The sequence below is a fragment of the Adiantum capillus-veneris genome, chromosome 23 (assembly GCF_014529385.1).
Source record: "Adiantum capillus-veneris isolate H3 chromosome 23, ASM1452938v2, whole genome shotgun sequence".
NCBI classification, from domain to species: domain Eukaryota; kingdom Viridiplantae; phylum Streptophyta; class Polypodiopsida; order Polypodiales; family Pteridaceae; genus Adiantum; species Adiantum capillus-veneris.
In genome coordinates, this window is record NC_140953.1 from 48,361,084 (window position 1) to 48,505,262 (window position 144,179).

Genomic DNA, 144,179 nt, shown 5'->3' on the forward strand with positions numbered 1-144,179 from the left:
TGTGTGTGTGATAATGCTTTGCAAAAATCAGCCCCCTCTCTCTCTTGCTATTTGCTCTTGTTGAGCCCTCATTGGCTCTCCCCAAGTCAAGCCAATGATTATTAAGCAGCATAAGTGATAGCCTTCTTACATATGTCCCCCTTTTCCCTTTTGTGAGAGCTTTAGGTTATTAAATAATTAAACTAAACTCTCATTGGACCCCTTTGCCTCCTGGCCCATAGGAATCAGGCAAGCCATTGGGCTCCTGAATGCTCATTGGACCCCTTGTGAGACTGCCCAATAGTCTTCTAGGAGACTTAATTCTCATTGGTTTCTTTTATTAAATGTTTTTAAATTAATTAAACTAGATTTACTCTAGCTTAATTCTCATTGGTCCACTTCAAGGGTCATCCAATAGAAACTGGGCACACCTTGTGGGCATCTGGACTAGGGAGATGACATGTGTCCCTCATTCCCTTTGTGTAAAGGGAGCGTGTGTGTGTGTGTGTGACTTTCTCTCTCATCCCCTACTCTCAAGGCTCGCCCCCTCCCATGTAGGGATATACAAAGACTTTTTAGTCACACACAAAGCATCCAATTTCCCCTAGGTTTGACCTTTGGACACAACCTTTGAATTTTGGAACCTTAGCATTTTGGAAGTCTTAATGAACTGAACCTTAGGGTCTTTTTAGCCCATTGTTGCACATGGCTCTTTTGCAGATGCCCCCCCCCCCCCCCCCCCCCTTTGGATCCCTATTGTGGCCGGTCTGCTAGCTTAACCAATATTCTAGCTTTTTCTCCCCTGGCACTTCCCCACATTAAATGATCAGTTTAATATGAGAAAATCATTTAGGAGAATTAGATATTGATTATTATGACATTACCTCTCTCTTGAAATCATAGTCGTCCTCGACTATGGTGTAGAGAAGATAAAGCATATTCATGAGTCCTTTTCTTAGCGGGTAGAGGATCCCTATGTTACCCTATGACATCATTCCACAATGGATGACTAGTCCATTTGGCGCTTGAGAGCCTGAGGCTTCCGCAAGCATGTTTGCACATTAGTCCTATCAGTCTTCCATAGTAGAGTGACAAGCTCTACTTGGTGTTTGGGAGACGTCGTCTCCGCAAACTTGATCTAAGCATGCATACTACTTCATTTTTGTGCACAATAAAGAAAAAGAGATTCTTATAAGACAAAAAAAACTTTGTTCATTTTTAACATTTTGTACATTTGCTTACTCTTGGGAAGCATTGTAAGCAGTGACAAGGTTTAGGTTATCCTTTAATTGTATGCCTTGCATCCATCTAGCGTCTTCAAAAGGATAATTCTTAAACTTAATAAGATATCGTCGGATAGTCTTACCGCCCCTTAATACCTTGTCTTCATGTCGGAGAATGGACTCGGGCTGGAGCACCTCCTCTTGGTCCTCCATCTCCAGTGGGTCTTCAATAGTTGGTTCTTGAGGTGGCTCTCCTTTGTAAGGCTTTAATAGGCTCACATGGAAAGCATTGTGTATGAGCCAATGATTGGGCAACTTGAGTTGATAGGCCATCTCATTGATTGGCACTACAAGAGGTTGTGTGCTCTTGTGACGCTGTTAGCGAAGGAAATACACTGGGTTCTTATAACCCCCGGCGTCGCTAAAACCGTCGCTAATAGCGTCGCTACGAGAGCGTCGCTATATGCGTCACTATAGGCGTCGCTATATAGAGACGCTCATAGCGACAGTCATAGCGACGGTTATAGCGACGTTTACACAGAAGTCTATAGCGACGCTCCAGAGCCATAAATAGCGACGGTTATAGCGACGCCCGAGAGAAATTTTTTTTCTTGACAGGACATTGAATGCCCTGCCATGCATCAACCATATTGTACTTAATTCACTTTTTAAAAAAAGTGCAAGGGTAGATAATAGACCCAAAATAGTCACCCACAAGATGCATTGTTTGCAAAATTGACAAGCGTAAAATTGACAATTGTACACATCATAGGCAAAATGAATTGATTGGCAAATGTAATAATGACAATTGTACAACATCATAGGCATAAAGAATTGATTGGCAAAATGAACTGCAGTGACAAATGTAATAATATACATGGTTCAAAAAGACGTATAAAATCAGTCTCATGATACATAAGCTATGAGAAACCCTAAACTAATGCTATCTAGCTACGGCTAAACTGACGTCGTCTAGTCAGACGTCTCATCGCGTCCAAGCGGCGTATCTGTCGGATTCTGCAAAAAAAAACAATAAGACAGCTTTCAGTAAGTATAAACATATAACGACATTTATAAAACAATACAAAAAATAGAAAAGAGTAAACCCTAATACTAACCATGCCGCCGCGAGAACTGAGAATGTCCATCAGGGCGTTTAAGCCCTTCCTGCCTGCGTACTCGCGCTCGTACGGTGTGGGATCACGTCCTGTCATCGACCACTGTCAAAATATACAAAGATTTCATTATGTTAGAATTAAAAAACTCATAAACCCTAAACTATCGAACACAAAGAGCAATGCGAAAACACTTACAAAATCGGCCTCAAATGATGCCCATCGACCGCTCCCCAAGTGGTGCGAGCTCCCTGCCTCTACTCGCGCTCTGGTTGCATCCTTTTGTTGCTTCCACTTGTCGGGATTCTCGCGCGCTGCTTTCTTCGCATTCTTCCAATCTTCTTTGGCCAACCAATCTGGCCTATTCCACCCATGCTTGATTGCTTTTTGCACTTCGGAACGCTTGTGTTTGCAGTATTCGCGCATTCGAATCTTCATCAGGTCTTCATTGAAGCGCTGATCCCGTGTTGGAACGGGAAACTCATGATGAAGTATGCTGATGACTCTGTCTTTTAAATCACTTGGTACTTCACTCCATTTGTTTAGTATGTAGCGTCTAAACAACTGAGAGCAAAGACCACGCATGCGCGAGATCACCTTCTTGCCGTCATCATCCATGATGATGCCGTCGCTGAAGTCAATGGAGTAAGGCAAGCCCTCTGGCCGGTGACGTGTGAACCTGGGTGTCCCGGCAGGGGTCTCTAGCGGCGTGTCGATGGGGGTACGGACGTCAGGTGTCTCCACCGGCGTCTGGGCCCCGAAGCGAGGAGTGTCGAGTGGGGTGGCTCCTGGCGGAGTAGGTAGAGGTGTGTAGCTGCTAGGAACAGTCAGCCGCGCAAAACCTGGCGTAGATGGTGATGCTGTGGCTGGTGTGGGGGCGGGCAAAGAAGGGGAGGGTAAAGAGCCTCTTCGAACACGAGGCGGTGTGGAGGCATCGGCGGCGGAATCCCCACAACAACCGCCACCTCCACCACTAGAGCGCCGGTGTCTAAACGAGTGTGAAGATCGTCTCGTCGACACCGAAGCTTCGGAGCGCGTCGAATGCTCCGAAAGAGAGGGAGATGCGGATGGAGTAGGAATGCGCGATGATGCGCCAGAGCGATGACGCTCCACGTACCACTGTCTCTGCTGCGGTGACAAAGAAGAAATAAACTCCTCATCATCCATACCTGCATTAAACACACGAATATTTAAACTTAATATTGAATGAATAGAGTAGACAATGACGCAAAGACCATTAAATACAATGACGTAATGACGCATATAAATACAATGACGCAATGAATTGAGTGATAGAAGAGGCAAGTCGAAAACTCAGAATTTTCAATCAAAAGATGTGAGCGCGAGTAGAAAAGAGCGTTATACACCATGGAAGGTACTTAGAGAGCCAGAGCTTTTACAACACGGAGCAAAATTGTTCAAATACAATATTTGTGGCTTTAAGAGATCTCTCTCTCATCCTCGCATAACTCAGCATAACTTCCTATATCTATATAGAGCTCTCCGTTTAAACACATATCCTCTGTTTCATTTTGTAGATCCTCTGTATGCACCCCATATAGAGTAGTAGCATCTTGATGCTTGTCTGGCACCACCGCAGCGGCTTCTGATTGAGCATCTTCTCTGATCTCCTCCATTGATGCCGTTGTGATTGGCACATGGTAGCCTTCATACGTCCTTGCACTACGAGGGCCTACCTCTATGACGTACCACCAGTTTGATGTAGACTTTGTAGGATGAAATATTACCTGCCAAAGCCACATAACTTACATGAGAGCTTTCAAGCACATAACTTGTAAAAGGGGGATGTTAACTATTTACATACTTACTTGTTCACAATGCTCGGGTAGTACGAAAGTGTCTCTTAGGTCAGTCCATCTCTTAGTAGAATCCACCTCAAGAAAACCAGACTCTCCTCTACGCACAGTAGCGTTGCGACCCTCCATGATTATCTTGAACCATTGCACGTCGAACAAGTCGACAAAAAATCCTCTGTAATCGATCCTCAAAATCTCTTGTAGCGTGCCGAAGTAAGTGAGTTCCGCCACCACAGGATCTGCATCAGAGGAACGTCGTCCACTAGACTGTTCAAATTTTGCCATGATTCCACAATCTTGAGTAAAACGCTTTTTGTCGATCCGTTCCACCCTAAAATGTCGACCTTTACACCATGCTGCTGTGTATGACTTATACTACAACGAACAAAGATTATGAGTGGCCGTTCAAACGTTTAGAAATAAAGTCACTAGCTAGTCGTACATTGCAAACTTACCTTGGTCGCGCAACCCCGAGAGTACTCCCACTCTTCCTCAGTCACTTCGTCACCGCATTGTTGTGCGCTTTTCAATTGGTTGTGCAACCATCTTAAGCTCATGAATGTTGGTAGGCTCTCCAGACCTGTCGGATAGTGCATCGGTGGTCGTCTTCCCCGTCTCCACTCGATTCGTGCCCTTTGTCGCTCTTGCTTTGCATCCTCATCTTGTGAAATCCACTTTTGCATCACTGGATTGTGAAGCATGCAAAATTGGTTGATTTTAGCCTCTAGATCTTCCGTCATCTTCTTCTCAACACCGAGATTGCACATGACAATCCCAGATATGCGCTCATCATCTATGGTTCGCCATAGCGTGTCCCGGGCTTTATCAAATCCGTCTAGCCACTCTCCAATGTACACTAGGGACTCTGATACCAACCAACCTTCTGCCATGCTACCCTCCGGACGTGCCTTTTGACGCACATATCCCTTAAGCGTTTTCATGAAACGTTCTAAGAAGAACATCCATCTGGAATGAACTGTGACAGCTATTTCCACCTCATCAACTATGTGAACAAGAAGATGCACCTGAATGGTTAGCATGGTAGTAGAAAAATGTTTCTCAAACATGCACACAAGCTCCGCAGCATTTAGTTTGGCGAATGGTATGGAGTCTACGTTGATCTCCTTTTGTGAGATCCATTGCACCAGCTTTGCAAGTTTGTAGATTGTGTTACGGACGTCGAGAGACAAACATCCCTCAATGGCAACCGGTAAAATAAACTGTAAAGTATGTGCAGCAATGATATTAAAGTCCACATTTTATGCAATGATATTAAAGTCCACTATGAACGTACCTGACACATTTTATGCCAATCGTGTGACTTCAAACCGGTAAGCTTTCCTTCTTTAGTAAAACACGTTCGGAGCGAGTGCATTACGCTAGTGGGGGTCCGCAAAGATCGAATGGTCTCTTTTACTTTGCGTTCTTGGGCTCCTGTGAAAATCCATGGTGCTTTAGGGAGTTTTATCGATCCATCAGACGCTGTTTGCGGCCAATATTGCTCCATACAATCCACATTTCTAAGGTCAACTCTGGCTCCCAAAGTATCTTTCTTGCCGGTCAGATGGTCCCATAGTAGATTACCCACATTCTTGAATATGTGCATTGGATCGAGCAAGTGATTGATCATGAGTCGGGGCCAGTATGGTAACTCGTACCATAGAGATAGTCTCTTCATCCCTGGAGGCAATCCGTCATCGCACATCTCCTTTTGCTCTAACCATGCTTGTGCAGACATCCTTGGTGGCTCTCTTCCCAAAAAGCTGTCGCGTAACACATGATTCTCTGGAAGATACGCTTGATGACCTTCGTAGATTTGCTTCTTCAGTGAGGGCGCCCTACGTGCATTCAGTCTAGGTCCACATGTGACACATGCTCTGTATCCACTTGTTTGAAGCCCTGCATGTATACACATGATAATAGATCAACTATGGAAAAAAACAAGATTTACAGTGTCTGAGTGAGGAGTGTCAATAGATCACCTGAGCATTCTGTTAGCCCGGGATAGTCATGCATGGTCCACATTAGAATGCCTCTTATCAAAGCATTCCGTCGTCCTGTGTGTCGGCTCATATCTACCACCTCTATGCCAATCCACAATTGTTGTAGCTCTTCCAATAGTGGACGAAGATACACATCCATATTCTTCACTTTATATCGCCCTGGCACAATCAAGCTTAGCCATAGGTGCCCCTTCTTCGTAGTCAACCACGGGGGAATGTTGTAGTTGACGATGACAATGGGCCATACACTGTAAGATGTTGATCTTTGACCAAATGGATTTACGCCATCCATAGCCAGGCCTAAGCGCAAATTTCGAGCTTCCCTGGCAAAATCGGACCATGTTCCATCTATATGTTTCCAGGCTGCGCAATCTGCAGGAATTCGTAGCACACCATCCGAAGATTTATTCTCCTCATGCCATGATGCTAGGGCGGCCATGGACTTACATTCGAAGAAATGCTTGATGCGAGGAAGCAGAGGAAAATGTCGCAAAACCTTTTGTGGAATTTTTGTCCCGTGGAGATCTACTCGATATCTTTCGGAATCACAATTCGGTCACTTCTCCATGTCTATGTATTCCCCTCTGAAAAGAATGCAGTCATTAGGACAAGCGTGGATAGAATTGTAATCCATCCCCAAGTTTCGCAAAATCTTTCTTGCTTCATCTCGGGAATCTGGAATCACATTGTCAGCTGGTAGTATGTGCTCTTTAAGCAATCTACACAACATAAAAATACGATACAATCGTGTAAAAATCTATCAGATCATTATACATTTAGAGTTTTATTAAAGTAAACTAATTGTAATAGATCACCTGAAAAGCGTTGTGACGCTAGTGTCACTCCATCCAAACTTTGCCTGCTTGTTGAGAAGAACCAGGAGTGCTTTCAATCTAGACATACGTGCTCCATTATACAATGGCGTATCGGCTTCACTTTTCATATCATCATAGATAAGCCTTTCTGAATCCATGATCGTCTCGATCATTTCATCAATCTCGGGCTCAAACATTGCCTCGTTGGGAATGTGCTCTGCATGATCATCCCCCGAGGTGTCAGAGGCTACATCTTGTGGCCTCACATATGCTGCTTGACCAAAGCGCCTGTGAACACGTCTATTGGGTTGCAAGATTGCTGCTTGTTGGCCAGCGTCAGAGTCCGACGAGTTATAATTGGCAACAACTCGATCTATAATAGATGGATCGAACTCGCCAAATTCGCGAACGTGCTGCAAAGAAACACGTCTTGTCCGTCGCACAGCATGCTTGCATTGATTACAAGGACATAAGACCCTCGTTGAGAGATAGGTGTTTCGGTTGGACGGTCCCACATCCTCGTCACTACTCATAAAGAGGATAAAAATCTTATAACCTGGACAACAAATTTAATATTCTATTGGCATTCTTCGTCTTATCTCTCTCTCTCTCTCTCTCTCTCTCTCTCTCTCTCTCTCTCTCTCTCTCTCTCTCACATTCTCTAGTCATGTCCAATCCCCGCACACCTCGGTCTAGAGGTGCACGGAGATCAGAACCACCGGGTTATAATCTCGTCTTTATTGGTCAATACCTATATTTGTGGGTACAAGAAATCTACAGACCCACGTCTACATGATACTGCATGTAGTGGACAAAACCCCTTTGCCTCTTCTCTAGCTGTAGCACTTCACAGCATCTTAACATCTTTTCACAGTAGATCTTTTCACTGTTCGTCTAACTATAAACCCTAAACCGTAAGTAATTCTTGCGTGGACTCGATCTAACGTAAATAAGCGTAAATCTAAATAAACGTAAATCTAACTAAAAATAAACCTAAATCTAATTTAACGTAAGTCTACATCTAACCTAATCTTTAACGTCTTTTGGGATAGTTTCCTACGACATTAAAACTCTCTTCTTCTTGTATGTGTGTGTGTGTGTGTGTGTGTGTGTGTGTGTGTGTGTGTGTGTGGGTAAACCTAAATAAACCTAAGTCTAATCTAATATAACATAAATCTAAATCTAACGTAAATTATGTTATATTAAAAACAAAGAACTAAACTAGCAGGGATTATAAGAACCTTAAAACTGATTTAACACATAATTTTTCACATAACTCGGCAAGAGTTGGCATTCTCATCACTAAAGATGTGAGAGTTAACTTCCGGCGGTGACGTTGCCTCATCTCCATCCACATCTGACGACAGCAATTGGCCCTTTGGACCATTCTTGCTCTTGTTACTAACTTTGAAGTTGTTGTTGAATGACTAGAGGTTGTCTAGATGGTCATTGTCTGGGATGTAGTGACTCTTGCCGCCTTGAAGATCCACCTTCTTCCCTATCTTCTAAAGACATTTCACCAGTACTTTTGGATCGACGGAGCCCACCATGAGTGAAGGCAGCAATACCCTATATTCCATTGAGGGCTTTCTTCACCCACTTCATGCAGGCATCGCAGTCTATGGAGACCTAAATCTAATCTAATATAACGTAAATCTAAATCTAGCGTAAATAAACGTAAATCTAACTAAAAATAAACATAAATCTAATCTAATTTAACTTAAATAAACCTAAATCTAATTTAACGTAAATCTACATCTAACCTAATCTTTAATGTCTTTTATGATAGTTTCCTACGACGTTATAACTCTCTTCTTCTTGTGTGTGTGCGCGTGTGTGGATGTGTGTGCCAATAAAAAGATATAAATGGTATAACCTTTCTATCACCCATGCCAAGTATGATAGATTGGTTATGCCATTTCCCTCTTGAATAATAGGTCTTGAGTTCAACTCCTCGTCGGCTAGATCTTTAGGTCTTTTAATTTTAATTAGTTTCCTACGACGTTAAATTAATTTCTCTCTCTTTCTCTCTTAATGTGTGTGCGTTTTTTTGTTTATGCATGTTTTCTCTCTCTTTTCCTCTCTCAATGTGTGCGTTTTTTATTTATGCATGTTCTCTCTCTCTTTTCCTCTCTCAATGTGTGCGTTTTTTGTTTATGCATGCTCTCTCTCTCTTTTCCTCTCTCAATGTGTGTGTGCATTCTTTGTTTATGTATGTGTGTGTGCGTTTTTGTTTATGTTTGTACTCTTTCTCTCTCTCTCTCTCACTCTCTCTCTCCCTCTCAAAAACACTATGTGTGTGTGTGTGTGTGTGTGTGAGAGAGAGAGAGAGAGAGAGAGAGGGAGAGAGAAAGAGGGGAAGGGAACATGAGAGTGAGGAGAGGGAAGGAGCATACCTGGCTCTCCTTCCTCTCCTCGTGTGTGTGTGTGTGTGTGTGTGTGTGTGTTTGTGTGTGTGTGTGTGTGTGGAGAAGAAAGAGAGAGAGAGAGAGAGAGAGAGGGAGAGAGGGAGAGCGTTACCTGCTCCTTGCTTGAGGGCGCCGAAAAACTCAGATCTGAGATCTGAGTTTTTGGGCGCTCTCTGTTATTTTTTTTAGCCCAGCCGGCGTCGCTATGAGCGTTGCAAATTTACTTGTAAATTTGCGACGCTTATAGCGACGCCAGGAAATATTTTTTTGAGCGTCGCTGTGTGAGCATCGCTAATATGAATAGCCTCTTGTAGTGTGGCCTAAGAATCTGGAAGGGACCATAGTACCTTTTTGCTAGTTTAGCATAGTACTTTTGGTGGCCCGTAGGATTCCTGCCCGTCGTGTGCCTTAATCGAGCCTTGGGAAACTTTAACAAAACCCAATCGTTTTCTTTAAAGGTTTGGGCTCTTCTGTGCTTGTCAGCAGCAGCCTTTTGCCTTTGCTGTGAGATAGAGATAGCATCCTTAATCTTTTGAAAATATTCTTGTAGGTCTCGGCTATACTCATCTGCAGCGAAGATCTTCCCATGTACCTTAAGTAGCAAGGGACTTTTTGATCTTCCCTCAATTACCTCGAAAGGTGCTTTTCCCGTGGAAGTATGTACAGTGTTATTGTAAGCATACTCCACTAAGGGTAAGTACTTCTCCCATTGGGATCTTTGGTCTACTTCCGTTACATAGGCTTTTAGTAGATCAAGAATGGTTAGGTTAGCTATTTCACTTTGGCCATCCGTTTGTGGATGATAGGCCGAAGAGAAGTTTAGCCTTGTCCCTAAATTCTCAAAGAGACCCTTCCAGAAATTACTGGTCATTCTAGGATCTCTATCCGACACTATGGACATTGGCAAGCCATGGTACTTGAAAATTTGTGAAATGAAGAGGGTTGCCATTTGCTGGGCTTTGATAGTCTTTTTGACAAGTATAAAATGAGCTTGTTTACTGAACCTGTCTACTATCGTCCATATTCTCGTATTCCCATGGATAGACTTAGGCAATCCAAAGATAAAATCCGTGGATATGCTCTCCCATGGTGAATTAGGGATTGGCAAGGGTTGAAGCAATCCAAGTTGCTTCCCTCTATCAAATTTTGTCTTTTGGCATACCACACATTTAGAAACATACTCTTATATGTTTACTTTCATGGTAGGCCAATAGAAATATGTTTCAATTCCCTTTAAGGTAGACTGAATCCCTCTATGCCCCGCATAAGGTGGAGCATGAGATTCATACATTACTTTCTCACGTAGTGAGTTAGTAACGCATAGTCTATTGCCATGGAGAAGATAACCATCTTGTAAAATAAATGGTTCTTCTTTCTTCCCCAATGCAAGGGCTGAAATCACATCTCTAAAATCGAGATCAATAGCGTACTCATCTATCATTGAAGATAGATCATTGTGAGTTGCTATGGAAACCGCATTCACTCTCGGCCGTCTTGAGAGTGCATCAGCTACTTGATTATGCTTGCCAGCAATGTGAGCAATATGAAAATGAAAGTGCAAAAGGAAATTTGCCCACCTCATTTATTTGTCGGAGAGCTTGGTCTGCGTCATGAAGTACTTAAGACTTTGGTGATCCGTTCGCAGAATGAAAGGAGTCCCCAATAAATAGTGCTTCCATGAGTCTAAGGCATGTAGAACTGCAAGGAGTTCCTTTTCATATATGCCTAGAGCTTGCTCAACAGGGTCGAGCCTTCGACTCTCGTAGCCTATGGCATGCCCTTCTTGGAGCAAAATAGCTCCAAGGCAATCACCACAAGCATCACATTGGACCTCAAATGGTTTTGAGAGATCCGATAGTGTAAGCACAGGTTGAGAGATAAGCTTTTCTTTAAGCTTTTCGAAAGCATTGTTCTCCTTAGCATACCATGTATACCTAACGCTTTTCTTTGTTAGGTCATGTAATGGTCCCGCAATTTGTGAGAACTTTTCTATGAAGCGTCTATAGTATGCACACATACCTATAAAGCTTCTTAGTTCATGAAGATTCCTTGGTTTAGGCCATCCTTTTATTACCTCTAACTTAGATGGATCCATTTGGATGCCATCTTGAGAGATAATATGACCTAAATATTGAATCTCTTGCAAGAAAAATTCACTTTTCTTTCGATTAACATAAAGTTTATTCTCTCTTAAAACTTCAAATATTACCTGGAGGTGTTGCTTGTGTTCCTCCAATGAATTAGAGTAGATGATAATATCATCAAAGAACACTCCAGTGAAGGTTCGATGAGGCCTGAACAGCTTCTCCATCAAGCGGTTGAATGTGGCTGGTGCATTGGTCAAGCCAAAATGCATGACAATGTATTCGTAAAGACCAAATGTGGTGCGAAATGCGGTCTTTACAATGTCTTGATCAACTATCCTTATTTGATGATAGCCACTTTTTAGGTCAATCCTATTGAAGTAGGTCAATCCTTGTAGCTTATCAAATAGGTCTTCTACCCGTGGAACGGGAAACCTATTCTTGATAGTGATCCTATTTAGTGCTCTATAGTCGACACACATACGATATGTGCCGTCTTTTTTTTGCACTAGTAGCACAGGTGAGCAAAATGGAGATGAGCTTGGCCTAACCATACCCTTCTCAACTAACTCATGCACTTGCCGCATAATCTCCTCTTGTTGAGCTTGAGAAACTCTATAAGGAGGTTTGTTAGGCGGTGAACTTCCTGGAAGAAGTTCAATTGCATGGTCATCATTACCTCGTTTAGGAGGTAGCTCACAAGGGATGTCGTCAATAAAAACATCTTGAAACCCCTTGAGAAAATTGGATAACTCTAATTCTTTTTGGTTGCTTTTATTTTCTTTTGCTAAAGCATTAGGTTCATTTTGAGAATCTTTAACAAAAATCATGTACACGGAAATAGAGCTCTTTATTGACTTGTTGAAAGCTGGTGTATGTACAATGGGGATAGTGTTACCCATTTCCTTAGCATCTATATACATGTCTTTTTCCCTGAACTTAAAGGAGATTCTCCTTTCAGGAAATTTAACATCGGCAGCCAGGCGGTCAAACCATGGTGCCCCTCGGATTACATCCTCATGCTTAAGAGGAGAGATAAAGAAGTCCTCTTTGTCCACATAGCCTTGGACATGAAGCCTCAATTTCCCAATTAAGGGAGTGACTGAAGCTTCCTGCCCCTTGAAGGCACTGTCTGCGGGTAGGACATCTCCCATCTCGTAGGATTGTATGCCTAGCTTGGTGGCTAACTCCATAGATATAAAATTGTGAGTAGAACCAGGGTCAAAGAGAATAAAAGCATCATGTTCTCTTACCTTTCCCCAAGCATGGCATAGAGGAGATCCTTTGTGGTGAGTTTGGTGAGTCTCCTCCTCTTGGATTTCAACCAAGGAAGCTCTAGGAGGATCTTGGTGATTGTTCTTTTGGGGACAAGCGCGGTACGCATGCCCTTGTTCGCCGCACTTGAAACACCGGTTATCCTTACGATAACGCTCAAGCTCTTCAGGAGAGAGTTTATTCTTACCTTTGTAAACTCCCTTCTCTTTAGCTTTGTTGGAGTTGCCCTTAGGAGACTTTTGAACATTGTCCTTCCCCTTAGGCTCATTGGAACCCTTGTTTTCCGGGGGCTTATTATTTCTTTTAGCCCCCGTTTGGAAATTGATTCGAGAGGCTACCATAGTATGGTGTATTACCGCCAATATGGTACGTGGCCTTTGGGAGTTGACATACTCCGCCATTTCTTCGGTTAAGCCCGCACAAAATTGTTGCTTTTGCTCTCCAAAATCCAACTTTTTGAAGACAGTGGCTTTGAGTTGTAGGTCCCAAAACTTGTCTACATATTTATGGATGGATTCATTGGGAGAGAGCTTTAAGCTTCGCCATTCGGTGAGTACTTTGTCTTTGGCATCGGTGGCCAAAAACTGCTTCATAATGGAAGCTCTTAAAGCTTTCCATGTTCGTGGAGCTTCACCGTTGGCTCGTAGGCTAGACCACCATTGTCTGGCGGACTTTTGAAAGTGCATAGCTACATGGCGTAGCTTAGAGGACTCCGTGAAGCCCTCATCTCCAAACGCCGCATCGAATTGCTGGATAAAGGCCAAGACTTTGTCCGTAGCACCAAAGGTACCATCATAGGTAAGGAAAGAGATGCTCTTCCCTCCCTCTTTGAATTTCTTCAGCTTGGATGACCTCTTCCATGCAGCATAGGATTTCCTATGGCCTCTTCTTTTTGATGGTTCAAAGGTTGCACCATCACTTTCTTCAGAAGGTGAAGAATTTGAAGAAGGTGGAGAAGAGGGTGACCTCTTTCTCGCCTTTTTCTTGTCTTGATCTTTGTCGTCTTCACCATAGCTTTCATAACAGGAAGAGGATGAAGAAGATGGAGAAGAGGGTGTCCTCTTTCTCGCCTTTTTCTTCTCTTGCTTTTTATCATCCCTCTTTGAATTATGGCGTGGAGAAGAGTGTGATGGTCTTCTCCGCTTTGGTGGTGATGGAGAGCGTTTAGCCCGCCGTCTTCGTGGAGCCATCGCTGTCGAGGTGGCGGAGGACTCGCTTCTTTCTCGTTCCTTCAGTGGAGGCTCTTGAGTTCTCCTTTGGGAGGGAGATGCATCATCAAGAAGTAAATTCTTGAGCCCTTAGTACGGATTCTCTTCTTCTTCCCGAATCGGAGAGAGACCTCTTTTGGTAGTCTCACAAGGAGGCTTCCTAGGTGTTCTCTCGTCATGGCGATGAGCTTGGAGAATCCCGTGAGCACGGAGCTGCCGTTGCACTTCACTTTGGAGAGATGGATTGCCCATGGCTTGTTGAAGCCTAGTAACAAGATAGTTAACAAGCATTGAAGCATCATTAGTAGCTTGCTCATGAGCAAAATCAAAGTTATCAACATTAATTTCACTCTCTTTACTATTGTCAGCCATTCTAACAACCTTTAGGTGTAAACTTTTTAGGTGTACTTTGGCACTTCAAGCCCTAGTTGCTACTCCTCTTTACCCCTTTAGAAAAAGCACTCAAGCTATTGTACCCGCGGCTCGAATACCATTAATTGCAAGGAATAGAAGAGAGGGTCTTTCGACACCAAAACAGCACCGACTCCTGTCAAGCTTCTAATAGCTCAATAGTGGTTAAGCCGTAGGCAAGCCCCGTAGGACTCCACTATTAAGACCATAGCTCTCGACGGTGATGCCCCGTTAACTGCACGAAGGCAGGCGCACTGCAAGGCTGAAAAATCCCTATTCTACTTACTCACAGGCAACTAATAATACCAACCATTTATAGCTAGCTTGAGGACCTCCCTTCTTGAGCAAGAAAAGAGAAACCTTGTCCTCTGATACCAATGTAACATTCTAATGGTCTAAAAACTTATGTGTAGCGGAAATTAGCATGAACATAGTGGGCATTTCATTAGAATATATTCCTAATGAGAATTACAAGAGTGCTTGGGTGGAGAGAGCAACAAAAAGCATAACACCTAGTTAGATAGCATCAACGATACTTTCAAAAGAGAGAGAAATTAAGCTATTGACAACAGTTGAGGACCGGATTTGCTTGGCGGCGGTCCCCCCTCCAAAAGGCTTTGTATTATGGTTTCTCCCATCAAGAGAGACATTGTACAATACAATTCTTTGTGCTCCTTCAAGACTAACTAGTGCAATGAAGATGAAAGCTTCATGCACTAAGCAAAACACTTAACAAACACAACTTTAATTATCCCCGTTCTCAGACCCAAGACCTCACACACCTTCGAAGATGGTGAGAGCTAGCAGGGTATGAGAGTAGATTGAGACGAAGAAGGAGTATCTTACGAGAAAGATGTACATCTCCTCACATAATCACTCATATTAGCATAGCTTAGCTTACTAATTAGCTTGGTAGAGGAGATGAGCATGCATTGAAGCTTGGCTCTTGGTTGGATTTGCATCCACATGCCAGGAGAGTGTTGATGTAGGCTTCTATCTCACAAGCTTGGAGTAGGTGATGAGCTCTCCATTAAAGCTTGGGAAGAGATAGTCTTCTCTTTCTTCACACATGAGATTGTGTGAGTGTGTGTGTGTGTGATAATGCTTTGCAAAAATCAGCCCCCTCTCTCTCTTGCTATTTGCTCTTGCTGAGCCCTCATTGGCTCTCCCCAAGTCAAGCCAATGATTATTAAGCAGCATAAGTGATAGCCTTCTTACATATGTCCCCCTTTCCCCTTTTGTGAGAGCTTTAGGTTATTAAATAATTAAACTAAACTCTCATTGGACCCCTTTGCCTCCTGGCCCATAGGAATCAGGCAAGCCATTGGGCTCCTGAATGCTCATTGGACCCCTTGTGAGACTGCCCAATAGTCTTCTAGGAGACTTAATTCTCATTGGTTTCTTTTATTAAATGTTTTTAAATTAATTAAACTAGATTTACTCTAGCTTAATTCTCATTGGTCCACTTCAAGGGTCATCCAATAGAAACTGGGCACACCTTGTGGGCATCTGGCCTAGGGAGATGACATGTGTCCCTCATTCCCTTTGTGTAAAGGGAGCCTGTGTGTGTGTGACTTTCTCTCTCATCCCCTACTCTCAAGGCTCGCCCCCTCCCATGTAGGGATATGCAAAGACTTTTTAGTCACACACAAAGCATCCAATTTCCCCTAGGTTTGACCTTTGGACACAACCTTTGAATTTTGGAACCTTAGCATTTTGGAAGTCTTAATGGGCTGAACCTTAGGGTCTTTTTAGCCCATTGTTGCACATGGCTCTTTTGCAGATGCCCCCCCCCCCCCCCCCCCCCCCCCCCCCCCCTTTGGATCCCTATTGTGGCCGGTCTGCTAGCTTAACCAATATTCTAGCTTTTTCTCCCCTGGCACTTCCCCACATTAAATGATCAGTTTAATATGAGAAAATCATTTGGGAGAATTAGATATTGATTATTATGACACAAATAGCTCGGTCTACTAGAAATGTACCTACTGCTAATAATGCTCCAGAGGGAGCTAGTGATGCTCTTGAGAGAGCAGAGCCTAGAAATCAGGCAGCAAGGAGATATACATGTGTATTTCATGTCCCTAAGTGGATTCAACCTGGATTAGACTATTTATTGGTAATTGATTGCAAATAGCCTACCTGCTCTACCAAGAGGCTATTGAGATGGAAGATAGTGTGAAGTGGGAGCAAGAAATGCAATGTGAATATTACTCAAAAGTTATGATAAACGAAACTTGGGAATTGATGTGAGTGCACGTATGCGGTGCGTGTACGGAGAGAGAGAGAGAGAGAGAGAGAGAGAGAGAGAGAACATAGGATGTGGGTGGAGCAGCTCACCACATTGTGTGTCTATGAGAGAGAGAGAGCCCCTTATTTTTTAATCTAGTAAAGAATAAGGTGTATACAAGTGATGGACTGTCGAACGCCTCTTGCGTGTCCGGTTGGGGTAAGAGGCAGACTGCCTTTACCCTAAAAATATCCCACTTGAAGGAGAATGTGTCGAAAAGTGGTACTACTTTAGGATCTAGTAGTATACACAAAAGGTCTAGAAAGATATCTTGTCTCAACCTATGTCCACTAGCTCTCTCAAAGCCGATGCATGCCATCGTGTAGGCTCTAGCAATGTGCAAAAGCATATATCCTCGCTAGAATTAGCATGCATACCTGCACTACTCCATGATGCATCATGCTAGTGTCAGTCATCACACGACTGACAACCCCAACTGCAAATGCTTGCATGCAACTGCTATGTCGGATCTCGACACTAAGAGGTCGTATATGAGAGTCCGGAAGGCTTATGATAAACGCATAATCTCTGCTAGCATATCCATGCCAACCGCATCAACACCATGTGCAGTGACCTCTGCCAAACTATCTACAGCAGACGCAGGTATCTCAATCCTCACCACATCACCACTGTAATTAGTCATGTGTCAATCCTGACTCTAGCCTTAGTCGTCACTCCCTCATCATCCATAGGGATTGTATCCACATGTCCTGGCATCACCATATCAGCCTCTATCGTGAGCATGTCAATGAACTCTATATCGCTCATCTCCGTGATAAGAGGCATCTTTTGTCAGGACAACGGCAAGGCCGGACTAGACAGTATATCTGTGACTATGCCAAAATCATTGTTCCTATGACGGATCAACTTAAAGAAAAAGGTAAGACCTTTTCTTGGGAAGAAGCCCAAAAACGCACTTTCAAACAGCTCAAGGTAGCTATAGCCACTGCTCCCATCCTAGCAATCATCAACCCACTTAAGCCGTTTGTGGTAGAGATTGATGGTAGTGATAACGCCATTGGTGTGGTACTTCTTCACGAGGGAAGACCTATAGCCTTTGAAAGTAAAAAGTTAGTTAGAGCTCAACAAAATTATTATGTTTATGAGCGAGAGCTCTATACCATAATTCACGCTTTGCGAAAGTGGCGACAGTATTTATATGGTGCCGAGTTTGAAGTAGTTTTTGACCATGAGAGTATCAAATCATTTACTACTCAAACAGACTTGAAGGGTCGTAAAGCTACATGGGTAGAAATCCTTCAAAATTATGATTGTAAGCTACAATATTGCAAGGGGCGATATAATGTAGCAGCGGATGCACTAAGTCGGATGCCTCAGATTAATTCACCTGCTTTCACGAAACTAAAGAGTGGATTTTTGGAGTTATTACGTGGCAAGTGTGCACACGATCAATCATATGCTAAAGTGTAGAGTGCAGTTTTAAAAAGGGATCCTCACACTCACATGTCTCTGAACAGTCAGATCAACATGTCTCTGCATGCGCAGATAGAAACTCTAACACACAGAGCTCCACCCCTACTCAAGAAGAGCTCAAGAGATGGAAGAATTTTTGCATTGATGATGGCTACTTACTCCACAAAGGTAGAGTATGTGTGCCAAAGGACTCAGACATTAGGCGCCAAATCTTATTTGAGTGTCACGATAGTCCAAGTGCTGGTCATGTAGGTATTTGTAAAACGTATGCCTTAGTTCGACAGCAATTTTATTGGTTGGGCTTACATCATGATGTTCAAGAGTAGATACTAAACTTCCAACAGTGCAAAGTTAATAAGGTAGAGCGCCTCAAGGTAGGTGGCCTTTTACATCCTTTAGAGATTCCACAAGGTAAGTGGTAGAGTATCTCCATGGATTTTGTAGTAGGACTACCTACTACAAATCGTGGCCATGATGCCATTTGGGTAATTGTAGACCGTCTTACAAAGATGGGTCGATTCATTCCCACTAAGACTATGGTTAAGACATCGGAATTAGCACGGCTATTTGTAGAGCATATATATAAACTCTACGGTCTTCCAGCTAGTATCATTAGTGACAGAGATCAAAAGTTCGATAATCACTTCTGGAGAGCTGTGTTCCAAAAAGTTGGAAACTAAACTTAATCTAAGTACGAATGATCATCTAGAAACGGATGGTCAAACAGAAAGAGTTAATCAAGTGCTAGAGGATATGCTATGAGTGTACGTTAGCAAGAAGCAAACCAATTGGGAAGACTACTTACCTATATTGGAATTTGTTATAATAGTTCAAAGCATGTGACTACAGGGTTTAGTCCATTTTTATGCTTTTATATGGATTTCAACCTAGATCACCCGTTACGGTGGGGTTGGCTAAGGAGAAGATACAGCAAGTGAAGGATTCTCTCCAAGACCATTTTGACATGCTTCAAGTTGCTCGACAGAACGTTAAGCAAGCTCAAGATCGATATAAGAAGTACACACATGAGCATCGTCGTCTTGCTACTTTTGAAATAGGAGACAAGGTTTTGCTCAAAGTTTCGGAGCATTCAGAAAGTCTGAAGATGGGAAAGTTGCTAAACTTTCACTATGCTATTGTGGATTGTTTACCATTCTCAAACATATAGGTCAAGTGGCCTATAAGTTAGCTCTCCTAGAGCACTCACGAGTTCATCATGTTTTTCATGTTAGCCGTTTACGAAAATAGCTAGGACAGAATGATAACGTCATTGACACATGTGTGTTAGTTGACCTTATCGAACCGCCAAGCATTCTTCATGAGCCCGAAAAGATTTTGGATTCTCATGAGCTTCGCACCAGACATCATGTCAGATGACATGTGTTAGACCTGAAGAAGGTTCTAAATGGGAGAATGTCTCCGCACTTAAGAAACCATTTTCTACGTTCGTTTTCGAGGACGAAAACGATTCTCCAAGGGGGGGGTAATGTAAGGACATGTGTCTTATGGGCAAGGCCACTGGCACGGCCGGACAGTGTGTAGGCTAGGGGGAGGCTATAAGATAGCACGGTTGGGTGGAGACTAGCACACGCATTACCACCGCCCTTTCACACATAAACACTTTGGACTTTTCTTTAAGCGGATACACCCATGTATGCCTGGAGTAATTATCAATGAAAGTCACAAAGTAAAGGTAATTGCCCAAGTATGGAGTTTGCATGGATCCACAAACATCATTATATACAAGTTGCAACATGCATGTGGTCCTAGATGAACCATCCTTTGGAAACTTTGAAGGTTGCATCTTACCCAAGATATAGCCTTCACAAACATGTTTGGCAGGTGCTTCAAGAGGCGGCAAAGAAGCAACCATATCAATCTAAAAACGCAACAAACTGGAAAAATTTAGATGCCCCAAACATGCATGCCAAAGTTTTGCATATGAAACAGCCTTTGAATCCACAACCCACTGGGTGTTCTTTCTTGAGCCACTCTGAGAGAGAGAGAGAGAGAGAGAGAGAGAGAGAGAGAGAGAGATGACAACCTTCGTAGGTACGTTGAGAGGAGAGAGGGGGTCGTGTGGGAGCATGCTCTACGTCGCAATGCATGGCAGCAAACGGAGTACCTGATCACACAATCTGGGTGTGTGTTGTATGTGTGTGTGTGCACATTGTGTGATAGCGTGTCTTTTGTCATATTGCATGGCAGTCATAAGGTACCTTACCACACAATGTGAGTGTCAGCATAAGCTGTCCTACGAAACAGTGCTTACCACGGGGGCATCTCCTCGGTGACACGGAGAATATGGTGTCCTTGTGGTGGTAAGTATTGGTTCATTGTCTGGGTACTACGTTGATAACGCGGCAATTTTAGTATCCTTATGGTGAGTCAACTTCCCTTTCCCTTTCCAGAAAAACATACATGGGCATCGGTCAGTAACGCGGCTATATGATGTTCGTATGCAAGCCATTATTGCTCTTTAGATTTGGGCGACACTCGATCGGTAACACGACTAATTGAGTTTCGTTTGTTAGAATCATTTATTTTCACATAAATACGGCATTCAGGTCGTTAACCCGACCGTACAAACGTCATATAATTCGTATGTGTATGTGCAATTCATTTTTAAAAGTATTAAGTATATGAGATACTTGGTCGGTAACGCGACTGTGAAGAGTATTTCATATGCAAATGTTTGAAGTGTTTTTAAGTGTTTTTGTGAAAATATATACCATATTCAAAAGAATGTTTTATTCATCAATCATTGTTGCTATTTTAAATGCTACATCTACATAAGTAATATTCACACTCGTAGGTTCTCTATTATATTCATTTAGTGGCTAGATTCCTCCCAAATGAACCCTTGCTCCCTCAATTTGTCATTTACTGCGGCAAACAAAAGGCCCTGCATCGGATTCGTACCCCCATCCTTTGTTTACTATCGCAACCTTCGATCTACACCAACTGAGCCTCACCGCTTGATTTCTCACAGAGAGTGCTCAGGTTTTTAAAAAAATTGTTTTTGATGTTTGCTTCTACTTGTCCACCTCCCTGTACCCTGGTCTGCCGCCTCGCACATGGATTACTGCTTCATCCCCGTCCTCGTCTCTGCCTTCACCTTGTGCTTTGTCCCTCCCTTCCTACTTTGCCCGACGCTGCATCTGAAAAGATTCGCCTTTTTTTTTTCTTTTTTTGAAATTGTTAGGACATACTCACATTATGCTATTTCTTTATGTCTACAAATAGCTAATATACTTTCAATTTAAAAAAGTATATGCATACATTTTGCATGTAAGACGTCCATTTTAATCTTTTTACAGAGCAAGACATTCTTTGCAAATTGCAATTTATGAGTGGTTTGTATACTATCAATGTTTTAAAATGAGCTAAAATGAAATTGGCAATATGTACATCACAATGCATATGTATTCTATTGGCAATTTTTTTTGAAGTGATAACGTGAAAAATATGAACTCACGTTTTATGTTCTATCATAATATTTTGAAATGTTTTGGGTTTTTAACTTGTGTTGTTGGATCGGGATGATTTTCTTAGGAGTTACTTGTTTCTTTTACATTTTGCACTATTAAACATAGCATTTTAAAGTGAAAATGATTATCAACCTGAATAAATATAACCTTGGACAATTTTTGAAGTCTTTAAGTCACAGGTATGGTTTGTTTGAACTAGTGTGAGAGTGCAAGGTGCAAAATATGAACTCATGTCTCATGGTTTATCACATGTTGAAATGTACTTTTGACATGTATTGTTTTGTCTAGATGGTTCTCTTAAGAGTTACTTGTTTTTTCTGCATTTTACACAAGTAAACATAGCATGTTAAAGTGAAAATGGTTTTCAATTTGTATCAATATAATCGTACACATTTTTTTGAAGTATTCAAATCACGGTTATAGTTTGTCTGAACTAGTTTGAGAGTGCCAGTGCACCCATGAAACTGTATTTGATATGCTGTTTTTTATTTTCTAGTGCAAAAATGATGCCAGATCAAAAGAAAACTATTATGCATGCCATTAAAAAAGAATGTATTTTGGCAATATCATCATGTGTAGATAGTCGCATACAAAGATCAATGAAAGTGATGTCTTCATTAAAGACCTCACTAGAGCTATCTGGGAGAACATAGAGTGTAGGCTGTGAGGTTAAGTCCAGTATGAGTTGCTGATTCCTACAGGGATCCAAGAATTTGACCCCCACCACAAGGTCAGGACAGTGTTGGGCAATATGAAAGTCTATTGCAAAGACTTAAAAGAAGATCTCCCTCCTACCTTTGATATGGCAAAAATAGAACTGTGGGACAAACCATGGGAGGAGCAGAAGGTCAAGATGAAGTGGGTGAAAGCTCAAGACCAAGCTTAATTACCCAAGAGATTGAAGGTGGCTCAAGATGAGCAAGCGATTGTGGGTGGTCGATTAGATGCCATTGGCACCCGTAGATTTATGCACACAACATTGAATGCCAAGTGTACTCATTTGATTGGCATTTCCCACGATACCCTAGTGGAAGGTGCAAGGGTAGGAGCAGGCTCTTTTGGTGTATGCACATTATACACCATTAAAGGCATTTCTTTCTTTCGAGAGCACATTACATATGTAGGAAATGCTACAAGGGAGGGAGTGAGGCAAAATTTGATAGATTTTAGACAAAGCAATGGATGCAAACACTTCACCCCTCCATTGTAAGATGCATTGGCTTTACCACTGAGGCTCCCTGGATCACAATCTACAATGGGGGCACCTTGGGAGACATAATGTGCCGCCTGCCATTCGCCCACGGAGCGTTCAGAGGCTACATGCACAAGATGCAACATGGTTGGAGGTCTCTGTCGCCAGCAAATCACTGCTTACCATAGATAGAGACTGCATGTATCAAAGCAGTGATTAAGAAGATGCCAGCAATCTTACACCATTTTATTGGTGGCATTGAGATTGCTCTCAGTTGGTATAGTCCATAGGGACCTGCACCCTTTCAACATAATGTTAAACTTTACTCGTGCAAATAAATTATGCGTCGGCATCATTGATTGGGGCATGATGCTTAGAATGCCAGCCAAGAACGTATTAAATATGTATTTGCATTCAAGAGCTCAATTCGACTTTGCAATTTTGGAGGCAAAGGAAGCAGGGGAAGGAGAGATTGCAAAGCGACCATGGATTGCTCTAGAAATATATGATCCACGGTGCGCATATGCATACACAAAAGAAAGCAACATTTATGCATTAGGTTTTCTATTGGATACGTTGATAAACTTTGGAGTGCAGCTAGGAAAGTCTATTTCCCAGAAGAAGTATTTTACCACCCCGATCAAGATGCTATTCAGATAAAAGTCGACTGCTGGATGAAGTTAAGAGAGCCGGAAGCTAGAAGAAACACATTAGATGTTTTGATCTTTTTCAAAGAGCATCTAAAGATAGACCCTAATCCTGTCCAGCGAGGGCTTGTTGAACTTGCGCCGTCTTTTTACCCGGATGGAATATTTTGTACTTTGTACTTTGTCTTGTTGTCTAGGTATTATATTTGCATTGAAGTCTATTTTTTTGGGTTTGGGGGGGTTCACCTCATTGATTCATTTGAACTATTTTTGAATTTGTATGTCTTTAGTCAATTGTCTTGTGGTTCAATTGGATCAGTTGTGATTTTGTTTTTTGCATCAATTGCAGAATATTTGACTGAACTAAGATACGCCACTTGTGGTATCTTTGAAAAGCTAAATCATGAGAACAATTTCTTGTCAAAGATAGTGAATATTTGTCTATTTGTCCATTATAGTTTTAAGATACTATGGTTGATGAAGAACAAGATTGTGGTACCCAAACAGTGCCAGATGATCAATAGTAAGTCGCTGTTAATACGTTTCAGCGCATGAAATCTCTATCGCACAGTATGTCCGCACAACAAGCGATGCGCACTGCTCAACGACTATCAAAATGGGCAAATCTTAACCATTTTTAATGGAAAGATATCAATGGAAAGAAGAAGTATTTCACCACACCGACAAAGAAAGATATTTTAACGACACAATTGGTAAAGAAAGACACAAAAATAACACGGCTATTTGTAGCAACCCAAATATCCCAAGCATCCCAGTTCCTAATGGAGAAAAGTATTCATCGCTTTAGCCACGATGTTCAAAATTTGACACAGCAAGTGAATCCTCCGTGTGTACAAGGGACACATATTAGTCACCTTGTCCTGCATCCAGAGTTGGTTCCCACGTCACAATCAGATGCATCTTCATCTTCCCAAAGTCCAGTTTGCTACAAGAATTTTGATGGATGGAGTGGATTCTATACATTGGCATGTGGTTATTAATACCACCTCGTGTGTTTAATTTTTTTAATGCACAATAGTAGCCGATGTGCAATGTGTTCACAAGATATTCCACAGAGAATATATTATATGTTTGGCATGACAAGTGAGTATAAATTCAAGCAAGCCCGCCAAGACACCCCTAGCACAATTAGAAATCGATTTGGTAACGAAGATGCAAGTTCTAAGTAGAATAATTGAGATCAACATATTATGTATAATCACTACTATGAAGCATTGTATTTGATCAAAACACACTAAATACAAGCTCTTTCATAATGGTTTTTGACACAATCTTCATTACACTCTCAAGCTATATTGAATCTGTGAAGTTGTTATCTTGTTTTGAGTGTGAGTGTTGTGGGTCTTCATGTAATTCAACTTCCACATCTATTATCAGATTCTCTTCTATTTTGTCTATAGTGCATTGAGATACACCGACATAAAACTCCTCTTTGTCTTTGTTTTGACAATCGTACACCTAGACTCGCATTTCCTTCTCATAGCCAACACTTTCATTGTGATGAAATGTCTTTTTGTTATAAAACATATACACTAATTCTTTTTCTTTGTTTACTAATAATCTGTTGCGAATAGTGCTATGAACATACTTGTACATACTCCGATTTCTCTCTGAACTTGAGTTTGCTACATATTATGCTAGTACTTTCATTGCAAGCGGACGTAAGGTCAAGTAATGCTCTCGACCATTCATCCTCCACCACTTCCATGAAGGTTTCTCTTATGCCATTGACTGTATAAAATCATTCACAAAAGGGCCTTCTTTTAGTTTCTTTGATACAATCAATTCGGTCCTGAACATTGGAGTAGAACGTGTTGACCACGTATTAGAAATCACTGACCACCTCTGTATTGGACATCATATCTAAATTTCTATACTTTGGATCGAGCATGTAAGCCACACTATGGAGTGGACTATGAGCTCTCTCCCATATTGCATAAAAATACTTGGCCAAAATTCTTCGTTGTTTGACAGAGAATGGTAGTTGCCACACCTTCTCTACTACAAACTCTTTTAGCTCCTTAGGATCAAGACTTTGTTGGATTGACCACCATGTCATCCACACTTTGCCCATATTTGGTGCCTCCTGATCAAGGTTGCAAATTGAGAACATAACGGGCATCATTACATGGTATGCATCCATTACATTCCTCCACCAAGCAGCCTTGTTTATGGACCCATGTAGACATGTAATTTTCTCTTTCACTTTTTCTTTCTGCTCAAGCTGCCATTCATCAAAGGCCGTGCAATTAGAAGGATAAACTTCCTTGGTTTTGCATTCACTTTTATACATTGGAATTACTTCTCTGCAATAAGTACACTGTGATTGAACATGCACATTCTGTACAAATCGGCACTCTTTGTCATTTCAAGATGAATTTCACAACTTGTCGCATTGTTTCAATTATTTTGGCAAACTATGTGGTTTCTTCACTAGTGTACCAATCCTTCAGCACTAAGTTTAAGTTACGCGTATTACAACCATTGGCAAAAATGTGTGGAAAGCACTTTTTTAATAATTTGCTAGCATTTTTACAATTCTTTGCATTGTCCATGACTACTTGAATGACATGTTCAACATCGACTTCTTTGATTGCATTAATCCAGACCTCAAAAATGTCTTTACCACTTTTAATTGCACCAGAACTGTCAATCGCCTTTATGTACTTTTCTCCCCTTGGACAAACCAGCATTACATTGATCAATGGTCTTCTTTGAACATTAGACCAACCATCACTCACAATTGTGCATCCTGAAAGTGAAATATTTCCAAGCATTATTTTGGAAACACGCTCTTTGACTTCGATGTAACAGTTTTCCAGGAGATCATTTTGTATCGTGTGATACAAAGGGGCTGAAAATCCTGGGCCAAACTCACCGATTTTCTTCCAGTGGCCTTCCAATGATTGTTGTCTACCATGACTAGAGCACTAAATGTCTATGTCTACCAGAGTGAAAAAAAAATCACTTTGGCGAGTGTGTTTATGCTTCTTCTAGAGACTGCATTCGAAAGCTTTGATGCAATGATTTTTGATGCATTTTCCAAGTCCACCTTTATTGTGACGCTTAAAAGGAACGCTGCTTGATATTTCCTCTCCCCGCACACGCTATTCTGCAGGGTTAGTTGGTGTCACCACAAGATCAGTAGAGTTAATATTTGGCTCTGACTGCTCTTGACTTGCATCCAACAGAGCTATGTATCCGATGTCTCTTGCCACCCTTTTTGGTGAGATCTTCTCTCAAACGCTTAGCAATTGTAGGTGCCTTAAGATGTTCATATTCTCACAATTATTTTTAATGCTACCCAAAAAATGGTCCCTAATACGTGGTGCACCACCTAATTTTGGAGTGCAGCATAAATTAACATTGCCACTCCATATATCAACCGCATATGTTGTGAGCATAATCCCACTCTTTGTCAGGGGCTTTTTTACTCTTTGTATTATTCGTACCACTTGTGTCGACATTTAACTCCATTGCTTTCGATTTAATACTGAAGGCATACGAACTAGATGTTCAGTTTTAAAAACATTTTTCTTCTTTTTGATATATATATTAGAGAAACATTCACTAAGAAAGTAATCAAATCTGCACAGTATGAGATTTATAATGCACTCTAGTGAATCCACATATCGATCATAACCTTTGCATTAAGGATACAATAGTTATTGACCACTCGAGATAGATCCATATCCATGTTAAACAATTTTTCCTTTCCACTTGGCAAGTGTGAAGTCATCCTTGCATCCTCCTCATCTGACCACATGTGGGCATTGAGATATCAACTTGTGCCAAATACCTTGAAATGTAAACAAATGCCTCTTGTACGATCCACCCTCCGGCCATACATGCCTCTGGCTGGGACCTTAGCCACACAAAATCTTTGAGAGTCTTTAAAAACCTCTCTACAACATCCATCGTTCATACACTACTCCACATATAGTGATCTCCTCAACCACATGAACCAAGAGGTGGATTTGTCTAAGAAGAATGGATCAAGGAAATGCATCCTCAATGACACACACGATTTCTACACCAAAGCGTTTGAGCAGTAGGGATGGCATCTATTTCAATTTCTTTGGAGCTTACAAATCTACAAGAAAACACACAAGAGTACACTAAGTGCTTGTTGAGGGTATTGTGTACATAGAGAAGTTTAGGTGTATGGAGATGTGGTGTACCTTACTCACTCTCTGAGTTTGAAAATAGCTTCCCTCACTTTCTTGTCCTGGCATATGCACATACTCACCGGCAAAATGAACTACGATGTCAAAATAGTAAACGAGGAAGTGAGAGAAAGTCATACGCACAAATCAATATCTAGACAAAATGAGGGAGAGTGAGATAATATAGAGAAATAATTACAACTAGCATTGTGTGCCAATCATGAGACTTCAACCCATACAATTGAATGCTTTCACCTTTGTTTGCTTTTGTGAAAGCTTCCTTTAGTAACCGCATGTATCTTGTTGGTATGCGAATAGACACAATGGCACTCACAAGGGCAAGGTCGGGCTAGGCAGTGTGGAAAGGGAGTCCAACTAGGACAAAGGGCTAGGAGCCATGCTATATAGTGGGTGGTTGGGAGGTGGACTCCTAGGTTCTAGTTCCCCTTGTCTAACATTGGTATCAGAGCAAGATTCCTATTTTTGGGAAGGGACAGGCGTGGTGTTGGAGAGCCACACAAAACTTTGCATGCTTTGCATGTCGGGGTCAAGAGCATCATGGAGCTCATCCCCTGTGAAGAGGACGACGAAGAGGACTCGGTGGGAAACCCCACTTGCGAGGAGAAGGGGCCAACACGGGACCTGCACCAAATTGCCTCCTCTCGGGCTTGACGGCATCGCGTGGGCATCTTGAGCATTTCACGTGCCTGTTGGTAAGCGCTTTGGACCAACACCCACACCGGGGTGGGCTTTGCTTGCCTTGCGCTACCTGCGAGCTTGCCATTGCCTGTGTTTGGCGTTTTTTTTCACACCCAGTGGGCGCCCAACCCTTTGGGTTAGTGGGCACCCTAAATTTTTCCACAAACAAGGGACGGTACCCACAGCAGGGTATCCCCCCTCCCTCTTCCGAAGCTTCGGGTGAAGCTAGGCATACCGACAGGGCCAAGCAAGGGCAAGGCCGGGAAATACAAAGGGCAAGTTGCCATTTTTGTTGCGTATACTGCATATTAGTTTTTCGTAACTTCATTCAAGTTGTAGGCAAGTTATCCAAAAATGACTGTTAAACTTGGGATCACGATCACTGACAATGTTACTTGGCAAACCATACAACTTGTATAGATTGTCCACAAATAACTTGGCTAGTTCTGGAGCCTTAACCATTGATTTGGTTGGATTAAGCTTACATAGTTTAGTCAACTGGTCTATGACCACCCATACCGAGTCATGACCTCGTATAGTGGTTGGTAAACCCACAATAAAGTCCAAAATACAAAGACCAGTGCAGTACGGGTGCTCAAGGCAAACACACCTACACGAACAGATTGTTTTCTTGGAAACCGAAGCAAGATTACATCCTCAACGGCGATTGGAGCACGAACAAAATTAGCACGACTAATTACCGGTATCAACGGGATTCTTTATCGGTATTTATCGATTGCGGTACATCCTACATCTACGGCACATATTATTGACATCGGGTATTTTTCTTGCTAGTCCTTTCACTGCACTATGTCCCTATGGATTCAGATATCAATATGACTTTTGATTTCAAGCAAAATACACATGATCCTGCCCATGATGGCTCGCGACCGGATGCTCTCACGGAGAGTGCCGCGACGCTACGGCAGGTGACGACACTTATGAATTGCTCGACATTCAAGAATTTCGTGCACTTCAGACACGCATATCAATCATGGAAGGAAATTGTTAATCTTTAAATGAAAACATCACTAAATTATCCACGTTAGTGATCCAATTAATGCAACAACAGTCCAAGGGTCCTGTTGACATGCACATGCATGAGCACAGGGGCAAGGCCCTTCTAATCAGGGACAAGGTCCATCTGTTGATACTTTGCACATTGCTACACAGGGGCAAGGCCCTTCTAATCAGGGACAAGGTCCATCTGTTGATACTTTGCACATGCATGAGCACATTGCTACACAGGGGCAAGGCCCTTCTAATCAGGGACAAGGTCCATCTGTTGATACTTTGCACACTCTCACTACAAAAGAGGTGGATGAGTTGTTGAAAAACACCAAACCAGCGACTTTTAAGGGAGAGGACCGCGATCGCAATAAGGATGCAGTGAATATCTTTCTCAGCAAGTGGGATGGAATTCACGCCTTACGGCGTACTCCGGACGTAGTCAGAGCACTGCAAACAAGTTTAACTCTGGAAGGCAAGACCTACAAATGGTGGATGTCTCTCAAGGAGAATAATATCATACCACAAAGTTGGGCAGCTTTTGAAACTATGTTTCGCAAAGAATTCTTGCCTATAAATGAGGCAGATCGGAATTGGACGGCTTGGGACACGTGTTCCATGCGCCAATACCCATCATTACTTGAATATATATCTCACTATCAGGATGTTATCCTCAAGTTGGAAGGCCTAGATACCTTTCAGCAAGTATGGGGGTTTATACGTGGTCTGACACCAGAGCTTAAGAAGCATGTCAAGACCCAAGACCCTAAAACACTTGAGGAAGCCATAGTGAAAGAACATATTCATGATGATCCAGATGAAAACAAATCACATCATAATCACGTGCCTACTAATACACATGGTAATACACGCACACAGTATGGGCACAATAAAACGAAATTTATAGTAGCCAATTTAGAAGCATGTAAAAAACCCAAGGGGTCCAGAGGTCCTCTCTCTCCTGAGGACTTTGATAAAGCTAAGAAAGAGAAATTATGGTTTCAATGTTTAAGAAGCGGTCATGGCAAAATGGATTGTCCCAAGGGGAAATCTATTGCTCATGGCAAGGAGAAAGCAGTGCACACGGTGCAACTGTTGCCTCTTGAGTCTTCTTCATGATTCTCTACAGTGGAAGTAACACACACCAAGGTGGTGCATGAATGATGTCTCACAGCTTCCATGTGGCAACAGACCTTCGGACCGCATGAGTTAGTACGTATGTACAGATCTCTGCAAGGGCACAAGGTGTGCATCTTGGTAGATGACGATGCTACTCACAATTTTATCAATTACGGATTGGTGAAAAAACTCAAATTACCTCAAACTCCGAGTACCCACCGCTACAAGGTATCAATGATGAATGGACATGATACCGAAATCTGGGATACTCAAGTCCGAGCTGTTCCGTTGGAAGTACAAGGCTACTCCATATCCTTGGATTTTCAGGTTATGAACATGGAGAGGGCAGACGTGGTCCTTGGTAGGGAATGGTTGCATAGCCTAGGACCATCACTGAAGCGTAGCTATGAGCACAACAGCTTGATGTTTGAATCCCATGGCACACATGTGTTGTTGTTAGGAGAGAAGGATGTACCTTCTTCACCATTGATATGTACAGCTGAGCTTATGCAGCTCGTTTCTAATAATGAAATAGATCAAGTTTTATTGTGTTACTCATTGTTTCATTTTCTCTCTAACATTGAATCTGTTGAACATTCCTCAACGCCGCATACTTCTCTCTCATCTCTTCCACCAATGGCTACTTCCAAACAAGCAAAAGTTGCTAGTGAGTTACAAAGATTATTAAAGGAATTTCAAGATGTTTTTCCTAATGATTTGTCACCAGGATTACCACCGACACGATCGGTGCAACATAGCATCGATGTGGCAGGCAGTAAACCTGTCAGTAAACCGCCCTACCGTATGAGTTACTCTGAAGCTGTTGAGGTGGAACGTCAGCTTGCTGACTACCTTAGCAGAGGGTTTATCCAACCCAGTTCTTCACCATGGGCTACTCCTATCCTATTAGTGAAGAAAAAAGACGGCAGTATGCGCATGTGCATAGACTACCGTGGCTTAAATGCGGTTATTGTTAAGCACAAGTACCCATTGCCATGCGTGGATGAGTTGTTCGACAACCTCACTCATGCTCGCATTTTTACAAAAATAGACTTGCGGTAAGGCTATCACCAAGTCCGTATTCGACTGGCTGATATACCCAAAACTGCATTCTGAACAAGGTTTGGACACTACGAGTTTTTGGTTATGCCCTTTGGGTTAACCAATGCGCCCGCCACATTCATGACACTTATGGATAGTGTCTTAAAGCCGTACTTGGGCAAATTTTTCATCGTTTTTCTCGATGACATTCTAGTCTACAGTGCTTCTAAGAAGAACACTTACAACATCTAAGGCAGGTGTTCGAATTGTTACGAACAAATAAATTATATGCCAAGGAACCTAAGTGTGATTTTCTGAAAGAATAAATTCACTATCTTGGGCATGTTATTTCAGCCAATGGGCTATATATGGATCAATCCAAAGTGGATACAATCCGGCAATGGCCTTCTCCTAAAAATCTAGAAGAGTTACAGATTTTTTAAAGGATTTGCAGGCTTTCACCAAAGGTTCGTTAAAGTTATGTTAGTTATGTTGTTCCCATGACGGATCAACTGAAAGGCAAAGGCAAAGCTTTTCGTGGGGACCCGCTCAACATCACAGTTTCGATACGCTCAAGGATGCATTATCTACAACTTCCATACTAGCTATTGTAGATCCTTTGAAACCGTACATTTTGGAAACGGATGCCAATGACCGTGCTATTGGAGTAGTCATGTTGCAAGACGGATGGCCAATTGCATTTGAAAGCAAGAAGCTTGATGCAGCACAGCAGAACTACTTTGCTTATGAGCGCGAACTCTATACAAAAGGTGTTTGACCATGAAAGCATTAAATAATTTACACAACAAAAGGATTTGAAGGGCCGGAAAGCCAAGTGGGCCGAGATTCTTCAAGAATATGACGCCAAGCTCCGGTATCGTAAAGGACGATACAATGCGGTGGCTGACGCTCTAAGTCGTATGCCGGAGATCAATTCTCTTTTGTTCACGGAACTTCGTAGTGAATTTTTTGGATTCTCTAAAGGGCAAATATGAGCATGATGAAGCATATTCCAAAGTGTGGAGCCATGTACAAATGAGGGATCCTTCTCACTCTAATGATGGTAGTGTAACGTTAACCTCCACACATAGTTCTCCTCTATTGAGTGATGAACTACAGAGATGGAAGCATTTCACCATCAACAGGGTACCTACTCCATAAGGGGAGAGTTTGTGTACCGATGGACACAGACATTCGGTGCCAAATTCTTTATGAATATCATGATAGTCCAAGTGTAGGGCACCCGGGTATTAGAAAGACTTATGCTCTCGTACGACGATAGTTTTACTGGCCAGGTTTACATGGCTTTGTTCAAGCTTATGTCTTGCATTGCCAAAAATGTCAAGTTAACAAAGCAGAGCGCCTGAAAGTAGGAGGACTCTTACATCCTTTGGAGATTCCCAACGGAAAATGGGAAAGTATCTCTATGGACTTTATTGTGGGTTTACCAACCACTGTACGAGGTCATGACTTGGTATGGGTGGTCGTAGACCGGTTGACTAAACTATGTAAGTTTATTCCAACCAAATCAACGGTTAAGACTTCAGAATGAGCCAAGTTATTTGTGGACAATCTATACAAGTTGTATGGTTTGCCAAGTAACATTGTCGGTGATCGTGATCCCAAGTTTAACAGTCATTTTTGGAGGGCTGTGTTCAAACGCTTGGGTACACAACTAAACCTCAATACAGCTGATCATCCAGAAACGAATGGTCAGACTGAACAAGTTAACCAAGTGCTAAAGGATATGCTAAGAGCATGCGTTAGCAAGAAACAGTCAGACTGGGAAGAATGTTTACTTATTCTCGAGTTTGCCTACAATAGTGCTAAGCATGTCACAACTGGATTTAGTCCTTTCATGCTCATGTATGGGTTTCAACCTAGGTCACCTGTTACGGTGGGGTTGGCAACCGAAAAGCTCCAACAGGTTAAGGATATTCTCCAAGACCACATGGATATGCTGAAACTCGCTCGTCAGAATGTCCGACAAACGCAGGATCGATATAAGAAGTACACTGATATGTTTACATGTCTAGTCTCTCCCTAACATGATTGTAATGTAATCAATACTATATCATCTCTCACATCAAATAAGTGCATAGGGTAGACCAAGCCACTCTGAGCTTCTTTCACTATGACTAGCAAACCTCAACGCATATGGAAAGAGTGCTACCTCTCTATCTACCACTATAACTACCTCTCTAACATGTGTCAAAGTCGCATATGCATCTCGCATACATCTGCATCACTACCTCATGCGTCTAAAGCAACGACGTCTAATATGCCCTGTGTGACCAAATTGCCAACATCTTAAGTGTAGTGTTGACCCAAATGAGACCACTATCTCACATGAGTCATCGTTGTGGACTCAGAATTGTCACACATATCAACTGCCATAAGTGAAGCTATGACTCTACAACATGTACAATGACAATGTGCATAAACCAATGCCAAAGAGAAGTGCACCAAACCTAGAAACAAAAGTAATTCCCTGTGGGGAGAAAAAACTCTCAAAAGAGCTCACCAGCACTCGTAGTGCTCAAGCGCATCAACGCATAAAATCTCCCACAGTAGTGTGACCACACTGTGCTCTGCAATCGTCACATTGATGCAAGTTTCAATTGCCAAAAGTATATGGAACGTGTAACCAGTGGCTACTTGTAAACTGTATGTTGTAGACTCGTGATCAAATTATTTGTCGATAAAAAAAAGTGCATACCATAAATCTACCTATAAGCATTGCGAGCATACACAAATCTCACTCTTGTGAGAGTGGATACAAGAAGACCAACCCATATCCAAAAACAACCATATGCCTGTCAATGTGGGAGCAAAATCAACCACAACAAGAGGGAACCACTATCTCAATCCGATGAGTGAAAATGCATCAAAAGAGTGTATGGAAATCAAGCCAAAACTATGGCGAGAAATGTAGGGAAAATCGGATAGAGTCTCCCCTGTAGAATGAGTGAAGTCTTAATGCAAACTCTCAAACCATAAATTGCATCCAAGATGCCAAAGTGGAAAAAGCTCTCAACCACTATAAACTGACCAAAATTTGTCAACAAAAGATATGCCAAAGTGAAAGTAAACCTCGACTACTATAGTCTTTGATAGAGGATTCAAAACCATAAACCATGACACTACTCAATGCCACCAATGAGTAGAAATGCCAAAATGGATCCACAATGATCACAAGTTGCACTCAACTTACATCAATAGAGTGATCGTGCATAAAAAAGCACCGATAGTGGTGTAATCCAAAAAGCTGATCAATGCGGAATCAATGCTATCAAGAGAGCTCAATGGAACTCAAAAGTGCTTGCCAAAATGCATGTACAATGGGCATCAACCATGTGCCATAACCATATGCAAATCCATCCACAAAGACCATAAACCGAAGCACAAAATTGCTATCAAATTTTCATGTGAAAACATGTGAGAGAAGCTCCACCTGTGAGCTCAAAAAATCGCCTCTCTCAAGAGATCGCTTCGATGATGTGTAAACACCTCCGTGATTCTTTACTCCAATCTACCAAAACCCCCTAAAACCACAAGTTCTACACAAGTTGAAATTGCATCTTCAACTCAATTTATGCACTCAACTTTGAGCACTTGTCGTGCTTCCAAAAGTGCATTGAACACATGCACTGCGCGAAAAAAGAAACCTTGAAATTCTTTTATACAATCAGTCTGAGCTGAATATCAGCAACACGGTGAGGAATTCGCAAAAAGTGTCTTCTGTAAAGTTGTAGACCACGGCATAACAGAGGGGGACGATAGGGAAGAATTTTCAAATCTACACTCTATAAGGAGAAAAACAAATTTGAAAACAGTGTTGTTGCCCACACAGTTTTTAGGGCAGCACCTTCACCTACACACAATCTTTCACACACTCTTTTGAGCTTCCACAAGAGCCCATCGGCTACGGCGACGGCCATGGGAGCTTGAGGATTGAGCTCGACTTGGATCCGGCAAAGAGAAGGCAAATTGGAGGAACCCAACAAAGAGTGGCTTCCTCGGTGTGTGCAACCCCTCTTGAGATCAAGGGGAAAGCTTAAATCTCTACAGTAAATTAGGGAAATTTTTTTTGAAGAGCTTGGGTGAGTTTTGAGCATGTGAGTCGGCTCGGTGCTTCATCCTTAGCATCAAGGAGAGAAATCAAGAAAATCAAAGCCTTTGGAGGTCATCTCTGCAATGCTGGAATTTTTAAAGGCTGCAACACTACTAAATAGAGCATAGAAGGAGCAGGGGAGTGTGTGTGTACACACACACACACACACACATACTGTGGCTAAATCATGTTGGAAATTAACAGTCGAGGAGTAAAGCTAAGAATTCTTAAAATCAAAAGCAAGCATTGGAAGCAATTAAATAGCGCTGGCAATAATTGAGCAAAACAACCATAGCTGCTAATTGAAAGCATAGTGTGTAGGCAAATTTGAACAGGCATTGGAGCAGCACTGGTGCTTGTTGTTTGAAAATGTGGTAGTGTGTGTGCATACACACACACACACACACACACACACAAAATATACAACAATTAAGCTCTACAAGAAAGTCGTGCAATAGCATCAAAATCCAACAAGGGGGAAAATCAAACAATTAAAAGCTTGGAATTTTGGAGCTCAAGAAGGGGTGCACTGAGGTGTGACGAACAAGCAAGAAGGCATATGTTTCTCTACAAATCATGCAAGCACTGACAAGCTTGGAGAATAGAGCTTGGGGAAGAAAGGTGTGTGTATACACACACACACGGGACACACACACACACACACATTTTGACAGATAAAGAGCCTTTTTCTTCAAGAGTGTGCTCCCACACACACTAGCTCGTGTTGGGGTATAAAGCCCAATGTGGTCGCCCAGGTAAGTGGGCGGGCCGCCAGGTATGTACACATATTCTTTTGTAAAAACCTAATAAGAACTCACTATGCTCTACACATTACAGTAGAGCGAGTTCACCATATCGTCGTGCTCTTCTTCTCGCACTCTCTCTCGCGTCACACTTTCGCTCGTAGTCCTTCAACTGGTATCAGAGCTCAGATCGAGGCTCGGGGCAGCATTTGCAGGTAGCCAGAGTCACCTGCTCAGATTGGAGTGAGATTCGACAGGCGAAGACACGGCCCCAAATCTCGTGGGACAGCCCGAAGGCCTTGGTGTTCTCAGAATTTCATTCTGAGGTCATCTCGGCCACCATTCGGCTTCGACAAAGTTCTGCGCAGGCCATTTTCGACTACGTGGTCTCAGCGGGTGTAGATCCGACTCTGCAAATTTGGGGTTTCGGCCTACGACTGCAGGTGCTGAGGATATCGGCACTCCCAAAGTGTTGATTTGTGGCTGTCTACACATCAAAGGACTGCTCACAGTTCTTGGAGGCGTGTCACATACGACACGGGCGTATCTACACACAGACTGTAGGCGACATTCACTAGTTCATCAGGTAGCTTGTGTTTGCTGCTTGATATTCCAAATTTCATTCCGACATTGCAGGTACTTCCACATGGGATGTATTGTCAGAGATGATGTATGTCTGTTGAGGGTTTGCTGGCTGTGAGTCACGCAGCAAACAACAGCCGCAGCGGTTATAGCATATAGTGGGAAATTTGTGGATGTATGACTTTGTGGGGAGTCTATGTACTGTCAGATTTATTGTAGCCTTTGTTGAGGGTCGAGTGAGGTTTTATTGAGCTGGGGGATTCTCGAATGTTGAGATCCTTTCGGTGATACAGGTCTTGGAGCGATCCCTCGAGCACCCTTAGATAGGCAGCTAGGATGTATTGACTGTGAGTTAGACAGTTGGGATTGCATCTTTGCTTTACTGCCGTTGAGGCATTGTCGCAGTCTATGCTTACAGGACAGTGACAGGACAGTGAGAGACAATACAGGTGCAGGACAGGTTTACCCACAGCTTACAGTGTTAGAGAGACAGTGGTTTTTTTAGCTGTTTTTTGGTCTGTTTTTTAGTACACCAGAGCCATTTTACAAAGGAGACTCTGCCGAAATTTATGCAAAATCTGAAGCTTTCTTGGTTCATTTGACAGGTTGATATTGGTTCAGAGGTCAGTTTACAGGGGAAACTCTGCCGAATTTTTCCCAGGAAAGTAAACTACTGTGAAGCGTAGCTATGGCTGGATCACAGGACACTGCTCTTTACAATATCAAGAAGTTGGATGGAACCAATTTCCCATTGTGGAAGAAGCAGATTTGGCACGTGTTGGTACAAAAGAAGCAGATAAAACCTATAAAGCTCAAGGGGATAAAACCAGAAGATATGGACGAAGATGAATGGAGCGAAATGGATGAATTGACACTTTCTACCATTATGCTGACTTTGGCAGAAAGCGTTTACTTCAATGTAGCAGACGAGATGTTGGCTTATCAAGCATGGTTAAAGCTGAGTGATCTTTATGAGAAGCAGAGTGTAGCTTCACAGGTATACTGGCTTAAGAAGCTTGTTGACTTGAAGATGAAAGAAGGGACACCTATGTCCAATCATCTGAATGAATTCAACACAATCTACAGTCAATTGTCAGCTCAAGGTGTCAAGTTTGATGAACCTGTTAGAGCTATGTTCCTGTTGATCACATTGCCGAAAAGTTGGGACACTTTTCGCACAGCTTTGAGTAATTCTGCACCTCCAGATGGTTTGAACATAGCAGGTGTAGAAGGAAGTCTGCTTACTGAAGAAACCAATAGAAAGACAATGGACAAAGGCAAAGGAACAGCCTTAGTTGTCAGGGGAAGGACCAAAGAAAAGTACAAAGGTGGAAAGAGGAATAGCAAGTCCCGCAGTGCTAAAGGCAAGAGTGACATAGAATGCTACCATTGTGGCAAGAAGGGTCACATGAAAAGAGACTGCAGAGAATGGAAAGCAGAAAAAGGCAAAGAGAAAGCTGAAGACCATGGTGAGAAGAACAAGTCCTCAGTGAAGATTCAAGAAATAAATGTGACAAACACTGTTGCTGAGGATGACAGTTTAGTGTCAGGAGACATCTACTTCTTGAAGAATACAATGGACTCAGCTCTTCTTACAACATCTGATGGAAATGCACTGAGTGACTGGATTATAGACTCAGGGACATCACTTCATGTGTCTCCAAACAAGGAGTGGTTTACCTCTTATGTGACCACTAAAGATCATGTTCGGCTAGGCAATGGGCAGACATGTGCGATCTTAGGTGTTGGAGATGTTCAATTGAAGTTTCAGAATGGCTCTTCTTTCACGCTGAAGAATGTGAGACATGTTCCCGCAATTACAAAGACCTTGATTAGCACAGGTTTACTTGATGATGCTGGCTACGTCACCACTTTTGGACAGAACATGTGGAAGATATCCAAGGGTTCTATGACAGTAGCACATGGAGTAAATTCTGGAGGACTTTGCATGATTTATGTATCAAATGTCTCTAAAAATGTAATCAATGCAACAGTGCAGCCGAACGTTTCTTTGTGGCATAGCCGGTTAGGACATATGTCCAAGAAGGGAATGGAAATCTTGTCTCGTTCTAGTTATTTGCCTGGATTTTCATTTAATGATTTTGAATTCTGTGAACATTTTCTGTATGGTAAGCAAACACAGCAGCCACATAAGCATAGAAGCAGTAGAAGAGATACACAGTTGGCACTTGTTCATAGTGATTTGTGTGGACCTATGCCTACCTATCTCTAGGGGGAGCTTCTTACTTTGTGACATTTATAGATGATTACTCGAGGAAAGTATGGGTTTACTTTCTCAAGCACAAGGATGAAGCATTTAGTGTTTTCAAAACGTTTGTGACACTTGTGGAGAATCAGAGTGGCAAGAAGCTTAAATGCTTACGCACTGACAATGGTGGAGAGTATGTTTCAAAGGCCTTTCAGGACTTTTGTGAGTCAAAAGGTATAAAACGTGAACTTACTGCTCCTTACAATCCTCCTCAAAATGGTGTTGCTGAGAGGATGAATAGGAATATACAAGAGAAGGTTAGAAGTATGTTGTCTAATGCACAACTGCCAAATGGGGGGCTGAAGCTGTATCAACAACTATTCATCTTATAAATAGATCTGCTAGCAAGGTTTTGCAGAAGGATTCAGTGCCAGATATGGTATGGTCAGGAAAAATGCCCTCATACAAGCATCTCAGAGTCTTTGGCTGTGAGGCATATACTCACTTTCCAAAGGAATTTAGGAACAAACTTGAGCCAAAGAGTAGAAAGTGCATCTTTCTAGGCTATGGTAATTCTGGTGAGATGGGGTACAGACTTTGGGATCCCGAATCCAGAAAGGTTGTCCACAACAATGATGTTCACTTTAATGAATCCAAATATCATTCTAAACCAGAGAGGGTTGAGGAGATTAGAAGAGTTGTCTTCCAAGAAGATGGACCTGCACATGCAAGACAAAATGTCAGGGCTCAAGAGGAGCAAGGACAGGATAGATTGAAACCACAGGTTGTGGCTAAGCCTGAGCCACCTATGGTACGTAGATCTAGACGTATCATGCGACCTCCTGATAGGTTTGTTCCATCTATGAACTATGTCATGTTGACTGATTGCAATGAGCCTTCATGTTACAAGGAAGCAGTGCAAATGAAGGACTCCGGGAATTGGCAATTGGCCATGCAGTCAGAGATGACAGCTCTGCATAAAAACCAGACATGGAAGCTAGTTAAATTACCACAGGGCAAAAAGGCTCTACCTTGTAAATGGGTTTACAGGTATAAGATCACCGCTCATGATAGTCAGCCAAAGTACAAAGCAAGTCTTGTTGCCAAGGGCTTTAAGCAAGAACAAGGCATTGACTTTGATGAAGTCTTCTCTCCGGTGGTCAAGATGACTACATTGAGATGCTTTCTTGCATTGGTTGCCATATTAGATTTGGTGTTGCACCAAATGGATGTCAAGACAGAGTTCTTGCATGGTGATTTAGATGTGGAAATTTACATGCAGCAGCCAGAAGGGTTTGTTGAGAAAGGCAAGGAAGATTTGGTATGCCAGTTGTTAAAGAGTCTTTATGTCTTAAAACAATCACCGAGGGCATGGTACCATAAGTTCCACAAGTTTATGCTTTCTCAAGGCTACAAACGTAGTGAGTTCGATCACTGTCTATATACAAAGAAGGCTAAGGATGGCAGTTGGCTGATCCTTATTTTGTATGTGGATGACATGTTGATTGTTGGCAAGCACTTGGAAGAAATTTCAGCTTTGAAGTCAAAGATGGCAAAATCATTTGACATGAAAGACATGGGTGAGGCAAGTCATATACTTGGTATGCGCATTGAGAGAGACAGATCAAAGAAGTTGATTTGGTTATCTCAAACAGAGTATATTGACAAGGTTTTGCAACGTTTCAATATGGAGAAGGGAAAGGCGTTGAGTGTTCCATTGCCACCATATGTGAAACTTAGCAAACAAGATTGTCCTGTGTCTGAGGAAGAACAGGCTGAAATGGATAAGATTCCATATGCATATGCAGTGGGTAGTTTAATGTATGCAATGATTGCTACTCGCCCAGACATTGCATTTGCAGTGGGAGTAGTAAGTCGATACATGTCAAACCCAGGCAAGAAACATTGGGAGGCAGTGAAAGGAATATTGAGATACCTGAAAGCTACAAAGAGTATGTGTGGGAGTAGTAAGTCGATACATGTCAAACCCAGGCAAGAAACATTGGGAGGCAGTGAAAGGAATATTGAGATACCTGAAAGCTACAAAGAGTATGTGTATATGCTATGGGAGTCAGGAGCTAAGTGTAAAGGGTTTTACAGACTCAGATTATGCAGGTGACTTAGACAACCGAAGGTCTACGTCAGGTTATGTCTTTACATTGGCTGGTGGAGCAGTATCATGGCGTTCTAGATTACAAGATTGTGTTACTCAGTCTACTACAGAGGCTGAATATGTTGCAGCATCAGAGGCATGCAAAGAATCAATTCGGCTTAATCGACTAGTAACAGATTTGGGAATCAAAGAAGAGATGCCTGTGTTATATTGTGATAGTCAAAGTGCTATACAATTGGCTCGCAATCCAGTTTATCACTCAAAGACAAAGCATGTGGATGTGAAGTATCATTTCATCAGGGAAATGCTCGAGGATAAGCAACTTCAGCTTGTCAAAGTTCACACCACAGAAAATCCTGCTGATGTACTTACAAAAGGACTTCCCTCAGAGAGCTTTGCGCATTTTCGCAAGTAGTTAGGTGTAGGGTAGTACATCACTTCTCTACATCTCTTGTATATTAGCTTGTATAGTAGCTTCTCTCACACTTAAAGTACCACATTGGACTTTAAGTGGGAGGTTGTTGGGGTATAAAGCCCAATGTGGTCGCCCAGGTAAGTGGGCGGGCCGCCAGGTATGTACAGATATTCTTTTGTAAAAACCTCATAAGAACTCACTATGCTCTACACATTACAGTAGAGCAAGTTCACCATATCGTCGTGCTCTTCTTCTCGCACTCTCTCTCGTGTCACACTTCCGCTCGTACTCCTTCAGCTTGGGCGTCGACAAGCGAGAAGAGAGAGGATTTGCGGTGTGTCACCGACACACATATATACATTCTTGTTCTTTGTGTGAGAGAGAGAGAACGAGATTCCTGGATTCTATTTGAATCAGCACTTCACGGCCTCGGCGGGTATGACTTTGTCAACATCGGCTTGGAGTGGTAGAGAGCAAGAGAGAGATTGGGCATCTCTTCGGTTCCCGATTATCGACATCGGCATTGGGCTCCCCTCATTGGTGAGCCAAGCTCTCAAACCTTGTGTTCTTCTATAGCTTGGCTAGTGACTTTTGTCCAGTGGCGAAAAGCGGCATCGGCATGTACTTCTCGGACTCAAGCGAGAGCGATTTGGCTCTCCTCTGGCCTAGCCTTGACATCAGCTACCCTCCTCCGATATATCCCCATTCTGGAGCAATTTTGGCTCCAATGGACATCCTCGGCTTCCTGACTTCAATGTTATTTGAGACATATCAAGCAAGAGCGGCATTGGCTCTCCTCTAGCTGCATCCGGAGCGGCTCAACTCCACAATGTCTCCTTGTTGGCAACCCCCTTGATAGCAATACGCTTTGACGATTCTCCACTTTCCCCCTTCGACGACACACTTTAGATGCATAGCGGGTCCGACGGACCATTTTGGAGCAATTTTCCCTAGAGCACGCTCAGCTCTTGGACGATGTTTACGACCACATGCGGGTGGTTGTACTTTGTGTCTGATTTTTGGTCAACAAGTTTCTTGACCAACGAGGTAGTGTACAGCAGTTTCCAAGCGCTTTGCTCGCATGTTGTCAATTCCTTGCAGTGCAGACTATGCGGCACATGTATTGTGCTCATGTATGAATGTGTGGGTCATTCTAGAGAGTGGTTTTAGTACGGTCATGCTATGTATGCATATGCATATATGGCTTGAGCTAGGTAGAGCTTGCAGGTAGAAGGTTCACATGTTTACAATGTTTTTTGGACAGGTACACTCGTCCATAGAGCCACTCGTTCAGGAGTGAGCTTCATTGCCAGGGTCTTGGTAGTTTCATGTATACCATTTGTGGATCTATCTACTGAGAAATTGAGTGTATGTTCATGCTTTATGCGGTATTGGTGAGATTTTTGAGTTTTTTTACTTAGTTTTTAAGAAAAACTCTGTCGACTTTGTCCCAGATTCTCGCCATGTTTATGCGTATCTGCAACTCACTCTCTGATGGTTTAGTGGTCGAGTTTGACTCCCACTTTGACACGTTTTGTCAGCTTGGACACAATTTAGTGTTCTTGCATCCACTATCGCAAGAGTGAGAGTTGCATACGCTTGTGTGGCTACAAATTATAGACAGTCACATGTTTTTTGCAGATTTTTGCAGGAAATCTTCTTGTGGGATGCGTTGGTGCACCCAAACCGTGTCGACCTGTGGAAGTGTCAGCAGCAGCAGCAGGAATATGGCATCAGGCAGGTTGATGATATCAGACTTTGGCAAGACTTATATGCATATTGGAGCAGGTACGATGGGGATATGTATGTCAAATGCGGCAATTTACAGGTCGATGATGGTTTTTTGGAGCTCTACTATTCGAAAGCTTAACGGCATGTGTGCCAATTCGGTGGACAAGTTCACCGGGATTGAAGATTGTGATGGTTGTGGCGGTCATCGCTTTAATCAAGGGAGATCTCGGCACCTGAAGTCATCTATGTGTAGTCGCTTATGTTGTTTTGTGGCCATGATGGCCTTGGCACAGGAGCATGAGTTCTTGTGTTAAGGTATGAGGAGCTATGCACGAATGATCGGCCGCGGGTTGCCTCTCGTGGGAAGGGGGTTCAGTAGAGAGGATAATATAAAAAAAGGAAATTTTTAATGAAACTGGAGGCATGCAGTGACGAGCAAAGCAAGGAAAAAGTTGCGCCACTGATTGTGCTCGCATGGAGAGGATGGCCAAGCCTTGCATGGGAAAGGCCAGGTCTGCAAGCCAGGTGGGTGGCCATAGCCTTGCATGGGAGAGCAAGTGACGGGAATCGGGAGTTGCATGGGGAAAGGAAAGGGTGGCATGCAGAGCACTGGAGGAGAAAAAGTCGAAGCCCAGCCAGTACGAGTGGGGTAGAAGTGGCCGTGACCAAGGGGAGCCCAGGGCCGCCACGGGCAAAAAAACGAGGGCGAGCAGCCTGGGGGGCGACTAGCAAAATAGAGCAGGGCCAAGAGACTGTCGCAAGGGGCAGGGGAGTGCGCCACAGGAGGGGCAGCAGCCCGTTGGACAGGGGAACAGGTGATGCTATGTTGGGGATGGCCACCAGGCTTGAGAAGGTGAGCGCTGCTGAGGAGCAGCCTGTGGTGATCATGGGGGGGCTGCCAAAGAGCAAGAAGCAAGTCTCCAGCACACAGCCAGGCATGGGCGGCCAGTAGAGAGCGCTGCCTCCTGACGGGTTGAAGAGAGGTAAAGGGCCAGGCGGACTCCATACAGAGAGGAGCTGCCATAGTTGAGGAGGTCGAGGGCTAACACTAGAGAAGGGGCCAGGCTTGGGGAATTGAGAAGCCGCCAAGTGGGTGCACCATTGGTTGGGGCTGCAGACCAAGCCGGGAAGGATCACAAAGGACCACCACGGAGAAGAGAAGTTGCCAACGAGGGTGGCCGGTTTTACGAGGAAAGGAGAGCCGCCATTGTGGCAAATAAAAAGCAGGGATTGTAGTGGCCGTTAACGCCATCATTGTACCCGCATATATGTGTTTTGATGCATGATTTTTCTATGGTTTATGGGACTGCTCGACTCGGATCACTTTGCTCCTTCGTCTTGTCTTGTGCTAGTCCGTGGTAGTGTTGGCTCCTGACCACACGGGTGTGTGTGTGCAGAGAGAGAGAGGGAGGGAGGGAGAGAGTGATTGTGGTTGCAGATTGGGTGTGGGTTTGTGTGCGATCGAGGTGTGTGTCATCTCCCTGTGTGAGTGCCTTTACAGATTGGGGAGCTGTATGCATCAATTGGTGTCGGGATAAGATGGTGTTTTGATGGGCTTGTTGTGCTGAGGTGTTTATGTGTGAGTGTGTGCAACCAGTGGTGTTCAAAGGCAAGTGTGTGCAATTGCAGTATGCAGATTGTGTATCGGTGTGTATGATTTTGTGTGGTTAGGGTTGCAGGTTAATCCCTGGGCTATAGAGAGGCAAGTTTGGAGTGTGTTGGGTTTGTTCCCCCTTCCCCCTTTCCAGCATTTTGAGTGTGTTTGCTCACTACTTGTGTATATGGTTCTATGCTTTATGCTCGGTTGAGCCCTTTATCCTAGATTTTTGTGCCTTCAAATAACAGATTGTGGAGCTATTATATACATATGCGATCATCGGTTATAATGCGTTGATCATGCTTTTCATGATTGTGTAGTGGTCGAGTTGATCTCCCACTTTGACATTTACTTATGGCAGCAAACATGTGTGACAATTCAAAGTTGACATTTACTTATGGCAGCAAACATGTGTGACAATTGAAAGTTGACATTCTTGACTCGTGAGAGATGACAATCTCATAGTTGCCAAAACCTACGTTGTTGGCATTGTGGTCACATATGGCACATTAGGCGCCACTGTTTTATCTCACCACATCATGAGCCGTAGCACCTTCTCTAGTGGGAGCTTTGGTTGTGTGCACTTGGATGATGGTTTGGCGTTTGACATTGTAGGTGCAGGAGATGTCTGCTTGTCGTTGCCTAGTGGTGCATCATATACACTACGACATGTGCGCTATGTTCCTCTAATGAGATAGAGCTTGATCTCAGTGAGACAGTTAGTAGATTGTGGGTATCAGACACCGAGAGCAGTCTTTTTAGATGCATTGCGGATCTTTAGTGATTGCCAGGGGAGCCTGCAGTGGCTTGGTGTATCTGAGGTTCGATACGACATAGTCTCGATTTTGTTGCAGGCATACGTTCAGAGAGAGATGAGACATGTCTCCTTCACGGTAGCACCACCATGCTCACGAGACAGAGCATTCAATTGTGTAGGGCGTGCCAGTAGACTCTATAGAGATAGAGGTAGAGCGACTGTGCTTTAGTGAGACACAACAGGTGTTATCAAAGTCTGTGCAGGCAAAGATAGTGCAGGTCTGCTCCCTAGAGACACGAGTAGAGATGATGGACCTGGAGTTCTTTATTGATATGCTCATGCTAGAGGATGATGAATTAATGCCAGGATGCATGGTTCCGCCTATGGGTGAGAGGGATGTAGCTATCCTAGTGTCGATGTTGACACATCCGTACGCGATGAGTTGTCTTGATTGATGCAGTGCATGCAAATAGCATAGGGTAGGCTAGGACAGCCAGGTTTGCATAGAATTTGTCAGCATTCAGGCATCTCATGTACGACCTACTAGTGTCGAGGCCTGACTTAGCAGCTGGAATGGGAGCATTTGCAATAGGGATTGTCAGTTGTACTGTGACTGCCACTAGAATGATGCATTGTGGAGCTTTGCAAATCATACATAGATGTTTGCAGGATATACATGCAGGCTCTAGCGTGGATACGCATGCTCACCTATCATTAAAATAGATATGACTACGTGTAGAGCAATTGAGCAAGCTAGTGGGTGTAGGTTGAGAGAGTCTATGACCAGTTTCTTTGTACATACTAGTAGTTTAGCTAGTAGCACTTGCTTATCACCACAATGGGAGTTTGTTGGGGTAAAGGCATTACATCTCTGCCCGTCATTGTACATCTTTCCTTATTCTTCATACACCAAAAGAATAAGGAGCTCCTCACACATTCTTGGAGTCTTGCTCCCCACACATCACGGCATTGCTTTTCCCCTTCTTCGCATGCACCGCACTACGCACACACACATCCGCACTAATCGCACTTTCAATTCAGACCCCAATGTTGCATTCTGGGGGAGTTAGCGAAGAACCCTGTGTTTCACTCCAAGTCAAAACACAAAGAAGTTTGTTATCATGTGATACATGACATATTGGCTAGCAAACACATTGAGCTAATCAATGTTCAGATGGATGACAACCTTGCGGATGCTCTTACAAAGGGCCTACCCTCAGAGCGGTTTACACATTCCATGGAGATGATGGGTGTAGGGTGAACCCACATGATTTTTTCATCGTTGTACGGATGTACATACTTACACATATAGGCCACTTGGGCCATGTTGGCCTTCAAATGGGAGATTGTTAGGGTTCATGCCCACTTGGTGGACACCCATCACACTGACCGTACTAACCTTATCTATTCTTTTGATCATATAGAACAATAAGGATTAGTGAGGGATTCCAATCCTCACTAAGAGCTCCACCAACACTCTGTGTCTGCTCTTCTTCTCCCTCACATTCCACACATACCACGCACTCTTCATCATGTAGCACACGAACTAGTTCCTCAATAGCTAGGCCATGCATGTCTTCTACAGAAGAAAGATTATCACCTGTAGGCATGCACCTTATGCACATAGCCAATGATATAGTGTGCCCAACAATGCAATCATATGCAACGAACACAAACAAATATACTAGCCTCAATTGCTATTGAGTAGAAGGTTATTATGAGTAACCCTTGCAACACTCTGAACAAAAGAATTATCAATAAAAAATCGCTTGAAATGAATAAGATCTTTCCTTGTCTTAAAGAAGCATGCAATTCTAGTGCATGTGGAGACCACGTTGAGTTCAACCCACCTTGACCATTGGGAGGAGAATGTTGTCTTTGACAGAGTATCTGGTGTTATAACGAAAGCATAAAGATTGATCGAGTGGAATTAAGTCCACCTTACAAGCACGCCATGCATGCAACTCAGAAAAATAGAGTGATAAGCCCTTAGCAACAATGATGGCCTCAATTATTTGAGCCAATACATTTAAGTACCTTGCACTATCCAAAACTAAAGTCAAGACATTCAACCACGAGTTGATCTTGTCATACAAGAATGCCAATTCCCCAAACCTATGTGCCATTGCCCTTGATCCTAAGTCAACGATCAGTACCTTGACATGGGGTAGAATCCTTGCTTCTCATTATCTTCTTCAAAGCACTTTGCTTTGCAAAGCAAGAGATCCTTCTAAATTGTTGTCATGTCCTCTTTGACCTCTTCAAAATTCCATATCAATGCATTTTGTTTGAGGTGGCTGCTATTAACTGATACTATCGTTTTTCAATAGCGTACACACATACTAGCAGGTTTCTGAGATTATTCAATCACTCACTGAGATTCCTTAAGATTCCCTTTGAAGGGTTCACCACTCTTACGAAAGGAGGATAAGGATTCAAACCCTCACAATGGCAATATCAATTTTCAGATCACTCCTATAACCACTGCAGCAGAACATCATGTTGTCCTGCCTTGCCCCTTGAAAAAATAGATAATGTCTACTTCTGCTTGAGCTCTTCTCATCGCCTGCCTCTGCGCTACCTCCTCGCCCGCAACTGCCTCCACACTACCTGGTCTGTGTGTCACCATGCCCGCACTACCTGGTCTCGACACCCGCCGTATGCCCGTTTTCGCTTGCTACCGACACCCGCGTTTGAGGTTGCTGCTATTAGGTCTCCCCAATCTCAGAAAAATAAAAAGTCTTTTAAAACATATCAAGTACGTAAGGGAAGGGTGAGTTTAGGAAATGAAAAGACAGATGAAGGTGGAAAGTCAAAAGACCTTTTATGTCCAGATAAAGAGGTGGTCAACTTCACATTGGCATAATGTGTTTCTCTTCTCCTTTATTTTCCTTCTAGTGTTTTCTTCTCTTTAAAGTGTCCTCTCTCTCTCTCTCTCTCTCTCTCTCTCTCTCTCTCTCTCTCTTTCACTCTCAATGTTGTATCCGTCCTTCCCAGCTGATATTGTTGCAAATCTACATGCTTCATCATTGCTCGTTGCTACGTGCTATAGACTAGTGGATTGTTTTTGTTGTTGTTGAGGAAATCTTTGAAATTAGGAATACCTTTTAATTTTTTTGAAGCCAGCAGGAGCCACGATCTTTGTAAATAAAAAGAAGAGGAGAATCTCCTCATGAAGTCTACGTTTAAAAAAAAGACTCTCAGCTCTTGAACTGTTGAAAATTGTCATTGGCACTTCAATTTGCTGTCACTGGTGCATGCACAGAAATCTCGAGGGGAGGGGTTGTACTTTTTAAATAAGCTTTCCATCACGTCAATGCTGTTGTGCTTGTGGTTTACAACAGTTTGTAGAGGGTCTATCTCTTGGTCGCGTGCACGTTCGAATCTTCTCTTCCATTTTAGAGGGTGACCCTCTGTCGAGAGAAATGGCATCCAAAGGTTGGATTCTGGGGAATCTTGAAACGAATGAATAAACCTGAAGAAGAGCAAGTAGGTGCCATGATCTGAAGAAAAGTTGGAATCTTTGTTGATGCCATCAGGCATCACGCGAGGCGAGGGACAGAGGGTCAAGCGAAAGGATGCCAGGTGTCAAGCAACACGCATGGGGGAGCTAGGTGCTGCAAGGTGTGGAGCGAGAGTGAAGGCGACAGTTGAGCGTGCCCGAGTTGTGTTTTGGTGGAAATTTTTTTGTAATGTATGGGTTGCTTTCACTATTAGACTGTGTGAATGATAGGTTGGTTACGGGACTTGTCTTGACTTACAGCCTGTGCGAGTTCGACCCTCCCTTACCCTTTTAAAGGTTGAGAGAACCGCGTTCCAAGCAAAAGTTGGGAGTGGGAGATTCAGAGGAATCTCCTCAATGATTGAATAAGATAAACAAAGAGCAAGTAGTTTGTCCCTATGATTTAAGTAGGTAGTAGTAATAACAGCCGAGTCCCCTTTGCACTAAGGGTATTAGTGGCACTAAGCGGATAAGGGTTTCCCACAAACAATTGAATTTAAATTAGTGAGATTTACCCTCTCAAACCCTTGAATGTAGGCTTCCTTTTTTGACTTTTGATGCTCCATAAATAAAGAGCAAGATGGACCTTCGATGTAGACAGCTTCCTACAAACGAGGCAATCCAATCGTGACCCCTAAATCTCCTTAATACTCAATTTTTTGTGAGTTTTTTCGACATTACTACATTTTAAGGAAAATGTTTGCCGCAAGTTGCACATTTTCCTTATTTAAAATGTTTCCTCATACCACTAAATTCAGTAATGCACAGGGAGATCCGGCCATTAGAAATACCTTTTATATTTTTTTGAAGCCAGTGGGATTTACTATAAACTAATATCAGACAAAGGCTTTCTAAAAGAAACCCTTAGTGTTGGGCTGGGTTAGGGGGACTTCATAGGTTTGAGTGCATGATGGAGACTTACCTTTCATTTCACATCAAGTCTCTTTACTTTTCTTGCATTCTATTGTTTTAGAATGCTAAAGTGAAATTTCACCTTACATCATTTTAGTAAATTTTACACACACACACACACACACACACATATGTTTTTTTTGCATTCTATTGTTTTAGAATGCTAAAGTGAAGCTTCACCTTGCATAATTCTAATAAATTCTACACACACACACACATATATTAATTAGTTCTTTCATTTCACAACTTCACATGGCTTTACATTTTTTGCATTTTATAGCTTGATTCCAATTAGTGTTAACATTCAAGAAAGTCTCTTTTATTAAGCGGTTGTTGATAGATCGAGTTTCCTCTTCACAAAGAAAAAAACCGAAAATACTAGCAAAAATTTTGAGATTTGTAAAATGTTTGGATGACTTTCTCACATATTTCATCCATTTTTCTTTCATTTACCATGGTTTGCAGCTAGCTAGTATCGATTTTCAATCGGCTCAAGACTAAGCTGATGCAATCCTTTCACAAACACTGATACCAGTTTAAACAATTTTATCACTTTTTATTGTTTTTGAAAGTCGTCGTGACCCTTTCGCTTGTTAAACATGGGCGGCCGACGACCAGGTCGTTTCGGACAGTCAAAATTTCTCCTCACCTTCAGGCTCCTTGCGCTTCCGGGTACTGAATTCATGGTTGCTCTTTCGCTCCACGCAGCAGCAACTAAGCTCCCATGGCAAGCATGAACTGTGTCTCGTCTCACATTCTTCATAGACGTGGCGCTGCTCCCTCTTGCTCCATCCATCTGATCGGGAGCTCCTCTTCCTCGTCCGCAGTGTCGCTCAAGCTCACGTTGCGTTCGCTTCGCTCCTCTTCTTCCTTCTTCGCTGGCAGCTCCAGCTATGTCCTCCAGCCCCACTATCGCTCCAGGTCAGTTTATTTGTCTTTGAGTGCCTTCATTTTTCATGGATCAGGGGAAGGACCTCAGGATAACTCGGGTTTCAAGGACACACACGTGTGTGGGCGACTCGTTGCAGTCACATTGGACAAGGAGAAGTACGAACGGGCGCGCACACACACACACATACACACACACACAGAGAGAGAGAGAGAGAGAGAGAGAGAGAGAGAGAGAGAGAGAGAGAGAGAGCTGCAGTTATCATGTTCTCAGAGTGTTTGAGACTACTGACACAAAGGGCTGCTTCACAAAGTTGCAGGGTGCTCATTATCCCTAGTGAAGTAAAGCTTACAGATTTCCCACACCTTGCCCGTAAACTTAAAATGCTTGTGGAAGACATTTTGCAAATTGTACGAATACTTGTACAAACATATGATGCCTGAAATGTATTTGTCGTAAAAGAATGGCTGTATTGGTCTATATGGGTTTCCTAAAGGATTCACTAAGGGTTATTGTTTGGTAACTTGTGAGTGTAAGGAATGGGTGTTATACAAGGAAAAAAGAAGCATTTTATAAGTGGCCCGTATATAGGGGTAAAACAAGGGGTGACCATATTTGATGCACGCAGGTGACATCCCTTATTATTACTAGCAAATCCCCCAGGATGGGATTAAGTGATGTACAACAAATTACAATGTTGATGTCTATTGGTACATGAATGAGAGAAGAAAAAGCATACGTACCAATATGTAGTGGCTTATCAAGTACTTGTCTCGATGACTTCGTGCTATGACTGGAGTTGAAATGTGCACATGTCCTGGTCCCTTTCTTCATTGAGAACCTCTCTAGAGGCTTCAGGAAAAAAATTTAGTGCAAGATCAAGCGGAGTCTCTTTATAACACTTGTGATAGGTATAGCCTATGGGTGGCGTTCTTTGTGATATGTATAGGGGTCGTGCTTCCCAGATTTACTAGTTATTTTATCTTGTTGTGTGTTATGGAAAAAGTTTGTAGTCATCATCAGTCCCATGGCATAGAACATACTCATCTGCTATCAAGCCTCTTGATGTTTGTTGAATCTGTGCAGGCCCATAAGAAGGTGCCACCCTGCTATGATCAATGTGATAAAGGCAGCATTCATATTTGAGTGGCAAGTTCCCCAAGCTCCTTTCTTTTGGTTGCATAATGCTCTACCTTGGTTGCATTGATATTTGAGTGAAATTTCTGTCGCATAATTCTCTACTTTGGGGTACCTGCACTCAACAGGATTGGAAACTTACTGAGATATCTTGCTAGGACACCCATTAAGCTTTTGGCCCAAAAAATTGAAGGTTAAGACTGATTTCACAATCCTTGGCTCATGTATGAGCCTGTGCTAAGTTAATTGATTGGAATAATGATGTAAATGGGTGAATGCAGATGACCTTGATAGAGCTGCAAAAATGGTCAAAACAGGAGCATCAATAGTTGCTAAGGTTGCCAGGGAGGCTGATGAGTTTGCTGAGGAGGTTGAGAGGATAGCAGAACGAACGGAGGAGATCGCCGAGAAGGTACAAATTCTCTCTTTTTCATTTGTCTGGTTTTTGGTTATCATTCTTTTATTTCTTACTGCACTATGAAGTGACTTAAATTCATCATCTATGGTACACATTTAAATGCTGCTTGCCGTGTCTTCAAAGCGACTGGCAGTTTTGGTATATGGCATACAAAATTTGTATGCATATAGATGGACATGTGCAAGCTCTTCCTGGTGGTAATTTAGTTTTCCATAGAGTCTCTATACACGACAGACACAAAATTTCTAGGTACATTCACTTCTGGATTTTAAGTGGAGTTTAACCTATTGTGCATCAGAGAATGTCACTATAAAATGAAGTGAGATCTATGTATGTGTGCATTTTATTGCTGTTTTTGTCTGGGCTGAGGAAAGCAGGTGAGGAGAGGAGCAAAAAAATATGGCGATAAATACAAAGGGACATAGAGAAGAATAATGTTAGAGTAGTGACTCTAGATAACTAATGTGCTATAACTCAAGTCTGCATGAGATCTGATACCAAATGATTCCAACCTTGAGGTCACACCGAGAAATTGGTTCTAGGACAAAAAAGGATAAAACATAGGCCCATACCTTAAGCAAATGGGCGCCCGGACGTGAAGGGTCTTAGAGGCTAAAAGTGCATATTCTACATGTGCTACCACCATCTAGTGAGAGTACCCAGTGAGGGTACATTTTCCAACTTTCTCTAAATGGAAGCTTGAACTATAATATGCCAATATAATCCCAAACAAAAGGGTAATGATGGGAATTGAAATTGTTAGGATCTAGACTTTACACTTCCACAAATCTTTACTTCTTTCCTTGCGTTAAATTTCATAGTAACAGGGGACGCCCTTTTTCGGGCTTCCCGTCCCCACTTTTCCGTCCCCACTTGCCGTCCCGCTCTCTTTTTTACACTAAAAATCCATTTCAGCCCCGTCCCCCGTCCCCCGTTCCCCCGTCCCGGAATGCGTCCCTTGTGACTATGCCGTTAATGGGTGATGCTTAGCCCAAGAGATGGTTCCTTTTATTTCCACACACACACACACACACACACACACACACACACACACACACACACACACACACACACACACACACACACACAGAGAGAGAGAGAGAGAGAGAGGAGGAGGAGGAGGAGGAGGAGGAGAAGAGAATTTTATGTCGTAGGAAACTATCCCAAGAGACCTTAAAGATTTATCCGATGAGGAGAATTGAACTCAAGACCTGTTATTCAAGAGGAAAATGGCATAACCAATCTACCACGAAGAGAATTTTAACGTCATAGGAAACTATCCCAAGAGACCTTAAAGATCTATCCGACGAGGAGAGTTGAACTCAAGACCTCTTATTCAAGAGGGAAATGGCATAACCAATGTACCACATTTGGGTGATAGAAAGGTTATATCATTTTCCTTTTCTTATTATCACACACACACACACCCGAGAAGAAGAGAATTTTAACATCATAGGAAACTATCCCAAGAGACCTTAAAGATCTATCCAACGAGGAGAGTTGAACTCAAGACGTGTTATTCAAGAGGGAAATGGCATAACCAATCTACCACACTTGGGTGATAGAAAGGTTATACCATTTTCCTTTTCTTATTATCACACACACACACACCCACACACACACCCGAGAAGAAGAGAATTTTAACGTCGTAGGAAACTATCCCAAGAGACCTTAAAGATCTATCCGATGAGGAGAGTTGAACTCAAGACCTGTTATTCAAGAGGGAAATGGCATAACCAATCTACCACACTTGGGTGATAGAAAGGTTATACCATTTTCCTTTTCTTATTATCACACACACACACACACACACACACACACACACACACACACACACCCGAGAAGAAGAGAATTTTAACGTCGTAGGAAACTATCCCAAGAGACCTTAAAGATCTATCCGACAAGGAGAGTTGAACTCAAGACCTGTTATTCAAGAGGGAAATGGCATAACCAATCTACCACACTTGGGTGATAGAAAGGTTATACCATTTTCCTTTTCTTATTATCACACACACACACCCACACACACACCCGAGAAGAAGAGAATTTTAACGGCGTAGGAAACTATCCCAAGAGACCTTAAAGATCTATCCGAAGAGGAGAGTCAAACTTAAGACCTGTTATGAGAGAGAGAGAGAGAGAGAGAGAGAGAGAGAGAGAGAGAGAGACCCGATGTGTTCCCAACCAACCCTCTTAAGGGCCTCCACACCGTTGCTGATTTGGTATTTGTTTTTGATTGTGTAAATGGAATGTACACACATGCAATACCTCAAGTGCAAACTCTACTGACTCAAATGGGGAAAGTTATGGAGGACACTCTTCAAAATGAAGCACCTCCAGGTTGATTTCATGTTCCTTTGGATCCGTCTCGATGAGGGGTTGCTATTGGCCACCAAGGGGTAGATTTGCACTTCCGATGTGAGATGAAGCAAGGGTTGAAAGTTGGCTGCAAAAAGTTCAGATCTGGCATGCAAAATGTAGCAGATTTGTCGCGCAAAGCAGGGGTGAAAATGTAGAGGATGGAGTCGATGATGGGCAACGATGGAAGCACTTGATGCGGTGAGGCAATGGCCGAGAAGAGACTCAACGGGCTGCCCAAGTACCTGGCAGCAACGGAGAGGCTAGTGTTAGCAGATCTGGGCCGGTTCCGGTGAGGGAAAGGGCTGAAATCTGAAAACGCTGGGCTGATCTGCTGAAATCTATGATCCGGGAGCAAAACGCCAAGCTTGCAGATGCAATGCAAAATTGTTGGGTCGAATACTAGCGGTTGCAAAACTTATGAGAAATATTGGGCAATGGTTTCCCTTTATAGTGGATTTTTAGGTCAAGCCGGGAAATTTGTGCAGGGTCAAGAAAATGTGTAAATATGCGCACATGGGAGTTTTCTGACAATAACTCACAATTCTGTGACCCATTTGACAAATCGACTACCAAAGTGTAATAACATCTGTCAAGACGCTTGTACAATCCATTTATGCAAGAGAGTTCCAAAAATGGACTCATCCGGACATGCTGGTCCTACGAATAGGCTTACAAAATTATCAGATCCTTCTCGATGAGGGGTTGCTGATGGTCATTAAGGGGTAGATCTAGGGCTGCTTTGTGCTCCTGATGTGAGAGGAAACAAGGGCTGAAAGCTACTTGCAGAAACGTCGATCTGGTACGCAAAGCGTAGCAGATCTATCGTGCAAGCAGGGCCGAAAACGCAGATGATGATGGTGGCGATGATGGGCAGAAGCGTAGATGATGGGCGGCGATGATAGCACTCAATGTGGTGAGGGAATGGCTGAGAAGAGACTCAATGGGTTGCCGAAGTACTGGGCTGCAACGGAGAGGCTAGCGTTATGTCACATGCACATGGCTCTGTGTGCCATGTGGACATGCTTCATCGACTTCCAGAGCCAGTTTTCCCCTTCTTCCTAGATAGGAGTGTCTAGAATCCTAGGAGGATTGTTATCGGCAATTTTGTGAGTCCGTTCATAGGACCCGCATGTCCGGACAAGTCCATTAGTTTAGGTTTTCCAATTTTGGAACCCTCTTGCATAAATGGTTTGTATACGCATTTTGACGTATGCTATTACACTACGGTGGGCATCTGGCATGACGAGCATGTAGTTTTAGGGAGGAATCCAACGAGCCATTCCCCGCGTTGATCGGATTCCCGGGTGGGGAGATGTGCGACAATTTTTTCCAAATTGGAACCCCCTGACCTAATTTATTAAGAAATCATTTTTATGATTTATTTGTTGGGTTTGGTGGATAGTTTGCCTTACTGGACCCTTCGCAAATTTATAAGCCCTTACCATTGCCAATAAAGGGAGCCCATCTGCTAGCGTTTTCTAACAAGATCATCCTAGTGCTAGAGCCTTGCAGAACCAGCCCAACATTTTGCAGCACTCAGCGTTTTCAGCAGAAGCAGCGTTTTGCTCATCCAGCGTGGTGATTGCAGAATTCAGCCCATTGCAAGCTCTGGCAGCAGAACAGCCTCAGCGTTTTCAGATTTCAGCCCTTCTCGCGGCTCGGATCGGTCTACGTGAGTTCCCCATTGCAGTCGGGTACTTTGGCAGCCCATCGAGCCTCCCCTCAGCCACTCCCTTGCCAGCATCGAGTGCTCCATTCCTATCCATCATCGGCCTCGTTGAGATCTGCGTTTTCAGCTCTTCATTCCTCTCACATCGAGAGTGCAAATCAGCCCCTTGGTGGCCATCTGCAATCCCACATCAAGAAGGATCCAAAGGTGCATCAAATCAGCCTGGGAGGTGCCTCATCTTGAGGAGTTACCGAGGTGATTGTCATCATTCATGTCACGTGTGATGCTATACTCTAGCGTCAGTCTTAGTTAGCTTAGGATCTAGCCTTGCATTTTGTGAGCCTCTAGCAGGACGTGCATGATCAGGCAGGTCATAGTTGCATACCCTCACTTACATACTTAAGTCACTTAAGCATACAGGCATATGAACAGTCACATCAATCATTTATTAATAAGTGACTTTGGCATGATATTTTGATTTATTAAAAGTAGGTAGGGCAAATGGCTAAAAGTGTTGGCATCTCAAGAGGAATTGCCCAATGTGATCCCAATATTTAGTTTGGCTTTTAGGTATTTATTTTACTTGTATGCCAAAGTCTGGGTAGGGCAATTTACTGAGGTTGCTATATAAGCAACCCTCAACCCCCACTGTATTACATCAATTCATTGCCAAGGTTGGTTGGTTCAGGAGTCTCTCTCTCTCTCTCTCTCTCTCTCAACGATAGCGTTTTGAGACGCTTGCAGGAGGTGCCCATGGTTGACAGTGTTCTGGAACGCTATGGATGATGATAGAGTAGGTGCATCCTCTAACAATGTTTTGAAACGCCGGGTCTGTTGCCCTTCTTGCCAGCGACAACGCCACAGCTTCAACCTACTCCCCGTGCCGACAGCGTTTCAAAACGCCTAGTCCCCTCCTCCCCTTTCCTCCTTGCAAGGCATTGGTACTGCCAGCGCTTCAAAACGTTGTGGGCAGTTTTGTTGGTAATTTGGAGCCCAAGAGAGGGGTATCAACAGTGTGTTGCTTTGATTGGTTTGGGAAGTTAGAAGGCGGCTTGTGAGGGCAACGAGAACTTTTTTGGAGAGCAGTGAGGAATTCAAAGTTCTGGTGCAGCTTGGTGGAACCGTACGGCCCTTGGAGTGCAAGGAGGAGTAGAAGTATATTTTGCAACTTCAATAAATCCCGCCCTTGCTCGAGAGCTAGCAACAACGACCAAACCAACTATTGGCTATGGACAACGAATCAACCATCCAGTTAGCGGCCTATGCTCAACCACAATTCTCAAGGATACCGGCAAGTTGTTTGGCTTGAGATTGTGAAGCCAAAAACGAATGGTCGAGTTTGCTAGAGGACAAAGGCAAAGGCAAGCTTGACAAGGATGGAAGTACCAGTACTCAGTTAGCTGCCTCGGTACCCACGAGGTCCGACCACAGTTGTTATAAATGTGACATGACACTTTGTTGGCTCGTGAGATAAACAAAGACAAAGGCAAGCTGAATAGAGATGATGGTAATAAAGATGGATGAGTGCACCAATCCATTGTTGTTGGTCGGATCATGGAAAGGATGTGTTCCACAGTTTGTTATCTTGGAAGTATTTTCGGACGTGATGGGTTTACAATTCATGAATGGAGATTCTTGGACGTAGCGTGGTCTACAATTCAATTTTCTAAAAGGCAATCGATGCTCAAGATGGCATTCTTCTAAAGTACAAAGTAGAGGGTAGCATAACCGAGGTGTATCCGGTAGATTGATCAACTACTGGAGTGTCCATGGTAGCTTCTTCATCGAGTTGGTCTCACTATTTATGTCCACTATGACCTGCAGAGTGGGTGTTAAGAGTTTTGGCATCTCAAGTGAAGTGCCCAATGTGATCCCATTATTTAGTTTGGCTTTTAGGTTTTTATTTGACTTATTTGTCAAAATTTGCCTAGGGCAATTTAGTGAGGTTGCTATATAAGCAACCCTCAGCCCCCATTGTATTACATCCATTCATTGCCAAGGTTGGTTGGTTCAGGAGACTCTCTCTCTCTCTCTCTCTCTCGTGCTTTCTCCCCTTGGTCTCTACGCTCCTACGAGCGCCCTGGGCATGCACGTCCTGTGAGAGGCTCACAGAGTGCGAGACACAGTCCTACCTAATGCTCAACTATGGCGACCATGGTAGAAGCATGTCCACGAACGCAGAGGCATGCACACGTGACATCCCCCCTGCGAAAGGTGAGGTACGACTACCGAACTACTATCCATGTTGATGCTAACTGCTTCTGATGCTGCATCAACCAATGGAAACTCCTCCAAAACCGATGACAGTGGATGTCGCTCTGGTGATGAAGACACCCGCCAAATCATAAGGGCTACCGGCCAACAATTCCTTAGATTGCCTCCATAATAGATACATAAGCCTGGGCTTGATACCAGATAGTTGCCGACGCTAGCCTGGGCTTGAACCAGATAATGCCGCTCTACTTTGGACCAATCTTTGCTGACACCCAAACAATCTGTGGTGAAAACAACACTGTAGCTAATGAACTGAAGAATGGTACTGGAATTATCTCCAAGGGTTTCTTGTCGATAGAAGTGGATGCACACTACATGAGAATGCGAATGCAGAATGTCCTCCACAGCTAGATAATGTCCTCCACGGCTACTGATGAAAGAGAGACTCCGTCGGCTCATGTGGAGAAGGCCAAAAGACAAGGATATGTCCTCTGGATTGCCCACGAACAATGGTAAGTCCTATGTATACTGTCTCAAACCGCCAAGTAACTCCTCAAACCGAGAGAAAGATGCTCCTCTTGGGGCGTCGACTAGATTGCCGTATGATGAAAGTCTCCAAGCAAATGGTTCTGCAAACAATGCCAAGACTCCAAAGCTAATAGGCTGAAAATGGATGTCGCCCTTCTTTGTCGTCGTAGGCTGTTATCAGATCCTGATACTCAAGATCTGGGTCGTCGGGTATCTGATGTCGATCTTCCTTCAAAGACAAAGCAATAAAGATGGGAACTGCCACTGGACACTCCATGCTGAAGGTACGAAGAAGCTAAGAAATCCGGGTAGGAATGCGAAGCTTCTTTCCAAAAAACAAAATATGGGGGTTCTTGCTACTTGAGGTTCTTCCCTTGAGTTGCGAAGCCGGAGCACGCCTGGAGAGCTTTGATACCAATGTCAAGTAACGGGGTCAAAGCACAGAGCACACACCATCTCTATCACCAATGACCAATGCAGCGGAAGAGTTTACGGAAGCTCAAGACTTAGTACTCCGCACAAACACAAAGGCTACTCACTGCACTTCAAGAATCAAATTGAACTGTAAAAAAAGAGATATACACGAGAGAGAGAAGGAGAGACGAGACACAAGGATTTGTCGGGTCCCAACCCTCCAGGGCCCCCTTGCTCTGTTGCTAGAGCAAGTACTTTCTTTATTCCTTGCACAAATGCGGCTACAATGCAAATGCGACTGACGGTGCCGATGACGCTAATGTTGACGACGGGCTATAGGTGTGTCGAAGACGGGGATGTCGACGACGAGGCTATGTCGAGGACGAGAAGTCGACGTCGATGCTGATGGCTTCACGATCCAACTGATCCGTCTCGCTGTGGGTTGTCGATGGCCGAACCTTGGCTGAATGACGCATTCGATGTGAGAGGAACAATGGGCTGAAAACTGAATACGCTAGCGCTGTCACACACGACAAAGCTAGGGCTGAAATCTGCAACTGAATGCTCTACCGGATCCAATCTGCAACGGGACAATCTTGCCACACAGAATCCACCCGTCCGCTCCTGGACCTTGGGCTGAAAACTGCAATCGATGGCCCACCTGCTGCAAACTGAAAACGCTGAGCTGATTGGTGAATCTACAGACACGAACCCAACCTGCTACTCTTGCCGACACGCCGGTTACCGCAAATCCAGAAAACACAAGGCTGTTTTGCTGATGTAAAAGTTAAAACGCAGGGCTGATCTGTTGTTGAAGGCTGGAAAATGCAACCTCTAACTGCCGCATAGGAAAACGCTATGGCTGAAAATGAACCATCGCATGATCTGGCCGCAGCAATGCAAAAAACGCTGACCTGTATGAAGCGCTAGGGCTGATGGGTGACGATCCTGCTCCCATGCAAAGGGCTGGCCAAGGTGCCCTGTTGAGAAACGCTAGGGACTGAACTCCAGCCCCTTGCGATCTGGCAAAGAAGGTGGCGCCAGGTGCTCTTTTATGCATCCCAAAGTCTGGGTCAAGCAGTCCAAAGAGGCCACGATCTCACTTTTATTTATTAATAAATTATGCACTAAGTGACACAGCCCACTTATAACATAAGGGGTGGTTCACATGCAAATCTGCTAAAGTCACTAACTATTCAAGAGAGGGTAAATGCTCCTATGATTGGCTTGGGCATGCACGTACTGCGAGAGGCTCACAGAGTGCCAGGCACAGTCCTACCTAATGCTCAACTACGGCGACCATGGCAGAAGCATGTCCACGTACGCAGAGGCATGCGCACGTGACAAAATCGGCTATCGATCGCATCTTGATCCCCTTGAATCCGGTGGCAATTGGTGGTTTCGGCTCATAATCCTACATAAGCATAAACAACTATAGCCAGTAATCGAGTGCTTTGTACTGTTATAAGCAAACTCAATCTGTGGGAGATAGCGTTCCCAATCAGATTGACGTCGGGAGACATGCACTCGTAACATGTCCTCCATAGTTTGATTCGTGTGTTTGGTCTGTCCATCAGTTTCAGAATGGTTCGAGGACGACATGCACAGACGGGTCTCCAATTTCTAGAAGACTGTTTGCCAAAAACTGCCTGTGAATTTTGGATTGTCAATTTCATCGGGCAAACCATATAGTTTGTATAAGTGTTCCACAAAGAGCTAAGCTAACTCATGGCTCTTTACGGTGGAACGTGTAGGGATAAATCGTGCCATTTTCGTGAGTTGATCAACGACGACCCAAATGGCTTTATGTCCACGGTTGGTTCGGGTAATCCAACTACAAAATCCATAGAAATGCTTGTCCATTTGCTATCAGGAATTTGCAAAGGATGTAATAACCCAACGCGTTTTTGTCGTTTAGCTTTGTCAAGCTAATATTGCGCGCACGGGTAATCCAACTACAAAATCCATAGAAATGCTTGTCCATTTGCTATCAGGAATTTGCAAAGGATGTAATAACCCAACGCGTTTTTGTCGTTCAGCTTTGTCGAGCTAATATTGCGCGCATTTTTGCACATACTTTTCGACAAAAGGTGATATGTGCGGCCAATAAAAATACCGGCCAACCAAGGCCAAAGTACGATGTATGCCAGGGTGTCCTGCACATGGTGCATCATGATACTCGAACAAAATTTGCTTGTGGATATCCTCATCAACGGCCACACACACTTTGTCTTGCTTGAAACTTAATCCATTACGAATGGAATAGTTGTCTGTCACCTTTCTCTACACAGCTAGCGCAAAGGCGTCCGGACCGCCATAGCTTTTCGAGCTACGTATTTTCTCTTGGATTCGTTGCCAGATCGCACCAAAGCGACGATCGTGTTGGCAACGCCCTTTGAGAGAAAGAAGTCAATCGAAATTTCAGCAAACGAAAGAGTGTTGACCTCAGGAATTTTACTAAGGGCATCGACTACCATATTGGTGGCACCCTTATGGTAGCGTATCTCGAAGTCAAACTCCTGTATGAGTTCAACCCACCTTGCCTTCTGACCACGAAGGTCGGGCTGACCACAAAAGAATGGTGGTCCGTCCATACCAGGAAGTGGGCTCCAAATAGATAATGGCGCAAAACCTTCAAGGCATAAATGACCGCCAACAGTTCCTTCTCCTGTGTCGAATAATGTGTTTGCACGTCTTCGAGCTTGTGACTTTCAAATGCTACCGGCCGCTCATCGTGGTACATGATTGCGCCAATAGCATTTTCACTGGCATCCGTTTCCACCATAAAGGGTTTGTTCGGATCCACACTTTGCAACATTGGTGCAATAGTAACAAGTCGGTTCAATGTTTGGAAACATTGATCGAGCTCATCGGTCCATTGAATCGATGGACTAACACTACGCTTTTTGCTTTGGACGTCCTTTAACAAACGAGTAAGGGGCTTGGCAATACGAGCATTGTATTTAATAAATTTTTGAAAGAAGCAAGTAAAACCCAAAAAAGATTTTACTTGCCTAATCGTGCGAAGAATGAGACAATCCTGCACAAACAAGTATCTTCTCGGGGTCGATGCGAATGCCCTCAACCGAGACGACATGACCCAGATACAACAATTTCATGCAAGAAAATTCACACTTACTGTGCTTCGCATACAACTTCTCTCGCCTCAAAGCACGTAAGACGAGACGAAGGTGTTGCAGATGCTCCTCTAGTGTTTTGTTGTAAATCAAGATATCGTTGAGAAACCAGCCGACTTTCCCAAATACGGAAGAAAGAGATCATTTATCATTTGTTGGAAAGTGGCAGGAGCGTTGGCTACCCTAAAGGGTAAAACCAAAAACTCGTAATGTCCATACCGTGTACGAAACGTGGTTTTTGGGTCATCAAGCGGATGTATCCGTATCTGATGGTACCTGGAACAGAGATCGATCTTGGTGAAATAGCGAGCACACAAGAGTCAATCCATAAGATCATCCATGGGAGGTAACGGATACTTATTCTTGACGGTGACCTTATTGAGACCTTTGTAATCTACGCAGAAATGCATTCCGGTGTTGTCAGAAAGTGTGAGGTCTAGCTGGGAAGGTGCAGAACCTCTGGCTGTGAGAGTTCGTGATGAGAGTCACAAACACTTTGTGAGAAAGTGTTTGTGGAGAATCACCAACCCTCTTTCTAAGGGTGACAGAAAATCTAAGAGCGTTCGTGACAGCAAAGTCACAAACCCTCTTTCCTATCGTGCTTGGAGTCTGCTTGTTCCCGTAGTTGAGAGTACGATGAGAGGATCACCAAATCACATTCAATTTCACTTAAAAAGACCATTGAAAAACACTAATGTTTCAGCCATGAAACCTCGATGCTCATACAAGCACAATTCTCAATCAAAACCCAAACCTCTTTCATGGTATCATGTAGCCTCGGCCCCAATTACATAGTCGTAGCATCAAACAGTTGAAAGGAACGCTCGAGCTTCCACCTTCACGACGACAATTTTTTGATTTTGCAGAGATTTATGAGCTTCTAAAGTGAAGCCCACACACCATTTTGATAAGGGGAAACCCTAATTCACTCCCTCACTAGCTCAAATAGAAGATTTCAAAGAGGCGGGACTGCAGCACACATAGATTGGGCAACCATGGAAGCTATTACACAGTAGAGAAAAATTGCTGGTTTTTTTTTTGTAAAAAGCCCCCTTCTCACTCTTCCCCATGGCAATATGAGTTGATGTGTCAATTTTTGGGCCATTTTGCCACTTTGGACCAAAACTAGGCCATTTTCAGCTCATTTTTGATGCGAAAAATCCCAAACGGAGTCAGGAAACTCCCTAAATTTGTGGGATCACTCGCATAAGCATAAAAAGCATAGATAAGCATGATTTTTCATCCATATACCATTTTGGGTCACTTTCCATGCAATCCTGCAACGGCGCTGTTAGGGGCACACAGCCCTAACAGGTATTCAATGCAGGAAACATGCAGTTTACAGGAATCAAAAACAGTAAACTGAGTATTCATACACAATACTGCAAAGTAAATAAGCAAAGAGCACCATAAGGAAGAGGAAAAGAGACTGCCATCAGATTATCTTCATCATCATCACCCAATTACAGAGCATAAACAACAGTACGAGATTATGAGGAAGAGAACTGCCTCGTTAGTTATCCCAAAACTGCCTCACGCCATCAGATACCATAAGGTATATTCACAACTACCCAAAATTATAAGTACTAATGTCCACATATCCCTAAGGTTCAAAAGTTAAAGGTCTTAGTTATAGTTCAAAATATAATATCCTGAATACCCTGAATGCCCTGATAGATCAGGCACTAACACTTGTCACACCTGGTGGGCAATGTTTCTCAAACATTGTGAGAACCCATCCCTTGATCTAAAAATTCATCCACCAGCTGATCTTTGAATTCAGTTTGTTGTGAAACTGCTGCTGCAGTTGGAGTTTCCTTGTCAAGTTCTTCAACCTCTGCATCCACCTCAACTGTAACTACCTCCTTAGTACTTTCAGTCTCCTGACAGAGTATCTCATCCACAATCATTTGCACTGGATCATTTAAGTTGTGAATTCCTCCTGCAGCTTCTGTGTCCTTCTCTGCAACATCTTTAGGCTGTTCTGCAGCTGCTGCACCTTTTCCTGTGTCTTCAGTAATATGCTCCTGAACTCCTACTACCACATCAGTTCCTGCAAACACTTCAGAATTTTTATTAACAAACACCTGCTCAGATTGTTGACCTCCTTGTTGCTGCAACTGCATCTTCAGGTCCTCAAACTGCTCTTTCAGGTCAGTATACTGCTGATTCAGTTCAGCATTCTGCTTCTCCATGAACAAGTTTTCCTTCTTCATCTCCTCCTCTGTAAACATCTGATATGGTTTAGTCACCACATCATACATCATGACTTTCATTTTCTCCCAAACTTCCTTTATGTAGTCTCTCATTTCCATCTTCATCTTTATTTTCTCCACATCTGTTGAATTGAGATACCTTCTACAAAGTAGAAAACTCTTCTCTTCTTCAAGTGATTTCAGGTCTTTAGGCCCATTTTCATATTCAAGTACATGTCCAAATTCAGTAAGAGGTTGAGGGTCAGGGTCAGGGTCAGGGTCATGGTCAGGTTCAGGTTTCCCTTCAAGAAGAATGAAGAAAAATTCAAGGTAGGATGTAAACTTTGCAACCATTAGACACTGTCTCTTGAACACATCCAATATCTCTGCATGTAGATGCAACACTCGAAGACCTGATTTAGACTCTGCATGCCAAAACAATTGATTTCCCTGAAAATAATGATTCAGGAAAAACCAAAATTGATGTGCTTCTTCATCAAACTGATCTGATTTAAGGCTTAAAAATAACAGATTGAACTCTCCTTTACGCATAAAAAACACCACCAAGATGGCTTGCTCACATTTCTGCTTGAAAATAGAAAGAAATCCACTTTGTAGCTGTAGAATTGTCCAATCATGGATATCTCCCTGAAACTGAAAACTTTTGACTTTTGCTCCCTGAAAAAATTCCCTTATGTCATCAAGCATGAAGATATAAAACCAATGAGATATGAGAATATCAACATCATCTCCTCTATCAACAACACCACATAGAAATATAGAACCATCTTCAAGAAAATCCACTTCACCATCATCAGGAACTTGCAAAATACTTGCATAATCATCAGCCAAAACCATCTCCTCAGCATCAAAAAAACCATTGACATCAGAAACTTGGTATAAATCATCAAGAATATCATCAATAAACTGAACTTCATTGAAAAAAGATGGACTTCCAATATCCATGACTGAATTTGTAAAAGCACCAACATCATAAAGATCATTGATAACAACATCATCATTCAAGAAACCTTCTGTAACATCAAGATTTGAAGAAGACTCCATATTCTTGATTTGAGTAAGTTGAATATTCAAATTCTCAATTTGATTATCCTTATCCAGAACAACTTGCTTAAGAGCATCATGAACTTCATAACAACAAGAAATATGCAAGTCGGCTTCAGTTTGAACCTGAGAAATCTTCGCCATCAATGATGTCTTGTCTTCTTGAAGTTGAATTATTTTGGAAAGTGATTCATTAGCCGCAACCATACTTGCATGCCTCTCATTCTCTAGCTTTAATGAGAGATTATCGATCATCTTCGCTTGAGAAAGAACAAGACTTTGACATTCAACAAGTTCATGTACATAACTTCTTTACAAATCAGTAATCTGCGGATCAGGGACCTGAATTCTAAAACTTTCCAAATCAAGGACCTTCGGTATCAAAATTGGTAATTCAGGGATCTGAAGGTCAAGATCCTTGTCTTCACAACCTGAATAACTCATATCCACTCCTAGAAATTGGCTTTAAGTCTTCAAAACTCCAAAAAACTCTTCTCCATCAACACAAACACCTTCCGAACTGTCACCTGTCGAATATTCCCTATCAAGATTCATAAAAAACTGATTCATCACATCATCCTCATCAGTAGCACACATTATGTCTTTATCTATCTTCAGCTCTTTCACTGCATTACACTGAAATTTGATGTCTCCCTGAATTTCAACCTCTTCAAGATTGATCTCAAATGTTGGTATATGGGTTTGTATGAGATATTGGTGGCTTCTCTCGCTCACTCCCACTTGTATTCCCTTCTTCTCAATCAATAATTCTTCTTTTGGGCAACTCGCCTTCTCTTTCTGCAAAGAGGAGAGTCTCTTCGATGTGAGGTTTGGGGATAGCTGGCAATCCTCTTGGCTCCTTTGGCTCATGAGTTGCTCTTGGCTTCCTCCTTCTTCTTTCATCATCTTTTGGACTATATCTCCCTTGCATTGAACAAACTCTCCTTCCTGAATCAACTTCTTCTCTTCAATAATCTGAGTATCTACAACTTTGATTCCATATTCAAGAACATCAAAATCAGGTTGAAAAACTTCAGGTGGTGCTGAAAATTCAAATTCAGGCTTTGAAACTTCAGTTTTTAAAACTGCAGGTGCCTGAAAAACTGTTGGTACTTCAACATTGTGCAAACCCTTGAGTCTATTTGGAGTGTGCCCTTTTCTTTTGCCCTTTCCAACATCACCTTCTTGACTTCTTGAGGTTGACTTTGTGCTTGAGCTTCTTTCATTGATTTCGGACTTACACCAAGTGCATTTGGAGAAGTTAAACATGATTGTACTCGATTTTTCCCAACCAAGGGGAACATTGGTGTTGTAACTCCCCACTCATCATCACTTTCGTCTTCCTCCTGAAACTGATCTTCATACTTCTCTGTCAAGCCTTCAACTGCTTCTTGTAACACGTGTATCCTGCGCATACTAGAGCACGACTTTCTTCTTTTTCCTTTACGACCTTCATGCCAATCTTCTGCCTTGTCAAGAAGACTAGAAAAATAATCCAAATCCTCTTGTGCATCACATAGTTCCTCATGATATGATGCATCTCGAAAAGATCTGACAATTTGATACAACTTCTTGCACAGTTTATGCATACAGTATTTGACACATGCATCTTCCTTTTGACAGGGCTTGCAAATGTAAGGGCATTCCTTTGTGTGGTGCTTATACTTTTGACATATTGCACACTTTTTCTTCTTCTTCTTTGCCATTAATCACACATCAAAAGAATGGAGAGCATTTGTACCTCTTTAAACCCTCAAACTGCTTAAACTGCATTGCAAACTGAAATACCTGAAACTGTAGTCTGTAAACTGAAAGACTAAAACTGCATTCTGCAAACTGAAAAATTTAAACTGCATTCTGCAAACTGGAATGCTATAATCTGCAATATGTAAACAGTTGAATTGCAAACTGCAAAATGCAAACTGTAGACTGCACAGAAACTGCCTGCACAGAAACTGTCAAGAACCCCTATAAACACTTGCAACTTGTCAACAATTGTAATTTTGATTTCCCCTGGCAGATTCGGGAAGAAATCCTCCAATAACTTTGATGTATGTTCCTCAGACACTTTCTGCGGGGTTACACAATTCAAGAATTCCCGCAGGTGGTCGAGGTCGACTAACATGTCAAGAACCTCTTGAATTCTTGAGTGCCATATGCTTCAGGCTGAATTCAAACCATTTGCAAGAACCGCTTCAGAGAGAAAGTGGCGGTTAGAGCACGAGAAAGAAACTTGGCATCATAACCGACTCATCGTTTTGCTTTGAGATTACTGTAATTCGCTCCCATGTCGATTAGGACACGCACAGCAGGATCGCCAAATGTTAGGGGCACACAACCCTAACAGGTATTCAATGTAGGAAACATGCAGTTTACAGGAATCAAGAACAGTAAACTGAGTATTCATACACAATAATGCAAAGTAAATAAGCAAAGAGCACCATAAGGAAGAGGAAAAGAGACTGTCATCAGATTATCTTCATCATCATCACCCAATTATAGAGCATAAACAATAGTACGAGATCATGAGGAAGAGAACTGCCTCGTTAGTTATCCCAAAACTGCCTCACGCCATCAGATACCATAAGGCACATTCACAACTACCCAAAATTATAAGTACTAATGTCCACATATCCCTAAGGTTCAAAAGTTAAAGGTCTTAGTTATAGTTCAAAATATAATATCCTGAATACCCTGAATGCCCTGATAGATCAGGCACTAACAGGCACCTGTTAGCTGCTATTTTTGGCAGTTTCTGTCCGCATCAGTCTTTGTAGGCGAGATGAGTGTGCCACCATGAAACACTTGAACTATGTACATTGTCAAACCAAATTAGGCATCTTATCAAGTGAAAAAGTGTCACAAGGCGGGCACCACGTGCCAATAGAAAAGAACAGACTGAACAACTTTAAGCACTTCAAATAACAACTGAATTGAAATGGAGAGAGAGACGACACGCGACACGGAGTGGCGGAATTCCACCCCAGAGAGTATTGGCCCCAAACCTTGGCGCCCCTTTCGGTATTTCTTTATATTGCATCAACACAGTACAAGCCGGTACTCCAGACTCTGCACCTTCGTATTGAAGCATGCCAGAGAATGAGCCCTAGCCTCATATTTAAAGGCCCTTGGCCTGAAAAGCAGTTATAGTAAAAAGCCTTTAAAACTCAAAAGCTTCTGGTCCAAAAAGCAGTTTACATGAAAAACTTTCAAACTCAAAAGCTTATGGTCCAAAAAGCAATGCCAAAAGCTGCCAGCGTAAATCACGGAAATCCGTATAGCCTGCCACGTCATCATGTCAGCGCAATTTTCGGAATTTGTTTGTTGCCTTAGGGTTAGGGCTTCTGGCAGAAATTAGGGTTTGCAGGTTTTAGGGTTAGGGTTTCCAGAATTAGGGTTTCTGCAATTAGGGTTTAGGCAGAAATTAGGGTTTGCAGGTTTTAGGGTTAGGGTTTCCAGAATTAGGGTTTCAGCAGTTAGGGTTTTCAGAATTAGGGTTTCTGCAATTAGGGTTTTCAGAATTAGGGTTTCTGGCAGAAATTAGGGTTTGCAGGTTTTAGGGTTAGGGTTTTCAGAATTAGGGTTTCAGCAGTTAGGGTTTTTGGCAGAAATTAGGGTTAGGGTTTCTGCTCTCGGTCAACCACGTCATCACTCTGTGACACTTCTTCTGTTGCTTGTTCCTTTTAGGGTTTAGGCCCCTCGGCCGGTAGCTCCGTTCTTCAGTAGGTCGACACGTCAGCAGTTTGTTACAAAAAGCACGCTAATGAGCCACATCCAGGGCCACGACTCCCCGGATAGGTATGTACATGATAGCGACCGCAGTAGCCGCTTTAGCATATATCACGATATGTACATTATTGTTTTTCTTTCCATGCATCAAGAAGTGTCAAAAGTGAGGTGAATGTTTTTATTTCACACTATGTACGTGCCACGGCACGACATCCACCCCCTCTGAACCTGCACATCCTCCGGCATGTGCCAACATTTTCCCTGTATAGGTTTAATCTTCATTAAGATGCACAAATATGTGGATGTCATTTTCACCTTCTGCAAAGTTTGGAAAATCATCCTCTGCTTCTTCATCCTCATCTGTATCAATGTCATTAGGTTCTTCATCGTCATCTTGCTGTGAATCAAAAGGATCATTATCATGTCTCCTCTTGAACATCTTGATTCTTTTGCCCGCTATGGGAATTTTAAGCTTTGTTCCATCGAGCTCCCTCAAAGTATATGCAGCATTTCCATGCACATGTTTGACAACATAAGGATCAAACCACCTTTTTGCAAGTTTTCTTTGTGTGGTGTGTTGATTGTCTAGGCTATTGTCGTACATTAGGACCCAATCACCCTCTTCAATAGGCTTTGGTCGAAGCCTATGTCTTTATCAAACCTATCTTTATTCTTTAGTCTTGTATCCTTCAATCGAGCTTTAGCAATGTCTATGTGTTCCTGTCTTCTTTCCAATTGCCTTATGCGCAAAGCAAGTAGATTTTCCCTACTTACACCATCTTCCCAAGGTAGCATGTTCCAAGTAGGAACTACATCCTAAATTGGCATGACTAGCTTCTGACCATACATCAATTCAATAGGCATGTAACCAGTCACTGAGCTATGAGTTGTACGATCAGCCCACAAAGCATATGGTAGCAACCTTGGCCACTCACGCATTCTACCTTTGCATGCCTTAGCCAAAGCTTTGACAATAGGAGGATGTCCTCTTTCACTTTTTCCATTTCCCTCTGGATTATAAGCACAAGTCAGGGCTAGCTTGATACCATCCCTTGCTTCATCTGTATCTAACTCATCTCTATCAGCAACTATCTTTCCCACACAGCCATAGCGGCAAATTACATCTTCAAGCAAAAATTTACAAACAGCTTCTGTAGTTTTTGTCCTCAATGCACGCCCTTCCACTTGGTTTGTCAAGTTTTCTCGTGCAAGTACCAAGTATCTCATTTGCCAAAGTCCTAAAGGTATCGTGACTAGATCAACAACCCATTTATAGTGCATGGCTAATGGGTATGTAGGATGCAATCCATCACGATGACGTACATTGGAATACATTTGGCATGTGACACAAGACTCCACAAAATCCGCTACATCCTTATACATGCCTTTCCACCAATATCTCTCTTTCACTTTGAAAAAAGTAGCCCATACACCTCGATGTCCAGCGTATAGGCTTTCATGAAGCTCTTTGATAACTTTGAGCTGAGTAGGCTTATCACATACTACTCGTAATGGAGTCCCATCTCTTCTTTTAGGATGTTTCCATAAGTAGCAATTCCTCAAGAAGAATCCATATGCTTTCTTTCTGATCCTTTTGAATTCTGATTCACTCCAATCATCTTGCTTTTGTAAAGTACTCAGGTAGCGACCTATGAGCAAGGTAGCGACCTATGAGCAACCATTCATCCTCATAGAACTCCTTTGAAAAGGACTCAAGTGAAGATACAATGCATATATCATCACACTTTGCATGCGAAATTGTGTAGAATTTTGTGCCCACATCTTCTTCCTCATCAATCATATCATCCTCATCTTCATACCTTGCCCTTGAAAGCATATCTGCCATTGCATTATCTTTTCTTGCAATGTGATTCAATTTTGGGTTCAAGGACTTTATATAAGCAATCCACCTAAGCATAGCAATATCAGAGCTTGCAATCATCCCGAGAAGTGGTAAGCAATTAATCTCCACAACTACAGATGCTCCAATGAAGTACTCTTTGTCACACTTTAATGGTGTAACCACCCCCCATAACTCCCTTTTTACCTGTGGATATGCTCTTTGGCGAGAGCTTAGAACCTTGGCCCCAAACCTCACCACATACCTGTGTTTCTCTTCATCGTCTTGTCCTACTGCCCATCCAATTCCCGTTGGACTAGTGTCCACTGTCACAATCACCGGTCTTCCACACTCATAGTCAATCTTCCTCACAGTTGGTGAAGACAGCAACAATTGCTTCAACTTCCTCATAGCTTTTACATGTACATCATTCCATTGAAACCTTTGATTCTTCCTTAGCAATTGATAAAGAGGATGTGCAACATGTGCATAATGTGGAATCCATATGAGATAGAAGACACATGCACCTAGAAACCTTCTCACCTCCGTGATATTTACGCATACTTCCTTCATCCTCTGTATTGCATCCACTTTAGTTGGACAAGGTCGGCGGCCATGAGGATTACAAAGATGTCCCACTATCAAAATTTATTCAACCCCAAACACTGACTTTTGCCCAGATAATGTAAGGTTCACTTCTTCCAGCCTTGTCAAAATTCTATCACAATCACTGATGTGGTTTGCTACATATTTACGGCACCCCCTCGAATCTAGAGCCTCATCTTTTCTAGCTAAGTCGCATCCTTTGATTGGAACGTCATCAAGAAAAGGCATTGTAATTTGAGGTATGAAGTCACGAAGGACTTTGTTCATACCGTTCATCATGTGCGCAACCGAGTTGGTTGCTCCCTGCGGTAAGGTGCACATCCTTACCAAACCCAAGGGTGTTCTCACGGTAGTCAAGTCCCTGCTTTCCATTGCTAGTTGGAACTGATCATACCCTGAGTACAAATCCCCCATAGAATATATTGCCCTTCTTGCAAATGCTTTTGCAAACTCATCTACAATTGGCCCTGTATCCATATTCTTGATTGTGACTTTGTTGACAGGTTGCATGTCTTGAATGAAGCGTAGAGTTCCATTTTTCTTTGGTACTGTGAACCATCTGCTTGAGTAGGGGACACATGAAGGTTCCAATATCCCCATCTTTATCTTTTCATTAAGTAAATCTATAAGCTTTGGCAAGAGTGCTTTTGGCACTGGAATTGGTCGTAGATTCCAAGGCACATGAGATACAGTGAATATTAATCTCTGTCAAGGAGTCATTGCCTCCAACTTTTAACATCTTCAATGACTCTTGCGTAAACTTGTGTCCAATTCTTTTTGGATCTCGGAGACTAGGTTGCAAAGAAGCTTGATCCATCGTTTCCTTGCAATTTGTAGGTGGAGGCAATGCCCCTGGTTTCACCTTCTTTGCTATAGTTTTGTACTTTGTCTCCACTCGCACTTCTAGATCTTTTTGCACATTGAAGAACTCATCTTTAAAAGACTCAATGATTCTATACATGTCCATAGAAGCTACTTTTACGTGGTCATTTCCTTGTTGGAAACTAGAACCTGTTATAGCATTGAGGTCACCCATAGTATCTACAAAACAAACCTCCTCAAAAACACCTGAAATGTACTCGTCTTCATCTAGCAAATTATGGTTTTTGTATTTTCTTTGTACACTATTTACATATTGTTTTTGTCCTTTCTTTAAATCTCCAAGCTTTGTGAAAGATACTGATCCATCCTTTGCTACTAGGGCACCTGTAGAAAAAACTTCATCTCCCTTCGGATCAGGCGAGAACCTTTTTCTTTCTGTACCACTACACTCCTACTTCACAATGGTACTCGGCCAAAACCCCTCATCTCCCTTTGATCTCGAAACTCCTTGCTTGATTTTGGTAGAGAATGGTCCCTTATGCTGTCACGATTTTGCTCATGGTCAACGCAAACTGTCAAGAATTGAACAGCTCGTTTTCCATCTTTGCTTTTGACCCTTGCATAGGCAGATCCATCATCCAATACTTTTGTCTCCATCCGCACTGTGGTGATGTATGGTTGTCCAAGGATTAGAGGATAGCTTGACATCTCTTGAACAAAGAAATTTTGCTCACCTTTCACATCCCCTATGGTTACATTAACGTTTGGACAAGCACCATAGAGATCCCCGGATGAGTTGTTTGCAGTCCTAATCATCCACCCATTGTCAGTATCAATTGGCCACTTTCCCTTCATATAGAGACTCTTGGACATGAGGTTAATCTCTGAACCATGGTCTATCAAGGCCACATAAGGATCCTCAAGATCTTCCACCTTAACCAAGGTTCGTGTTGTAGCCCTTGCCCAATGGTTTCTAGAATAGTGGCTCTTATGAGTTGCTTGGTCTTCATCTTCATCTTCAAATTTAACATGCCTATTTCTGCCGCCCAAAGACTGGTAGTAGCTTACAAAATTCTCATCTTCATCTATTTGTTGTACTTGTATCACATGTGTCTTTGAAGCACTCTCTTTAGCCTCTGATTGGATAGACTCCGTTAAAGCTTGTCGCTTCCTTCTTATGATATCAATGATTCCCTCATGGAACTCTCTTTTTGCAATGCCAAGGACTTCTCTCAATGTAAACTCCACCTTGCTATTTAAGATTCTTTCCTCTAAAACTTTCTTTAAATCTGTGGCAACTTCAATATCTGATTGTAGCTTGTATGATGGGCTTTTTCCCTTGCTCTTTTCTTTATCTTGCTTCTCCTTTGATGCAGCATCTCTCATTGGTACTTCTTGTGATGGAGGCTCCCTTGCCATGGGCTCTTGAGAGGGACTCGGATCCTTTCTCCCTCCACCTCTAGTAGCCCTCTTTGAGGGGCCTTCATCCCCATTTTCTCTCCTGCGTTTTTCTTCAACAAGTGCCTTGTTTCCTCGACAATTTGCAATGTAGGCATGCACTGACAAAGCATCTACAGGTTCATTCCACCCAGTCTCAAGACGGAACAATCTCATGCTTCATGTAACACTTCTTTAGTCAACTTTCCCTTCATAGCTAACTCCATCGCCGATGGCCAGACATCTTCACCATCCTCACTCACGTCTTCAATATATTTTGACCCTTTGAGCATGACTTGACCAGCCTTTAAGCCAAATGCTGTTGCTTTAACCATTGAGATAGCATGATTGGTTTTCATGTCCTCAACTAGCTTTTTCATCCCTCCTTTGCCAAAGTTGGTCGCCAAGGGCTTCACTGTTTCACTAAGATGTATCTTCCCTTCTTTGAAGAAGACAAGATCTTTACCCAAGGCATCTTTGAAGCTTTCACAGTCCCTTCTTGGATGGTCTGGGTTGTCACACCAGATGCACCTATTTACAAATCCCTCTTTGTTTGAAGGTCTTTGACTTGATGACTGTCCAGACGTTTGCCCCTTTTCTTCTAGCCTTGCTAGCTTTAATTTCAGCTCACGTATGCCCTTCACAAGTTCTTCAAGCATAGATCCATCATCCTTAGAAGCTACAATAGAAGGTTTTGGCTGCTTCTCAGTAATAGCAGGAATTGGAGCACCATTGTTCACCACCATCTTGTCTCTTTTGCGTTGTCTTTTTGCCAACAAGGAGACTGCATCTTGTACATCATTCCACCTTGTCTTCAAACCTTGCTCTGCATCTTTGTCTTCCAAGAGAAGCTCTAACTTTTCTTCAATTTCTTTGCCCGCTGCTTGTAGGAAAAGTTCTACCTTCTCCTTATCCAAGGAAGCTTGTTCAATTTGTGATAGTTGAGCATAGTGTCGCTCAAACTCTCTGAGAAGCTCTGTAGCAGAAATCCCTTCTTTAGGCTTTGCAACCCAATCTACGAAAGTTCTTTTGGTCACCCTCTCAGAGTTCTCCATAAAGTAGTCTTCTTTTAGAGCAAGCTTGAATTCCTCCCAATTTCTTCCATGAGCATTTTGAATTGTCCTAATACAGTCTTTGATCTCTGGGACACAAACTAGCTCAAAACTTCGAACCATGTCTTCCTCACACACTCGGTTCAACTCCATTTCCTTCATATAATCTCGTAGATACTTTGTGATGTCCTTGCCATCAAACTGGTCAATTCTCTTCACAATGGACTGTAGTGCTTTTGTGGTTGAAATCTGGCTTCTGTCTGCTGCTTGTTGTTGCTGCATGTACATGGCAAATGCTTGAAACATCTGCATGACTGTAGGATCAAAGTGCATCCCATGTGTCTCTTGATTTTCTTCCATGGCTAACCAAGTGTCTAGACCAATTCACAAACTCCCACCCTAGCAACTTCGCGTCGGGTTCACCAGAAATGTCGGAAAGTGTGAGGTCTAACTGGGAAGGTGCAGAACCTCTGGCTGTGAGAGTTCGTGATGAGAGTCACAAACACTTTGTGAGAAAGTGTTTGTGGAGAATCACCAACCCTCTTTCTAAGGGTGACAGAAAATCTAAGAGCGTTCATGACAACAAAGTCACAAATCCTCTTTCCTATCGTGCTTGGAGTCTGCTTGTTCTCGTAGTCGAGAGTATGATAAGAGGATCACCAAATCACATTCAATTTCACTTAAGAAGACCATTGAAAAACACTAATGTTTCAGCCATGAAACCTCGATGCTCATACAAGCACAATTCTCAATCAAAACCCAAACCTCTTTCATGGTATCATGTAGCCTCGCCCCCAATTATATAGTCGTAGCATCAAACAATTGAAAGGAATGCTCGAGCGTCCACCTTCACGACGACAATTTTTTGATTTTGCAGAGATTTATGAGCTTCTAAAGTGAATCCCACACACCATTTTGATAAGGGGAAACCCTAATTTACTCCCTCACTAGCTCAAATACAAGATTTTAAAGAGGCGGGACTGCAGCACACAGAGATTGGGCAACCATGAAAGCTATTACACAATAGAGAAAAATTGTTGGCTTTTTTTTGTAAAAAGCCCCCTTCTCCCTCTTTCCCACGGCAATATGAGCTGATATGTCAATTTTTGGGCCATTTTGCCACTTTGGACCAAAACTAGGCCATTTTCAGCTTTTTGACCCAAAAAATGTCATTTTTGATGCGAAAAATCCCAAACGGAGTCAGGAAAATCCCTAAATTTGTGGGATCACTCGCATAAACATAAAAAGCATAGATAAGCATGATTTTTTATCCATATACCATTTGGGGTCACTTTCCATGCAATTCTGCAACGGCGCCTGTTAGCTGCTATTTTTGACAGTTTTTGCCCGCATCAGTCTTTGTAGGCGAGATGAGTGTGCCACTATGAAACACTTGGACTATGTACATTGTCAAACCAAATTAAGCATCTTATCAAGTGAAAAAGCACGCAAATGAGCCACATCCAGGGCCACGACTCCCCGGATAGGTATGTACATGATAGCGACCGCAGTAGCCGCTTTAGCATATATCACGATATGTACATTATTGTTTTTCTTTCCATGCATCAACATGTGTCAAAAGTGAGGTGAATGTTTTTATTTCACACTAAGTACGTGCCACGGCACGACAGCGTCGTCCTTTTTAGCGAGAAAAACGGAGCGCCCCACGGAGACTTACTAGGTTCAATAAGACCTTTGGCAAGATATGCTTGAAGCTGCTTAGCTATCTCGTCTTCCTGTTTTGGGCTGAACCTATAAGGTTGCCGAGAGACAGGATGGCTACCGGGCAGAAGCTCTATCTTATGATCGAGATCAAGCCCACGAGACGGTGGAAGCCCATGTGGTAAATACGACAGAAAGACGTTTGCAAATTCAGCCAAAACGGAATCCAAATAACGCTTAACAGTTACATCATGATCAGACAGAGATTCAGAAATTTTAAGTGCAGTATCATCACTTTTTGAAAGATAAAGAATAACAATGTGATAGAAAATTAACAATAGAATTTTTACCCCAACAAACTGCAATTGAACATTGGAATCATGAAACAACGCATTGAATTAATTAGCTGAAAGCAGATTTACATCATAATTAGCGGTCAGGGAAGAAGGAGATTCCTCAACCACATGGTACACACCATCAAGTTCAAAGAAAACTGTATGCGATACATAATGGATAGACAGAGAAGCTGTCTTATCATAAAACCATGGCATTTCTAAAATAACATCTACGTGCTCAAGGCCCTCAAGGCCCACGATGCGGAAGTCCAAGCCTTCGTGGTAACGTTGGATTCGGAGGTTGAGTTGCGGCATAACCTCAGTCCATTGATCGCTCCGACGTTCCGCATAACGGACCAGATAAGGGTCTACGGGTGACGTGTTGAGCTTAAGCGCCTGTACCACACGAGAAGAAATAAAATTATGAGTAGAGCCGTCTGTCGAATAAGACCGTCAGGGCATGGCCATTGATCTCTCTAACGCGGAGAAGATCGTGCGGGCTAATTACATTTTTATTAATGCGACAACCAGGGCAACTACGTGCATTAATGTTAAAAAACTCTAAATCAGAAAAGACAAAGTACCTGGATTGTCGACGACATTTACCGAAGTAGTCGCCGATGCGGAGGTAGACGGCTTCCTCTTTTGCCTCGGACACGCCTTGTCACCGCGGAAGTGGCCGGAAACAATGGTTCTTCTTTTGATCCTCCATGCAAGCTGCCCTTGATTTGCCGTCATGCTTAGAATTTTTGTTGTCATGCTTAGATTTCTTCTGCAGAGGGTCCGATGGTTGACTTGTGGCTGCGAAAGCGTTTGAACACCCCTCCACGACGAGGAGTCTCTCCATCCGGTGGGCCACCTCCAGAAGCCGCCAAGGTATTATCATAGTTCTTGGCAAACTTATAGATGTCTTCTAGCGAAGTGACGGGATTTCGCAATACCTCATTTTGGTAAGCCGACAACAATCCAAATAGATAGAGCATCTGCAATATAACTTGCGGTTTCTCCAAGGCTTTCGTCTTGTGGACGAAGTCCTTGGATTCCTGTGAGTAAGCGTCCAGGGTTTTCTTACCCATCTTCAACTTGAACAGCTTCTTGAAGCACTGGATCTTATCGACTTGCACAAATCGAGCGCAAAAGACTGTCTGGAAGTCTGCCCAAGTCGTTGGCTTAGGTCGTAACCCAGCCCACCACGCATATGCCTTGCCGTGGAGCATGATTTGTATTTTACTAATGTGCTTGGCATCAGTGAATTGATACAAATCAGAGTAGGCCGTCCATTTCGCCAGCCATGAGTCAATGGCGGTCTTCTCACATTCCTTGTTTTCCCCTTTGAAGGGGTTGGGACGAAACTGAAGAGGCAAAGTGCTCATGGTTGCAGGCGAAAACGGGACCTGCGTGGCACGCAACTCCCCGAGTTGCCTCTGCATCTCTGCTAATTGTTGCTACAGTACGACGACGAGAGATGCGTTGGAGGCGGAAGACGGGGGAGAAGAACCCTCGGGACCAAGCCCGTGCGTGTGTGTGGAATCGGGAAAAGAAAGAGGTGCCTCCTCCATGGGTTGATGCGTGCTAGCGGTGCCATTCTCGTGCAGAGAAGCGTCGTGCGATGTCATGGTGCTAAGTCTAAAAGTGAGAGAGGACGCACGGTGACTAGAGAATTTCACGTCCTTGTTTACGATGGAACAGAGGGTTCAGATGTAGCATGCGGAGATAGAGGCGAAGAGTCTCGAGAGAGGAATGGAGCGGTTTAGGAGAGTGCTCGAGATTTGCAGGAGTGACCAAAAATGGGGGCTTTGTTGGCCTTTTATAGGTGTGTGTGTTAATGAGGGGTGAAGCTTACACTTCTTTTCAAAAAAAGGTGGTCAGTAAAAGGAATTGGGCAGTTACGTTAAGGCTTCCCTAAATTTTTAACACTAGTTGGTAACAAGACACTTTTATGGCCTTGGACACTTTTGTGTCCTGTTAAGTGACCAGTTTGCTTGAATAATTTGGAGAGTATGAAAACGAATTTCTATGAGCTGAAAAAACTTGACTTTTTTTTTTGTAATATCAATCTCACCATTAACCTTACTCTTGCACAACATTTTTGAACCTAAATTGTGTGAAAAAACGGGTCCTTTTTTTGTTTTTTTTTTCCAAATTTTTGTAACTATACTGCTCTAAACTTCATGTTTGTGAGGTTTAGATTGCTAGACGATAAGCCTTTGTAGTTCTCAACATGTTTTGACACTTCTAGGGATAACTAACTGTTAAAATTGAAAGTTATGACCAAATTACAAGAATTGCCTAATCCTTTTTTTTGGCCAAAATTAACACTTTTATGATTTTTTGGGTGGATTTCTTGATATTCAAATGCAATTTTGATTGTGTAAGTGTCATGTATAACATAAATCTAATTTTCCTTGAGTTTTGGGGGACCTAATATGCTATATAGCATAGTATATAATGATGGTTGAGTTTTTTAGTCGTTGAAGAATACGAGACATTTTAGTGTAGCAAGTGTAGCTTTCTCAATATTACTAGTTTCTTAGGCAAATTGTGTGTATTTTGTAGGTAGTAACCATATCTAATCATAAACTATAAATTTGACTAGATATTGAGTAGTTTCTATGGGATTCTAGAGGTCATAATGCTAAACCCTGTTTTGTCATATTTGCTGTATTTAGCACTTCATCATTGTCCCAAGGTTCCACTTAGTAAGAGATCCATTATTCTTTTGACATGCTCCATAGCTCCTTTTGGATCCAAAGGCCCAAAGGGAACTAAGAAAACATGTATATAGTATCTGTATTGAGCGTGACTATAGAAACTTTGATGATAGGTCCGTAGAATGGCAAAAATGCTACTTTTTTGTACCTATTTTTTTGTCCCAAAAAAAAATAGTGAAACAAAAGTAACCATATTTTGTGATCCCCAACCCTTTGAATTAACGGATAATTTTATCTCATGTCCTACAAAAATCCCTACTCTTATTTATATGCAATCAACCGTAAGAAATGGCTGTTTTGGGCAAAATGCATTGGTCCATTAAATTTGGAGGCTTGTTGTGACCAAGACATGAGAAATTTTACAAATTTATCATTTTTCCCATATGTAGTAGTCTTTGAACTACAAGCTCATGAAAATATTTTTTATAATGAGTGGATCTGTTATGATTTTGGATTTTTTTTTCAAAACCTTGAAAAGACACTTTTATGTCCTATTATGTCACATGCACATCTAACCCTATGTGCATGTGGACAAGCTACTTCATGACAAGGGTTCAGTTAGCTTAGGAAGTATTCTGGCACCTTTGTGAGTCTGTTCGTAGGCTGTACATGTTCGGACACTTAGAGTAGATGCATATCCTCTGGTTGCACACAACATGATCGTCAACATTACCATCAGAATCCATCAAGAGAATTTTGCAGTGCACAGAACCTATTTTCCCTATTTTAGCCATTTTTCACTTATTATTAATAAGTGACTTTGTTGGGAAACTGGGTCGGGCAAATCTTGCAAGTGACTATATAAGAAAAGCTAGCGCTGGCACTTTCTGGCAGAAGAGGCAGCAGAGACCCAGTGTCTGACAGTGCACCTTTTCAGCAAGACCCCCGGCGGAACAACTTAGCGTTTTTTCAGCCATCAAGAAGCCTAGCGTTTTCAGCAACTGCAGATCAGTCCCAGCGTTTTGCAGATTGCAGATCAGCCTGGCGTTAGTAAATTGCAGATCAGCCTCCCTAGCGTTTTTGCAGCAGACAACAGATCAGCCTAGCAACTTGCAGATCACCTAGCGTTTTGCATATTCCGGGCGATAGAACATCCATTTGCATCAACGTTTTCAGTTTTCAGCAGTCAGACTCTGCATCGCAGTCCCCAAACCTCGCAGATCCTCACCGCATGGTCAGATTCAGCGTTTACAGATTTAGCCCGCTATTTGCAGATTTCAACATCTGCATTTCAGGGCATCGTCATCATCGCCGTCCTCATCGACATAGAGTCAGCATTTAGACCATTGTACGAGATTTGTGCAATCAATAGCGTAGACCTCTCTCGCCATAGGGAGTGGGGCCCTTGGAGGAGGGTTTGACAACATTCTGGTGTCGTATTCTTCTCTCTCTATCTCTCAGTCTCAGCACCTTCAGTCACAGTGTTTTTCCACTTTGTTTGTTATCATTTGTACTCTCACTAAAGGAACGGAAGGCTCTCCCTTCCGTAAGTAAAAGGAACCCTTAAGTTACTAGACTAGTGTTAAAGGGGAACCGTCCTTCGAATGTGTGGCCGTCATTAGTCACCGCCCCTGAGTGTCGCCCTAGATTAGAGACGATGCCTGGGCACCCCCCTGCCTTCGAGCTGCTTACGCCGTGTCATGCCCTGTCCTGAACCAACCACCTACTTCCGCCCTGCGCCGCTCCTGCCGCCAGTTGTTCCATTGGTTTCCCTCCAGCTTGCGCGCTGCGCCCTACTGAACCAGCGTAGCGCCTGCGCAGTGGTGCCGCTTGCTCAGTGCAGCTGGTGCAGAATCACCAAACCCCAAGCTTCCAGCGCAGAGAACACCATCGCAACCTATAGGCTGGTTTCCCCATAAACTGCGACCATTACGCTAAAACTATCTGCTCCTCTTTCCAATGACTCCTAAACATACTTCAAAATGAACAAACACTCTCACCATGAGATACTTACGGAGGGTGCTGCCATGTCCTTAGAGTGGCAGCTCCCAAGGACACCCTCAAGCGCACATAGCTTTCGGAGAGGGTAACGAAAAGATACACCTTGCATCCATGTGATTGCCTCCAGCAATCAACATTCCACACATGAGAATTCGTGAAAAGAATTCACCAGACTCTCACGACCGGCTGGCATGTGCCCCCCTTGCCCTCCTCTCTCGCTAGTAGCATCCCATACCACCCTATATGAGAGTTGGGGGAGCCTGTCAGGTTGGGCCATCACAGCCCCATGAGCTCTAGTGGTTTCGTACCCATCGCCATGTTATGCATACGAGCAGGAAGAGGCTTTGATACCAATGTTAGTCCCGCGCTGGATCCATCTTGCATACATGACATGACACAAGCCAAACTGACACCTAGACACACATAGTGAACGGACATCAAGCTCACCTCCGAGCCTGGGAGCCTGCAGCCAAGTGGGCTAGCCTTTGCCACAAGGGGTGTGCAGGTAGAGTTGCCAAGGGCCAAGAGTCCAAGTGTGATGATCACACAAGATGTCTCACAAATGAGACTCAAGTCCTATTTATAGGACTGCATAACCAAAGGACCATGTTCACACTGGCCGGACATAACTGCAAGTGCCCATCTTGATGTCGGAGGACGTAATAGAATAGCCATTCGTCGAGCCAAGGTGCAAGATAGCCTCGCACTCATGTTAGAGGGGCCCTCGTCCAATTGTTCAAGAAGGCTGGCCGATTGCAAAGAGGGTGGCGGCAATTGGGTTTGAACTATGTCAATCAGTGCGAAGTGCGGATACCTACCACTTGGGTAACCGTGACTTGATGACAATAGTGACCAACTTATCACACAAAACCCTATGTGAAAGTGCTTGGGTGGCCAAACACAATGAGGAGGGGGCTGGTGTCCAGTGTGACACAGGCCTACCTCATGAGTTCTTTACAATGTGTGTGTGCCCAAACAATGTGAAGCTTCGTGTGGGCGTTCTAAAACAAATGAAGCACATATGAGGCAGTAGGTCTCTATAAAAATGAAAAATCTTTCCATATATAAAATTGCAAAAGTGAAGGGTAATTCTGTAGGAAATGAGAAGCCTCTATTTCAGAAAAATGACAAATCTTTCCAAATATAAAAAACGCAATAGTGAAGGGTAATTCTATAGGAAATGAGAAGCCTCATGTCAATTGAAAGTCAAAAGAATTGTAGTCTCTGTATAAGGACATTGGCTTACCTTTCCCTTGATGTTTCTTTGCACTATGTTACATGTATGTATTGAATTCAATTTTTTGGAAGCCGTAGCAGACATACATACTACTGACCATTAGATTTGATGTCAGTAAGGTCATTATTGTATGAGGCTTTAAACAGAGGTTTTTCACATACTAAAGAAAACAACGTTGTTGTCATCTCCCCCTTTATGGAAAGGTTTTTAAGTAATGCGAGGCTGAAAGCCCTTTTTGTTTGAGAGAGAGAGAGAGAGAGATTTTGCTTTGTAGGTTACAAAAGCAACTGAGACAATCGAAGAGCGGATTGATGAAGTCTTGGATGTGATTGAGGGTGAGAAGAAGGTGGTCATCACAAGCTACAAGCTGGTAGACAATGAGAGTGAGGTTGCATTGAAAAGTACCACAATTGCAGCAGATGACAACAAAACAGTTGTAACAGTAGAAAAATCGATTGTGAATGAGAGTGACTTAGAACACCAATAAAAACTGAGGGGTTTTTTTTTTTGGAATTCCTCCAGACACAACTTAGGGTCATTTTCCACATTCTTTGTAATATCATGAAGAGCAGCTTGATTTTTTTGAACTTTGCAGCATTGGAAGCGATAGAATGAGCGAGAGAATCTCTCTCTTCCAAGGGATATCGTGATGTACTTTCGTTTCTCTTCCTAATATATTTTCACGGTCTATTTACCCCCCAAAAAAATGTGGGTGTTATTGTTTTTGTATAAACAAAATAATCATTTTGAGCAAGTTTTCAGCTCCAGGGACCTGGAGAATCATTGATGGGCTTTTCAAGACATGTGGGAGCATGCAGATGTGACATTACATTCTCATGTGCATGCGGGCCGGGCCTTGGAAAATTCCAAGGGATTATGTGCTAATTGAATTTTGTTTGTCACTTTGTAAGAACCAGCTGTTAAGGTTTTTGTTTTAATGCCAGTGTCTGTCTGAAAATTTAGCTACCTGGCAATTTCTGAAGAATTTTGATGTCAAGCTTCTGCATTAGTATCAGCGCTTGAAAAAAGCCTGGGTTTAGTGTAATCCCACCTAGTAATATTGAAATTTTCAGGGACATTTAGTAGAAAAGTTTTCAAATATAGTTAATTTACCTTTAAAATTTTCTTTGTGTAGGTAATCATATTTTTATTCCAGGGGCGAATAGTTTACAACATCGTGAGTCGTCAATATGATTGTTCTATAATATTTCCTCTTTCTGTACAAACATGGGTTTTTTTAATAAAAATTTTACATCTTTAAACATGGACTGCAGCTGCCTCAGTCATTTTAGAGGCAGTAGTCAGTTTGGGTTAAGATCAGTTATTTCAGCTCCTCAAGAGCATGACCAATTGCAGCCGTTTGCAGTGCAGAAAGTTGAGCTGGAAACACAATGTCAAAGTGCAATATTTCTCTTTCTGTCTTTTGCAGCTCAAGCATCTCATAAACATGCACTTCCTTCGTTGCTGAGATTTCTCCTCAAATGCACACATCGGCATGCCCTCATTTTTTACAATTACCTCCCAGCCAGGGTGCAGCACATCTACGCACGGCACTATGAGAATCTGAAGTGTCCACATGAGCTGTGTAACCAGTGAGGGTGTCTACAAGATCAACTCTTGCCACCATCATCAAGTCATCACCGTGCCTCTTGTATGTTTTGTGCAGTTTTTCCTCTATCAAGAACACCCACAGTGATGTTTGGAGTACTTTGCACTTCTTGAGATTAACCATGTAATCACCCGCTTGAATGTGTCTCATTTGTTGAAATCTTGACCTTTGGTAGTACTCCATTATAGAGCTCCTCAAGAGAGCAGGAGAAGGTGCGCTCAATGGGAGGTGCTTTGCGGGTGGTCCCAGGTTTTGTTGTCACTTCCAAAGCTGACTCAAAAACTTTCTCAAGAGTGACTTGCAGACTCCCGGTCTCCTTTGCATTGACATCCAGTGGGCTTGAAAGTTTGAAAACTTCGTGGAAGAGGTCCCTTGTCTCTTTAAAGTCTGCATTTAAACTCACTTCCCTCAGTTCATTATACACTTTCCTTCTCTCAGGATCACTTCACACCTGAGTGAGCACATGAAGATATCAAAACATAAGCTCTCTCTCTCTCTCTCTCTCTCTCTCTCTCTCTCATACTGGAGTATTGCATCTTGAGTCAAGACTTGTCAGATAGGTCTTTGAGGGCTCTTTGGATTGTTCCTATGACGTCAAAATCTCGCCCCCCCCCCCCCCCCCCCCCCCCCTCCCAAACAAAAAAAAAAGGAAAGCCCCAGTCAGACTCTGAAGATATCTTTGGAGGTGGTAATATGTATATACCTTCTTAAGTTCAGAATAGTCTGAACTCACAAATATAAGAGGGGATAAAACACTCACAAAACTACAAAAGCAAAGAACACAAGAAAAAAAAAGAATTATATCACTTTATTGTGCTACTAAACAAAAACCATTATTTACTTACAAACCTTTTTAGAAAAGGTAGAAGCAAAATAAGTTGGAAGTATTTTACTTGGCTAAAACTTGAAATGAGTACTAAACTGTAAACCAAGAAGGATAAAACATTTCAAAGACTTAATCTTGGAGATCAGGCTGAACAAATTCTTTGTCCTAATGTAAGCTAAATACTAGAAATGAATACTACTAGAAACCTACGAAGAAGAGACTGATGAAAATAACCAAACAAGTAGAAATATCCAAACTTGACAATATGTGACCTCAATTTCGTTGCTTGTCTAAAAAGGACGAATAAGATTATCACCTTTATCATGCATAGCTTGGACAACAGTTGTGTCGTCAATGCCCAAGAGTAGGTGCATGTTTGTATAGAGGTCATTCATAATTTGACCGTACTCTATAAAACTGATGAGCTGAGTTTCTACTACCCTCTGGAGGTGATGGGCATACTTAGCCATGATAAGCATTTGTCAAGCTAGAACAAAAATACTAGAAGCGCTAGAGATCAAACATCAAAATAACGTGTTACTAAGTCGAACAATAAGTGGGCTTTTAAGCTCCCCACTTTTATTGAATTTAGTACTTATTATCTCGAACATCCAAAGGAAGAGACATTGAAAATAAACTTATACGATGCAAAAATGAACTAACGTTTTTCATGATTCTTTTGAATGAGTTTACTTTCTCAACGAGTAAAGAAATAAGACGACACGACTTAACAACAAAAGTAGATTTACTAGAACAAAGACGAGAAAATCTAAATAGATGAGAGCTTATGACACTGTATTTAGCTAAAAGAGAAATGTTTGAAGAAGTGTGAGGCATATTGATGATATTTAGATTGGCATATTCCGATTCAAGGTGTATATTATAGATATCTACTTCCAATCCCAAGAGAGTTTGAAAAATCTTAAGGTCTAAAAAGACAACAATCACTATTTGTGGTACAATTAAGTTCGCAAAACTCCTTACGATAAATTCCTCCACCTACAGAACTCGAATTCAAGTAGATAAAATCTTGAGAAAAAGGAACGTCGAGAACAAAAAGATCATCTACAAAGCGTCTTACATTGCATAACTTGTGGAAAAAAATTGGCCAAGTGTTAGCAAGGACAAGAGGCTCCATAAAAGGTAGAAATTAGCAAGAAAAATAGCACAATTGGTGTCCATAGGGGTAAGCCATTTGGAAACCTTTGTCAAAGAGGTGTTACAAGAAGCATCTATAAATCTAGGTTTTATAGGATTTTGTGGAACTTCCAAACTGTATACAAAAAAGGTCATTTAGACTGGCACGTGAAACCAAAAGACTTACAAAAGTGTTAATGTTTCAAGATAACCTCTTGCATGGAAAGATTACAACCATTGTAAGTTTGAGAGTTTACTTCAACTAAAAGGCATTCTAAATAGAACTTTTTGCACGTAACAACAAAGTTGTTAGAGCACTTATTTACGAGATAGATTGCAAAATCACGATGATATTTCCTAAGAGCATAACGATCACAAGAAGATAAGCTATTCCCTCCTAAAGAAACATTCCTAGAGCAAGATGATAATTTCAAAGAAGCTTTCTTGAGGACTACAGACTTCCCATGCAGAAAGACGCCTTGAACTCTAAAAGACTCCTCAAACTTTACTAGGGAACTAGAAATTGCTTTTTCTATGGCTTTGAGAAACTTGAGAGGTATGAACAATACTTAAAGGACGATTTACCATAAGATGTTTTTTTGTTAAACGCCTCAAATGATTGAGAGCTTTAATGAAAGAACTTGTGTAATGAGTATTAACTAAGACATTCTTGAAAGAATCCCAACGAATAGGACCATCATAAAAAACATGCAGATTCTTCAAATTAAACTTAGCTAAAAAACTTAAAATCTTTCTTGATACAGATTATGAGTACTTCTAACTATTGAAAAGAAACAACGGTCCAAAAGACGTAATTGAGAGCCATCAATATTGCTGGTTGAAGTTGAAGAAGAAGTAAGAGTGTTTCATTTCTATAGTAAGGTCAATGTTTCAGATCAACACCCGCCTTAAGGCTAAAGATCCCAAGGCTAGATTGGTGCTAACCACACCCGTCACTTGTATAGCAGGGATGCTACCAAGCAGTGAGGTTCTTAAATAAATCTGCTTGGTACACTCAAAAGATCATTGACAATAGCGTGCAATTGACGCGTGCTTGTGATCCCTTGGTACACTCAAAAGATCATTGACAATAGCGTGCAATCGACGCGTGCATGTGATCCCTTGCTAGAATCACTAAACCTCTCCTCTCACAAGAGATATTTCATGAAATCGCACAAGAAACCTTTGATCCAAAGGACCCAAATTAACATGCTATTTTTATATTTTAACACTAGTCCTGTAATTGGATACTCAAGTGTCTTGAGACATTAAAGTGTCCTGTGTTCCTACCAAGTTTTGGTAATTTATTAGTCAAGCTAGAAAGAAGTTTTCTACACCTTGCCTCTATCATAGGTTGGTTATGAGGGAAAGAAAACAATGGATTTTTCTCCATGTCAATATACAAGCCCTATGAAAAGAATTGTGGTAAGTTCTAAGACATAAATTTTAGTAAAATTTTAAGCAATTTGCCAAAAAAATCATAAAATTTTAATATCTTTTTGTAGTGATGACCTTTTCTATGTTTGTAAAAGCCAAGTGTTGGTACTTAGAATTACAAACATTGGAATGACCTTCAAGGAATAGTTTCCAAGTCATTTGCAAGGTATAGACATAATTTCATACTTGAGTACGTGCTGGCTAAGAGTATATTTTGGCCTTTCAAAGGTCCTCTCATGGAATTGGGGCTATTCTAGTGCAACTTGACAACTACAAATGACTTTATGTGTTGAAACCAAGAAAGCAAGAAATTTTTTGTCTCCCCAACTTAGTTAAGTCTCGTTGCTTGAACCCTATCTTGAATTTTTTACCGTGCAAAAACTCTTAAAAATCTTGAGTCCTCTACAATAACATTGAAATGAAGGTTTTAGGTGGCCCAATTGTGTCCATACCATGTACTTTAACACATTTAGTTAATCTACATGGAAAGTTTGAAGTTATTTGAGGTTTTAATTGCTTGTGTCTTAAGAATTAAAATATCAAAGTTTTTGCATATGTAGTTTTGAATATTTGAAATGATCCAATAATTGTTGCTTACCAAAGCACTTCTACTTGCCATCTTAAATCCTCAATGGAGAGGGTAAGCAATGTATCGCTTTCTAAACCTCACAAATACATCAAAAACATGTTTATCTTTATATACAACGATATGCTTGAAATGGCCATATTAAACAAGTAGAACTTTCCATTATTTGATATACTCTCAAGTAAATTTTTTTGCACATGAAACTTGCAATTATCTATAGCAATTATGAAAAATTTATGTACAATTTCCTACAAGGTCTCTTCATTTTTCTTGAGCACATAAATTTGATGTCTTCAAAGCATCAATCACATTTTTATGGGGGTACGCTTGATGAGTATATTTCTTGATCATGATAGCTTCTAAAATACAAGATTATATTTTTGAAAGACCCTCTAACTAAGATATTTAAACATATCAAGAGGATTTTATTAAATACATTGTTTGAGAAAGTGGCATCTAAATTTGTAAAAAAAGGACACTTAAGTGTCTTGTTTTCGTACCAAACTAGTGTTAAGAGTTTAAAGAAAAACAATTATGAATTAAAAACATGCATGGTAGAAAGTTGTATTTTAATACTTTATCACAAAAAACCACACAAATAAAAAATATAAAACAACAAATAAATAAACCAAGACACATTAGAACATAAAAGATAAACATCACTCACATAACAGAAAAAAACCAAAATAAAAAACTCTACACAATCGATCATAATAAAACCAATATTCCAAAAAGACTCGTTATTTATAAAAGACTTTATTTAACATGAGAAATAAAAATAATACACACACATAAACTCTCATCGACATATGAATATAAGATGTGTAGCTATTGGGATATGCACACCCTCCCAATATATCTCCATGAAGCTCAACAACCGGTCACTACTACTCCGACTAAAATCAAACAAATTTGTATGTCCGCTAGATGACTGAAAAATTATACCTTCATAAGTTCACAATAGTCTGGACTCACGAATTATAAAAGGGAACAAAACACTCACAAAACTACAAAAGCAAGGGACACAAGAAAAAAAAGAAAAAACTAAATCACTTTATTTGCTACTAAAAAAAACTAGATAAAACAAATTATTATCCTATCTGCCAAGTGGATGCTATAAGCTTCCAGATTGTATCAAGTCATTCTTAGTTAGAGCTCCCAGATGATTAGTTTTTGACCAAAGAAAGATTGGCTAAGGTATAAAAGCCAATTTTGTGAAGTTATTATTAAGTTTTTGGATAAGAAATACAAAGCGTGAGCTAACGGCACTCACATCTCTCCTTCTCATGCTTCTACTCCCTTGTCGATTATCACATTGCATTGCCATCTGTTGCGTTGTAACCACACGTAAGAGCTCTATGCATTGACGTAATTATATCATGAAAAATTGTAGCTTCTGGTGTCACCAACTTGCGGTCTAATTTCACTCACTAAAAATGTTTTGAAAAAAGGCATAAGCAAAATAAGTCGCTTGGCTAAAGCCTTAAGTAAGTACTCAACTTAAAACTAAAAAGGATAAGACATCTCAAAGACTTAATCCTAGAAATAAGACTCCACACAAAAACTTTTGAAGGAAAAAATTCTTAAGTCCTAATGTAAGCTAATTACTAGAAATGAATACTACTACAAACCTACGAAGAAGAGGTTAAAAATAACCAAACAAGTACAAAGATCCAAACTTGACAATACATGACCTCAACTTCCCTGCTTGTCCAAACAGGAAGAATAAGATTATCACCTTTATCATGCATAGCTTGGACAACACCTATGACTTCCCTACTTACGTCATCAATGCCGAAGAGTAGGTGCAGGTTTGTATAGAGGTCATTCATGCCTTGAACGTAGTCTGTAAAACCAACGAGCTGAATTTCTATCACCCTTTGGAGGTAATGGGCATACTCAACCATGATAAAGGATAGCAATTGTCAAGCTTGGGCAAAAATACTAGAAGCGCTAGAGATCAAACATCAAAATAGGGTGTTACTAAGTCAAACAATAAGTGGGCTTTTAAGCTCCCCACTTTTATTGATTTTAGTCATGATTATCTTGAACATTCAGAAGAATCATTGAAAAGAAACTTTCTATGATGCAAAAATGAACAAATTTAATGATTCTTTTGAATTAGTATCCTTTCTCAACCTGTAAGGAAATAAGATAACATGACTTAACAACAAAAGTAGATTTATTAGAACAAAGACAAGAAAATTTAAATAGTTGAGAGCAAATGACACCATATTTAGCTAAAAATAAAATGTTCAAAGAAATGTGAGCTATAATCATGATATTTAGATTGGCATATTCCGGTTGAAGGTGTTTATCATAGATATCTATCTCCAATACCAAGGGAGTTTGAAAAATCTTAAGACACAACAATCACTATTTGTGGTACATTTAAGTTCACAAAACTCCTTAGGATAAATTCCTCCACCTACAAAACTAGAATTCAAGAAGATAAAATCTTGAAAAGGAAAAACTTTGAGAAAAAAAAAGATCATCTACAAAGCGTCTTACATGGCATAACTTGTGTAAAAAAATTGGCCAAGTGTTAGGACAAAACGCTCAATAAAATCAAACTCATAAGTAAAAAGATAAAACTTAGCATAAAAAAAGCACAATTGGTGCTCTTAGAAATAACAATTGTTTGCCTGAAAAAAGAGTCATCAACGGTTATATATAAATTATCCAAAAGAAAATTTAAGCAAGATATGATGTCAATATCATCTACAATCTTGGTGAATATCTTTCTTCCTTTGTCTACGTTTACATTCTTACTTTTTAACCATAAGAATTCAAAGTTCAAAGTTGAATTTTTCTACTAGCAATGCCTTATACCTATCCTTCTCAAACTTGTATACAAAACTTTTGAAATAATAGTAGACTTGACTCTAAATTTAAGGTCCTCTAAATTTAGCTTCGTATATAGTGTTGTAAAAAGTTTGGAGACATAAAGGGGAAGATTTCTCCTTAATGCTTCTTGAAGAATTCAAAAACTTTATAACAGGAATCACATCAGTGAATCATTTAATATCCAACTTGAATCAGTGGGTACATCTGCTTCCTTTAGCAGATTTTTTCAAAGTTCATTTATGCTAAGTAAAATAGCCTTGAAACAATAACTAAGCCATTTTCAAACCTCTGTCAGAGAGGTGTTACAAGAAGCAGATAAATCTAGATTTTATAGGATTTTTGTGGAACTTCCAAACGTGATACAAAAAAGGTAATTTAGGCTGGCACTTGAAACCAAAAGACTTACAAAAGTCTTGATGTTTCAAGATAAGCTCTTGCATTGAAAGATCACAACCATTGTAAGTTTGAGATTTTACTTCTCCTAACAAGCATTCTAAAAAGAACTTCTTGCACGTCGACAACGAAGTTATTAGAGCACTTATCTACGTAAGACATTACAAAATCACGATGAAATTCTGTAAGAGCATAATGATGAGAAGAATATAAGCTATTCCTTACTAAAGAAGCGTTCCTAGAGCAAGATGATAATTTCAAAGAAGATTTCTTGAGGACTATAAACTTAGCATGTATACATATCGCGCGCATGTGTGTGTGTCTATGCGCGCGCGTGCACGTGTGTGTGTGTGCATGCTTGCTTAATTTAAAGTATGTTAGCTTTGTTGGCAAGAATGGATGTTTGCTGCGTTGTTGCAAAGTATGAGGGTATCGTGATCAATTGCCTAGGACGATAGGAGGCCACACTGCACCACCAGAGTTTGCTTGGTTCCATGCCAAAGTTGTGTGTGTGTGTGCGCACGTGCACGCGTGTGTGTAGAGTGCTACTGCTGAGCGTTTCAAGAAATTGAATGCTTCATGCGCATGATAAGCTTGCTAATATGACAAGCTGCATGTGATGAGGGATTCAAGGCAAGCTCAAAACCAATCATGCGTGCAATATTCCACTTCGAGTGCTTTTTGAAAGCTTAAAAACTATCAGTGAGTATGATATGGCCATCTACTAAGACTTAAATGCTTCCAAATGGTCTCCAAGCTGTAAAATTTACAATTTTTAGAGTAGGACAAGTTATCTTTTTGACTTTCAAGTACACCATGCTGCTTATGGATATTTATTATACTTAGGTGGTGCATGTGCCAATGTGTAGAGTGGCTTATTATTTCCCTAAATTGGAAATCTTTTACAAAATATAGGAGGTTTAGATCGCAATTTCGATCAAGGGAAATTATATAACTCCCTAAAGGGATTCCACCATTGAAAGCGATTTTTTATGATGCTGCAAGTACGGCCTATTAGCTACTTAGCCAGAAGCAAAAGTTACAATAGCCAATGAAAGGGAAACAAGCACGAAGTCCTACGAACAAAAACTGACCATAGCGGCCTGTAAGCTCAACCAAATTGGACGAGACTTGAACCGTAGCATGCCTCTATATAATAGAAAACTTCTATATCACCAGATGACCATTCGACAGGGGTCGAGGGGGGTCCCAAGTAGAAAATCTAGGTTTTTGCCAGATGCCAGAATTGGATTCTGACTCCACAGACAGCTTATAGACTGGGTCTATGCACAATGTACATGGATGGTTTCATGAAAACAGTTGAGGTAAGCTATCAAAAAGCAGAAGACAGTTGGAAGGCTACAAAGCGTCAAATTTGACATATGAAGTCAATTGATTCCAAATGGGCCAAAACTGGATGGGTAACTTTAGGACTATGTAGCAGACAAGTCCATAGTTTCAAAAGTGACTAATCAACTCCACATGCCATCTAGTCACAAAAATCGGTGATTTCAGAGTCAACAAGGATCCTCACCAAGAGATTCATGAAAAGATTGTCATTAGTGTGTGTCTATATGTGGGTGTGGGACGTATGTGTTATCATTGTGACATAATCGTGTGTGTGTGCGCCTTTATATAGATGTGTATATATGTACAAATATATATTTATAAATGTTACATGTATATACATATGTGTTTCCGTTGTTTTCATTTACATATATATTAAATGAAAATACATAACTACTTCATTTCAAAATTCTCTAGATGTTCTTCATTTTTCCCAGTAGGATTTAAAGCTAACAGAAGGAAGAGCGTGTTTGGGAATCAACACGCAGAAGAGGATCCTCTGCAGTTGTTAAAAGGTTCAATGAAGAGAAATGTTGACTTCACCAAGCCTATGAATATTACTGGTATGGGGGCAGAGGACCTTGCAATGAGCTCAACTGTGGATGCTGAAGAGGCAGACTCAGAATCTTTTGCAATTCAGGAGGACACTGTACCCCCCAAGGTTCATCTGCTTACCTCACAAAAGAGGGACGTGGATTTTTCAATTGTTGCCTGTGCGCCACCTAGCAAAAGTATGGTAAATGAGCAAAGGAAAAAGAGGTAGCTATTTTACCCGTTATTTTAGAAGACCCTATAGTCATCGATGAAAGACTTTTAAACTTTGCAGTATCTTCAAAAGCTATTGATAAATTTCACAAGGTATCATGTATCTTTAATGTCCACCTATTCTAACTCAGCACAATGATTTCTTAAAGCCTAAAAGAGAGAAGTTTGAGCTAGAGGCTCAAAAGGGGAGGGCCATCCTTGATGACATGGTGGTGGTCCATTTAAAAGGTTGTGATACCAAACAAAAAGTACCATCAATTGCCACTCTCATACAAACCATTATGGTGTCCCATGCACAAAAAGAGTGCAAGCTAGTCCAAGAAGCCTTTGGCTTTGTTCTATATCTGAATTTCCTATTTGCTAATTTCATGAAGAAGCGCAAGGAAATTATGGAGAAACAGGATTTACAACCGGATGAACGAGAGGATGAGGAGAAGGAACACAATGAAGTGATCGAGATTGAGGAGATTATTAATCTTGAGACACAAGCAGAGGAGGTTAAACGAAGTAAAATGTTGTCGATAAAAACATAAAGAATCAAGCTACCTTGAGATTATTTGAATTCAATGAGAGACAAACTGAATTGATGCTCCCTAGTGTGCCAAATTTTGAAATTGTCAAAATGACATAGATTTTCCTCCATGACATTCTGACTATTTCTGCCTAAAGAAATACTTTGCACTAACCAGTATCTCAAAATTCCACGAGGAGAGGAGTGGATTTGTTCTGAGGACAATAGTGACGACGGCGAGGCAATGGAAACCTCCAATAACCCAATGGAGTGCCTCAAAATCTTCTTTCAATAGATAGAAATGTATAAAGAGACACTCCTTGATGAGGCCAGCTTTCAATCAATAAAAAATAATATAAGGCCCTCAACCAACAATCAAGAATTGGTATAAGCGTCCAACCCAGGGGTCGAGTAGGTTGGTGAACCTATGAAATGATGAACTTTGGATGCAAAATAAGAGCTTCATGGTAAGTCCAAGTCCCTCCCTCTGTGTGTGTGTGTGTGTGTGTGTGTGTGTGTGTGTGTGTGACTCTTCTTTGTGTTTGCAGTCTTCGATTACCGAAAAGGATGACTTTCTCAGCCGTTAGACTAGAGAGTATAATGGAAGGGATGCAACCCGAGCACAATATCTTGATAAACTTTGCGAGACATCCATCTTAATCTCTCACAATAGAATATCGCAAAAGGGAACTACCACAACGTTTGCCTTGAAGAAACTCTCGCGCTTCCTAGGTGGACCAACATTGCCACAGAATGTAGATAAAATTATTCTCGTCAACAAAGTTTTTGCGAGAGAGTGTTTCGGATATAGTCATGGGTATACAGGCGATCGTGCAACATATTACTACACATATACAACAATGGCGCTTTCATTAGGGGAATAAAATCCTAATGAAACTTTGAGTATGGCAAACACTTAATGGTCCAATACAAGGGGAATGTATCATGATCCTCAATAAGTTGAAGCACAACTTATGACTCATATATGTTGTGTTCAACACAATATCGTTTGTGTAATGTTCAAACTTGTATATATTGTGTTACACACTCTAAGTCTCTTGCTCCCCCTATGGTTCACATATTTCATTGTCTCCCTCACTTTTTTTTATCTTCATGAGTATTGGAGTTATTGATGCCTCTAATTGTTTCAAATTTTTTTGTTTTGTAAATGCCTGATACCTGTGCTATTGTTTTTTTTTTTCGACACACCATAGGGCCCACAGGGGGAGGTGCTTATCCCTTCCAAATATTAGCCATGTTACATGGTCAGGCAAGGGCCGCGTACCATCGGGCAAGAGCCACGCGTAGGCATCACCATGGCCACCTAATTGATGCACCACATGCTGGGAACGACGGAGAGAACTCGTAGCAACCAGCTAGGAACCTCCTCCTCGGGTGACCCACCCCACGAGGAGGATGCACTCGAGTGTCCAAGGGCAAGAGCCCTAGCAACGTGAACACCAGGTGAGCACAAGGTGTCCCTCTAGAGTGTGACCCAACGGAGGATTTGAACCCACAACCCATAGGTTGAGAGGCCAAAGCCTTACAGTTAGACCAACTCTTTGGGGACTACCTGTGCTATTGTTGAAGAGGCTACTATTTACTTTTTTGCATGCAGTGAAAGATTCTGTGATAGAACGATTGAAATAGCTCTTTCAAACTGTTTGCCTTGTCTCAAGAGCCACCATCCTGTGTCTATTTGAAGTAATGTTTGAAGTAAGCATTCATCGCTATGTAATGAGACTTTTCAAGCCCTAGATATTCCATATACCTGGGTTTTTGTACTTCTGAATAAAGTATGATAAATGATTGAAAATGATGTGCTACAAATTAAGCAAATTTGTTAAGCAAAGAAAACGCTGATATAGTTCTTTCTAATTTCAAGAATGCTTAAAGAATACAATATAATGAGTAATGTGAGTGCCAATCCATGCTATCTTGAATGATCTTTTAGTAGTTGAAGATTCTCCTTAAACTTGCACATCTATGGAAAACCACACATTAACCTTGGCGTTATGAGTAGCTCTCGCTCTTAGTCCTTCACTACCATATGTAGTTTTTTTCCATTATAGATGTGAAGATATTGTTGTACTCATCATAAGTTATAGTTGTTCTTTGGGCTTTGTAAGCACCTTGAATATGAAAGGGACATCTGAAGAAGTCGTATGCGTGGTTGATCTGGTCTCTCTTTCCAGAGACTTGTTGTTGCTGTTGGTAATAGCTTAGAGTTTATCCCCTTCTTCACAAATATGGAGGAGATAGACTGTTGAATAGCTGAATACCCTCTCTTGATCATGCTAAGGGAGTCAAGTGTGCCCTGTATTTCCAAAGAAGTCGTTGTATGCGTGGTTGATATGGTCTCTCTTTCCAGACACTTGTTGCTGTTGGTAATAGCTTAGAGTTTATCCCCTTCTCCATAGATATGGAGGCAACAGACTGTTGAATAGCTAAATATCCTCTTCTGCTCACACCAAGGGAGTGAAGTGTGCCATGTATTTCAATGGCAGACACTGCATTCTTTGAAATAAAATGGTCCACCACATCCCGCTAGAAAACCTTCAACTTTTTGTCATAAATTATATATTTTGCAAGACTACTGCTTATCAAGGGTTGCAATTGCTTTTCTACATTGGCCGTGGGATCAATGTTTTTTTTGTCTGGATAGATAGCATTTCTACAAAGGAAGCAATACACACATAAGAAACCAACTATATTAATCGAAATAGTTTAGAGCTTGTAGTATTTTCTTAAGAACACCAAATCCAACCTTCAAGGTTTCAAGATTCCGCAGTTTCTTCTTTCGCACATGAGCACCCAAGCTCGTACCTTTCTTTTATAAGGTCCGCACCTTTTCTGGCAGGACTTATAATTCCTATGTGTGCTACAATATGGTTTTTTGATTATTACAATGCAAATGAAAAAGTTGTAGAATCTCATTTGCTTGAGCATGAACCATGCATTTGTGGATTTCATCTTGGCCAGATAGAGCTTTGCAATAGCCAAGCAAGCCACTCTCCCCATTACCAGCAAAGATTAAGAAACCATTAAGATTTGCAAATGCAGGAGAGACATTAGTCATAGGATTCAAAGGATAGAGCAAACTATGTGTCCAATTGCCTACATATTTTGCTCCCTTTTGCTTTGAGCTTTCTTTCTTTGCTAGTGTCGCTTCTTTGTTAGCTTTGCTTCGCTTTACATAATGGCTCATATTGAGGATCCACATCAATGTGTAAATGATATTTATGACGTTTGACGATGAAGTTTGTGGGTGTAGATGAGAAAACCATTAGTGCTACTCAATCCAAGAGACGTTGCAAAGAGAAGAAAGTTAAGTCGTTGAATCTCCCTCCAAGACAACGAGGTATATTTAATGTAACTGAAAATAGACATTCCTCAATTATCATGATCGTTATGGCGATGTGCAAAGAATCTACTTGCAAGTACACTTTTTGAACGGTTATACTGATGAACCCCACCTATTTTCTTGAGAGAGAACACCAAAAAATGTATTTTCTTAGAAGGCCCTTCAAAATTTCCTAATGTGACTCTGAACCATTGCACAATCTAAAACACATTATGTGATATGTATAAGTCCCAAAAATGGTTGTAAACGTGGTTTTAAGCTTGTCCTCCTCAGCTATGGCCATCTAATTATATCCCAAAAAAACCTTCCATGAATGCATATATCTTCCTTCCCGCTAATGAATCTAAAATTTGGTCAATGAAGACCAAAGGATAATAGTCTTTCACTATATTTTTGTTTGATTGCTTATAATCAACACAAATACAAAGCCGCTTAGTCTTTTTGTACACGATTGCAATTGGAGAAACCCAATCAATGTTATCAACAAGAAAAATGAGCTTAGCTTCTTAGAGCTCTTTTAATCTTCATGTAAAGCTCCTCATGATAATGCTTAGGCAATCTTTGCTGACGCTGTCAAACAAAAACGGCTCCTGGCTTTAAGGGTATGTGATGCACAACAAGCTATATGACGAGTTTAAATGGCTCAGGAATGGGATTTTCAATATGGATGGTTGGATGGGATCAAGAAGATGCAGGTAAAGGAGTAGGGGTGGATGCAAGAACTGGTGGTGCAATCTCCTCACGAAGTTCAACTTTTTTTTTCTTTCTCTTTCCTACTCATAACTCCCAGATAAGCTGTAAACAACTCAATCATGTTAATAGAAGAACTCTCTCTAGATGGACTTGGCAGAGGATCAACGAATGTCAAGGTTCCAATGACTCTTCCTGTTTGAAGAAGAGTCAAACTAGATCTGGGTGGTTTAACAATTTGACTTCTATGATTTATTGGACCGAGAGGAGCGGAAAAGGGCTACTCTTATTCATTATGTGGTGTATTTTTATATAACACATATGCTTAGTGTGACCTCTTCCCAAACAAGGTGCATAGGTGTAAATAAGTGGGCAATACTTGGAAATATATCTTTGTACTTTACAAGCTCTTCGGTGGGTTTGTTGACGATTCAAGAAGTTGACATCTAAGGTGAAAGACTTTCCACTTTTATTCGTTCGGTTCATGTTGTTGGTGAACATATCTTTCGAATCACTCATGCTAGATACAGTGCTCTCATAACCATCCCCATTTCGAGGTTGTGTGACTGACAAAGCAATAAGTGCGAAGGTATAATGAGCAGCAGCACGGTGTGTGGAGGTGGGGGCTAATGGAACAAGAGGTGGCATAGAAGTAGCTGCGAGATCCATAGCTTGTTGGTTCACAATGGGTGGGTTGGTGTAGACAAAGCTGGTGATGATTGGAGCAGGGAAACATAGGAGTGAGCAAGCATCAATGGCTGGGCTTGAGGTACATAAGGTTGATTGGGAAATTGGGGTTGTACTTGGGGTGGGTAAATAGCTGGTTGTAAAGGACCTGGTTGTAAAGATGGGGCATAAGAGATTGGTGGAGGTATTGTAGTTGGAGTAGGTTGCAATGATAACCAAGGATAATAAGAGGTGGATCGACTCCCATGTCCTGTTGGATGACAGTGAAATTGTATTTCTCGAGCTAGTTGGTCACCTACTAGTGCGAGGGAGCCACTTTGAGTTGAGACGAGAGGCCAGGTGGGGTTTTGTATAGCCTTTTTGAGAGCAGTCACAATTGCCGGCGTCCAAGCTATCTCCAATGCATTACAAATTCCCTGTTCCAAGGTTAAATACTGCAAGTTTTACTTATCAGCTGGTTGAAAACAGCTTCTAAGTTTACACGGAGTGCTTCAAGCCCAACAGGCAAACTGGCTGCATAATTCCACACGAAATACGAACGCAGAGCAAGAGAACAGGCCTTGATGCCTCCGTGATAGTAATGGAACACCTCAGCAAGGGAATGTTGCGTGGCCTTCTCATGGTTAAGTTGATCCTTTGCAAGGCAGCACCACTTTCCACACATTTCTTGATGTTTTAACAACACTGAAATAAACCTGTAGCCCTACCCTCCCATGTTGAGTGAAAGAACCTTGAAATCAAAACCTTTTTATTAAGAAACCTAGATAACTCACTGCTCTTCGTGTCTTGAAGTTGCAAGTAGTCTCATGATAAAATCTGGTTTCCTGTTTCTCCAAACAAATACGGGTGTCATACCATGATTTCACACAGATAAAGAACTCTGTAGCCTGAGAGCGCTCTCTCTTCAATAAAATATTAATGATATTTTTCCCACTTGTACTGAATAAATGTGAGCGCCCCTCCCTCCTCCACCATGTAAGAAAATACTGTTCCGGGCCTTTGCCGTGCTTGGAACATGTTCAGGTCAAGTAGAGTTTCGAAAATCCATTCCTGCCAGGTGCCATTTCAATTTGCATTTCAAACAGGGAACGCATTCTGGTGCGTTTTCTAAATGTGTTCCGGTTGTTGAAGTCCCGTTCTCTGATGAGAAATGGCCAACAAAGAGTTTCGTGCGGGTTATTCTAGGTAGCTTTCATTCTTTTTGAGGCAGTTTTGAGGACCTTGTGGTCATCAAAAGCATAGCATCAACAGAACCTCCACTTTGCAATCTCCTCTAGACCATATACCCCTCCCCTCCCCTTTCCCTGTTCTGATCCTTCAACCATTCCCTTTCCGCCCGAGTTTGTGGTCCCATTGCCGGTTCAAACTTTGCATAGAAATGTTTCTATGCCATAAACACACTGCAATTGTATGCACACTTGTCTGCAGCCTCAGTGGTGGGCAAGTCTCCTTTCAACAAGATATGCTCCTCACGATTTTACTGCATCCAAACAATCGCTGAGACCTCTCTCAATCATTCGCTCTCTCACCACTGCTACGTCCTTCAACATTTGATTCTTTGCAAATAGATTCGAAAGCAAAATATATGATGAAGGATTGTCTGGGTCCAAGTCAATAGCAAACTTGGCTGCCAGCCTTCCTATCTCCACATTATTATGTACTTTGCACGATGCTAATAATGTCCTCCAGACCAATGCATGTCCCTCAAGTTGCATCTTATAAATAAATCTTTCGGCCTCTTTAAGCTCCCCTGATCGCCCGTAGAGATCAACCATACAGCCAAAGTGCTCTAATTTTGGTTCTATCTTGTAGCCATCCCTCATAGTTGAAAAGCAGCTTAAACCCTCTTCAAATAAGCCAGCATGACTGCATGCAGACAATACACTTAAAAATGTGACTGCATCTGGCATTGGTCCTTTGTCCAACATTTGCAGGTAAAATTCATAAGCCTTTCTTCCAAGTCCAAGTTGAGCATAAGTAGCCAACATGCAATTCCATGCAATGACACCCTGCTCATGCATTTTATCAAAGACAGAATGTGCAGCTTCCAAATCTCCACATTTCCCATACATGCTAATAAGAGTTGTTCCTACACTTATACACTGTTCAAGGCCTTCACTCAAAATCAATGCATGGAGAGCCTTACCCTCTTCTACTGAAGATGAGCTGGCACACGTACTAAGAATGCTTATGAAGGTAAATCTGTCTGGTTGCGCATGCTCCTCTTTCATCTTCTGCAAACATTGCATGGCTTCGCAAATACAACCGTGCTGTGCATATAACCCAATCAGGGTATTCCACGTGACAATATTCCGCACACATAACCCACCAAACAATACATTTGCTTCTTCAAATGCACCCCATTTTCCATACATACCCACAAGAGCAGTACCAACATCAAGCTGCAAATCCAATCCAAACCTAACGGCAGTTGTGTGTATAGACCTGCCTTCATCTTGAAATGAAAGGCTAGAGCATGCCTTTAGAGCACTAAGAGCCACAGCCTGGTCAAGTGTTGCCTCTTCTTGTTGCATAATGGTAAATAGTGCAAGCGCTTCCTCGTCATGGCCATGCTGCACATACACAGAAATCATCATGTTCCAGAAAATAACATTGCGCTGCTCGGTTCTATCAAAGAGAAAGCGCGCTTCTTCCAAATGACCACACTTCCCATATGTGTTAATAAGGGCTGCTTCAAGTGCAGCATTTGTCTTCCACTCGCTACCCCAAATCCTGGCATGAAATCGCATACACTCTACTGGTGCAGCCAGAGTCTCACATGCACCTAAGATGTTCAAATAGGTCACCTTACTAACCATTACACCTTCCTCCAACATCTGATAGAAAAATTGCAGAGGTTCCTTACCAAATCCATGCTCAGTATATTCACCAATGAGGGTGTTCCAAGACACAACATTTCGATGGCACATTCCCTCAAATACTGTGTAAGCCTCGTGAAGATCCCCACATCTGCTATACATGGTAACAAGGGCAGTTGCTACCACAACATGACCCTCAAATTCAGTTCCTTTGACACAAGCATGTACTGCCCTCCCATCTGTAAGCGATTCCAAGCTCAAGCATGCATTCAAGGCACCAACATACGTTGCAGCATCTGGCTGTAGTCCTCCACCTTGCATATGCCAGAAGAGTTGCAATGCCCTCTCACCCTCTTCGTTCTGTGCATATGCATCGATCAGGACATTCCATGAAACAATGGTGCGGTCACGAAGACTATCAAACACATGTTGTGCCTCCTCTAAGAGTGCCAACTCACCGTACATTTTAATGAGTGACGTCCCAAGAAAACAATCACAATCGAATCCACATTTCGTTATACAAGCATGGATTGTGTTCCCCACATCTAGCATTAAAGGGTCATGCAGAGCCGCAAGAACAGCTAGAAAGGTGACTCTGCTTGGAGACATACCTGCATCCTGCATCACCTCAAAATGTTTAAAAGCATCCTCTACAAGGCCATTGTTTGCGAGTATAGAGATCATGGTTGTCCACGAGATAACATTGGGGTGATACAATTTATGAAACATTATGCCTGCTTCCTCAATCGATTGACACTTCCCATACATGGTTACAAGGGCACTCCCCAGAAACTCATTCCCTTCAAATCCATACTCAACTATGAATGCATGAATCACGACCCCGTCCATTAAGGTAGATGGATGGTCACAAGAAGTCAATACATTCATAAACGTGATGCTTGTAAGCTCTACTGATTGATGCTGCATTTCAAAGAAAAGTTGAAGTGCATCTTTGTGGTGGCCATTCTGTGTGAAAATGCCTATCATGGCATTCCAAGCTGGAGTGTCTTTTCGGGAGCAGAGAAACAAGTGATGGGCATCATCAAGAGCACCACAGCGGCCATACATGTTAAGGGTCATGTTCTTGAAGAAGACATTGCGGTCAAGTCCAATTTTGGTGAGGTAATGATGCAAATAATGGCATTTGTAGAGGTGGGTTTCTTCCTTCAGAAGGGTGGCAAGGCTTTGCTTGTTCAAAGGGAGGTTGACATCATTCCAATTGAAGTGGTCTGTTTGGGCGGGTGTAGTCGAGGCTCTACGCGCTGCGGATGATGGGTTGGATATCTGCGAACCGTTCTTCTGCGAAATTTCCAGGCTGCGGTTTGCCAAGCTGCCCTTCTGTGGCTCGAAGCCATCTGCAAGAATTAGCGTATCCGAGTAAGGCCAAAGTCGTGCTGGAGGACTGAGGAGAAGGCTGCTCATCCGCTCTCATTACAGCACAATTAAGCGTTTTACCGACACAAAGTTCAAATAGCAGAGGTATGCCTCCACTCAGGTGGGAACTACGGTGGGATGAATGAGCACCATAGATCTTGGGCAAGCTAAGCTTTTTTTTTTTTTCTTTTTCCCACCATCAGCGCAGGGAAGAGAAACTATACACATATCATGTATTTACAATTGTATCAACCCAAACCAATAAAATAGGAGAATACACCCAAGAGAATGCAACTCATGAACCGTGGGGTTACATCACAAAGGTCTCACTAACTGAGCTACGCTTCCTGAGTAACAAGCTAAGCTTGCCCTCCCCCTTCTCCCCGAAGCATTTAAGACCACAGGGACCGGGGTCTTGAATGAAGACTGAGTCATGGGCACGATTTTTATGACAGCTGCATGGCGGTCGAGTTTACTTGTTAGAGCCAAGTTTACTTTTGCTTGTGCATGCTCACTTTATCATGTCGCGAAGTGGAGTGTTGGACAATTAAACCCACACGGGCGTGTGGTTAGCACATCAGCTTGCCAATAAGGAGGTCGCGGGCTCAATGCCCAGTTGGGAATGAGGAAAGTCAACACAATATCTATATTTTGGGTCGTCCAACCCCCTCGAGATCCGTGTGAATCCTTGACCGTCGATCATCCCATCTCCCACGCTTCATTGAATACCCCCCCCCCCCCCCCCCCCCCCCCCCCCCCTCCCCAAATTGCCTAGATAAGGACCCTTGATACAATCTTCCATGCCCATGGAATATATAGCTGAGGTAGGTCGAGGCCTGGGAGTGTTCATTAAAAACCGGCCTTCACTGTTTGGTGTGTGTGTGTACTTTTAATTTCATACCTCCAAGATTGCGTTCAAACTTCAGACAACGTGGCAAACGGCAAAAAAATTGTCCATCCGCTACACATCAAATGCTTATAGGGTGCACAAACTGCCACCCGCTTCTTAACCTAGCCTACGAGGGCACCCACATACACTAGATAAAAGCACCATTGTATGTCCATCTATTAAATACTTGCAACCAGAGGTTAGTGCAACTTGAGAATCATGCATCTTGTAGGCATCTCTAAGTCAGAGAAGGTTTGGGCCACCCCACAATTCCTAATTGCACCTCTAGCATATGCAATAGCCAATACCCCATCCACTTGCGGTAGCTTTTTGCAAAGGAAGACAATAACTTTTGTCCGTTTATTTTTAACAGCTTGCAAACCAGTGTATAGGAATGTGTTTCATTTTTGTAGGCCTTCCAAAATTTGGATTTTTGTGTGTGCACTGCGGGGACCCTAACACTAGTCTCTTTGTATGCATTGCCTATTCATACGGGGCACAAAGAATAGGGGTGTGCAAACAATGGATAGGGGTTGCGGTTGGCACACACACTCTCACCCTAGTGTGTTATTAAACCTAGCAATCATGCCACTATCCAAATCACCATGACGATTTCTTATGCCTGCATGCCATTTGGCAACACCAATGACACGATAGTACTACATTCTAAATACACTCTTATATTGATCCAACATGGCACTAATCATTTGCAAAAATTTTGCATTTTTTGAATGATAATTTGACGTCAACAATGCTTTTTGGAGAAAGCACATCCCTGTGGGCCCTATAGTGGACAAGATATGACGTTGAACAATGGAAGTGACATTGGGTGGCTTATTGGTATATAATCGTCTTCTTCCAAGCATACACAGTTTATGATTGGTTGATTACATACACCTATTTTGTACAAAGATGGTTCATAGTAAAAGTTTCCCATTCAAAGCCCTCAATGGATATTGTGGCATATGCTTTGTTTTATAATTTTAAGGATTAGGCATCAAATGTTTAGTGAGATTGTAGCAAAGCTATATTTTTATGTTTTGACGAGCATCTACTAAACTAAATCAACCTTACAATCATAAAACTAGTGGGTTCAACTTCTAAGTGATTCATTTGCAACTTCTTGTGTACACCCCGATAATGGTAACATTGTGACATGTTTTTGAGAAATGATGTGGGCCACTATCAAGACTTTAAGATGGGTTCTGTTACAACTTTGTACTTTACATGTATGAACAAAGCATGCATGCAAAAGGTGTACAAAGGTGGTGTGTGCCAATTGTCTTTACGCATGTGTGATAGTTGCACGACTACCTTGTTTTGTTATTTGCACACATCGAAGTGTTTAGACTTGAGAAAGCGACCAAGCTTTATAAAATATGAGTAAAACTGAAATTTTCTCATTTATTTTGTGAGTGAGATGGGAGTTTTAGCAAAGAAGAAGGAGCTCCATGCTTTGGGAGCTTGTAGTGTAGGGTGGCGGTTTTGTTGGGGAGGTACCCTTGTTGCTATCCAAGGATCTTTTGTTGTGAGTTGAGGATTTGTTCCTCTTTGGGCTTATGAAATTGGGTGTTTAGCTCTACATAATCGACCTTCTTTATCTTTGAATGAGACATGTAACTTGTGTTGTGTATAGATCCCCACAATATAGCTAATCGAGAATAAAGTGTTGGAATTAGGGTTGTAGGAAAACACACACATCTTGGAGAAGATGAAGGAAGCTCAAGGCACACAACGGAGAGTGTATTACGTAGTGTGCTATGGAAATATGAGATAGCCCTAGAGTGATGGGAGTATATACAATGCATAGGGGAAAAACCTCCCAATGAGGGAAAAAATGCCCCGGCGGTCCTAAGTGTGTACACACATCACTACCACATGTATATGGTAACAAATCCCCCTTGGGAGTGATGCGGTGAACGAGAGCTGGCACATAGAGTATAGGGAAGTGCCATGCCCTAAAAACATGATCAGTACACAAAAGGGGAGTAAGCCCAAATCTTTGCGAAAAGCTTTGAACTTCTCACGAGACAATGCCTTTGTGAAAAGATCTGCGAGGTTGTCCTATGTTGACACATAAGCCAAGCTGATCTCTCCAGCTAAGAGCCTCTCCCTGACATAGTGCTAATGCACCTCAATGTGCTTTGTGTGAGCATGAAAAATTGGGTCTATAAGATCCCAAGAACTGCCAGGTCCTGGTCCATCCGCCCAACCTCCCTTTAATAGGCTCCTAGCCACTTTCGGACCCCTTCCCACTGGCAGCCGGCCCTTGGCCGAGTCCATGACCCCTTGGTTGGCCCTTGGCATGACATTACTCCCCCCTTGGAGAAGCGTTTTCGTCCTCGAAAACAAAAGTGGAGAATTTCTTCTTAAGAACACTAATGTTTTCCCAAGTGGCACCCTCTTCAGGGCGATCTTTCCACTTGACTAAAGCTTGACTACGTACATGATAACGAGTACGGAGTTCATGAAAATCTAAAATGCGTTCAGGTTCATGCGGTTGAATGGGAGGTTCAGTGAAATCAACCAATATCTGCTGGCCGATAATGTTGTCGTCCCTATGGAAGCGTTTACGTAAACGACTTACATGAAATACCGGATGGACACGAGAGTGTGTAGGTAACTCAAGTTTGTAGGCCCTATCTCCAACTTGCTTGAGTATCTTGAATGGCCCACAATAACGTGGAGATAATTTGGGTGTAGGCCCAGTCTTCAGACTTTCTGAATGCTTTGGCACACGCAAAAATACCTCTTCCCCTTCCGTGAAGGTAACTTGCCGACGTTTCTCATCAGCATACTTCTTATACTGATCGTGTGCTTGCCGAACATTTTGACGAGCAAGTCTCAGCATTTCCATATGATCTTGGAGAAACTCCTTGACCTGTTGGAGCTTCTCAGTTGCCAACCCCACCGTCACTGGTGATCTAGGTTGAAAACTATACATAAGCATGAATGGACTAAAACCAGTTGTAACATGCTTAGCACTATTATATGCAACTCAAGAATAGGAAGATAATCTTCCTAATCTGATTGCTTCTTTCTAACGTATGCTAGTAGCATATCCTCTAGCACTTGGTTGACTCGTTCAGTCTGACCATCTGTTTCAGGGTGATCAGCCGTACTTAAATTAAGTTGTGTACCCAATCGTTTAAAAACAGCCCTCCAAAAATGACTGTTAAACTTGGGATCACGATCACTCACAATGTTACTTGGCAATCCATACAACCTGTAAAGATTGTCCACAAATAACTTAGCTAATTCTGGAGTCTTAATGGTTGACTTGGTTGGAATAAACCGACAAAGTTTAGTCAACCGGTCTACGACCACCCATACCGAGTCATGTCCTCGAATAGTGGTTGGTAAACCCACAATAAAATCCATGGAGATACTTTCCCATTTACTATTGGGAATCTCTAAAGGATGTAAGAGTCCTCCTGCTTTCAGGCGCTTTGCTTTATTAACTTGACATTGTTGGCAATGCAAGACATAGTCTTGAACATACCCATGCAAACCTGGCCAGTAAAACTGTTATCTTACGAGTGCATAAGTTTTCTTAATTCCCGTGTGCCCTGCACTTGGACTATCGTGACATTCATAAAGAATTTGGCACCGAATGTCCGTGTCCGTCGGTACACACACTCTCCCCTTGTGGAGTAGGTATCCATTATCTATGAAAAAATTCTTCCATCTCTGCAGTTCATCACTCGAAAGAGGAGAACTGGGTGTGGAGGAAAGAAAACCACTACTAGCATTGGAGTGAGAAGGATTCCTCTTTCTAACATAGCTCCACACCTTGGAGCATGCAGTATCATGCTCGCACTTACCTTTGAGAGATTCCAAAAACTCACTTCGCAATTCCGTGAAAAGGAGAGAGTTGATCTCTGGCATTTGGCTGAGAGCATCAGCCACTACATTGTACTGCCCCTTGCGATATCGTAGCTTGGCATCATACTCCTGAAGAATCCCAGCCCACCGGGCCTTTCGACCCTTCAAATCACTCTGTTGTGTGAACCACTTGATGCTTTCATGGTCAAACACAATCTCAAACTGTGCAGCATACAAATAATTTCGCCATGTCTTTAAAGCAGACACTATTGCATAGAGCTCTCGTTCATAAGCAGAGTTATTCTGCTGTGCTGAATCAAGCTTTTTTCTTTCAAATGCAATTGGCCTTCCCTCCTGCAGAAGGACAGCTCCAATCGCACGGTTACTAGCATCCGTTTCCAAAACGAATGGCTTTAAGGGATCCACAATAGCCAAAACAAGACTTGTGGCTAATGTGTCCTTAAGTTTGTTAAAACTTTGCTATTGTTCTAATCCCCACTGAAAGGTTTTGCCCTTGGATTTCAGTTGATCTGTCATGGGAACAGCAATATGGGCATAGTTTTTAACGAATCTACGATAAAAACCTGCAAAACCCAAAAAAATCTGGAGCCCTTCCAAATTTTTGGGAGAGGGCCACCTCCGAATGGCATCCACCTTGGATTGATCCATGTGTAACCCTGCAGCCGAGATAACATGCCCCAAGTAGTGAATTTCCTCCTTGAGAAACTCACATTTGGATTCCTTGGCATATAAATGATTTTGGCGTAACAAATGTGCTAAGTGCTCTTCCTCAGAGGCACTATATACAAGAATGTCATCGAGGAAAACGATAACAAACTTTTCCAAGAATGGTCTCAAGACACTATCCATGAGTGTCATGAATGTAGCTGGAGCATTGGTTAACCCAAAGGGCATCACCAAAAACTCCTAATGTCCAAACCTTGTTCGGAACGCTGTTTTGGGTATATCTGCAAGCCTGATGCGTACTTGATGATACCCAGATCTTAAATCAATCTTTGAAAATATACGAGCTTGGGTGAGCTTATCAAACAGCTCATCCACTCATGGCAATGGGTACTTGTTCTTAACAGTAACCGCATTTAATCCACGATAATCTACGCACATGCGCATACTACCGTCCTTTTTCTTCACCAAGAGAATGGGAGAGGCCCATGGTGAAGAACTTGGTTGAATAAACCCTCTACTGAGATAGTCAGCAAGTTGACGTTCCACCTCAACAGCCTCAGAATGACTCATTCTGTAAGGCGGTTTACTCACTGGCTTACTGCCTGCAACCACGTCTATGCCATGTTGCACAGAACGTGTCGGCGGTAGCCCTGGTGGTAAATCATTAGGAAAAACATCTTGAAATTCCTTTAACAACTTTTGTAAATGATTTGCAACTTTTGCTTGTGTAGAATTAGAAATTGGTGGAATAGAGGAGAGAGAATCATGCGGCGTTGAGGAATGTTCAACAGACTCAAGATTGGAAAGAAAATGAGACAGTGAGTAACACAAGAAAACGTGATCTATTTCATTATCAGAAACAAGCTGCATCAGCTTAGTAGTACAAATCAGTGGTGATGATGGGATATCCTTTTCTCCTAACAACAACACATGTGCGCCATGGGGATCAAACATCAAACTGTTGTGCTCGTAGCTATGCTTCAGTGATGGACCTAGGCTATGCAACCACTCCCTACCAAGAACCACATCAGCCCTTTCCATGTTCATAACTTGAAAATCCAAACAAGTAGAGTACCCTTGTACCTCCAATGGAACAGCTCAGCATTGAGTATCCCAAATTTCACTATCATGCCCATTCATCATTGCTACCTTGTAGCGGTGGGTACTCGGAGTTTGAGGCAGTTTGAGCTTTTTCACCAATCCATAGTTGATGAAATTTTGCGTAGCACCGTCATCTACCAAGATGCGCACCTTGTGCCCCTGCAGATATCCGTGCATACGTACTAAGTCATGTGGTCCAAAGGTTTGTTGCCACATGGAAGCTGTGAGACAGCATTCATGCACCACCTCAGTGTGTGTTACTTCTACTTTAGAGAACTTTGAGGAAGACTCGAGAGGCAGTAGCTGCACCGTGTGCACTGCTGTCTCCTTCCCCTAGGCAGCAGATTTCCCCTTGGGACAATCCTTTTTGCCATGGCCTCTTCCTAAGCATTGAAAACATAGCTTCTCTTTCTTGGCCTTATCAAAATCCTCAGGAGAGAGAGGACCCCTGGACCCCTTGGGTTTTTTAGATGCCTCTGACTTAGCAACTATAAATTTTCCTTTATTGTGCCCGTACTGAGTGCGTGTATTATTATGTGTACTAGCAGGCACGTGACTGTGATGTGTTGTCTTATCATCAGGGTCATCATGAATATGTGCTTTCACTATGGCTTCCTCAAGTGTTTTAGGGTCCTGGGTCTTGACATACTTCTTAAGTTCTGGAGTCAGACCGCGTATGAACCCTCGTACTTGCTGAAAGGTATCCAATCCTTCCAACTTGAGGATAACATCCCGATAGTGAGAGATATATTCAAGGAGTGATGGATATTGGCGCATGGAACATGTGTCCCAATCGGTCCAATTCCGATCTGCCTCATTGGTAGGCAAGAACTCCTTGCTGAACATTGTTTCAAAGGCTACCCAACTCTGTGGTATGATGTTCTTCTCCTTGAGAGACATCCACCATTTGTAGGCCTTGCCTTCCAGAGTTAGGCTCGTTTACAGAGCTCTTACTGCATCCGGAGTGCGCCGTAAGGCGTGAATTCCATCCCATTTACTGAGAAAGATGGTCACTGCATCCTTATTGCGGTCCCAGTCGTCGCCTTTGAAAACTGGTGGTTTGAAATTTTTCAATAAATCATCTACCTCTTTGGCAGTGAGAGTATGCAGTGGTTCATTAATTGGGCCTTGCCCTTGTGTTCCAACGTGCTCATGCATGTGAGTGTCAGCTGGACCCTTGGTCTGCTGTTGCAGCAATTGAATTACTAAATTAGAAAGTTTAGTAACATTTTCATTTAAAGCCTTAAAATTTTCGTCCATGACTGTCATGCGTGTTTGAAGTGCACGAAATTCCTAAATATCGAACAATTCATAAGTATCTTCTCCTCTCGTGGCGTCGTGGGTACTCTCCTTGAGAGTATCCGGCTGAGAGCCATCATTGGAAGGATCAGGAATACTTTGCTCAAAATCAAAATTCATGTTGATATCCGAGTCCATGGCTACACAGTGCAGTGTAAGAAGTACTCAGAAAAAAATACCCGATCTCCGTAGTACTTGTAAAGTATAGATACTCCTTGCCATAGCAGTGAAGCGTCGTGCTAAATCCGCCTTGTTTTCCAAAAAAGAGTCCCGTAGGTGTAGCTTGCACTGTAGTCGTTAATTAGCAATAAAGAATTCCGTGGAATAGCACCAAATCGATTCCACACAAGAGCAGCTTGAAAATATGGAGCAAATCGTCAATCGATGATCCACTCAAAAGCACGGAGTAAGGATGAATTGCCAAGAATCTGGTTTGCGTTGTATGCAAGACACCAATTAAATTTGGCCCTTGGCCGACGAGGGTTTCAGCATTCAAGAAACTGAAATATATGATTCAACCTCCAAACACGTCTGATGCGATTTGCATCTTATGCAATCACCAAACGATGAAAAAATAAGCGAATCGGTGGCTTGTAGAAGCTTTGAAAAACTGTAATCAACAATTTCGAACTTCAGGATTTGCAGTAATCAACCTAAATGATGATTGATGGGATCCCGTATCCGAAAAAGAGAGCTGTAGCTACACGGTGTTGTAACTCCACAGAGCACGGCCCTTGTTAAAGACCCACGAGGGGTGGCCGGGTGTGAACGGCAACCCTTAAGGGTTAAAAAAAAAAAAAAAACTTGACGAAAGTCTGCTCTGAGACAGCGTGGCTGCCTGCGTGCGCTTTGTGATGGAGCTAACTCGCGATGGCGAGATCGTTTGAAGACGGGCAAGAGACGGCAGTTGTCGGCCTTCCCCTTGCGCTCCCACTGAGCCCGAGTTCGGCGATTTTGGAGCAGGTCGACCGATGCCTCTCCTCCCCCACTAGGGGTTGCTCCACATGCTCCAGCTTCGGCTTCTCCTCCATGACTTTTTTTTTTGCATGCAACTTTGCTATTCTTAGCCTAGCTCTGATACCAGTGTAAAATCCCAAGAACTGCTAGGTCCTGGTCTATCCGCCCAACCTCCCTTTAATAGGCTCCTAGCCACTTTCGGACCCCTTCCCACTGGAAGATGGCCCTTGGCCGAGTCCATGACCCCTTGGTTGGCCCTTGGCCTGACAGGGTCCCTCGCAATTGTCAATGCGCTCTGACTGTCAATGTAGATAGTGTTGGCAATGTCCTGTCCAACAGCCAAATCAGCCATAAGACATCTGAGTCATACACACTCAATCATAGCTGTGAACTGCCATGTACTCAGCCTCACAATTTGAAGTGGCCACAATAGGTTTCTTCTTGCTCAACCAAGATATACATGAACTTCTGAGCATGAAACAAAAACCACTTGTGGACATTTGTGTGTCAAAACAACCAGTCCAATCTGAGTCCGAAAAAGCATGTAAATCTGGTGGCAATGATCCCCCCTTGGGATAAAACAACCCAAGATGTAAAGTGCCACTCAAGTAGTGAAAAATACTCTTGACAACCTGCCAATGCTTAGACCCTGGGCTATGCATGAATCTGCTGACCCGTGAGACTACAAATTGAATATCCGGCCTCGTGTTGCATACATAAATAAGGCAGCCAACAGCAGTTTGGTAAAGAGTGACATCAGTAGGGTCATCAACATCATGAAGACTCAATTTCAAACCTGTTTCCATGGGCGTGGCAATAGATTTGCAAAACTCAAGTTCAAACTTACATAGCAATGTCTCTATGTAACTTGTCTGACACAAGGCAATACCACCATCACACTTCTTAAACTGTGTACCCAAGTAATGATGATGCAACCACCCCAAATCTTTCATCTTGAAAGTAGCATTCAAATCAGCCTTAAATTCAATAATATGTCTCTCATTTGGTTCAGTGATCAACAAATCATCCACATAGAGAATGACAATAAGAAGTACATCACCCTCATGCTTTACATACAATGTGCTTTATGTTGGATTGTTACAAAAGCCTCGTTTGACCAAATGAGTATCAGCCTTCTCATACCAATCATGAGGTGTCACCATTTAAGAAAGAAATTCAATGTATGACTGACGTACATTCCAACCAAATGAGTTGCCAATGCACAAAGAAAACGCAAAGTAGTCATACGAGAAGTGGGAGAAAAGTCTCTTCATAATCTATGCCTTTTTGTTGTGCATAACCCTTTGCAACAAGTCGAGCTTTATAGCGATCAATCTCACCATTCGGCTTGCGTTTCAACTTGTAAACCCACTTCGTACCAATGGCCTTTTTGTCAAGAGGCAAATCACATAAAGTCCATGTATCATTTTCTATAAGTGCATCATATTCAGATTGCATGGTAGCCATCCAATTTTTCGAATTTTGTGCTTTATCAAAAGATAGAGGTTCCTCAACATCACATAAGCTAGACACAGCCAAAGCATAACAGTTTGATGCATAAGATGCATGGCAAGAACCTAATGAGTACAACTAGATGAAGGCGCATCCAATTTACTGTCACACAAAGGAAATCAGGAGCCTTAGTGAGCAAGAACGAAGCTGGAGATAAAGATGAGCTAGTTCTTAATGTATCCATCAAATGTGGCAAAGTATAAGTTGGTGTAACACTTAACTTCTATCAAATCCTACTAAATATAGCATCTATGTTCTCATGTCTATGTCCAATCATTAAAAATCCTAGTTGGATGGTTTTGAAAACCCTCCTTGCAACAAGCAATGACAAGTAAGCAAATAAAAATCGGTTTTCATTCTCCCTAGCACAATTATCTAGTTGTAGCTGTAAGGTCCCTCCCTAAACCCTAGAGCCATTCAGAACTTTTTCAGCCTAGAAAATAATTTAGAAAAAGCAAGACCGACAAAGAAGTCATGCAGACAACGAGACTTTACTCCAGAATGAAAAGACAATGATATTTCGGATAAGAAATTACGTCATCCCTATATTTTTCCAAAAAGATTAATATTATTTTTATACTTCTTCGTCAAAAGCCGTGTGGGAACTGATCTAGATCGAGAACTGGGAGAAAAAGGGACTAACTTGATTGAAAGATAAAGTTAAGAGATAAGAATCAAGAAGAAAATTGGGGTCCAATAGGAATTAAGAAGAGAATTGGGGTCCAATAGCAATTGAGAAGAGAATGGGGGTCCAATAGCAATTGAGAAGAGGATTGGGGTCCAATAGGATTGAAAAAGAGAATTGGGGTCCAGTTGGAATTGAGAAGAGAATATCCACCATTTCCTATATAAGAAACCCCTCTGCTTTGTAATTTACACACATTATTGCTAAGCTACTTGCATACTTGCCATGCTCAAGATTATGCTTAAGTAAATCAAGGTTTCCATTAAACCTTGCTCTTGCTCTCTCCCTCTCTCGAAGGCTAAACCCTTGAGGGTTTTGTGAAGAAGCTCCTCTCTTCTTCCTCTTCATCCTAAATCCCCTTTCCTTCATCCTTGAGCCTCACATCTCTTCAAGAAGCACTTCAACCCCACTCCCCTCTTGTTTAGAGGAGGTAATCTTCATTTCTAGTAGGATTAATTAATCCATGTTTTTTAATACTAGGAAGGTTTATGTGCATCATTTTAGGTTTAAGATTTAATGGTAACCTTAGAATTAGGATTAAGTATTAATGGTAGTTATGCATCATTAAGTTAAGCTTCAAAGGTAGATTTGTACTCATAAACTAAGATTTAATGGTAACTTTGCACTTAGGTGTAAGCTTTAGTGACTACCTTGTATTTTAGATTTAAGCTTTAATGAAAACCTCGCAATTAGGGTTAAGTGATAAGAGTATCTATGCATCATAAAGTTAAGCTTCAAAGATAGATTTGCACTCGTAAGCTAAGCTTTAATGGTAACTTTGCACTTAGGTGTAAACTTTAGTGACTACCTTGTATTTTAGGTTTAAGCTTTAATGGAAACTTCGCAATTAGGGTTAAGTGATAAGAGTATCTATGCATCATAAAGTTAAGTTTCAAAGGTAGATTTGCACTCGTAAGCTAAGCTTTAATGGTAACTTTGCACTTAGGTGTAAGCTTTAGTGACTACCTTGTATTTTTAGGTTTAAGCTTTAATGGAAACCTCGCAATTAGGGTTAAGTGATAAGAGTATCTATGCATCATAAAGTTAAGCTTCAAAGGTAGATTTACACTCGTAAGCTAAGTTTTAATGGTAACTTTGCACTTAGGTGTAAGCTTTAGTGACTACCTTGTATTTTTAGGTTTAAGCTTTAATGAAAAGCTCACAATTAAGGTTAAGTGATAAAGAGTATCTATGCATCATAAAGTTAAGCTTCAAAGGTAGATTTACGCTCGTAAGCTAAGCTTTAATGTAACTTTGCACTTCGGTGTAAGCTTTAGTGACTACCATGTATTTTTAGGTTTAAACTTTAATGGAAACCTCGCAATTAGGGTTAAGTGATAAAGAGTATCTATGCATCATAAAGTTACACTTCAAAGGTAGATTTACACTCGTAATCTAAGCTTTAATGGTAACTTTGCACTTAGGTGTAAGCTTTATTGACTATTTTGTATTTTTACGTTTAAGCTTTAATGGTAATCTCGCAATTAGGGTTAAGTGCTAAGAGTATCTATGCATCATTAAGTTAAGCTTCAAAGGTGGGTTTGCACTTTTAAGCTAAGCTTTAATGGTAACTTTGTACTTAGGAAAAGCTTTGAAAGACAAGCTTGCAATTTAGGGTTTAGCTTTCATGGTGACCTTGTGTGATTAGGGTTAAGCTTCCATGGAAACCTTGTCTCATTAAAGAGAGAAATGTTTAGTCTCATTATGGTAATCAAGCTTAGGGTTTGCATGTTTCTTTACGGTAGGAAGAATGTATGGTTATAATCCTCTCTTTCCAAGCTTTAATGGAAAGCTCTAGATTCCTCCAAAGCGAGCTTTAATGGAAAGAGACTCATGAATTATAGGACGACCTTCTAGCTTCCTAAAATGGAAAGCTAAGCACCATAAGAAAAGAGTAGTTGTCTAAACTCGATAGAAGTAGTTCAATTTTTGGTATTGAAGAGTATTTCTAAAGTTGTCAATTTCAAGTTTGTTTGCAAATATGGGATGGGGAAGATAAGGGATAACGTCACGGAATTGATCTCCGTGTTGTTTGAACCGAAAACTCTACAAGCTTCCATGGAGATGTCCCATGGATGGCAAAGGATTGCAAAAACCTGGGAATTGTACAAAACGGGGATTGAAGTTAAAAAGTTGGCATTTCCGAAGAGACATTAACCATCAAATGCCTATGGCAAAAACTCGCTTGTATTTTCTAAATAAACTTGGCTGGTAGATAATTAATGGAAGTAGGAATTAAAGTTGATAAATAAATGAACTTGAAAATTACCAACTAGGAGTTAAAAAGGAATCTCGAGAGGTGATAGGGATAGCCCATTGCAAAACATAGATTTAACTAGGAGTTTTAAAGATTGTCTGAAAATGATCGGAAACCAAGATGGATCTTCTTGCGGTCAATTTGATTGAAAGGCTTGCCCATTGAGAGGATTCTTTTGGGGAACTTGGTGAAGATTGACCCTTTTCGGCTAGGGTATCGTAACCAACAAGTTGTTATACCTAGGTCATTCATGCCCGAGGGATAAGGGATGAATGGATTTGTTTTATTTTTGCTTGGCTGGGTGAAGATAGGGGATAGCGTCACGGAATTGATCTCCATGTTGTTTGAACCGAAAACTCTACAAGCTTCCATGGAGATGTCCCATGGATGGCACAGGATTGCCAAAACCTGGGAATCGTACAAAACGGGGATTGAAGTTAAAAAGTTGGCATTTTCGAAGAGACATTAACCATCAAATGCCTATGGCAAAAACTCGCTTGTATTTTCTAAATAAACTTGGCTGGTAGATAATTAATGGAAGTAGGAATTAAAGTTGATAAATAAATGAACCTGAAAATTACCAACTAGGAGTTAAAAAGGAATCTTGAGAGGTGATAGGGATAGCCCATTGCAAAACATAGATTTAACTAGGAGTTTTAAAGATTGTCTGAAAATGATCGAAAACCAAGATGGATCTTCTTGCGGTCAATTTGATTGAAAGACTGGCCCATTGAGAGGATTCTTTTGGGGAACTTGAGGAAGATTGGCCCTTTTCGGCTAGGGTAGCGTAACCAACAAGTTGTTATACCTAGGTCATTCATGCCCGAGGGATAAGGGATGAATGGGTTTGTTTTATTTTTGCATGGCTGGGTGAAGTACCTGCAGTTTCTTATTGGAAATCGGCCATAATCCGGGTATGGCCTGATGCCAATAGTTGGATGAGAAGGTCATATTCAGGGAGGATGATGTGAATTTAATTAAGAAAATTTGTTTGATTTGGTTGCTTAAAAAGGAACTAGAAAGGCTAGGAATATAGGGGCTATCCTGTGCATCTGTCACCAGATGATTCTATACCTCTCGAAATAAAATGCTTAGGAAGGAATGATTAAATTACTTAATGAGTCTTTCCCAAACACTTAATTCTGGGAAATATTGTGAAGGTGCTGCCATTTTGATGGCTTGTAACCGATTATCTTGGTTCTGAATGGGGAGGCAAGATGAATTGGTTGAAACTAAATGTGTTGCATGATTAGTTAGGAAACTAGTTACAAGCTAATTATAGCAGATAAAGGAAAGGAGATGAATTAAAAGTTTCTAAATAAAGAGTTGGTGGAACAACCAGATGAATTTCCTTGAACGAGGGTATGCAACAGATTGCATGCTGCTTGTTGTCCGATGATGTCTGATAGGCCTTGATTTTGTAGCAGTTAAGTACCACCTCGTGAAGGGATTTTAATGAAATGACTAGGTGGGTGGGCAGATCCAGAGGGTCAGATAGCTGGATGTTGATTAAAAATTTTTATGTTAAATGCTAGGACTACACGGGAAAAAAAAAAAGGGTAATCGGGGACGAGCGAAACCAGGTAGGTTTGCAAGATCCCTCTTCTTAGGGAAAAGTGACAATTGTCGTGCCTGCTTGTCAGGAAAAAGGGGTTATTGCCATGAACCAAGGGAGGACAAGAAAGCAAGAGCAGATTCTCAAGTTAAAGATCAAGAGATCAAGACGAAGGACCACGATTTTGGGTGCGAAAAGCTGCCAAGGACAGATTGATTATGAGAAGCGGATATAATCGTTGAATGAAGGGATGTAACCCCTTGGGTTGGCATTCGAGATAGACCGGAGTCCTGTGTGAGTGTCTGTTCCAAGTGGGAGGGATGCCTGCAAATAGATCTACGTCATTCCCTGGAACGGTCTGGAGGACTAAGGGAGGTGAGTAGGGTCGAGTCTGGGTATGGCCCTCACAAGTGGTATCAGAGCCTAATTTTGAATCTTGGAGCTTGGAATTTAGAATTTTGGATTTAAGATTAATGCATGAGAGAAAAACAACTCAGTCTAGCACCAAAATTTCAATCATATTACAAAATGAAGTCTTGATGTTCCAATAAATTATTCAAAAATTTTCAAGATGGCTTGGGATCTGCTAGAAGAAATTCAACGGCTTATCTATAAGAGAATGGAAACTACTATGCTAGAGCGAAGGCTCGCTATGCTAGAACATTTTAAGGAGATCTTATTTCCAGAAACCTATACTTGTCCCTGGGATTTAAGCAAGTGGGAAGTGTGAGTAAAGTTGGAAATGAACGATATAAAAATTTGTGAAAGAATATGTAATGCACTTGTGCGAAGACGTATGGAAGTGGCATAAATGAATGAAGACGCATGCACTCGTGCGAAGATACATGAAATTGACATGGATGAAACTTTTATTGAGTTTTACTTGTCATTCTTCCTTAAGCTTAGTAATAAGGAGCAAGATTGGGTAAAGTAGCTACCACATGAAGAATTAATTTTTGGGACATTGACTGTAAGATAATTTTGAGTAGTAATGAAGAAATCCAAGAAGTTCTTGTGATTAGCCACATATAAATCTATAAGAATATATAGCAAGACTCAATTTGAAATTACTGATGGCTTGGAATATTCAAGAAGAAGAAGTTTATAGGATAGTCCTAAAAGAATGGGGATAGTCGAACCCGAGAACACGTTAGCCATGTTGAGACACCTTATCGAACTTTTGTCTCCTAAGGAAAGTACCATTTGTACTAAGAAATAGAGAACATGTGGGTCGAATGGAGTTACATGGTTAACCCTATGGGGACGCGTACAACTATTGAATAATTTACGGATTACAATGATGAGAGAAAGCTGGGATTGGGACCAAACAGATATGGTATGGTCCAATCTTACTTTTTTGTTTGTTTGTTTTCAACATTTTAATTTTGTAAGTTTGGGGGTTCATATAACAATGTTACCCTTCCCAGGCTCATCACATTAGTAAACTCCCTTTATAATACTTAAGCTAAAGGTCAATAAGGACTAAGCCCACTAGAAAGCCCTAGTACATTTCACACAATGCTTCCTAAATCGGATTAAGAACCTAAGCCTAACCATTGATTACTAAGAAGGCATTCCCCATGGTATTAAGAGAAGATCTCTAACGCCTAGCTTGGTCAAACTAGCTTAGTCGGACTGCTTGATTTTTAAACCTAGACAAGTGATTATGACAAAAAATTACATTGAATTTAATGTTTGATACTAAGAAAATGTGTTGGATAGTATGCTACCAATCACAATTAAAGCAGACAAACATGGATGCAAAAAGATAAGGGGCAATGCTAATGGATAAGAAACACTTGTTTGTGTTGATGATCGCGCTTGATTTGAAAAGTGGATGAGAGAAAGATTCCATGAAGGTCCAAATCCTAACCACAACAACACGTTCTTGTACACACGAGGAAACACAAAGAATACCTCTAGGAGACACATCAGTGGGAAGAAAGAACTTTGCTAATCACTAAACTCTAAAAGAGAAACACTCCTATTGTACTAATCCCACCTACCCTCCATCACTTGAGTGATGATGAAAAAAGGTGTTTTATGACATAGGTTTCTGTTTCAGTGTACCGGATGTGAATGTGTAGGTCTGGGTCAATGTTTTGACTTTTATTGTGCATACTCGTTTGCTAATTGCTCTTGCTCTTTATTATATTTGTTTTTTGTGAGTATAAGGCTTTATATATACATTACCTAAGATTGGGAGATTTAGAGGTTAGGGAGGAAGGTTAAGAGGGGAGTGAGTGAATGATGACTGTCAGCAAACACTCCCCCCTTCCTTGGGTAGATCATACCGTTTGAAATATGCTTGTCACCCTTTGAAACCAATTGTTCCAGTTGGTGATAGGTGAGGATTTTTTCCAGTAGTTTTCTATTACCTTAGGTGCCTCTTCGAGTTGCAAGGGTGGTAAGGTAATCTCCCAGGATCAAACTTGAAGTGGTTCATCAGGTGATTCTTGAACACTGGGAGGTGTGGATTCCTTTGTAGCTTTATGGAGGTCCACTATTATAGATGGAGGCTGTGGAGAAGCTTTTACCTCTATAGATGCATTACATGAGGAGCTAGAAGATTCATGGGACTCCCCCCTTCCTGAGCTAGGTCGAACAAATTGTTCTTTCTTTGGTACCCAAACTAAATCTGAAGCGGGTGTGTAGCATTCAATGATTTTTTTCTTTCCACGATCGTCAATTTGTTTTGGAGCTACAGGATTGGGCTCACATGGGTCAGATGACAGGTAAGAACACAATCTACATTTTGGCACCCAGATTTGATCATTTCCTTCATAGTAGCCTTGGGCTTCCAATAGTTTTTAGGAATCCAACGCCACGTTTCCTTACATTTCTTGGAGCGAGTGGGACGTTTCTTACAAGGCTTATGTTTTTTAGCACTAGATATGGTCGCTAAAGAAGCTTTAGGGACCCACTTGTATGTTTTCTTCGTTATATTAGGATGAGTCTTGTCAGAAGCTATATGCATTGCTTGTAGCATATTTAAGGGTACATGCATTTCATCCCCCTCAAGTGTTACCCAGGTCGTCCCCCTGTTTCCCCAAGTGTTTGTGGTTGCTTCTAGATGGACCCAATCCACATTGTCCGACTTAGTCATCCCAGGTAGTACATCCATATAAGGAGAATCTTCCCCAACATCAGTGTCCGCTTTACACGTGTAACAATACTGCAATGGGGCCGAGTGAACTGTGGTGTCAGATCTATGATCAATTATAAACCTGTTTCCTAGAGGATGTGCTCAACTAGTTACAAGATCTACTCGAATAACAGAATCTTGGAATTGCAAGTAGACATGGTTTTTAGACCAGTCATGCACCATTTTTGCTTCCTTCATGAAAGGACGTCCTAAGATCATCTCAGATGCCATAGTGTGCTTGGAGAAATCCATAACAATGAAAATAACTCTTATTTTATGTCGAAAGACCTTGATCTTGAGATCTTCTAGCATTCCAATAGGTTTAACAATAGACCCATTGGCTATCTTCACTACTATGGTTGTGGTCGCAAGGTGAGGTCTTCCCATAGTTTCCTTGCGATTTTTAGTCACAATGCTAACCCCAGCACCACCATCAAGGATTTCCTTCACAGTAATCCCTTAGTAGTGATTGGTATGGTCGCATTGCATTCATCACCCTCAAAGTATTGTCCCAACTTGTTAACATGTATTTCTATAACAAGGTTCTCATATAGGTTGGGTTGTGGATCTAAGTGTTCCTCCTCTATTAGCATCTCCCCAGTTCCATCCATCTGTGCAAATTGTGGTAGCCCAAACTTTAGTTCTCCATTGAGGAAGGCTCGAAGAGCTGAGACTAGCTCAGGGTCTTTATATAGTTTGGACATGATGGTGATTCTAACTTCAGAAGACATGAAATCCATCAATTTGGTAATGTTTAGCGGCACCTTTTGGGCTTCAGTCCTTTGATGTGGGGAAGATGGGATCTCCATTTCTTTGATAGGATCAGGTAGTCCCTCTGTAAACATTCTTTCCATCAAGAAGTGAGTACGCCCACCTTCCCATGACTTTAAGTCACTTTCTTCTTGGATGACACTAGGTATGGCTAAGGGTCTATGGACTTGGTGAGGTTGTTGTTGCGTAGGGAACACGGTGTCTGTAATCTGGATCTGCCTAGGTGCTGGTTGCATATCCCTTTGGGTATCTTCTACCAAACTCCTTAATTGCTTGACTCGCTCGATCTCCTCTGTAGGGTTTGGATAAGTTCCTATCTTCTTCTTGGATCCTGGCCATTGTGGCCCAAGAAGATCTTCCTTGTTGGTTTCTATCTTAGTGGTCGTTTTGGTCTCCATGGTTTCACCTGAATCAGAATCCTCTTCAGCATCGTTCATATATACGGGGTCGTCACCAGTCCCTATGTTGGTCTTTGAACTAGGGTCTGACTTCGCTACTTTTTGCAATCTCTTCCTTCGTGTTTTCTTCTTTTTTTGAGATTGGGCAATTGACGTCGTGTCTCTTTCTTGAAGAATATAATTTTGTTTTTGGAGCATCGATCGTGTGAGTACGTTTACTGGTACCACAAATGTACTTTGTGATGGCTCCTCGGTAACCTCAATCAAGTTTAATGGTGTGATTTTCAGTGCATTTGGATTATTTGGACATTGGGCAATCAAATGATCTATGCAACATCGATTACACATGAGTATCGGCATTGTAGACGTGCTCACTTGATTGGTTTGCATTAGTGTGGCGTTCTTTTGTAGCCTAATAGGACACTCGGCTACACGATGTGGACCTCCACACTCATAACATTGAAGAGGTGGTCTCTTAGCAGTGTAATTGATATTTTTGCCTCTCCCAGCAAGAGCAGCTACTTGATAGACATGTTTGACTTGTTCCCAATAGTCCTCCATGTAGTATTGTGGACTTTCTTCAAGCACATCCATCCCATAGGCAATATTAGGGTCTATATCTTCCTCACAGCCTTCCAAATAAGCAATAGATAACTCACAACCCACTTGATTCACAGAAGTGATTCTCGGATGTGGTGGTTGCGGTCCTAGCACTGGAGGTGGTAAGGGTGTTGTTTGAACAACATTTTGGGCCCTAGGGACCATGTGTTGTGCTGTTTGTTCAAGAGGTGGGGCCGGCATCAATGCAAGCACTCAAGGTGTGTTTGTCCATGCTAAGGTTGGTCTATTGGTCATCTCGCGCTTAAATACTATGCAATCCTTAGCTTGATGACCATACCTTCCACAGGCATTGCAATTCACATTGAATTTTACTCTAAAAGTAGGGCATTCACTGGTATTATGCGGTCCATAGCATACTGAGCACCATTGTTGCTCCCTTCTTGGATACATATGATTGTTTTGTGGAGCATGATTGTCTCTAAGACTCTCTTGAATGGCCTTAGTGAGATCTGCTAAAGTCATCTCAGATATCTTTGGCTCCTTAGCAATAGGCTTTAGGGTCATTGGTTGATGCCCCGATGTTTGCGAGCTAATAGATTTAGGCTCAACAGACACTCTTTCTCCTTGAATCATTAAATCCTCCAATTGGATCGCATTGGTGGTGACTGCTTCCCAAGTGGTGATACCTCTAATGACTAGGAAATTGTAGATATCCTCATGTCGTAATCCTGTAATGAATCTATCAAGCAATTATTTATTATTGAAGCGCTCATTTGGATTACAACGAGAATTCAAATGCTTCAAGCGACTAATAAAGTCTCTCACCGACTCTCCTTCCCCTCGTTGGGCTTTCTGGAGCTGAGAGGCTACACCCCAAAGCACTCCCTCTCATATGTATTCGTTCAAGAACACTCTCCTAAGAGTAGGGTAAATCATTTTTTCTTCCACCCTTAGGGTTCTATACCAATCCCCTGCCTTCCCACTTAAGGTTAGGCTTAAAGTATTACTCTTATGCAGGTCATTGTGTTCTTCTAGAGAATCTCATATTTGTCCAAACATTTCGATATGCTTTCTCACATCTCCGTCTCCGCTAAATTTTTGTGTGAGCTTGGCTATTTGTACTACCTTACTTCTAGGCTCTCTATCAGGCGCGTTATGCATATACTCAGCAATAGATCAACCAATAGCTTGAGCAAATGTTGCCAAGTCACCTAAGTGAGCAGGCACTGTGGGTGAAGATGCTCCAGAGACTACATGTGGAGTAGGTGTTGGCATTGGGCTTGGCGCATAGGAAGCCCTTGGGTTCCACGTTGGGTACGATGTTGTGCCATGTGGTGGCCCAAACTTCATATGTGTGGCCCTAGACATAGCAGACGTTGGATGTGACATGCTAATGCTAGCCGGTATAGCCCCATGGAAATAAGAACTTGGGTGTTGTGGTTGTGGAGCATAGGTTGTTGAAACAATGGGAGGGGTAGGGAGTACATGAGTGCGATGACCTATAGGTGCATATGATTGGTACACACTTGTAGGTACTGTTGCAGGCATTGAGCTACCATGTAGTGGTGCTTTACTAACAAATGAGGTCCATGGCGTGTTTCTCGGCATGCCCATCATTGGGGTAGGCATGGGTGTCATCAAGGGAAAGATGAGCTAGAATTGGTAAAGCTATCACTTGTGGGCTTAGATTGCACTGAGACCCTGGCGAAACAACATATGGGGGATCCATCGAACTTACCAAGGGAGTCTCCATTTACAATAAGGTCGGTTGTTTAGCCTTTCCTGTATCCAAGAATCTCATGAGACCCGTTGAAGGCATGTTGATCCCCTTGTTCTGTCTCTCTAACTAAATGACCCTATGGATGACCTCACAAACTCTTTGTTGTTGATCCTCCACACTAGTAGCACCCATTGTGGATTGTAGGACATCTAACCAACCCACGTGATAGGTGTGACCTGTGTATAGGTCGGTTAGAGTTTTTGTTTGTAGTTCGTACTCCCAGTTCTCATTTAGAACGCTCCATCTAGGATTGAGGTGCTAGGGGTGTCCTTAGAGCTAGATGCAATGTTGCTTTCCAGGGGTTGGTCCTTAGTGCTCGCTAATTCAAGAGCACTCGATGGATCTCCTAGCAAGGATATTGACATAGGAGCTTTCGATTTTAACTCTCTTCGTTGCTCCGCCTTGTGTAAGCCCTCGATTTCCTTTTCCCTCGCTGCAAGGATATACCGCTCAACCTCTTGCACTTCCACAAGGCTTCTACCATTAGGTAATATAACGTGGGAGGGGAATAGCTCTGAAGAGTCAGGGGGTGCAGTGAATGGAGTATTCACGTGCATACTCTCTAAGAGCATAGGGTCTACGTTGGTCATGAATGGCGAATTTACTTCCCCACCCCCCTCATTTACATCATTAGCTCCATGTTTGGAGCGAGTAGATCTACTAAAGGTTTCCTTCAAGTGGCTAAGCACGCTCGGTCCGGACTGTGGACCCATGGCATGCATGTCTTGGCTTGAGCTATCGCGATTAGGCAATGGGAAACCCTCCATGATGTCGTAGTTAGAGGAAGAGTCACTAGCCGCTATGTTTGGGTCTTGGTTTTACTACTTTGGGTCCCCGTCGAGGGCCCAAAACCTAAGGTAGGTGGATAATGAGAACTCGCGTAAGTCAAAATTCTCTCTAGGTGCTCTAACTCTAGTACACGACCAGAGCGCAGATGCATGTGCCTTTGACACCTACAAGCGTCGACGAATAACCTCGAAGGTTAACTCCTTACTTTTTTAGGCGTCCGTTTTAACTCTGTTTTTGATATTTTTTAATGTTTTTTAATGATCGATTTTTTGATTAAAGTGTGTGATAGCTTGAAATGAGCGTATCACTTAGAGGGTCGGGGTGTGTTTTACAGCACAACGTTTGGTTACCTGAAGCTCCATTGGTCCTCAAAAAAGTTGATTTTTAGCTACGTGTGAGGGTAAAATACGTAATTTTAAAGGGCGACTGAGGCCTGAGCCTGAGCGTGAGCTTGGGCTTTGGTCCTGGGCTTGGGTCTGGGAGATATTCTCGATCCCGGTTCTACCTTTAATTTTTTTTGTTTTTGTTTTTTTTTGGGAGATAAGGTCGCCGTGGCCTGCGCGCGAGCACACACACACTCTACCTACCTACTTACAACTAATACACCTACTGTTACACACTAACAAACTTCATTAGCTCTCACAGATCTACTTCCTACTTACCGTACTTTACATTACATAGAACGAACAACCTTAATACTAACACCTTATCACAGAGAAAACACAATACCTTTCAAAACCTCATTAACAAAGAAATACACAGTAGAAAAACAATATCCTTCTTCTCAACACGAACACTTTCCTTCCCTACCTTTCCTACAATTGAAATTGCACCACAAAGAAGCACATAGTGCCACTCAAGCTTAGTGTATGGCATTTCCCCGACAACGGCGCCAAAAATGTGCGCGTCTGTCGCACGTGTCAATGCAATGAACTTGCCGATACACTGTGTGCGAGACACAAATGGCTCCAAGCACGCAACTAGCCTAAACTAGTAAGTTAAAAGATGGCAATGGTGTGGCACTCACCGCTCTACGCTTGCTGTCGTGGAGGATTCTCGCCGTGAAGAAGAAGGAGCCACCGCTACGCCGCGCTCAACCGCTTCGCAACCGCCATGCCGTCGTTGCAATGCTCGATCGCACTCTCTTTCTCTCTCTCTGTCTCTCTCGCGCATATATACACACACAAAGAGGTGAAGAAGAAGAAGATGGAGATGGAGCAAGAGCACTCTTCAATTGCACAAATGAAAGAATGAGTGAATTTTAGGTTTAGTTGACTTTTATATGGGCTCGCCCCATTCACACTTGGGTGCCCATGCTTAGACAACTAATCCCTTGAATATTCTAGTTAGAGTGCACCTCTCATCGGTGATCACTCTTACCCTTTTCCTATTGGATCGAGAAGCCAGGTACATGACTCTACCAAATAAATAATCTGGCGTCTATCGTAGGTGATAGGAATGTGCGTGAGCCGTGAGGGTTAACAGATTGAGTCTGTCTACTCTCTAAAGCATGTCCCAAGCTGAGGACAGCTCTTTCTTTTTGTTGGGGAATTTGTAAGGTCCCTCCCTAACCCTAGAACTTCTTCAGCCTAGAAAATAATTTAAAAGACTGACAAAGAAGTCATGCGGACAAGAAGACTTTACTCCAGAGAAAAGACAAGGATATTTCGGATAAGAAATTACTTCATCCCTATATTTTTCCAAAAAGATTAAGGTTATTTTTATACTTCTTCGTCAAAAGCCGTGTGAGAACTGATCTAAATCGAGAACTGGGAGAAAAAGGGACTAACTTGATTGAAAGATAAAGTTAAGAGATAAGAATCAAGAAAAAAATTGGGGTCCAATAGAAATTAAGAAGAGAATTGGGGTCCAATAGGATTTGAGAAGAGAATTGGGGTCCAATAGGAATTGAGAAGAGAATACCCACCATTTCCTATATAAACACCCCCTCTCCTTTGTAATTTTACACACATTATTGCTAAGCTACTTGCATACTTGCCATGCTCAAGATTATGCTTAAGTAAATCAAGGTTTCTATTAAACCTTGCTCTTGCTCTCTTCCTCTCTTGAAGGCCAAACCCTTGAGGGTTTTGTGAAGAAGCTCCTCTCTCCTTCCTCTTTATCCTAAATCCCCTTTCCTTCATCCTTGAGCCTCACATCTCTTCAACAAGGACTTCAACCCCACTCCCCTCTTGTTTAGACGAGGTAATCTTCATTTCTAGTAGGATTACTTAATCCATGTGTTTAATACTAGGAAGGTTTATCTGCATCATTTTAGGTTTAAGATTTAATGGTAACCTTGAAATTAGGGTTAAGTATTACTGGTAGTTATGCATCATTAAGTTAAGCTTCAAAGATAGATTTGCACTCGTAAACGAACCTTTAATGGTAACTTTGCACTTAGGTATAAGTTTTAGTGACTACCTTGTATTTTAGGTTTAAGATTTAATGGAAACCTCGCAATTAAGGTTAAGTGATAAGAGTATCTATGCATCATAAATTTAAGTTTCAAAGATAGATTTGCACTCATAAGCTAAGCTTTAATGGTAACTTTGCACTTAGGTGTAAGCTTTAGTGACTACCTTGTATTTTAAGTTTAAGCTTTAATGAAAACTTCATAATTAGGATTAAGTGATAAGAGTATCTATGCATTATAAAGTGAATCTTCAAAGGTAGATTTTCACTCATAAGCTAAGACGTAATGGTAACTTTGCACTTAGGTATAAGCTTTAGTGACTACCTTGTATTTTATGTTTAAGCTTTAATGAAAACCTCGCAATTAGGGTTAAGTGATAAGATTATCTATGCATCATAAAGTTAAGCTTCAAAGGTAGATTTTCACTCATAAGCTAAGCTTTAATGGTAACTTTTCACTTAGGTGTAAGCTTTAGTGACTACTTTGTATTTTTAGGTTTAAGTTTTAATGGAAACCTCGCAATTAGAGTTAAGTGATAAAGAGTATCTATGCATCATAAAGTTAAGCTTCAAAGGTAGATTTGCACTCGTAAACTAAGCTTTAATGGTAACTTTGCACTTAGGTGTAAGCTTTAGTGACTACCTTGTATTTTTAGGTTTAAGCTTTAATGGTAACCTCGCAATTAGGGTTAAGTGCTAAGAGTATCTATGCATCATTAAGTTAAGCTTCAAAGGTAGGTTTGCACTCTTAAGCTAAGCTTTAATGGTAACTTTGCACTTAAGAAAAACTTTGAAAGATAAGCTGGCAATTTAGTGTTTAGCTTCCATGGTGACCTTGTGTGATTAGGTTTAAGCTTCCATGGAAGCCTTGTCTCATTAAAGAGAGAAAGATTTAGTCTCATTATGGTACTCAAACTTAGGGTTTGCATGTCTCTTTACGGTAGGAAGAATGTGTGGTTATAATCCTCTCTTTCCAAGCTTTAATGGAAAGCTCTAGATTCCCATTTTATCCCCAAAGCGAGCTTTAATGGAAAGCTCGAAGACTCATAAATTATAGGATGACCTTCTAGCTTCCTAAAATAGAAAGCTAGGCACCATAAGAAAAGAGTAGTTGTCTAAAATCGATAGAAATAGTTCAATTTTTGGTATTGAAGAGTATTTCTAAAGTTGTCAATTTCAAGTTTGTTTGCAAATACGAGATCGGGGAGATAGGGGATAACTTCGCGGAACTGATCTCGGTGTTGTTTGAACCGAAAACTCTACAAGCTTCCATGGAGATGCCCCATGGATGGCAAAGGATTGCAAAAACCTGGGAATCGTACAAAACAGGGATTGAACTTAAAAAGTTGGCATTTCCAAAGAGACATTTACCATCAAATACCTATGGAAAAAGCTCGCTTGTATTTTCTAAATAAACTTGGCTGGTAGATCGTTAATGAAAGCAGGAATTAAGGTTGATAAATGAATGAACCTAGAAATTACCAACTAGGAGTTAAAAAGGAATCTTGAGAGGTGATAGGGATAGCCCATTGCAAAACATAGATTTAACTAGGAGTTTTGAAGATTGTGTGGAAATTACCGAAAGCCAAGATGGATCTTCTTGGGGTCAATTTGATTGAAAAGCTGGCCCATTGAGAGGATTCTCTTGGGGAACTTTATGGAGATTGACCCTTTTCGGCTAGGGCAGCGTAACCGGCAAGTTGTTATACATAGGTCTTTTATGCCCGAGGGATAAGGGATGAATGGGTTTGTTTTATTTTTGCCTGGCCGGGTGAAGTACCCGCGGTTTCTTATTGGAAATCGATCATAATCCGGGTATGGCCTGATGCCAATATTTGGATGAGAAGTTCATACTGAGGGAGGATGATGTGAATTTAATGAAGGAAATTTGTTCAATTTGGTTGCTTAAAAAGGAACTAGAAAGGCTAGGAATAAAGGGGCTATCCTGTGCATCTGTCACCAGATGGTCCTATACCTCTCGAAATAAAATGCTTAGGAAGGAATGCTTAAATTACTTGATGAGTCTTTCCCAAACAATTCTGGGAAATATTGTGAAGGTGCTGCCATTTTGATGGCTTGTAACCGATTATCTTGGTCCTGAATGGGGAGGCAAGATGAATTGGTTGAAACTAAATGTGTTGCACGATTAGTTAGGAAACTAGTTACAAGCTAATTATAGCAAATAAAGGAAAGGAAATGAATTAAAAGTTTCTAAATAAAGATCTATGGGAACAACTAGATGAATTTCCCTGAACGAGGGTATGCAACAGATTGCATGCTGCTTGTTGTCTGATGATGTCTGATAGACTGCTGTCTTCCTGATTTTGTAGTAGTTAAGTACTACCTCGAGAAGGGATTTTCATGAAATGGTTCGGTGGTTGGGCGGATCCGGAGGGTCAGATGGCCGGATGTTGATTCAAAAATTTTATGTTAAATGCTAGGACTACGCAGGATAAGAAAAAATAGGTAATTGGGGACGAGCGACACCAGGTAGGTTTTCAAGATCCCTCTTCTTAGGGGAAAGTGATAACTACCATGCCTGCTTGTCAAGAAAAAGGGGTTATCGCCATGAACCAAGGGAGAACAAGAAAGCAAGAGCAGATTCTCAAGTTAAAGATCAAGAGAATCAAGACTAAGAACCATGATTTTGGGTGCGGAAAGCTGTCAAGGACAGATTGATTATGAGAAGCGGATAGAATCGTTGAATGAAGGAATGTACCCCCTTGGGTTGGCATTCAAGATAGACCGGAGTCCTGTCTGAGTGTCGGTCCCAAGTGGGAGGGATACCTGCAGATAGATCCACGTCATTCCCTGGAACGGTTCGGAGGACTGAGGGAGGTGAGTAGGGTAGAGTCTGGGTATGGCCCTCACAGTAGCAATAAGTTCACTAGCAACTTGCAAAATGTTGACCGCAAATCCTCTTTTGCAATTTCAGGTGATCGAACACTAGGGTCTTTGCCGTCACTCATGTTGTTGTAGTTGAAAGCATCCTTTATGTTCAAAGCATGTACTAGTGCAACATTGCTCCTCGAAAGCCAATTTGTTATCAGATCACCAAGTGGATGCTTATGCATCCACTCTAAGTTGTGTAAACAATTAGAAATTGAGCCAACTGTAAGGTTTGGATCAGATGGCCATAGACCACCATTCAAAACAAAGTGTTCATAATGACCTTCTCCATGTCCATGAGTGATCATGCCAATTAGTGCCACCTGCAAATTGTAACCTGAATCCACACCGTTGGGAACAACGTATAGTCTTGGAATTGTTGTCTTCTTTTGATCCATCATATCATGGATTATGCATACATATTTATCTGGTTGTGTTTCTGAAAATATGCACCATGCATAATATAGGATTTTGCAACTCTTCTCTTGTGACATGTGAACTTCTCTCTCCCTTAAAAGGAGCTCTTTCTTCAAGGTTAGGTTTGGCTTCCAATCTTGTATTGATTGAACTACAAATATTGCACTTAGAGAACTCACTTCTCTTTGTTAAGGTGACATGTGGGTACTCTTTGTTCTAAATTCTACCAAAAGACTCTCTTCAATTTCAGCCCCCCTCCCTCTCTCTCTCTCTCTATGATTTTTAGCCATATGCTATTTCTCTCTCCTCTCACTACAACCCACAGCTTCTTGATGAAGCTTTGAGACTATGAGGGTCTCGCTTTTGCAATACAGCAAGGATTAGCAGGCAAAATCAATCACAAAAGAAAAGTGGATTTTATAGGTTGCTAAAATTTTAGCAGTTTCACAACAACTTGATGGCTTTCAAGTGGAAATTGCGTTTATAGATTGAGGAAAATTAGGCTTTTTGCTGAAATTGCTAAAAATTGCAAAAATTTCAAAAATTAGACCGTAAATATTTGGGGCTTTTGCTGAAATTTCATTACTTTGCAGACATTTGAGTATGTATTGCAATTTGTGGACAGTTTGAGCAGCGTCAAGAATTACAGGAAAACACAGTTTTATGCGCATCAAAAAGTTTATGTGGCGCACATTCATGTATCTTACATGTGGGATGCTTGCCATCGAGTTGATGTATTACTGAAAATACATTTTGCAATAGCTTCTAATCCATTTGCAGATTTGAGGTTGATGCATACGTATTTTGGTTATACTCCTGAAGTGGGAGTATTCATGCAAGGATTGTATTTCCTATTTGTGTGCTAAAATTTTAGCTTTTATTGCTGAAATTTATCCTTCTTTACTACTACACACTTGTGGTAAAGTGCCAGTAACACAATATTACCATCCCTTGCTCTTGTACACTGAGTATTGAGCCTGTAAGAGGCTAAAATCTCAGTTTTCAGCCTGCTGTCATAAAATTACAACAGTGAATGTTCGAGTCTTTTTGTACCAAAACAGCCTCTAATGCGTCTACAAGCAATGAGTCAAATTCTCTCCTTGAAATTAAGAGGTTTGGCTACTCTGGCTTCGACTTATGGAAAGATAGAATTCAGGGACTCCTATTCCTGAAATATTGCGACGATGCACTTTTGGAAGTGAAATTTGCAGCTTTATCAAATGAAGATTGGGCCAGACTTAACAAGAAAAGAATTGCTTACATCAAGATGGTAGTGTTTGATGATGTGCTCATAGACATTAAGCGTTGTAACATTTAATGGCCTGATAACTTGTGTGTAGCGGAAATGAGCGTGAACATAGTGGGCATTCCATTAGAATAGATTTCTAATGAGAATTACAAGAGTGCTTGGGTGGAGAGAGCAACAAAAAGCATAACACCTAGTTAGATAGCATCGACAATACTTTCAAGAGAGAGAAAAATTAAGCTATTGACAACAGTTGAGGACCGGATTTGCATGGATCCGGTCCCCCCTCCAAAAGGCTTTGTATTATGGTTTCTCCCATCAAGAGACATGGTACAATACAATTCTTTGTGTTCCTTCAAGACTAGCTAGTGCAATGAAGATGAAAGCTTCATGCACTAAGCAAAACACTTAACAAACACAACTTTAATTATCCCTGTTCTCAGACCCAAGACCTCACACACCTTCGAAGATGGTGAGAGCTAGCAGGATATGAGAGTAGATTGAGAGGAAGAAGGAGTATCTTACGAGAAAGATGTACATCTCCTCACATAATCACTCATATTAGCATAGATTTAGCTTAGTAATTAGCTTGGTAGAGGAGATGAGCATGCATTAAAGCTTGGCTCTTGGTTGGATTTGCATCCACATGCCAAGAGTGTGTTGATGTAGGCTTCTATCTCACAAGCTTGGAGTAGGTGATGAGCTCTCCATTAAAGCTTGGGAAGAGATAGTCTTCTTTGCTTCACACATAGACTGTGTGTGTGATAATACCTTGCAAAAATCAGCCCCCTCTCTCTCTTGGGCGAGCCCCCTTGCTATTTGCTCTTCCTGCAGCCTCATTGGCTCTCCCCAAGTCAAGCCAATCACAATTAAGCAGCATAAGTGATAGCCTTCTGACATGTGTCCCCCTTTCCCCTTTTGTGAGAGTTTTAGGTAATTAAATAATTAAACTAAACACTCATTGGACCCCTTTGCCTCCTGGCCAATAGGAATCAGGCAAGCCATGGGGCTCCTGAATGCTCATTGGACCCCTTGGGAGACTGCCCAATAGTCTTCTAGGAGACTTAATTCTCATTGGTTTCTTTTATTAAATGTTTTTAAATTAATTAAACTAGATTTACTTTAGCTTAATTCTCATTGGTCCACTTCAAGGGTCATCCAATAGGAATTGGGCACACCTTGTGGGCATCTGGGCTAGGGAGCTGACATGTGTCCCTAATTCCCTTTGTGTAAAGGGGCTTGTGTGTGTGTGTGTGGCTTTCTCTCTCATCCCCTAGAACTAGAAGAAGGGCTCGCCCCCTCCCATGTAGGGATGTGCAAAGACTTTTAGGGCACACACAAAGCATCCAATTTTCCCTAGGGTTGACCTTTGGACACAACCTTTGAATTTTGGAACCTTAGCATTTTGGAAGTCTTAATGGGCTGAACCTTAGGGTATTTTTAGCCCATTGTTGCGCATGGATCTTTTGCAGATGGCCCCCCTTTGGATCCCTATTTTCCCTCCTTTGGATCCCTACTGTGGCCGGTCTGCTAGCTTAGCCAATATTATAGCTTTTTCTCCCCTGGCACTTCCCCACATTAAATGATCAGTTTAATATGAGAAAATCATTTAGGAGAATTAGATATTGATTATTATGACATTACCTCTCTCTTGAAATCATAGTCGTCCTCGACTATGGTGTACAGAAGATAAAGCATGGTCATGAGTCCTTTTCTTAGCGGGTAGAGGATCTCTATGTTACCCTACGACATCATTCCATAATGGATGACTAGTCCATTTGGTGCTTGAGATCCTGACGCTGCTGCAAGCATGTCTGCACATTAGTCCTATCAGTCTTCCATAGTAGAGTGACAAGCTCTACTTGGTGTTTGGGAGACATCATCTCCGCAAACTTGATCTAAGCATGCATACTACTTCATTTTTGTGCACAAATAAAGAAAAAGAGAGTCTTATAAGACAAAAACTTTGTTCATTTTTAACATTTTGTACATTTGCTTACTCTTGGGAAGCATTGTAAGCATTGACAAGGTTTAGGTTATCCTTTAATTGTATGCCTTGCATCCATCTAGCATCTTCAAAAGGATAATTCTTAAACTTAATAAGATATCGTCAGATAGTCTTACCGCCTCTTAGTACCTTGTCTTCATGTCGGAGAATGGACTCGGGCTGCAACACCTCCTCTTGGTCCTCGATCTCCGGTGGGTCTTCAATAGTTGGTTCTTGAGGTGGCTCTCCTTTGTAAGGCTTTAATAGGCTCACATGGAAAGCATTGTGTATGATCCAATGATTGGGCAACTTGAGTTGATAGGCCATCTCATTGATTGGCCTAAGAATCTGGAAGGGACCATAGTACCATTTTGCTAGTTTAGCATAGTACTTTTGGTGGCCCGTAGGATTCTTGCCCATCGTGTGCCTTAATCGAGCCTTGGGAAACTTTAACAAGACCCAATCGTTTTATTTAAAGGCTTGGGCTCTTCTGTGCTTGTCAGCAACAGCCTTTTGCCTTTGCTGTGAGATAGAGATAGCATCCTTAATCTTTTGAAAAGATTCGTGTAGGTCTCGGCTATACTCATCTGCAGCAAAGATCTTCCCATGTACCTTAAGTAGCAAGGGACTTTTTGATCTTCCCTCAATTACCTCGAAAGGTGATTTTCCCGTGGAAGTATGTACAGTGTTATTGTAAGCATACTCCACTAAGGGTAAGTACTTCTTCCATTGGGATCTTTGATCTATTTCCGTTACATAGGCTTTTAGTAGATCGAGAATGGTTAGGTTAGATATTTCACTTTGGCCATCCGTTTGTGGATGATAGGCCGAAGAGAATTTTAGCCTTGTCCCTAAATTTTCAAAGAGACCCTTCCAGAAATTACTGGTCATTCTAGGATCTCTATCCGACACTATGGACATTGGCAAGCCATGGTACTTGAAAATTTGTGAAATGAAGAGGGTTGCCATTTAATGGGCTTTGATAGTCTTTTTGACAGGTATAAAATGAGCTTGTTTACTGAACCTGTCTACTATCGTCCATATTCCCGTATTCCCATGGGTAGACTTAGGCAATCCAAAGATAAAATCCATGGATATGCTCTCCCATGGTGAATTAGGGATTGGCAAGGGTTGAAGCAATCCAAGTTGCTTCCCTCTATCAAATTTTGTCTTTTGGCATACCACACATTTAGAAACATACTCTTGTATGTTCACTTTCATAGTAGGCCAATAGAAATATGTTTAAATTCCCTTTAAGGTAGACTAAATCCCTCTATGCCCCGCATAAGGTGGAGCATGAGATTCATACATTACTTTCTCACGTAGTGAGTTAGTAACGCATAGTCTATTGCCATAGAGAAGATAACCATCTTGTAAGGTAAATGGTTCTTCTTTCTTGCCCAATGCAAGGGCTGAAATCACATCTGTAAAATCGGGATCAATAGCATACTCATCTATCATTGAAGATAGATCATTGTGAGTTGCTATGGAAACCGCATTCACTCTTGACCGTCTTGAGAGTGCATCGGCTACTTGATTATGCTTGCCAGCAATGTGAGCAATATGAAAATGGAATTGCAAAAGGAAATTTGCCCACATCATTTGTTTGTTGGAGAGGTTGGTCTGCGTCATGAAGTACTTAAGACTTTGGTGATCCGTTCGCAGAATGAAAGGAGTCCCCAATAAATAGTGCTTCCATGAGTCTAAGGCATGTAGAACTGCAAGGAGTTCCTTTTCATATATGCCTAGAGCTTGGTCAACAGGGTCGAGCCTTCGACTCTCGTAGCCTATGGCATGCCCTTCTTGGAGCAAAACAGCTCCAAGGCAATCACCACAAGCATCACATTGGACCTCAAATGGTTTTGAGAGATCCGGTAGTGTAAGCACAGGTTGAGAGATAAGATTTTCTTTAAGCTTTTCAAAAGCATTGTTCTCCTTAGCAGACCATGTATACCTAACACTTTTCTTTGTTAGGTCATGTAATGGTCCCGCAATTTGTGAGAACTTTTCTATGAAGTGTCTATAGTATGCACACATACCTATAAAGCTTCTTAATTCATGAAGATTCCTTGGTTTAGGCCATCCTTTTATTACCTCTAACTTAGATGGATCCATTTGGATGCCATCTTGAGAGATAATATGACCTAAATACTGAATCTCTTGCAAGAAATATTCACTTTTCTTTCGATTAACATAAAGTTTATTCTCTCTTAAAACTTGAAATATTACCTGGAGGTGTTGCTTGTGTTCCTCCAATGAATTAGAGTAGATGATAATATCATCAAAGAACACTCCAGTGAAGGTTCGATGAGGCCTGAACAGCTTCTCCATCAAGCGGTTGAATGTGGCTGTTGCATTGGTCAAGCCAAAAGGCATGACAATGTATTCGTAAAGACCAAATGTGGTGCGAAATGCGGTCTTTACAATGTCTTGATCAACTATCCTTATTTGATGATAGCCACTTTTTAGGTCAATCCTACTGAAGTAGGTCGATCCTTGTAGCTTATCAAATAGGTCTTCTACCCGTGGAACGGGAAACCTATTTGTGATAGTGATCCTATTTAGTGCTCTATAGTCGACACACATACGATATGTGCCGTCTTTATTTTGCACTAGTAGCACAGGTGAGCAAAATGGAGATGAGCTTGGCCTAACCATACCCGTCTCAACTAACGCATGCACTTGCCGCATAATCTCCTCTTGTTGAGCTTGAGAAACTCTATAAGGAGGTTTGTTAGGCGGTGAACTTCCTAGAAGAAGTTCAATTGCATGGTCATCATTACCTCGTTTAGGAGGTAGCTCACAAGGGATGTCGTCAATAAAAACATCTTGAAACCCCTTGAGAAAATTGGATAACTCTAATTCCTTTTGGTTGCTTTTATTTTCTTTTGCTAAAGCATTAGGTTCATTTTGAGAGTCTTTAACAAAAATCATGTACACGGAAATAGAGCTCTTTATTGACTTGTTGAAAGCTGGTGTAGGTACAATGGGGATGGTGTTACCCATTTCCTTAGCATCTATATACATGTCTTTTTCCCTGAACTTAAAGGAGATTCTCCTTTCAGGAAATTTAACATCAGCAGCCAGGCGGTCAAACCATGGTGCCCCTAGGATTACATCCTCATGCTTGAGAGGAGAGATAAAGAGTCCTCTTTGTCCACATAGCCTTGGACATGAAGCCTCAATTTCCCAATTAAGGGAGTGACTGAAGCTTCTTGCCCCTTGAGGGCACTGTCTGCGGGTAGGACATCTCCCATCTCATAGGATTGTATGCCTAGCTTGGTGGCTAACTCCATAGATATAAAATTGTGAGTAGAACAAGGGTCAAAGAGAATAAAAGCATCATGTTCTCTTACCTTTCCCCAAGCATGGCATAGAGGAGATCCTTTGTGTTGAGTTTGGTGAGTCTCCTCCTCTTGGATTTCAACCAAAGAAGCTCTAGGAGGATCTTGGCGGTTGTTCTTTTGGGGACAAGCGCGGTACACATGCCCTTGTTCGCCGCACTTGAAACACCGGTTATCCTTACGATAACGCTCAAGCTCTTCAGGAGAGAGTTTATTCTTACCATTGTAAACTCCCTTCTCTTTAGCTTTGTTGGAGTTGCCCTTAGGAGACTTTTGGACATTGTCCTTCCCCTTAGGCTCATTGGAACCCTTGTTTTCTGGGGGCTTAATATTTCTTTTAACCCCAGCTTGGAAATTGATTCGAGAGGCCACCATAGTATGGTGTATTACCGCCGATATGGTACGTGGCCTTTGGGAGTTGACATACTCCGCCATTTCTTCGGTTAAGCCCGCACAAAACTGTTGCATTTGCTCTCCAAAATCCAACTTTTGAAGACAGTGGCTTTGAGTTGTAAGTCCCAAAACTTGTCGACATATTTGTGGATGGATTCATTAGGAGAGAGCTTTAAGCTTCGCCATTCAGTGAGTACTTTGTCTTTGGCATCGGTGGCCAAAAACTGCTTCATAATGGAAGCTCTTAAAGCCTTCCATGTTCATGGAGCTTCACCGTTGGCTCGTAGGCTAGACCACCATTGTCTGGCGGACTTTTGAAAGTGCATAGCTACATGGCGTAGCTTAGAGGACTCCGTGAAGCCCTCATCTCCAAACGCCGCATCGAATTGCTGGATAAAGGCCAAGACTTTGTCCGTAGCACCAAAGGTGCCATCATAGGTAAGGAAAGAGATGCTCTTCCCTCCCTCTTTGAATTTCTTCAGCTTGGACGACCTCTTCCATGCGGCATAGGATTTCCTATGGCCTCTTCTTTTTGATGGTTCAAAAGTTGCACCATCACTTTCTTCAGAAGGTGAAGAATTTGAAGAAGGTGGAGAAGAGGGTGACCTCTTTCTCGCTTTTTTCTTGTTTTGATCTTTGTCGTCTTCACCATAGCTTTCATAAGAGGAAGAGGATGAAGATGGAGAAGAGGGTGTCCTCTTTCTCACCTTTTTCTTCTCTTGCTTTTTATAATCCCTCTTTGAATTATGGCGTGGAGAAGAGTATGATGGTCTTCTCCGCTTTGGTGGTGATGGAGAGCGTTTAGCCCGCCGTCTTCGTGGAGCCATCTCCGCCGAGGTGGCGAGAGACTCTCTTCTTTCGCGTTCCTTTGGTGGAGGCTCTTGAGTTCTCCTTTGGGAAGGAGATGCATCATCAAGAAGTAAATTCTTGAGCCCTTCATATGGATTCTCTTCTTCTTCCCGAATCGGAGAGAGACCTCTTTTGGGAGTCTCATAAGGAGGCTTCCTAGGTGTTCTCTCGTCATGGTGATGAGCTTGGAGAATCCCGTGAGCACGAAGCTACCGTTGCACTTCACTTTGGAGAGATGGATTGCCCATGGCTTGTTGAAGCCTAGAAACAAGATAGTTAACAAGCATTGAAGCATCATTAGTAGCTTGCTCATGAGCAAAATCAAAGTTATCAACATTAATTCCACTCTCTTTACTATTGTCAGCCATTCTAACAAATTTGAGGTGTAAACTTTTTAGGTGTACTTTGGCACTTCAAGCCCTAGTTGCTACTCCTCTTTACCCCTTTAGGAAAAGCACTCAAGCTACTGTACCCGCGGCTCGAATACCATTAATTGCAAGGAATAGAAGAGAGGGTCTTTCGACACCAAAACAGCACCGGCTCCTATCAAGCTTCGAATAGCTCAATAGTGGTTAAGCCGTAGGCAAGCCCCGTAGGACTCCACTATTAAGACCATAGCTCTCGACGGTGATGCCCCATTAACTGCACGAAGGCAGGCGCACTGCAAGGCTGAAAAATCCCTATTCTACTTACTCACAGGCAATTAATAATACCAACCATTTGTAGCTAGCTTGAGGACCTCCCTTCTTGAGCAAGAAAATAGAAACCTTGAGCTCTGATACCAATATAACATTTAATGGCCTAATAACTTGTGTGTAGCGGAAATGAGCATGAACATAGTGGGCATTCCATTAGAATAGATTCCTAATGAGAATTACAAGAGTGCTTGGGTGGAGAGAGCAACAAAAAGCGTAACACCTAGTTAGATAGCATCGACAATACTTTCAAGAGAGAGAAAAATTAAGCTATTGACAACAGTTGAGGACCGGATTTGCATGGAGCTGGTCCTCCCTCCAAAAGGCTTTGTATTATGGTTTCTCCCATCAAGAGAGACATGGTACAATACAATTCTTTGTGTTCCTTCAAGACTAGCTAGTGCAATGAAGATGAAAGCTTCATGCACTAAGCAAAACACTTAACAAACACAACTTTAATTATCCCCGTTCTCAGACCCAAGACCTCACACACCTTCGAAGATGGTGAGAGCTAGCAGGGTATGATAGTAGATTGAGAGGAAGAAGGAGTATCTTATGAGAAAGATGTACATCTCCTCACATAATCACTCATATTAGCATAGATTTAGCTTAGTAATTAGCTTGGTAGAGGAGATGACCATGCATTGAATCTTGTCTCTTGGTTGGATTTGCATCCACATGCCAAGAGTGTGTTGATGTAGGCTTCTACCTCACAAGCTTGGAGTAGGTGATGAGCTCTCCATTAAAGCTTGGGAAGAGATAGTCTTCTTTGCTTCACACATAGACTGTGTGTGTGATAATGCCTTGTAAAAATCAGCCCCCTCTCTCTCTTGGGCGAACCCCCTTGCTATTTGCTCTTCCTGCAGCCTCATTGGCTCTCCCCAAGTCAAGCCAATCACAATTAAGCAGCATAAGTGATAGCCTTCTGACATGTGTCCCCCTTTCCCCTTTTGTGAGAGTTTTAGGTAATTAAATAATAAAACTAAACTCTCATTGGACCCCTTTGCCTCCTGGCCAATAGGAATCAGGCAAGCCATGGGGCTCCTGAATGCTCATTGGATCCCTTGGGAGACTGCCCAATAGTCTTCTAGGAGACTTAATTCTCATTGGTTTCTTTTATTAAATGTTTTTAAATTAATTAAACTAGATTTACTTTAGCTTAATTCTCATTGGTCCACTTCAAGAGTCATCCAATAGGAATTGGGCACACCTTGTGGGCATCTGGGCTAGGGAGCTGACATGTGTCCCTAATTCCCTTTGTGTAAGTGTGTGTGTGTGTGTGTGCGGCTTTCTCTCTCATCCCCTAGAAGAAGGGCTCGCCCCTAGGGATGTGCAAAGACTTTTAGGGCACACACAAAGCATCCAATTTTCCCTAGGGTTGACCTTTGGACACAACCTTTGAATTTTGGAACCTTAGCATTTTGGAAGTCTTAATGGGCTGAACCTTAGGGTCGTTTTAGCCCATTGTTGCACATGGCTCTTTTGCAGATGGCCCCCCCTTTGGATCCCTATTTTCCCTCCTTTGGATCCCTATTGTGGCCGGTCTGCTAGCTTAACCAATATTCTAGCTTTTTCTCCCCTGGCACTTCCCCACATTAAATGATCATTTTAATATGAGAAAATCATTTAGGAGAATTAGATATTGATTATTATGACAAGCGTCTTGACACTGCTTAGGCTATCTGGAAGAAATTGACAGATACGTATGAGAACACAACTCCTGTGAATCAAGTGCATGTCATGCAAAAGCTTGCAAACATGGATTTGGATGAGTCCAAGCCTGCATCTGAACGCTTGAGTGCTTTCACAGGTGTCTTGAGTCAATGCAAGACTTTGGTTTGCAGCCTTTTGGTGATAAGCTCAAGGCTATCTTATTATTGATGACTTAATTTGCCTGAGAATTGGGAAGCTTTGGTTGTGTCTTTGAGCAACAATGATGCCTTGACATTTGATGGTGTACAAGGTTCTATTCTCATTGAAGAGATTAGAAGAAAGACCAGCGGTGAAAGCAGCGGGTCAGCATATAATGTAAGAGACATGCCTGAAAAGAAGAATAATGCAAACAATAGAGGCAAGAACATGAGTAAGAGTAGGGTTAAGTCCTAGGATGTTACATGCTATCAATGTGGACGCAAAGGGCATAAAAAGCCCGATTGTAGGTACTACAAGCAGGAATCTGAAAAAAAGAAGCAGCAGGGCAAGAAGAAGAAGAATTCTAATGATGCTAAAAGTGATGATCATAACTCTTCTTCCAAGGAAGTTGCAAAGGCAAATGTTGCTTTGAGTGTCGTCGTTGAAGAAATTGTTGCTAAGGATGATGCACTTGTTGTTGACTCATCCCTTCATCATGATAGTGTGGCAATGGCTAGTGATAAGTATATATTAAAACTAGAGGTAATTGATGCATTACTTTTAGCACAAGTGAAGTCGCGGAGCGGAGCGTGGGTCGACTCTCTCACACACACACACAGTGAGCTTACACAGTACAGTACGCAGAGAACTGTTAGAAGGGTTATCTCCCAATTCCTTAGTATTCACAAAGTATAAGTTAGTATATACAAAGAGTTAGAGGTAAGTGAGTTAGGCGGGCGTCCGGCCATATCCGCATAAGAGGCCACTTGGGCTTTAATCCCAACAACCTCCCACTTAAAGTCCAATGTGGCACTTTAAGTAACTGTAAATCTATGAACATAAATGTACAAAGATTTACATGGCTGCCATCTATCCAATGCCCAATAACTCACGACAATGCACAAAGCCCTCTCCTGGAAGTCCCTTTGTGAGTAGATCAGCAGGATTGTCCTTGGTGTGGATCTTCAGCAGTTGTATCTGCTTGTCTTCAAGTACTTCCCTAATGAAGTGATATTTCACATCAATATGCTTAGTCTTCGAATGGAACACTGGATTCTTTGCCAATTGTATAGCACTTTGACTATCACAATATAACTCTGGCATATCTACTTTGATTCCCAAGTCTGCAACCAATCTACCAAGCCAAATAGCTTCTTTGCATGCCTCATTTGCTGCAACATACTCAGCTTCTGTAGTAGACTGCGTAACACAATCTTGTAATCGAGATCGCCATGATATGGCACCTCCAGCCAATGTAAAGACATAGCCTGATGTAGATCTCCTCTTATCCAAGTCTCCTGCATAATCTGAGTCAGTGTATCCTCTGACACTCAAATCCTGACTACCATAGCATATGCGCATACTCTTTGTATGTTTTAAGTATCTCATGATACCTTTCACTGCCTCCCAATGTTTCTTGCCGGGATTTGACATATATCTGCTAACCACTCCCACTGCAAATGCAATATCCGGACGTGTAGCAATCATTGCATACATCAAACTACCCACTGCAGACGCATATGGAATCTTATCCATTTCAGCCTTTTCTTCCTCAGACACAGGACAATCTTGTTTGCTAAGTTTCACATATGGTGGCAATGGAACACTCAATGCCTTTCCCTTCTCCATATTGAAACGTTGCAAAACCTTGTCAATATACTCTGTTTGAGATAACCAAATCAACTTCTTTGATCTGTCTCTCTCAATGCGCATACCAAGTATATGACTTGCCTCACCCATGTCTTTCATGTCAAATGATTTTGCCATCTTTGACTTCAAAGCTGAAATTTCTTCCAAGTGTTTGCCAGCAATCAACATGTCATCCACATACAAAATAAGGATCAGCCAACTGCCATCCTTAGCCTTCTTTGTATATAGACAGTGATCGAACTCACTACGTTTGTAGCCTTGAGAAAGCATAAACAGGTGGAACTTATGGTACCATGCCTTCGGTGATTGTTTTAAGCCATAAA

The 144,179-nt window shown here is 41.8% G+C and overlaps 3 protein-coding genes and 1 pseudogene across 3 annotated transcripts; 2 read left to right on the plus strand and 2 right to left on the minus strand.

Annotated features, from left to right (window-relative positions):
• Positions 1 to 43,759: 43,759 nt before the first annotated feature.
• On the plus strand, positions 43,760 to 44,658 carry LOC147427748 (uncharacterized). The gene has a single exon (XM_086497169.1). It carries the CDS (start codon positions 43,760 to 43,762, stop codon positions 44,300 to 44,302), a length of 543 nt encoding a protein of 180 aa, XP_086353295.1. The 3' UTR covers positions 44,303 to 44,658.
• Positions 44,659 to 50,732: 6,074 nt separating this feature from the next.
• Positions 50,733 to 84,032, plus strand: LOC147427749 (uncharacterized). The gene is made up of 5 exons (XM_086497068.1): positions 50,733 to 51,039; positions 52,094 to 52,156; positions 52,273 to 52,337; positions 52,426 to 52,556; positions 83,792 to 84,032. Exons 1-5 carry the CDS (start codon positions 50,843 to 50,845, stop codon positions 84,002 to 84,004), a joined length of 669 nt encoding a protein of 222 aa, XP_086353194.1. The 5' UTR covers positions 50,733 to 50,842; the 3' UTR covers positions 84,005 to 84,032.
• An 806-nt stretch (positions 84,033 to 84,838) lies between these two features.
• LOC147427750 (chaperone protein dnaJ A6-like) lies at positions 84,839 to 86,422 on the minus strand (annotated as a pseudogene).
• A 12,983-nt stretch (positions 86,423 to 99,405) lies between these two features.
• LOC147427751 (pentatricopeptide repeat-containing protein At2g03380, mitochondrial-like) lies at positions 99,406 to 104,135 on the minus strand. The gene has a single exon (XM_086496549.1). It carries the CDS (start codon positions 103,955 to 103,957, stop codon positions 101,186 to 101,188), a length of 2,772 nt encoding a protein of 923 aa, XP_086352675.1. The 5' UTR covers positions 103,958 to 104,135; the 3' UTR covers positions 99,406 to 101,185.
• Between the last annotated feature and the right edge of the window lie 40,044 nt (positions 104,136 to 144,179).

Coding starts and splice junctions, on each gene's coding strand:
- LOC147427748 (XM_086497169.1), top strand. CDS start 43,760: ATGAAACTGGAGGCATGCAGTGACGAGCAAAGCAAGGAAAAAGTTGCG.
- LOC147427751 (XM_086496549.1), bottom strand. CDS start 103,957: ATGAGCAGCCTTCTCCTCAGTCCTCCAGCACGACTTTGGCCTTACTCG.
- LOC147427749 (XM_086497068.1), top strand. CDS start 50,843: ATGGCAAGCATGAACTGTGTCTCGTCTCACATTCTTCATAGACGTGGC. Junction 52,157..52,272: donor GCAGCATTCATATTTGAGTG/GCAAGTTCCCCA, acceptor TGCACTCAACAG/GATTGGAAACTTACTGAGAT. Junction 52,338..52,425: donor TTTGGCCCAAAAAATTGAAG/GTTAAGACTGAT, acceptor GGGTGAATGCAG/ATGACCTTGATAGAGCTGCA.